Raw genomic sequence first — 144,179 nt, forward strand, 5'->3', positions numbered from 1 at the left:
GGGCATGCGGGAGGCCGGGTGGACGTACCGTCGAATTGCTCAACACGTGGGGCGTGAGGTCTCCACAGTACATCGATGTTGTCGCCAGTGGTCGGTGGAAGGTGCACGTGCCCGTCGACCTGGGACCGGACCGCAGCGACGCACGGATGCACGCCAAGACCGTAGGATCCTACGCAGTGCCGTAGGGGACCGCACCGCCACTTCCCAGCAAATTAGGGACACTGTTGCTCCTGGGGTATCGGCGAGGACCATTCGCAACCGTCTCCATGAAGCTGGGCTACGGTCCCGCACACCGTTACGCCGTCTTCCGCTCACGCCCCAACATCGTGCAGCCCGCCTCCAGTGGTGTCGCGACAGGCGTGAATGGAGGGACGAATGGAGACGTGTCGTCTTCAGCGATGAGAGTCGCTTCTGCCTTGGTGCCAATGATGGTCGTATGCGTGTTTGGCGCCGTGCAGGTGAGCGCCACAATCAGGACTGCATACGACCGAGGCACACAGGGCCAACACCCGGCATCATGGTGTGGGGAGCGATCTCCTACACTGGCCGTACACCACTGGTGATCGTCGAGGGGACACTGAATAGTGCACGGTACATCCAAACCGTCATCGAACCCATCGTTCTACCATTCCTAGACCGGCAAGGGAACTTGCTGTTCCAACAGGACAATGGACGTCCACATGTATCCCGTGCCACCCAACGTGCTCTAGAAGGTGTAAGTCAACTACCCTGGCCAGCAAGATCTCCGGATCTGTCCCCCATTGAGCATGTTTGGGACTGGATGAAGCGTCGTCTCACACGGTCTGCACGTCCAGCACGAACGCTGGTCCAACTGAGGCGCCAGGTGGAAATGGCATGGCAAGCCGTTCCACAGGACTACATCCAGCATCTCTACGATCGTCTCCATGGGAGAATAGCAGCCTGCATTGCTGCGAAAGGTGGATATACACTGTACTAGTGCCGACATTGTGCATGCTCTGTTGCCTGTGTCTATGTGCCTGTGGTTCTGTCAGTGTGATCATGTGATGTATCTGACCCCAGGAATGTGTCAATAAAGTTTCCCCTTCCTGGGACAATGAATTCACGGTGTTCTTATTTCAATTTCCAGGAGTGTATATTATCTAGAGTATGCGACAGTGAGCGGCTACATGAAGGTTGTGCTAAAGTTCTTTTACATATCGATTCACTCGATTCACTATGTTTTTTGTGATTAATAGCAATAAATTTGAAAATAAATTCCTGTTAAAATATTTACTAAATTACTTTTGTATAAGATAACTTTTTCTTACTTAATTGAACTGTAGAATTGTGTAGGTATAAATATTATTACCAGCAAAATCAGTTTGCATCTTGCGACAGAATTGTTGTAGCATCATGAAATGTATTTCACATTTATTAGTGGTCTTTTCACTGAAGAACTAGTTATTACTATGCCTTTCACTTTATGTTTGTTTGGGAGTTGTGCATCTGTTTCTCTTATTGTTTGTAATTTCACATGTTGTGTTCACAAGGGAATGTTTTATAAGACGCATGACATGGAGTAGGTTGTTTTATATTGGTTACAGATAAGCATCAAACAAAATTGTAACGAATAGCCCTATATTTCCCCATTGTTACAGATAAACATCAAATGAAATTGCATCAAATTTCCCCATATATCATCACTATTACAGATAAGCATTAAATTGCGTACTAACAAAGTGTCCCATACATTGTCATTGTTACAGATAATCGTAAAAGAAAACTGTAACAAATTGCCCCATACATCGCCCTTTGTGCTAAGATGTGTAGGTATGCTTAATTACCAAGGTCTCAGGTAATGAACTGGGGGAGACAATTTGTTACAATTGAGATTGATGTTTATCTGCAATAATGGCCAGTTGCAACAACTTTCCCCATGTCCTGTGCGTGGCGACATGCGAGGCAGGTTGTTACAGTTCGTTACAGTGTAACCATCTGCCCTGTGTCGCATGCATGGAGACATACGGCGGTCATTTGTTACAGTCTGACACGATGTAGCAACCTGCTCCATGTCACGTGCAGTATCTTATTACGCATTTTCTTTGTGAAGGCAACATGAGAAATAGCAAACAAAGATGAAAAACAGAGGCACAGCGTGGAAAAATTATATGTTGAAGTGGCAAAATATGTAATACCTGGTTCTTCAGTGCTGCTAATAAATATGGAATAAATTTCATGATACGACAGTGATTCTGTCGAAAAATGAACCCTTAACCTATGGAAATAATACTTATAGTTTCACATAATTGTAAAGTTTAATTAACTAAGAAAAAGAATTATTTATAAACCTACCAACTCGAATGTGGCTTGTAGGCTGTTTCTCTCCTCCAATTAGTACCAATGTCCCACTTCAGATTCACACTACGCAACCATTTAGAAAATGTTTTCACACTTGAATACTGATTTACTCTAGATGCACACAGATTTCGCCCCAGTGGGACTGGTGGCGTCAGGGACTGCACTGTGTCAGCAGATACCCCCGGTATAGCCTCAACCCATATAACAATGCCAACGCCGTAAAAAGAAACGGAAAAAGACCAAAGAAGAAGAAGATGCTCGCCCTCTACGAATTTTTTAGTATGATGTGGTTTTTCTTCACTTCTGCAAAAAAACTGTTCGGCTCAGAGTAGTTGTGAGGACAGGGTGCTCAAGACCTTCTCATGAAGTGAGCATAATGACTGCACGTAAACTGTGCACTGCACTTTGGATTTCTAGGTGCCGAAACACTTCCATTAGTGTATCTACCATGGTTCCAGGCGTCTCTGATATGACTAACGTTATATCTCCCCTGCTGGAACCTTGCTGTAGTGTCTTATAGAAGCCCTCTTCTTAGTAGTTGTATTTACCCTGCGTTTCGTTGAAGATCCTGAATGATTTTTCCAGTATCCACCAAGTAACTCGTTGTTATTGTGAGCCTGTTTCGTTTCTTCCTTTCTTTATCATTCTTTCCTTCTCAATATATTTACTGGTCTGTCAGCCTCACCAGTTCGACACATGTTTTCGAGTGTATGTAGTGTTGCACTATGAAATAATGCGTGTATAGTGTGTGCAGTGGGTGTAATGCGAAATAACTTCTTTGCTAAACAGGATTGTACACTAGGAGGTAGTGCTGTAGGCCATGTATTCTGCAGGATGGAAAATTGTAAATTAATGCGGATGAGTAGGCAGATCAATCCTGTAGTGTTGGAATGTAACAGTGGTGTTCTGTCTGAGACAGTCACATCGATCAAATACCTAGGCGTAACATTGCAAAGCGATATGAAGTGAAACAAGCACATAAGGTCGGTCGTACGAAAGGTGAATGCTCGACATTGGTTTATTGGGATAACTCTAGCAAAGTGTAGGCCATCTGTGAAGGAGATCGCATACTGAACACTTGTGCGACCCATTCTTGAGTACTCCTCCAGTGTTTGGGATCCCAAAATGGTCGGATTTAAGGAAGATGTGGAAGCAATTCAGAACTCGTGAGATCAACGATCAGGTGTTACAGAATTGCTACGTGAACTCAAATGGTAATCCGAGGACGAAAGACGTTCTTTTTGCGAAACACTGTTGAGAAAGTTCAAAGAATCGTCATTTACGATTGACGGCAGAACGCTACTACTATCACCAACATTCATCTCGAGTATATGTGTGTAGATTTAGATGTAAGGCAACAACTGACTATCTGTCAAATCCTTGTCAAACTAGCCTTATAAGTACCGATACGTAAATGTCGATATACAGGGTGATTTTCTCCACCGTTTACAAACTCCAGGAATTGATCAATGAGAGGATACGCAGCAAAAAAGGTCTAATGAACTTATCTCCGGAATGCATGGTTTCCATGGTAGGGACCATTTATTCAGTCATACAGTGCTACAGAGACTGCGGTCTAATACGTGCTGTATAATGCAGCCCCAGTTACAGTATGCATGGTTTCCTCCTAGAGGGTGGTACTCTTCCTCATTCGTCGTTCCCCAGCGCCCTTTCTGCCATAGAAATTGGTAACGTCGTGTCCGATTCATTTCTCCTGCTGCTTCACCTTACATTGGATGTGATACAGCATTGTACACAATGCTTTTGTATTCGAATCGAGAGCTTGCCGACATGGTTTTTACTTACGCAAAGGGAAATGGCAACGTGCGGTGGGCAGCAGGGTTGTATCAGGAGACCTATCCCCGCCGACAACAACCAGAGCATTCACTGTTTGCAACAGTGTTTCGCCGTTTGTCTCAGACAGGGTCGTTTCAACAAGCAGGAAATCATGCAGGACGAGCCCGAAATGTTCGGACACAAGTCTTGGAGGAAAATGTGATAAACACTGTGGAAGGCGACCGCCGTGTCAGTACCAAGCAGTTAGTCCGCCAGTACAGGTCAATCCAGACGACCATGTGGAACATTCTTCGTGACATTTGTTACTACCCTTACAGTTACAGCGTGTTCAGGGCTTACTAGCGACAGACTTTCCACATCGGGAGCAGTTTTGTCCCTGGTTTCTGCACCAGGCAGCCACGATACCGGGATGTGTGTCATCTATCCTATTCACAGATGAGGCCACCTTATGCAGAGTGGTATCTTCAACTTTCATAACAATCACCTGTGGGGTAGTATGCAGAACCTCCATGGTATGGTGACAGCGGATCATCAGCATCGGTGCAACCAAAATGTGTGGGCGGGGATACTTGGCGACCGTATTTTGGGACCAGGCTTCTTTCAACGTCGTCTAACAGGCCGGAACTGTCGGCGTTTCTTTCGGGTGACTTTGCTTCCCCTGCTGGAAGAAGTGCCGTTGATGACTCGAACGGTTATGTGGCTGCTACATGATGGTGCTCCAGGCTACTTCAGCGTTAACGCCCGGACGCATCTCAATCGTGTCTTCCCCGGTCGATGGATAGGACGAAGGGGTCCAGCTGCATGGCCTACTCATTCACTGGATCTTAATCCGTGCGATTTCTGGTTATGGGGCCATCTCAAATGTATGTGTATGCAGAGCCCATTTCAGATATGGAGACACTGGAGCAGCGTATTCGTGCTGCCTTTTACACTGTTCGGATGCAGCCTGACCGATGTGAACGTGTGAGGCAAAACATGCTACGGCGCGTTCACGCATGCTTTGAGGCACACGGAAACTATTTTCGACACATACTGTAACTGTGAGACCGCAGTCTCTGTAACAACGTCTGATTGAATAAATGGTCTCTAGCAGGGAAACCATGCATTTCCGGACAGAAGTTTATTGGACCTTTTTTGTTCCGTATCCTCTCATCTACCAATCCCTAGGGTTTGTACACGGTGGAAAAAATACCACTTATATGAATCAAATATTTTTTTCTTGTTCTCAAATTTTAATGCAACGGTATGTACAATACCCTATTAGTGATCCATGGGTGAATAAAACTGCTGTGATTCTTCAGTTTCAGTTCAGTTCACTAACGCATCTGATTATGGCAACGTGGTCGTTTGCTGAACTATTCTGCCCGTTTGATACTGACATTCAGGCGTTCACCCGTAAACTATTAAGTAAATTACTACTGAAGACAAAAGCTGGCGCATGTTGGTCTCTCTTGTGTTAGAATCGAGACTTCAGCTGAAATCAACGAGCTTATGGAGTTTGAACATTTTTCTCTACCTTTGCATACCTGACAAAGTAACGAAGAAAAGATATTATTCTTGTCCTTTCATTACCTTGATACAAGTTAAGCTGAATTCTTCGAGGGTCACAACTTGTTTGACATATCGATACCAACTGCAGAACTCCCCTGACTTGTACAATGTTTGGTAGCGGTGCTGGATCTTCCGTCGTCGAGGATGTTTCATATTGTAACATGAACTGAGACCATGCGAGCTTTCATTGACATTAGTGGCATCGGAAAGGCCACAGGTTCTGGTCAGCGGGAAAGTGAATAACGTCATGATGTTCAATATTATGGACCGTTCTAAAGTTTGAGGCAGATCTTCAAGCGTATCTTATCAAAGTCCTCATTCACTATACTGTATACTAGGTGGCAAAAGCCATGGGATAGTGATATACGGATACAAATGACGGTAGTATCCCGTACCCAAGGTATCAAGGGACAGTGCATTGGCGGAGCTGTCATTTCTGCTCATGTGATTCGTGCGGAAAGGTCAAGAGTGTGTCGAGCATACCAAATTTCAGACATTACCTCTCACCACGGACAACGCAGTGGCCGATGGCCTTCACTTATCGACCGAGACCAGCGGCGTTTGTGTAGAGTTGTCAGTGCTAACATACAAGCAACAGTGCGTGAAATAACCGCAGAAATCAGTGTGGTACGTACGGCGAGCGAATCCGTTAGGATAGCGCAGCGAAATTTCGCGTTAATGGGCTACGGCAGCAGATGACCGACGCGGGAGTGCCTTTGCTAACAGCATGACATGGCCTGCAATCCCATGACCACATCGCTTGGATCCTAGTCGACTGGAAACCCGTCGCATGGTCAGTTGCTAAGAGCTGATGCTAGGATTCGAGTGTGGCGTAGACCCCACGAAACCATTGGATCGCAGCTGTCGAGAAGGCATTTTGCAAGCTTGTGGTGTCTCCATAATGCTGTGGGCTGCGTTTATATGGAATAGACTGGCACCTCTGGTCCAGCTGAACCGATTATTGACTGGAAATTGTTGTGTTCGGCTACTTTGGAGACCATTTGCAGTCATTCGTGAACTTCATGATCCCGAATAAAGATTGAAATTTTGACAGCGACTTGTCATTGGGCCACATTTGTTGGCGATTGGATTGAAAAACGTTCTGGACATTTCGAACGAATGATTTGGCTACCCAGATCGCCCGAATGAATCCCGTCGAACAATTATAGGACATAGTCGAGATGTCAGTTCGGGGACAATATCCTGCATCGGCTGCACTACGCCGGGAAAAAGTACGTCGGACACGATATTACGAGGTATCCCATGACTTTTTTCGCCTCGTTGTACTCAGTCACTAATGTTCTGCACGGTAACAGATCTTCGCGCTGAAATTTATGTCTTATAAACGACATACCTCCACTTGAAAGTGTGCGAAGGATGAACCTGACCTTTTTTACTTTTACTGTCAATATCATTCCACGTTTTATTAGGAGAGGACGGGAGCTAGCAACAGCTGTTGAGCTGTAAAATATTTATATATAGTTAAATATTTTAAAAACAATTAATGTGGGAGAGAAGTATATAATTAAATAATTGAAGCATTGTGAAGCTGAGATCAAATATACGTATAATAAAAAGTGACGTACAAATACGTATCAGTTGAAAAGTTGTAGCGTCCGTTAAAAGACGATGAAAGGAAGGACCTGTAAAAAAGGTAACACGACACTGAAATTTACGTCTAGAACAGTCAAATAAGACAACCACCGATCAACATAAAGTGTTTTGCAAGACTGGTAAAACACATGAGAATCAACATACATTACACTGAAAGATACACTACTGGCCATTAAAACTGCTACACCACGACGGTGACGTGCTACAGACGCGAAATTTAACCGACAGGAAGAAGATGCTGTGATATGCAAATCATTAGCTTTTCAGAGCATTCACACAAGGTTGGCGCCGGTGGCGACACCTACAACGTGCTGACATGAGGAAAGTTTCCAACCGCCTTCTCATACACAAACAGCAGTTGACCGGCGTTGCCTAGTGAAACGTTGTTGTGATGCCTCGTGTAAGGAGGAGAAATGCGTACCATCACGTTTCCGACTTTGATAAAAGTCGGATTGTAGCCTATCGCGATTGCGGTTTATCGTATCGCGACATTGCTGCTCACGTTGGTCGAGATCCAATGACTGTTAGCAGAATATGGAATCGGTGGTTTCAGGAAGGTAATACGGATCGTTGTACTGGATCCCAACAGCCTCGTATCACTAGCATTCGAGATGACAGGCATCTTAACTGCATGACTGTGCAGGCCGGGGTGGCCGAGCGGTTCTAGGCGCTACAGTCTGGAACCGTGCGACCGCTAACGTCGCAGGTTCGAATCCTGCCTCGGGCATGGATGTGTGTGATGTCCTTACGTTAGTTAGGTTTAAGTAGTTCTAAGTTCTAGGGGACTGATGACCTCAGAAGTTGAGTCCCATAGTGCTCAGAGCCATTTGAACCATTTTGCATGACTGTAACGGATCGTGCAGCCACGTCTCGATCCCTGAGTCAACAGATGTGGACGTTTGCAAGACAACAACCATCTCCACGAACAGTTCGACGACGCTTGCAGCAGCATGGGCTATCAGCTCGGAGACCATGGCTGCGGTTACTCTTGACGCGGCATCACAGAAGGAGCGCCTGCGATGGTGTACTCAACGACGAACCTGGGTGCACGAAAGGCAAAACGTCATTTTTTCGGATGAATCCAGGTTCTGTTTACAGCATCATGATGGTCGCATCCGTGTTTGGCGACATCGCGATGAACGCACATTGGAAGCGTGTATTCGTCATCGCCATACTGGCGTATCACCCGGCGTGATGGAAAGGGGTTACACGTCCCAGTCACCTCTTGTTCGCATTGACGACACTTTGAACAGTGGACATTACATTTCAGATGTTTTACGACCCGTGGCTCTACCCTTCATTCGATCCCTGTGAAACCCTACATTTCAGCAGGATAATGCACGACCGCATGTTGCAGGTCCTGTACGGGCCTTTCTGGATACAGAAAATGTTTGACTGCTGCCCTGGCCAGCACATTCTCCAGATCTCTCACCAATTGAAAACGTCTGGTCAATGGTGGCCGAGCAACTGAATGGTTCAAATGGCTCTGAGCACTATGGGACTCAACTGCTGAGGTCATTAGTCCCCTAGAACTTAGAACTAGTTAAACCTAACTAACCTAAAGACATCACACACATCCATGCCCGAGGCAGGATTCGAACCTGCGACCGTAGCGGTCTCACGGTTCCAGACTGCAGCGCCAGAACCGCGCGGCCACTTCGGCCGGCTGAGCAACTGACTCGTCACAATACGCCAGTCACTACTCTGGATGAACTGTGGTATCGTGTTGAAGCTGCATGGGCAGCTGTACCTGTACACGCCACCCAAGACCTGTTTGACTCAGTGCCCAGGCGTATGAAGGCCGTTATTACGGCCAGAGGTGGTTGTTCTGGGTACTGGTTTCTCAGGATCTATGCACCTAAATTGCGTGAAAATGTAATCACATGTCAGTTCTAGTATAATATATTTGTCCAATGAATATCCGTTTATCATCTGCATTTCTTCTTGATGTAGAAATTTTAATGGCCAGTAGTGCATGTCTCAAATTTACGGTGCTCGCGCACCAAGCACCGTCATTTCCGTCGGGCGGAAACATGTTGACGTCATGGTCAGTTTTGTCAGGGAGCCGTAGCAGATCGGGCTGACGTCTCAAAGGTGAGATCATAGTCGTAACTTGAAGTGTCTCATTATTCATGCCGAAACTTAACAGTTTTATAATAGTTAGGCTTTAGTGCAAGTTTGTTTGCCGACATTAAAACTAATATCATATGCCCCGAGAGTTATTTCTCAGTTAAAATTAGTGTGACATCAGCATAAAATTTATTTTTACTACTCTGGCATTAAAGGAACGATTTGATACACAGAGATTTTCATGCAAGCCATAATTGTTCCATGGTACAGTTACAGAGTAAACAGATCGACAGATTCAAGTGTTACTGCCAGGCTACTGTGGGCATGGAATTAATATAGTACACCATTAAGAGGAATTAACGTGACCCGCTTGGATAGGCGTGCATGTTAAATCGCGGTCGCTTCATCGACAAGGAGATACACCAACCCGGATCAAAAACGAAGGACGGGTTAATGAGAGGGCAGGTATCGTTTTTAGGTGGTTTCCTCACATCTCACTAGGTGAATGCGGGGTTGTTGCTCAAGTCCTGCCTCAGTTACAAGATTCGCATAAATTTAATAAAATCGTCGCGCTCTGTCACGTGAATAACACTGCAAACAGACAGCTGGGTTACACATATTCTGCCCCGGGGGTAACGAGACGGGAGGGTATCTGGTCACCCCTTAAACTAAACCACGCCGAATCCGTTATACCCTGCCGCTGATGCGAGACTAAAGTTCAAGAAAAAGAAGATTAAGAGGGATTAACAATTTCATCTTAATTCAAAAATAGGCTAGGTAATCTGTTCTGGTATCCTTAGCTCGCTTGGGCTGCCTACATCGCAATTGCTGATTGATTGATACCTCCACTTTTTCTCTCAGCTCAGCTTATCACATCAACACTTCCTGTACTCTCTTTGTCGATTATACTACGTATATGCTGTTTCCATGATGCTGATAAAACGTTACAGGGCTGATGGGGAAGGGTATATGTATTTCTTTTTTTTACCTTTATCCCTCATCGACGTATAGTCGGCGGGTTTATTAAAAGATTTGGCACGGTTAGTTCAAGGGGTGGCCGGAAGCTCTTTCTGTCGCCGCCCCGTTACCCCTTGGGATGGCAATATGTGTACCTCAACTGTCTGTGTGTAGTGACAGAGCGAAGGATTTTCTGAATTTTTGCGAATTGTGTAACTGAGGTGGGGTTTGTGTACCATCCTGGTATTCTCCTAGTGTGGTGTGGGAAACCGCCTAAAAATCACACCCAGACTGGCTGGCACATCGACCCTCGACGTAATCCGCCGGGCGCATTCGATCTGGGACCATCGCATCGCTCTGTCCCGGAAGCGGCGCCTTAACACGCACGGCGATCCCGGCTGGTAGCAGGACAAATGTATCAGTTTGAAGCAGAGAAATATATGCGTAGACAACTTAGTTGTAAGTTGCTTGAGACAATTTCAGGTTTGTTATTAATTTTCTGTCGACGATTAAATTTAAGATACATTTTAGTTTGCTATTATAACTGCACAGCTTGAACAAGTTCTTATATTCACAACAGTTGTTCAGTGTGCTGTGCCTTTACTTAAGTGCATGTGTAGCGTTGTCGCACACAGTTCTATTGTACCTGTTGAAGAGACCCGGTGTTTTTCGAAGTGGTTCAAATGGCTCTGAGTACTATGGGACTTAACTTCTGAGGTCATCAGTCCCCTAGAACTTAGAACTACTTAAACCTAACTAACCTAAGGACATCACACACGTCCATGGTGTTCTTCAAATCATGTCACAGGCAACGAGAGCTCTTACCAGAAGATCTTCTTCAGTTTAGAGAAATATTTCGTACACAGGAGTTTTCACGTGAACTCCCAAGACGAAAACAACTGGCATCAGGTAAGATGAATGGGTTGCCCGTGGAATAAAGCTTCCTCTTGCTAATAATCTTTCACGAAACGTATGACGTTACAATTCATGCGCAACATGAGCAAATTACGTACGTGTACCAAGATCATCCAACAACATCCTCAACTATCTCCCCACTCTACATATTTATCAAGTTTACCTATCTCACAGTGTTAGCAAATATGCACACAGTAGATCAGTTTATTACAATGAGAAAACAATGATTCGTACATTCTTGAATTCGGTTGGCAGGATGACGACACAACATTTTTCCTTTCGTATTTTTCTACTCAAACTGATATATTTGTCCTTCCGTATCGTCCTTCAATGTTTGTATCATCACGGAAACACTCAGCGTATTTCATTAACTCCATACATTTTCGTTGTTTATCTTGTCATCTCTAGAACATCCCTAAACGACGGAAAAAAAACTTCAATGAACTGCCTCCTCGAAACTTCTATTTTCTTCAATTTATTGGCTCGGTGCATAAGTTCGTAGCGTTTTGCCATACAACAGATGCGCATAACAGAGACTTTAGTCATATTCTCCTTAACTATTTACAAGTCTGCCAACGCTGGGGTAACTTTTCCAATTCGCAACTGTAGAAATCACGTAGATTTGAGGCGAAGAACTTGTCGAGCTATGTTCGGAGAGCATTTTCATCCCGAAAGGAAGTTCCTTGAACGTTGGTAGATAGAGAGCGGAAAAGATGGACATCTGAGATCACTTGAATAAGGTGAGTGCGGAATGACTTCCTAACCCAACTCCTTTTTGTCAGTCTTGCAGAATGCGAACGGCCGTTGTCGTGGAGTGGCATCACTTGACGCATTTTTCATGGTCGTTGTTCTTGGGCTTCGTCTGCAAAACATCTCAGTCGCAGGGATGGTTACATCTCGGGGAAGGAATTAGTAGGACACCACACAATCGCTGTTCCACTAGATGCACAACATTATCTTTTGTGGAAGCGCGTAGGTCTTTGTACAGCAAATTGCTGTTTTTGTTTTTGGCTCAATCAATCCTTTCTTTTTCTTATGTTTGCTTAAATATGCCATTTCCCGCCACCAGTAACGATACAGCGTTGTTCACTAGCCAATTGTTGACGAGCAAAACAGAGATGCACAAGTGGCTTCCCCCTGATTTTTATGATTTTGGATTAGCCCATGCGGTACACATACACTCTATTTTTGAACGTTCTCCAGCATACAAATGTGGCACGATGGTGGAATGATCAAAGTTCATTACATCTGCCAGTTTTCGAGTACACTGATGTGCATCAGTGTCGATAATACGCTTAAACGATCTTCGCCACCCCGAATTTCTTCCTCAACTTGGAGAGTCACTAATATCAAAATATTCCTCCGTAAAACGAGAAATCCATTTTCTTGCCGCGCTCTGTTCGTGGCATTATCTCCATACAAGTCACAAATGTTTTTGGCTGCCATCACCCCTCTATTGAACTCAAACAGAAGAATATGTCGTGACTTCTGAAATTTCCCCGGCGTATATCTTCTTCCAGTAATTATCGGGTTTGCAGCCGGATCCCATCAACATTCTGCCACGATATTTCGGCCCAGAGACGTCCAGCCATCCTGAGGTGAGTAGGCGAAGTACTGAAGAGACCTGATGCAGTCATAGTATTCGTAGTGAATTCCGCGCATGCGAATCGCACTGGCGGTTTACGGCGCATGCGTTAGGAGGTGACAGGGAGGCAAGCTGTGTGTACTGCCTTCAGTGGTGAAGTAAGAACAAACTAATCGCTGAGTATCGACTGAGCATGTCGATTCCGTTGTGACCGCATAATTTTAATAATTAGATTCCAATTTTTATGCAGCTGAAAGCCGTTATCACGATTCATTCAATTATCAGTAAGACGTATTTCCACTGATTCTTTGATTTCAGAGTCCCACAAGCTAGAAACCGGTGCAAAAATTTTGGTATAATTGTATTTCATTGAATGTCCCATGGAAATGCAATCTTCTGCCACTGCTGATTTTAAACGTTGCCGCAGACGGGTGTGTCTTTCTTGTTCTACACCGCGTTCCTGGAACGTTCGTGTCGTCTGACGTATATATGCAGAGCCACACTCACAGGGAATTTTATAAACACCCGCCTTCCTAAACTGTAAATCGTCTTTAACAGATCCGACTAAGGCTCTGCTCTTTTTGTTGGTGGACAGAAGATGACATTAATATTATTCTTCCTAAGCAATCCGCCTATTTTAGAAGACACGTTCCCGGCATATGGAAGGAACGCAGTTGATTTATAGTCTTCATCAGTCTCCTCAGACCGTAGCTTCTTGTTATTATAATTGTGCATGGCCTTCCGTATTTGACGCGATGTATAGCCATTCTTTTTAAGAACCTTCTCCAGATGCACTAATTCTTCGTGAAGACTGTCAGCATCCGATATTACTTGCGCCCGATGAATTAAAGTACTGAGAACATCGGCGGTTTGTCCAGGATGATGGCAGCTGCACGCCTGAATATATAGATCTGTATGTGTGGGTTTTCTGTACACCGAATGTCCCAAAGACCCAACATTCTTACGGCGTACTAACACATCTAGAGAGGGTAAAGTCCCATCTTCCTCAATCTCCATAGTAAACTTCATGTTCTCATGTAAAGAATTTAAATGAGAAATGATTTTTTCCAGTTCTTGTCAGCCATGAGGCCATACAACGAAAGTGTCATCTACGTACCGCCAGAAAACCGTAGGCTTTAAGACGGCAGACTCAAGAGCTTTCCCCTCAAAGTCCTCCGTAACAAGATTGGCCACCACGGGGGACAATGGACTCCCCATGGCGACACCGTCAGTCTGTTACAAAAATTCGTTATTAAATAAAAAATAAGTTGAGGAGAGAGTATGTTCAAACAGAACCGTCAAATCATCACTGAACAAGTTACCAATAAGATGTAGCGAGTCAAATAAAGGCACTTTGGTAAAAAGTGAGACCACATCGAAGCTAACTAATAAATCCGAGCTGCTCAGCTTAACAGTCTTCAAACGATTGATAGAATCCTTGGAATTACGTATGTGGTGGCAGCACGTACCCACATACCGCTTGAGTAAGGAGGCCAGATATTTGCAGTCGAATAAGTACAAGCACCAATATTACTCACTATCAATCGTAGTCGAACGCCATCCTTCTGAATCTTGGGCAGCCCATACTATCTTGGTGGAATAGCATTGCGTGGTCTCAGCCTCTCGATAACTTGTTCAGGTAAAGGACTATCTTTCAAAAGAGTAGCAGTTTTTCTGGATATACGCCTCGTTGGGTACTTATCGATTTTGAGGTACGTAGAATCACTAAGCTGGCTATATATCTTCTCGTTGTAGGCTTCCCTTGTCAAGAGGACCGTACCATTGCCCTTATCAGCAGGTAGTACAACCGTACCAATATCTTCACGGAGGTTGCGCAAAGCAGCTCTTTCCGCTGGAGTAACATCTCTCCGTATACCATTTATATTGATCGTCCCAATTCGGCTTTTGTATGCCCATCAGTAGGCGTAGGACGCCGTCACAATGCGGTTTCGATTAGGAACTGGACGGCATTATTTTGCCGATTCCCCCGATCGACTAGCCCCACACGCAAGTATCTCGTCACGCATCTGTCCCCTTATGCGTGTTGCCCGGAGGGTCTGTGATCGCCTCTTCCGTAACTTCATCACCTCGCTGTTGTTCCATTTCCGTTGCCCCATCCCCCAGTATGCTTCTAACCCCTGCCTGGAGAGGGTGGTTCGCGACAGCGTTACTATTTTATGGGGTGTCTGTCATCTCCGCGTCCGCACTCTGGCCACCAGATGGGACATTCATATCGTCGCCTCTCTTCGGCTCGTGCATTATTGGTTCGTTCACTTCGTCTATAGTGTCACTCGGGTGCGGATTCGGATCGTCGTTATCGTTTGCAGTCCCCTAATGACTGATGCTGTCGCCAGCAGAAAGTAATCGCCACCCCTCCTCCACCTCGGTGCACGTTGCTTTAGCTGTCTTGTCTCTACGTCCGGAGGTTGGTCGTCGCCCCTACCGCCTACTGCCAGTGCTGCCACACCCGCAAATTTCGCGCAGGCCGTCTCCTGGGGCGATCTGAGGCCGTAGCTCGCAAAGTTGGGCCAGTGGCTGTCGCAAGTGAGCCGGGTAACGGAGATCCACCCCACTGACCTTAATTATGTCCATTGGTCACTGTTGCTGTCGCTTATCTGGAATTTCCCCAAATAGTTGACCAGTGCCTCCACATAAGTCGTTCGTAGACTGAGATGACAAGGCAAGGGCCGGCCGCGGTGGCCGAGCGGTTCTAGGCGCTTCAGTCCGGAACCGCGCCACTGCTACGGTCGCAGGTTCGAATCCTGCCTCGGGCATGGATGTGTGGTATGTCTTTAGGTTCGTTAGGTTTAAGTAGTTCTAAGTTCTAGGGGACTGATGACCTCAGATGTTAAGTCCCATAGCACTCAGAGCCATTTGAACCATTGACAAGGCAAGGGATAGCGATATGCACATATACAGATGGGAGTAGTATCGCATACACAACGTAGAAAAGTACAGTACACTGATGGAGCTGTTAATCACTCAGGTAATTCACGTGAGAAAATGGTTCAAATGGCTCTGAGCACTATGGGACTTAACATCTGAGGTCACCAGTTCCCTAGACTTAGAACTACTTAAACCTAACTAACCTAAGGACATCACACACATCCAAGCCCGAGGCAGGATTCGAACCTGCAACCGTAGCAACAGCGCAGTTCCGGACTGAAGCGCCTAGAACCGCTCGGTCACAGCGGCCGGCCATGTGAAAAAGTTTCTGACATGATTATGGCCGAACGACGGGAATAAATATACTTTGAACGCGGAAGGGTGGTCGCAGTTAGAGGCATGGGACATTCTATTTCGGAATTCGTTAAGGAAATCGATGTTCCGAGATCCACAATGTCAAGAGCGTGCCTAGAATATCAAATTTCAGGCATTAACTCTCACCACGGACAAAGCAGTGGTCGACGGCCGTCACTTAACGACCGAGAGCAGCGCCGTTTACGTAGAGTCGTCAGTGATAAACGACGAGAACACTGCGTGAAACAACAGCAGAAATAAATGTGGGACGTACGACGAACGCATCCCTTAGGACAGTGTGGCGAAATTTGTCGTTAATAGGCTACGGCAGCACGACACCGCCCGCAGCGCCTCTCGTGGACTCGTGACCACATCGGTTGGAGCCTAGACGACTGGAAAACTGTGGCCTGGTCAGATGAGTCCCTATTTCAGATGGTAAGAGCTGATCCGAAGAAGCCATAGTCCCAAGTTGTCAACAAGGCACTGTGCAAGCTGGTGGTGGCTCCATAATTTTGTGGGCTGTGTTTGCATGGCTCATTGACTGGTAATGGTTATGTGCGGCTACTTGGAGACCATTTGCCGCTATTCGTGAACTTAATGTTCGCAAGAATCGATGGAATTTGTATTGATGACTACGTGCCATGTCACTGGTCCACAACTGTTCGCGATTGTTTTGAGGAACGTTCTGAATAATTCGACCGAATGATTTGGCTACCCAGATCGCGTAACATGAGTCCCATCGAACATTTATGGACATAATCGAGAGTTCAATTCATGCACAAAATCCTGCACCAGCAAGACCGTCGCAATTATGGACGTCTATAGAGGCAGCATGGCTCAATATTTCTGCAGGAGACTTCCAACGTCTTGTCGAGTCCATGCCACGTCGAGTTGCTGCACTACTCTGGGCAAAAGGAGGTCCGACACGATATTAGGAGGTATCGCATTACTTTTGTCACTTCAGTGTACGATACGACGTGTCAGCGTAATCCTGCGGCAGTGGTACCAGTCGTTCCTTGATGCAGGTCCAGCGTAGGTGTCCCTCTTGCCCGAACCGGGAACACTTGCGTGGTTACCAATCATAGATTGTAATCGCTCGGCATCTGTCTATAAACGAATATGATGGAACGTGCTTCCTGAGTTGAAGCCGTAGTTGCCTCCCCGGATTAAGAAAGAGGTACGTGTCAAAGCACATCCAATTTTCAATTAATGTGCCAGCCCTGTCCCATAAGGGCGAAGGGCATTTATTATTAGTCCCGCCGGGAGCTCAAGCGGAAATTGGAAGATGTGTATGGTACGTATCCCCATTCCCGCACGAGCGCCTGTGAAGTGCCACAGTTCCAATCATCATGGTAGAATCGATAACTGTCCTTTGATCGTTGTAGAAGTGATTCGCTAACCGGCTCACCCACATGCTTCACACAGACATCGCTGGATACCATGTGCTATGTCCACGGACCTAACCGAATCACACGCGCCCTGCCGTCGCTCAGCCGGGCCGCACATGCGCGGTGGGCGGAGGTTCGCGGCGTTATCTCCGGCTGAAGACGTCGCGCCGTTCAATGGTTCTTGCCTGCAGCTTCCTCTATGGCCACACGATATAACGGGAGCACAGACCTGACGCCACGGCTACTCGATCTTGCTCGCTAGCTGTGTTAATATCGAAGTGTTATTGTATAGATCTTATATAACAGCCTTGGGCTTGGAACTTAGTTACGATTTGGATTGCACTGTGGATTTGTGAGTTTTATTGTGATCTTAATTACGTAGCTACTTGCTATGAGAGCAATAGACGGTGCCTGCTTCAGTGTGGAGAATGAAGATCTTCCTGATCGCTCGTGCCTTACTTTGAGACTAATCTTATCTCGGCCATCTTGCGTCACACCCCGGTCACGTCCTGCTACCAATTCCAGCTTATGTTTGCCACTCCAGGCAGACATAAAACAATGGATAAATGTATCCCCACCATTTTTCTTTATGCTCCCAGGAATCGTTCCATCGCGTGAGCCTTCGGTCGCCGGCCGCGGTGGCCGAGCGGTTCTAGGTGCTTCAGTCCGGAACCGCGCGACTGCTACTGTCACAGGTTCGAATCCTGCATCGGTCATGGATGTGTGTGATGTCCTTAGGTTAGGTAGGTTTAAGTAGTTCTAAGTTCTAGGGGACTGATGACCTCAGATGTTAAGTCCCATAGTGCTCAGAGCCATATGAACTAGCCTTCGGTCGTGAATAATCCTCTCTGAAACTGAATTTTAACGTCGATATTCTACAGGGATTTCGGAAATTCCCTTTGAAACTTCTATGATTTGTAGAGGGTCGTGAGTACATAATGTTTTGAATAGGAATCCATATCTGAATCGTACCATTTCCGTTCTACAACGGTTTCAGTTCAGATATTTGGCTCATCGCCGGCCGAAGTGGCCGTGCGGTTAAAGGCGCTGCAGTCTGGAACCGCAAGACCGCTACGGTCGCAGGTTCGAATCCTGCCTCGGGCATGGATGTTTGTGATGTCCTTAGGTTAGTTAGGTTTAAGTAGTTCTAAGTTCTAGGGGACTAATGACCTCAGCAGTTGAGTCCCATAGTGCTCAGAGCCATTTGAACCAGCCATTTGGCTCATCAGCTACTGTTTCAGAAATTGAGTTAGGTGTGAAGCAGCACAATTGTTAGGTAAATAATTCGAAAGGAAACATAACGAAACATCCATTTATCATTTAAGCATATTTGTTTGTCACTTAAATACTGCGCGTTTAGATTATTCCAAAACAAAAAAGGACCCAGCATACTTTTCGTACAGATAGCACTGATGCATTACAACAGCGGTTCGATGTGGCGACCACCAACGTTGTTGTACCTACGTAACATGTTCAGGTACACATTCCTGGCGTCCCTTCAGTTTCTACTGCAGGGCCAAACTCGTGCCAGTAGATCTTCCTCTGTCTCTACAGGAGTCACGTAAGTTAAACTTGCAGTACGGTTGACGTTAGGTGACGTCTGATGTACACGTCATACTGTCTACCCTATTACACAAAGCAACTCTGAGACTTTTCGCTTTCTCGCGGTAGACTTGGGCGTATTACACAGCGGAGCTGAAACCGTCGTAGAACAGAAACGGTACATTTCCGGACATGAGTTCCTGTTTAAAATATTGTGTAATCACTCCCATCTACAAGTCCTAGAAGTTTATAACGGGAATTTTCGAACATCCTGTATATGAATGTCGCATCGTGTTCATAATTCGCAACACCGCAAACACGCTTGTCTAAACTGGCGTAAACAGACGTGGCGCGCACACAGGTGCGCGGCCGATGTTTCCGCGTCCTGCGCCCTGTCACTATCGAAGGCGGACTCAGCTTTAACCTATACGAGCAGGTCAAATATCTTATTGCAACCACAGAAAAAAAAACCAACTAATGTTCGCAGCAGCGTAGCAAAAAATTATTTTGTTAATCCATCCGTCAGATGGATCAAAAATAGAGAACACTGCTGTAACTATGGAAAGGTTTCAGTCTACGAAGCCAATTATTCATCTATCTGGCACTTCCAGATTTTGTTATCCCACATTATCGACGGATTTTATTTTGTTTTAATTTATTTTGTTTTTTCGTAACAAGTGATAACACTTTCGGCTATTGAGATGTGCACAGTCGACTCGATCAGATGAGCTCTGTACGCGACAGACTGATGTGTACATTGGAGACCCGGTCCAGCACTAATCTGCATCTACGACAACATTATACTCTCACAGCATACTAAGCAAGCCGCTGTAAAACGTATGGGGGAGGGTATCTCGAATCAGTACTGGCCACATTCTGTGCTTTTCTAGTGGAGTAGGACAAAATAATCGCATACCTCCCCTTGTGTGTGCCCTAATGTCTCTTATTCTTGTGGTTCCTAGCGCAGGTACAAGATGGAATCACCAGGCTGCAGCTTATGCCACTTCTCCAAGTTCGTCGAACATTCTCGTTCCATTTCATAGCGCATCAAAGTATTCAAACGACGCAACACGCTTCAGAAGTTTTATCACTAATGTTATAGTTAGACACTATCTTGATCTTTTTCATTTATGAGCATTCCGTAACATTCATCAATACTGAAGAGCTTGCACTTAGGGAACTGATTGGAAACACTCATTAAAGAGTTATGCATATCCTCACAATCGTTTTGAGATGGTACATCCTTTAGATTATAGTTAAGCATGGTGCAAATGCAACATAAACCTAATACAAATTCCCTCATAGACCGGCGCCTTGCACACTTGAGCCCTTTCTATTTTCAATTTTTTTTATTTTTAGTACTGAAGGAGATTATCTCAACATTTCCAGTGTTTCAATTTCTTTGGCAGTCTGAAGGACTCTCCACACTAGTAGTGGGGAAACAAGGAGATCAGCACAATTTGTTAGTGTGGGTTGCCTGCATTCAAGGGAAAGTATACATTTATGGGCAAAACTATTGTTTCATTTGATTGAGAGGTCCTTAACCTATTGTTCTGCTAGGAGGATTATGAGCCTTGGGGATAATCCTTCCTTTTGATTGACAGCTCATTAACCTATTGTTCCCCCACCTATCCCCCTCCCTCTCCTCCTCCCCCTCCACCTCCTCTCCCTCATCCCTCTGGAAACTCCCCCGCCAATATAAGCATACTTTTGATATCAATTTGATTGACTAATTAATTAAATCTATCAATTAATTAAACTCTTCCCCCTCTGGTAGCCCCTCAGCCTTCTCACTCCCCTCCCCCACCAAGATATTGAATGGAAAAAGTCTCGGCTGATGGGCCATTTGGAGGGAAATCGATTGCAGTGTATGCCATATTGTTTAAAGAACTTAGACAATGTGTGGAATATTGTTTATTTAAACAATTTATGTAATAAAAGATTGTGTATCAGAATAGTTTGTATATTTTTTATTTAAATAATTTGGTGAGAAATCAATTGCAGTGTGTGGAATATTATTTAAACAATTTAGACAATGTGTGGAATACTGTTTATTTACAGAATTTAAGGATACAGGTTGAGTATTTAAACAATTGTGACACTTTTTCATTCTGATTGCATAAGGAAACATCTATTTATACTGCCACAGACTGCTTAAACATATCTGAAAAACTTTCTCACATCTCACCATGTGTGCAAACTTCACAGAGTCAGGATGCACCGGAGGGAAATTGAAAACGCCAGCAGGCTCGGTGAACTGCTGTCAGCTGTTGGCTGCCATCTCACATGGTCTATATGCGTGAACCAACTGGCCAGATACCAGTGCATGTGAGAGATGCCTTCCTTCCAAAGCAAATGCCTGATCGGAAATCGATCGTGAAATACTGCTGAAGTTAATAAATAATTAATTTCCAGTCACAAGATCATCATGATGTAGGGAATATAACACTATCATTCGGGAATCTGATGTCATAATTCACCACAGAATTCCTAAGTTGACTGGTTCTCACCACTACATTCGGAAGGAGGAGGAGGAGGAGGGGGAGGAGGAGGAAGGATCTACAGAGTGATACGGTCGATACAACAACAACGAATACCACGGCAAGACAGAGTCCACGGCGATGTGTTGAGAAGCACTTAACGTGACACACTTAAACCACGACCCAGTCCGTAGCAGTAGATGTCATTGCTGAATGTCGGAGATCACTGAAAACACTCACACATCCACACACTCATCTCCCAGATGTCCACACACAGCATGCCCATTCCCTCAAACACCGCCAGTGCTGACGTTCAAAAGCTGGTGAAAACTACCGCTGTGATCGCAGGCCAAGCTAATCCGTTACATCTGGTTGCCAACTCTCGTGAACGCCGATGCAGTCAGCCGCGTTGCACTCAGAAACAAGCAGCTGCAGCTTGGATGTGTACAGTAGTTCTAAACAATTCCACCTCAACATAGACCCACCAGTTTAAATTATCCACTTTGCCCAATCCAAGGCCTGATGTTGTTGACCATATACCTCGAATTTCTCATGTAAAATATAGATTTCCCCCTTTTATACAAGTGATTATGGAAGAAAGAAGAAATCAGGGCATACACGCTTTTTCACACTGCTGACGTATCGTTCTTCGTTGAGATGTTCCTGTAACAGTATGATATAGGCTACATTTCCTCTAAGTATTTTTTACGAAGTAGGAAAAAATATTTTCTTGTATGTTACCTCATGCATCACAGCACTAGAATATTAAATTCATTTTTGGCTCACGGCAGAGTGCAAAGATCTACCACTGTCGCAGCACGCCTCCTCACTTTCGAACTCCCTTAAAGTAACCAAATGCCTTTTAACATACGAAGTTTCTTAACGTAACAGCACACAGATGTTGTAAATATCAGGTTTATACTGTGTATCACTTTACAAATTCGGTAATACATCTGCTTCTATTATCATGGTTGTCTCTTCCTCTGTAGGTGGACGATTGAAATATCGTTAAAAGATATCGCCTCAATGACAAAAACGCCTCTTTACCATTCCAAGTCGAGAATCATTTCTGTGGTGCCCTAGCCATCGCTTCCATCTGATATCTAATGTCAAATTAATTAAATTGATCGTGAGAGTCACTTAGAATGGAGAAATGGTTCAAATGGCTCTGAGCACTATGGGACTTAACATCTGAGGTCATCAGTCCCCTAGAACTTAGAACTACCTAAACCTAACTAACCTAAGAACATCACACACATCCATGCCCGAGGCAGGATTCTAACCTGCGACCGTAGTGGTCGCGCGGTTCCAGACTGAAGCGCCTAGAACCGCTCGGCCACACCGGCCGGCTAGAATGGAGAGTAATTTTTATTTTTCAGCAGTCGGATGACACTCATCAGGTAGTTCAAATGGGAATCCCTGGAGGGAAGACGGTGCTCTTTTCGAGGAATGCTATTGAGAACCAACATTTGAAGCTGAGCACAGAAGGTTTCCACGGCCGCCAACATACATTTCACGTAAGGACTGCACTGTTAAAAACATGATCACAGCCAGTCTCAGTTCTATAGGAACACACAAGAGTCTCTGATAGAAATCTGGTAGAAATACTGTCTGTGATTTGGAATCAAGTCTATCCATTCAACCACACACTTGCGTTAGACCCTATGGAGGTTCCTTTTAATGATTACAGCCACTGGTAAATCATATTCGTGACAAGCTTATATCTTGAAACGAGTCACCTTTTTTAAAACCTATCTCCCACAGTAAAACGCCAGTGCGCTTTTTAGACAGTCCCTGTGCGTCTTTTAGCTGTTCCTCAGTCTCTGCCCCACCCTCCCCGCAGGACTGTGCATGTGATTGTTCCAAGAACTCAGCATAAGTCAGAAAGCGCCATATCTACAACCTGCAACCCGTGTAGAAACAGGGCGAGCTGAGTTAATGTGACAGGATCATGTTTTGACCACTCGATGGAAATGGGAACATGTTGTCGTAGCTCAGCCAGCTGTTCATGATATGTAAGGCCAGCACCAAACGAAGCTTTCTTGTGTAACACAAGGTAGTAGTAGAAAAAAAACAGTACAGACAGGTATATTGGTGTTTCTTATCAGGAAAATTAGGTAGACACCACATCATACAGGAACTGGAAGAACGGTGAGGATTTTGCTACTGCATTGTGATGGATCTCCAACTACATACATGTACTGCAGTTTGAAGGAAATCTGCGTCCCTCGGGGTGCATTCATGTCTGTTACCCAAACATTCTCTCTATCATCGTTATTTTGTACCATCCAACAGAGATGCAACTATGAACTATAAAAACTCCACTAACTTCATCTAATAGAGAAACCCTTCCTAAATATACTTCGGAAACAAATACCGTCTGTGTCCTGGCATCGGGTATATGTGGCAATCCTATTAAATATACAGGTATTGATTTATTGGAGCAGCTGGCCAGTGACTGAAGTCGCTTCCACAGACCAATGTAAAGTTTCGTACTATAGGAGAACCGTATCCCACCGACTATCAGTCACAAGAAACATCGTTTTTGTTTTCTGCTGTAACACATCCAAGCAATGTATGCCTACAGCTACATACACTGACATCATTTTGTTTTTCCATCATGACCTCAAGGTCTGTATCAGGTGCTAAACCAACATTAATGTATTTCGATCCATTGGCTCTCACAGAAAACTGGACATCGCATGGTGTGAATTATGCTGCTGCTACATACACAATACACAGGATGAATGGAATAAAAGGCAGCGGTGGTGTTTCTCATTAACAAAAGAAATGTAGAAGACATCGCAGTGTATGGAAACTAGAAGAGTATTGCAGCATTGTGAGCATTTCCAAACAGCTGTCCAAAGGTGATTGATGACCTCTACATTTAAAGTTATCTTTCGCAGCAACTTGGTAGCACATGTCTAGGTGTCCTGTTTCGATTGATCCCTCATTGATGAACTCTGCATTTAAAGTTATCTTTCACAGTAATGTGGTAGTAGATGATTAGGTGGTCCATTTAGATTGATCCCCCATATTGCAGTCATGTACGCAATCACTGTTTCGGTGCAGGCCATCCCCGGGGGGTGTTACTCCCACTAAGACACTCTCTCTCCATCTAAAGCAAGTGATGTCAGTCGGTCAATATGTGGTAATCAACAGCGTACCAGTGGATGGATGGGATGGAAAAGACATCATCGGTGTACTGGAATAAGCACCACAGTTGATAGTGCGATCAATTTTAGCAATCTTACCAGGTTTTTTCCATAATTTCAGTGACGTCCAGTAGCATGGCAGCATGCTTCCCAATTTCTGATTCAGCGCTTAACCACCCCTCCACTACTTTCCGAGCGCCATATGCTAGGTTGTGAATGTAGCTAGATGACTGTACAATACGTTTATTAATTTTTAATTCTCGAACATATATATACCAAAGTATACCACAGAGCGATCTATATATTTCCAGCACTTCGATCACAGTGCATAATTTACGATTATGAATGCCCATCTCTCCATATATGGATAGGAGTCAAAGGGCATCCTTGGATTTTTAGGATAAAGTTACAGATTGGAAGATCTTCCTGCATTAAGTTTCCTTTAATTTACGTCTGTGGTCACAAACTTATTGTTAACAGGTTACCGGTTTAGGTGTATAATGACCTTTATCAGATCTGCAGCAAAACAAGGGAAAAAACATAAATACACTCGCAGATTGTCTACAGCTTAAAAACAATAAACAGACCATAATGAAAAGTACTACTGACATATATTTGCGTTTGTGCGCTATAATTATGAAGGGGCATACCTGTTTTATAAAAGCAAAGTCCTAATGTACTGCAGCCATAGTGGCATCATCAAATGTTAAATGCAAAATCAGCACCAGCATCGTCAAATATATATAAATAACATCATATGCACGAGTCATGTTGTCAGTAGCACTACTGTTCAAAACAAGCTGCCGTACAGTAGCCACAAGATGTTTGTGTTGTAAGTTCACCAGATGTCGCTAATGTAGGCATGAACTAGTTTTCAATGATTAAATGAACAGCGTAAAATAAAAGGGGATACAATAGTTGAAGTCTATAATGAGCTTCCTGCATTATCTTTGACCAACTTCCTGCACTACTGTCACCTATTTCATTTGCAGCTGACCAGAAGTTGGAGACTACATTCGATGTCCTGAGAAGGAACATAGCGAGCCATGTCCGCAACTGCTGTTTTGCACCAATCACACTCACGGCACCCATCCAAGTGCAATAGATTTCTCCAGATGCACACATCTCGAGGAAGTTAGCATCCCTTATCGATGTATAGTATATATGAAAGTGCTGTGATACATGGTAAGAGAGAAATGATCATGGAACATAAACACTTAAACTGCTAAGGCTACACGCTTTTGTACTTGAAACATGCTGTAATTCTGGAGCGGTGCTGCTTCCGACCTATTAGTCATGAGGAATGCAATGCTGTTAATATTGCAATGTAAGAAATGTATTCCCAGAGCATGACATATATACTCCCTACCAGTTTCTCTACAATAAACTATGATGACAAACTATAAAGTGATAAAACTACTACCTTGCACATTAAAAAAAACATCGATTCTTTGTAACACAAACACCGCATATATTTCCAGAGGTGTATGACGCCTGCTGTTTACGAAGTTCAAGCCCGATTACTATTCGGAAATTATGATATGTTCACAACAACCCTCTAAAATGATAGTCGACAGCTGAAAATGCATACAAAGAAACAGTGACGTCTTATGAGGAAATAAACACCACGATCGGTAGCCAGAGGAGATGTAACAGCCTTACCACAGTTTACCACTGCCCCTGGTAACCTTCCTCTTGCACACAGAACTCATGACCCGATGTTAGTCTGTTTTGCTAATGTGTGGGATAATATTGCCATTTCACCTTGATGCTACATCTCTAAAATGCCTCCTGTCTCCACTATTAAGATGTGTATATGTAGCATCAGTCTACACTCCTCCTCCAGAACGCACAATTTTATTGATTTTGCTCAGTACCCTTTTCATGATATTTGCCTCTAATTCTATGTATTCTCAGTCAATTTCCATAATTTTACTAAGTTTCCGCGATTTTACATATTTTATGGTATTTTATTCAATTTTTACGTGTCACACATCAATTTTTCGTGATAATACCAACTTTTCCTCGCATTCTACCGATTTTATGTCATTGCTCATCTAGAAGAGGGTACCGGTTCAGGTCCACTGATGTCCACTGATGGACATGTTTCGTCACACCATGAGTTGCAAGTCCTCTGATGACTGTGGTTTGGACAAATTTGCTGTTAACGATCGCAGGCAGATAGTGCTCTAAGTTACACACAGGACATGCAGTTGTATACGAGTCGATCGCAGGTTATACCACACAACTGATACAGCCCAAGAGAACAATGGAAAAAATGGCCTGTAGCAACATATCGTCTCTCCCTCTCAACTGATCACTCCATCTACTTTCTATATAGTCCTCTAACGTGGATCCATGCCACCTTAGAGGCAGATGGCTCTCTTTTCCAGGAAAGCATCAAAGACAGCAGTCAACTTGCATGTATCACTATTACCTCAACAGACATACAGTAGAATGTTGTCAAAAAAACCGTTGTGTTGGCAGAAGAGCCAACACCGTGTTACTAGAGGAGGCCGAAATGCATGCGTTTTAGCTCACGCAGGCTGGCGTGAAGAGGGAAGAACTATACTGACGTGAGGTATGGAACATGACAAGGAATGAGAATTCAGAAAGCGGACGAAGTTAGTTTGATACTTAAATTTAATCCATTAAAGATGAACGTCGCTCTTGAAGGTACATGATTCACAATATCAGTATCAATAGTAACTTTGCGGAGAGTACAGAGTAGCACATTGTAAATACTTCTTGTTTCGGTTTAAAACACCTAAACAGTCCTGCACAGGGTCAAAAACGCGATCCATTCTGTAGTTGTACATTCCAGTCATCCCAAATGATAATACAACGGTATGTAGCTGAGATCTGTAAGGTGGTTGCCGATGACTTTGGGGTCCCATCTGGACTTATGATCCGATGTATAAAACCTTATTACTCTACATTTGTGGTCAACCACGTTAAACATTCTATTCCAATTGTCTTATGGCTGCCAACGAAAGGAAATGACTGCTTCCACAGTTTCTGATGCTTCCACGTCAACTTTTTCTCGTATTCCTCTTACTGTTGCATACTCATTTCCATGTACAAGAATTGTCCTGCACCAGGCAGAAGACATGCCAGTACTCTCTCAATTTCCCAGCATTTCGGTGTATTTTCCCTCAATTTATATGTATTTTCCGCCATTTTTCGTAATTTTATAGATTTTATGTCACTTCTCCCAATGCAATCATAACATCACTTCTCACACCGTATTCTATTCTATTTCTTGTAAAGTCGGCCGCTGTGGCCGAGCGGTTCTAGGCGCTTCAGTCCGGAACCGCGCGACTGCTACGGTCGCAGGTTCGAATCCTGCCTCGGGCATGGTTGTGTGTGATGTCCTTAGGTTAGTTAGGATTAAGTATTTCTAAGTTCTAGGGTACTGATGACCTCAGATGTTAAGTCCCATAGTGCTCAGAGCCATTTGAACCATTATTATTTCTTGTAAATGCACTACAGTTGCCAACACCTAGCGCAAAAGCAATATTTTTCTGGTTCGACGGCATAGTGTAGCCCTGTACTCGAATGCATTCATTCACTACCAATCAGATATTCGACGGTTGCAATGCGTTTGCTCTGTTTTCTGCATGTTTTTGTCTGTGTGTGTGTTGCGTACAGCTCCCATGACCCAGAGTAGACCCAGGTTTTTCAGATATGTTTAAGCGGTTTGTGACAATGTAAATACGTGTTTCCTTATACGACCACAATGAAAAAGTATCACAATTGTTTAAATATTCACCTTGTATCCCGTAAATTCTGTAAATAAATAATATTCTATACATTGTCTAAATTGTTTAAACAATATTCCATAACTGCAATCGATTTCCCGCCAAATTCTTTACATAAATAAATAAACTGTGTTCTATACATGGTATTTTATCCCTTAAATTTTTTAAATAAACAATATTCCACACATTGTCTAAATTGTTTAAACAATATTACATACACTGCACTCGATTTCCCACCTAATTCTTTAAATAAATGAACTCTTTTGATACACAGTCTTTAAACCCATAAATTGTTTAAATAAACAATATTCTGCACATTGACTAGTTGTTTAAACAATATTCGACACACTGCAATCGATTTCCCTCCAAATGGCCCATCTTTTCCCCGCCATTTCCGGGTGGGGAAGGGCAGCAGGAGGACTGGGGGCCTTCACAGAGGGGGGAGGGTGTAATTAATTGATAGATTTAATTAAATAAACAAGGAAATTGATATTAAAAGTGTGCTTGTATCAGTGGAGGGAGTGCCCAGAGGGATGGGGGAGGAGGAGGGGGAGGGGGAGAAGGGTGTGAGGGTGATGGGTGGGGGAACAATAGGTTAAGGAGCTGCCAATCAAAAGGAGCCATTATCCCCATGGGGTCATAGTCCTCTTAACAGAACACTAGGTTAAGGACCTCTGAACCAAGAGAGAACAATAGGTTTGCCCCTGAATGTATACTTGCCCCTGAAAGCAGGCAACCTGCACTAAAATTGTGGTATTCTCCTTGTTACTCCACTAGTACCATTATACTATAGTATAAACATTCGTGCTAATTCTGGAGTACTGAAGAACTGAAGAGAATTCGTTTACAGAGCTAGCTTTAGTTAACTATGTACATATACAGAGACTGGACAAAAATATGGATACACTGTGAGAAACGAATGCTTGAACATAAATGTAGACACTAGTCAAGGCTGCCAGCTCTGCTGTTGTATTTGACCACGAACGGCACTTGTGCAAGAGCCTCAATTTGTTACAAGTGTCAGTCGTCATCAAAACAGCGTTCTGTATAGTTGTAAATGCATTGTGTCGATATTAAGTGAATTCGAACGTGGGAAAATTGTTGGCGCTTGTACGCTGGTTGCTTCCGCAACCAAAGTAGCTGAAGTGGTGTCTAATCCATAAAACCTGGACTATGGAACAATGAAAGAATGTCAGGCGGTCGGATGAATCTTGTTTCACACTTTTTCCAACTTCTAGCCGAATTTATCGTCCCTAGAGTGAAGTACGGCGTGGGTTCGGTGTTTGTTTGGCCAGCTACATCACGGTATTCCATGTGGCTCTTAGCTACTCTGCAAAGTCACATTACTGCCAAGGATTTTGTAGCCATTTTGCCTGACCAGGTTCATCTCGTGGTACAATGTTTGTTCCCCAGTGACGATTCTGTGTTCAGCGAAGACAGGGCCTCTGTTCACGCTGCTCACATCGTCCCGGACTGGTTTTGTGAGCACTAGGATCAATTGTCGCATCTCTAATTGCCATTATAGTCATCAGTTCTCATTGTTGTTGCACCTTTGTGGTCTACTTTGGAGAAGAAGGTGTGTGATCGCTATCCACCTCCTCTTGGCATCGTTACCGCAACTTGCCACTATTTTGCAGGAAGAATTGTTTAAGAATCGCTTGAAAATCAAACAGGACCTGTACTTATCCATTCCGAGAGGACTGGAAGCAATTTTGAATGCCAGCGGCTGCCCTGCACCGTACTGGGCACAGTAATGCGTTGTATTTTTGGTGTTACTATATTTTTGCTCACCCTCTTACATTCTACACAACCTCTACGTCAATCGAAAAGTAGGACAATGGAAGTTGAAACTTTATATCTGCAGCCAACGAATGAGTGTATCCTGTTACCGATGTTAAATTCAGCTGTTAAGAATGAGAGGCTAAGACACTGAAAGGACGATGCGTTGTCACGACGACAACGTTCCCTTGAAACTAGTTCTTTATGCGTCAGATGTAACAAACACCATTCTATCTGTAGCTGCTTCTAATCTGACAGGTATTGTGCCAAGGAAATTCGGAATTTGGTGTTCTAGTTACCGTCCCGAAGGCCCGTGGCTGACGACACAACCGACCTGTAAAGCACCCCGCATTATAACGACTATCGACGCAGGATTGCGCAACTGGTGGTGTATGCCTTCGCTACCTGACGGCTAGATAAAGTCACTAGGGCGTCATTTATACGCGTCTATCCAACCATCAGAGGGGTTCGAGCTGGTGCCCGTAACGAGACGGCCACCCTGCTGCTGGACCGTTCCAGCACCCGCGAATGGCGAATGATGCGCTGCGACGGTGAACCTGAAGTGTTAGTGCTATGGATGTAAGGGCGGAAATAGGAACCACAAATTACGAAAAAAAGGAATTGCACCGAATCAGTAATTAAATGTAAATGGACAAGTCGAGAAACGAGACATCTAAACGCATTCTTATTCTGCTTACGGCAGTGGCATTTCTCAAAATGTAGTCGATATAAGCGTCATAGTGATGAAGATTGAAATATACTACGTAAGCTGAAGATGGGCGAAATCCCATATGGGTCCTTGCACAAAATAAAGCTTGAAATTAATACACTTAAACTCGTTGCGTGGAAACTGCGTGCGGCAAAACGTCCGGCAGGTAATGTGAAAGCAGGTATTTTTAAATTTCGATTACAGTGTGTAATCTAGAGTCGCCTTTGCTACCTTACTTTTAAACTCCAACGTAGCACTGAAAATTACTTTTGACGTTTGTGGTATCTATTAATCAAAACTGCATCTGACTATCTGTAAACAAGACTGAATATAAAGAATGACTAGAATGACTGCCTCATGAAACAATCACACCTAATGGCTAACTCTTGCGTAACATACCCCGTTAGAAAAACGCATCTGCTCAATTTACAAACAATTTTGTAAATGAATGTTGTTCGTAATTTTCTCTGAAAAGGTTCATTTACACCCTACAAATGTTTCTTACCTTGCACCGATAGCTTGGCTCTGCTCTGTCTACACACTGCAAAAATGTGTAGTACTGAACTGCTTATAATAAAATAAATCACGAGGCAGCAAACTGCCGTATCTTACATATTTTATTTGTCGTAAATCAAGCTTTTGTTCTCTTTCCTAAAATATGGATTACTCTTCATACAAAAGTGCAAAGCGTGACGGAACAGGTTTTATCAAACATAGTTTTCATCTAATAGTGTAGCCGAGGTTAATAAAATATGTATAAATGAACGGAAAAGTGATCTGCATTAATATTTAATTCTTTTAATAACACAAAAGTAACTTGAACTAATATGAAATATAACCTTTCCTTAGAACTGACATACACTATAAAAATAGTTCTGTACACCGTCTTTAAATTATGTAAGATTCACTCTTTCCCTTTATTAACGAAGTACCTCAACTAACAGTGGAGGAAGGAAGCTAATTAGCATATTGAACATATGACTGATAATTAACTCTGGATAACAACACGTAGATATTGAGAGACACAATGAAACATTTACACTACAATACTTTATGGTTAGCGCTTGACCGGCCGCTGTGGTCGAGCGATTCTAGGCGCTTCAGTCTGGAACCGCGCGACCGCTATGGCCGCAGTTTCGAATCCTGCCTCGGGCATGGATGTGTGTGATGTCCTTAGGTTAGTTAGGTTTAAGTAGTTCTAAGTCCTAGGGGACTGATGACCTCAGATATGGAGTCCCTTAGTGCTCAGAGCCATTTGAACCATTTGATTAGCGCTTGCAACAAGTCATACTTCAGGCAAGTTACTTACTTCCAAAAGTGTCCTCTCTCTATGAAATCATATCAAAATCTTTTTCTGTCCTCAGTCAAATCAGGGAGCATGTCAATTCTCTGTGTGGTACGTCCGCCATCCAAGCTCCTCACTCTGTCATGACAATCTCTGGTAGCCAAATAATACGCATCACTCATGTGTTCAGCCATGCAAAGATGCTCATAGTGGTAAAATTGCAAATAAGCTGACAAATTTACCAAATAAACAGTCATTTCTAATGATATGTACATCTTTCATATCCACTTCTCCGTAAATGTACACCTTTCAAGCTATACACAGAACAGTGTCTGGTTTCTGTATTTCTTCAAGTAATTCAGTCAGAAGCCACGGAGCTCAGCCACCTTTAATATTTATAAATTAATATTCTGGATTAAAAGCAGTTTTTAATTTCCAGAACTCATTTCAATTTTCGAGGCTCTTACATTTCGTGCTAATTTAGTCTCTCAAATTTGGAAATTTATACACTCTAAGAAAGAAAACGACGTACCGTGAAGGAATCATCCCAACAGGAGGGATATCGGCTGATGTGATGTATGTGTACACATAAACAAATGATTACAATTTCAGTAACACTGGATGATTTTTTCAAGACAAAGAACTTGAAAAACTCAGTAAGTCAATACTTCGTTTGTCCACTTCTGGCCCTTATGCAAGCGTTATTCGGCTTGGCATTGATTAATAGAGTTGTTGGATGTCCTATAAGTGCGTTAGATCGTCAAAATCTCTTTGTGGTTGGTGGGCCTTGCCGATAATGCTCCAATCGTTCTCAATTTCGAAGAGATCCGACAATCTTTCTGGCTAATGTACAGTTTGGCAAGCACGAAGAAAAGAAGTAGAAACTCTAGCTGGGTGCGGGCGAGCATTATTTTGCTGAAATATAAACCCAGGATAGCTCGCCTTGAAGAGCAACAAAACGGGGAGTAGAATATCTGTGGTGTAAGCGAGTCGCGTATGGGGTAAATGGCACACCAGTCCTTCACTCCTGTATGGCGGGCGACAGTCGGGTTGGAATCCCACCATTGTCCGGGGTTCAGTTCGAAGCGGGAAGGCAGTTCCACTCCAGTCAATGAATATGCCCGATACCACCCAAACGGGCTTGTTTGCGTTCAGAGGTCAATGGTAGCCAGAGCAAGAGGTGCCGGGAGCTGTGAGCGACCTATTAATGCTCCTTGCGGTCATTGGTGAGTTGCACGTCGGATCGATGATAATGACGAATCCGGGGCCCTGAGTGCTTCTCTGGCGATTGCTGTGTCCTCTCTTTTCTGTTGTTTCTCTACTTCTACCGCTTCCTTCTTGACGCTGTGTTCGGCAATGCTTCACTCATTCCGGCCAGCACCGCCAACATCATCGAATAGTGGCATCGCTCGTATCCTAATGTCGAGCGATTCCCCGATCACTCCAACCAGGTTCTTTGGGCCCAACTCCTCTCTCAAATGCTGGCATCTACGTGTATTGTTCACGGGACTGCCTGCGAGAATGAAATTTGTAAAGATTTTGCATCCTAGTTTTAAATGGCCCTGTTTACCATTCTTGTCAGCCGTGAGGTGAAATTGCCCTGCAGCGTCGCACATTCATCTATCGGCCGCCAGAGCTTAAAGTTTTGCATCTTCTTTCTATTCCTGTATGAATATGAATTTGTGATCAATTTGGCGCCTTTCATTTGTCTTAGAGTGTATTGTAGAAATATGAATGCTTTTATGAAGACTTTTTTAACGGTGCCGTGACCTCGATTACCTCCTCCTCTCCCCGCCTTCCCCCTACCCCTACCCGTCAACATAAAGTACGATGACGCCAAGCTTAAGGGACAAGGACGTTACAAGGTGTTACAGGCGATTAGGACGAAGGTGAGCTCATTTTGGTTTCATACATCACAGTCATGATCTCGAAAACGCTACGACTATCCGATGAAACTTTGTGCAAATTTACCAAATTAGTTAGTTAACTACATGATCCATTTATCATTTTGCGCGATAAATCGTAATGATGTAGAACGAGTCATTTTACATTCACATCGCAAATTAATTTGTAGATATGGCTACATTCTGAATATTTCTAAGTTGGTATACAAATGGAAAAAAAGGTATGCAGTTTTAAGTTAGTTATTCCTACCAACGACCTTTTATACATTACAGTAATAGAAAATCTACAGAATAGGAGGAGTTGTCAAGGAGAAACTTTTTCAGTTTGTTTTCAAATTTTACTACGTTGTCTATCAACAGACATTTTATATCACTGGGCAAGTGATCACAAATTTTTGTTGCAGCATTGTGCATCCATTTTTGTGCTAAAGACAACCATAATGTGGAGTAATGAATGTCATTTTTCCTTCTGGTGTAATTATGTACATCATTGTTCCTTTTGAACTGTTGTCAATTGATTACAAAAAACTTCACGATGCAATAAATATACTGTGAAAAGATAGTCAGAATGCCCAACTCCTTACACAGACGTCTGCAAGATGAATGGGTCATCACCACATGTTATTCTTATAGTACGTTTTTGCTCGATGAAGACTTTCTTTCTTAAAGATGAATAATCCCACAGCATTATTCCATACGACATTACGCAATGAAAAAATGCAAAATACGTCAACTTACTGATTTGTCTCTCCCCAAGAGTTGCAATGATTCTAAAGGCAAATGTGGCTGAATGAAGCTGTTTAAGGAGTTCCGAAATGTGATTTTTCCAATTTAAATTCTTATCAGTAAGACACCTAAGGATTTTGAAGTTTCCACCCTATTTATTATTTCCTCACTTATCATTGGCGTAGTATCCCTAGATGTGCGGAGCTGAATATGTTGTGTCTTTTTAAAACTGAGGGTGAGACTATTTGCAGAAAACCAGACAATAACACTTTTAAGAACTTTGTTTACTTTTTCTTCTGTTCTGTATCTGTACTTCAAATGATTACAATACTAGTGTCATCTGTAAAAAGAACCATTTCTGTATGTTGCACATTAGACGGAAACTCGTTTACATAGAGGGTGGGGCAGCTAAGTCATAACACACCTTGTATCTCCCCAACCGTAATAGATACAAAGATGCCGTTTGGACAGTGAATTGCAGGGACAGCGGATACTTGAATACGTCACATTTCATGTTTGTGCAATTTTTTATTACAGAGATATGAGGCCATCTTTGGTTTTTTTAAATGGAACTCTATGTTAAATTTTAGCGTAGCATGATTGGCTTAAAGACGGTTTCAAATATTTGTATATCATAATATTTATGCGAATCGCTTTTGTGACACAGATATGTTCTCATATCGTGTTCGTCCTTCGAAGCGGCGTTGTCCAATGTGACCTTTCCTGTTGTGTAGAGTACATCGTAAACGTCGCGAGTTCGTCCTTACACAAACACTCCCATTTACCTGACAATAGTAATACATACTGCGATATTTTGCGCAAAAATTAGCTAATGATGTCGCGCAAATATTATTCAGTTATTTGAGAACTGTGATACCAAAATAGCAGACAACATACAGTATTAAAATACTACAAGATATTAACACATTTAAAGTAACAGGAATACAAATTGAAATGAGGAGGCCCTTGTTGGTCACAATTATTTCATACATACTTGTTTTTTACTTGAAAATATTTACTGTTGATCACAATACGAAGCAAATACACACAAAGATGCAAAATACATACTGTACATGATACAAAACTTTACTGAAGCATGTGCAGTCCGCAGCTCGTGGTCGTGCGGTAGCGTTCTCGCTTCCCACGCCCGGGGTCCCGGGTTCAATTTCCGGCGGGGTCAGGGATTTTCTCTGCCCCGTGATGACTGGGCGTTGTGTAATGTCCTTAGGTTAGTTAGGTTCAAGTAGTTCTAAGTTCTAGGGGACTGATGACCATAGATGTTAAGTCCCATAGTGCTCAGAGCCATTTGAACCATTTTTTTTAACCATCCTTAGGTTAGTTAGGTTTAAGTAGTTCTAAGTTCTAGGGGACTGATGACCATAGATGTTAAGTCCCATAGTGCTCAGAGCCATTTGAACCATTTTTTTTTAACCATGCATGTGCTCAAAATTGCCTCTGCTGCAATGCACATTTGTAGTCGCCGTTCGAATGATATGTAAACGGCTGCGAGGGTGTCACATGAGATATCAGTGCACGCTTCTATGATACGTTGCTTCATTTCGTCTGGCGTAGTTGGTATTTGAGCACACACTTTATGTTTGATTGCTCCCCACAGAGGAAAATCAAGAGGGGTAAAATAGGAGATCGGGCTGGCAACTTCACTTCAGCACGTCGTCCTATCCAACAATCCGGGAACTTTACCTTTAACAGCTCTGTAGCCACACGGGAAGAGTGAGCAGGGCAGCCGTCATGCTGGAACCACATGCACTGACGAGTTGTTAGTGGTACCTCTTCCAGCGAAATGGGCAGAACGCTTCGCAGCCACTGTGCATAGTTATTGCCATTTAGCATACCCGGAATGACGTAAGGCCCCACAATGACATTCCTGACGATGCCGCACCATACGTTAACACTCCACGGTTGCTGATGCTGTACCTGTCGAAGCCAATGAGGGTTCTCTATTGACCAGTAATGCATATCATGCAAATTCACATCACCGGGGTTGGTAAAAGTCGCTTCATCAGTGAAAAGCACCCGTTGAAAAAACGTTGGATCATCTTGTAGGCGCTGCAGAGCAAACCGGCAAAATTCCTGGCGCCGTTCTAAATCCACACCGAGGAGTGCTTGTTGTAATGAGAGGTGAAACGGGTGAAATCTATGCCGGTGCAATATGCATAGAACACTTCTCTGACTTATACCACATTCCGAGGCGATACGTCGCGACGAAACAATAGGGTCATTATGCGCCAACGCTACAAACCCCTCTTCATGTACCTCGCCAGTTGCAGTTTTCTGTCTTGTCCTCTGTATGGCGATCCATGATCCCGATTCAGGTAGTTTCTTGCAAATACGTGCAAGAAGCTGGCGCGTAGGACTCTCACCATCAGAATACAGCTTTCCATATCGCTTTATTGCTCTGCTTTCACCATACACTAGAAGCAAAGCTAACTTTTCTTCGTTGGTGTACATGTCTGCTCCAAGAAACTGTGACGGAAATGCGATGTCTCATTACCCCAGCAGCACATTATACCCTTCTCTCTTTCTGCCTCGTGCCTCACCTTGCGGCGTTATCGAGAAGCAGGAAAACAACGCATTCCCTGTTAAGTTCCTCAGTGGTCAACAGGAAAGGTCGCATTGGACCACGCCGCTTCGAAGGACTAACACGATATGAGAACATATCTGTGTCTCAAAAACTGTTCGCACAAATATTATGATATACAAAAATTTGAAACCGTCTTTAAGCCCATCATGCTACGCTAAAATTTAACATAGGTTCCATTTTAAAAAACCGAAAATGGCCTCATATCTCTGTAATAAAAAATTGCACAAACATGAAATGTGACGTATTCAGGTAGCTCCTGTCCCTGCAATTCACTGTCCAAACGGCATCTTTGTATCTATTACGGTTGGGGAGATACAAGGGTTCTTATAACTTAGCTGCCTCACCCTGTATATGAGGAACAATAGTGGACATAAGATTGAGCCTTGGGGAATCCCATACGTGACTTCTCCTGTCAGACATAGGTTTCTGGACTATATTGATTGAATTACTAAGTACAACATTCTGCATTCGTTTGATCAGATATGAAATTATCCACTGGTTGCCTTCACTATCAGTCCCATAAAAGTTCAATTTACCTAGGAGAATACTGTGATTCAAAGAATCATATGCCTTAGATAGGTTGCAGAAAATACCAGCCGGAGCGATTGTATTATTTAATGCTTGTAAAACCCGGTGGGTGAACATGTAAATGGCATTCTGGGTATAGCAACCCTTCCGAATCACAAACTGTGATTTGCGTTCCAGTCGGAAACCAGTCTCGTATTCGGGCAGATTGGTGGCGGAATCACACCCATCCAGAGCGGAGGCCAGTATTTAGCCTGCAACAGCGAGAGGATGGCAGGGGCGCAGTTTGTGCCGACACACCTGCGACGGCGTCCAGTAGTGAAGAGGCAGTCGGCGTTATTAATTGAGCCGTGCAGCCGCTATCGCGATGGCGGGGGCGGCGCCGGGGCCCGTGATTTACGCGCTGGCGTGCGCGCCGCCCTTTAGTCACGGGCCCACTTTCAATTGTTCTTTCTCACCTGTGCGCCACAGATGGGGGCGGCACGATAAGCCACCGCAGCTACCAAATGGATTTCTCGGTCCTCGCCGAAGCGACTTGCACGCGAGACGCGCTGCCACTGCAACGAATAAACAAGCGCCTAACGCCGACAGTGGCGTGACAGGACGCCCCTCGTCCTACACACGGCCCCCGCGTTCGATTTGCGCGATTGTCGTCCGCTTCGATCTCAGGTAATTGCGTCGCAGCGAGCCTTCCCAGTCGGAGATCCTAATCGGGTTATATCTCGTCTGTAATACAACAACCTTAACAGTTTCCTGTCCAGGACACTTCAAGCAGACACGTCCTGACCTTTACGTGGCATCGTAGCCGCTTCATTTGTTTGCCGTGTGGAGAGTTCGGCGCCTATCTAGGACACAGATACAAAATCGCTCCAAAATTTAACAAACTACAGACTACAGTAGCAATATAGTGATGTATCCAAATGTCTGTGACTATAGTAGTCACAGAAAATTATTAATTCGAATTTTTTATTGCTTTACGGGTACAGCACTACAGCTCGAGGACATTGGTTCAAATGGCTCTGAGCACTATGGCACTTAACTTCTGAGGTCATCAGTCCCCTAGAACTTAGAACTACTTAAACCTAACTAACCTAAGGACTGCACACACATCCAAGCCCGAGACAGGATTCGAACCTGCGACCGTAGCGGTTGCGCGGTTCCAGACTGTGGCGCCTAGAACCGCTCGGCCACACCGGCCGTCAGATTGATTCTGCTACTGTAGATCTATAATACTGGAATGACTACGGTCACCGCATGGAACATCTCTAGTAGCTGGTATCCGATGCACTATTGCCCATTTACTGTAACCCTCGCACCCTCATATTGACGACGCGACACAGAAGTTGTTTCACAATTTCATACTACAGGCTCCATGCCGACATCTCTCCAAAAGACTAATGCCGCTCTCAGGAGCTGTCTCGCCTTTGTGCGGGTCCTGCGCTAATGTATAAGCTTCGTGGACATTGTCGGAGTCATTCGGCTAATGTACATCTACGATACTGGCGCGGGGAACCTCTAATGGGAGTCCAGTAGCTTGTATCCGATGCACCACTACCCACGTACTGTAATCCTCCCACCCTCACAATGACGATGAGACACAGAAATTGCTTCACGATTGAATTCTACAGGCTCTATGCCGACTTTTCTGCAAGACAATAATGCCGCCTTCAGGAGCTGTCTCGTCATTAAGCGAATAATGGGCTTTTGCATAAACCTGGAGGACATTGTCAGAGTCATTCTGCTACTGTACATGTATGATACTGACGCGGCTATGGTCACCGCAAAGAATCTCTCCTGGGAGTCGAGTAGCTTGTATCCGATGCACCACTGTCTGTTTACTGTAACCATCGCACATTCACAATGATAATGCGACACAGAAGTTACTTCGCAATTCCATACTACTGGCTCCTTGCCGACTTCCCTCGAGGAGACTAATGGCGCCCTCAGGAGCAGCCTCGACATTAGTCTGGTGCTTGGCTATTACACAAACTGTGAGGACATTGTTGGATTCACTCTTCTATTGAACATCTATGAAAATGGCGCGGCTACGGTCACCGCACGAAACCACTCCTGGGAGTCCAACAGCTTGTGTCCGATCCGCGATTGCCCGTTTATATTAACCCTCGCACCTTCACATTGACGATGCGACACAGTAATTTCAACGCGATTGAATACTACAGACTCCGTTCCGACATCTCCCCAAGAGACTAATGCCGCCCTCAGGTGTTCTCTCGCCAATAGGTGGGTGCTGTGCGATTGCATAAGCCTAGAGGACATTGTCAGAATCATTCTGCTAGTGTACATCTATGACGCTGGCGCGGCTACGGTCACCGCATTGACACTCTCCTGGGAGTTCAGTAACATATTCGATCCACCACTGCCTATCTACTGTACCGTCGCACCCTCTGCTGCAGGCCGCATGCCACCTACTCTCCAAGAGACTAACGCCGCCCTCAGGAGTTGTCTTACCATTAGGCGCGAACCGGGCTATTGCATAAGCATCGAGGATGTTGTCAGAGTCATTCTACTAGTGTACATCTATGATACTGGCGCGGCTACGGTCACCACATGGAACCTCTCCTCGGAGTCCAGTAGCTTGTATCCAATGCTCCACTGCCCATTTACTGTAAACCTCGGACTCTCGCATTGACGATATGACACATCTTTGCTTGACGATTGGATACTACATGCTCCATGCCAACTTCTCTCCAAGAGACTAATGCCGGCCTGAGGAGCGGGAGCAGCGCTAATGAATAAGCCTGGAAGACATCGCCAGAGTCACACCGCAAGTCAACATCTATGATACTGGTTCGGGTGCGGTCACTGCTTGGAACCTCTCCTGGGAGAATTATAGTCTGCAACCGATGTTCTGCTGCCAATTTACTGTAACCCTTGCACCCTCACATTGACGATGCGCCACAGAAATTCCTTTGTGATGGCATACTACAGGCTCCACACCGATTTCTGCCCAACAGACTAATGCCACCCTCAGGAGTTGTCTCGCCATTAGGTGGGTGCCGGGCTACTGCATGAGCCTGGAGGACACTCTCTGAGTCATTTAGGTAGAGTACATCTATGATACGGCTGTGGGTACGGTCGCAGCACGGTACCTGTACTTGGAGTCCAGTAGCTTGTATCCGATGCACAGCTCTCCAAATGCTGTACCCCTCGCACCATCACATTGACGATGCAGCACAGAAATTGCTTCGCAGTTGCATACTACAGACTCCCTGCGAATTTCCCTGCAAGTGGCTAATGCTACTTCAGGAGTTGTCTCGTGATTAGGCGTTTGCTTTGCTATTGCGTAAGCCTCGAGGACATTGACGGAGTTACTTTGCTAATATGCATCTACAATACCGGCGCGGCTACAGTCATCATCTGGAAGAGATCCTGGGAATCCAGTAGCCTGTATTTGATGCACCGCCGGCCGCGGTGGTCTAGCGGTTCTAGGCGCTCAGTCCGGAACCGCGCGACTGCTACGGTCGCAGGTTCGATCCCTGCCTCGGGCATGGATGTGTGTGATGTCCTTAGGTTAGTTAGGTTTAAGTAGTTCTAAGTTCTAGGGGACTGATGACCACAGATGTTAAGTCCCACAGTGCTCAGAGCCATTTGAAACTTTTTTTATGCGCCGCAGCCTGCTTACTGTACTCCTCTCAGCATCACATTGACGATGCAACACAGAAGTTGCTTCGAGATTGCATACTACAGGCCCCTTGCCGACTTCTCTCCAAGAGACAATGCCGCCCTCAGGAAGTGTCTCGCCATTAGGGAAGTGCAGCGCTACTACATTAGCCTCGAGGATATCGTCGGAGTCATTTTGTTAGTGTTCATCTATGATGCCCACGCAGCTACGGTCACCACATGGAACCTCTCGTGAGAGTCCAGTAGGTTGTATCCGATGCACCACTGCCCGTTTATTGTAACCCTTACACTCTCACATTGATGATGCGACACAGAAATTGTTTCTCGTTAGCATATTGGAGATGTCTCTCCATTAGGTGGGTGCTGGGTTATTGCATAAGCCTCGAGGACATTGTCGGAGTCATTCTGCTAGTGTACATCTATAATACTAGCGCGGCTACAGCCACCGCATTGAGCCTCTTGTGGGAGTCCAGTAGCTTGTATCCGATGCAATGCTGCCCGTTTACTGTAGAACTCTCATCAACACATTCTAGATACAACACAGAAATTGCTTCACGATTGCATGCTACAGGCTCCCTGCTAACTTTCTTCCAATACATTAACGCCTCCCTCAGGAGTTGTAATCCCATTACGCGGCTGCTGCGCTGATGCATAAGACTGGAAGACATTGCTGGAGTCACTCTACTCATGTACATCAATGATATTGTCGCGCCTGCGGCCACCGCTTGGAACCTCTCCTGCAAGTATAGTGGCCTGTATCGAATGCATCACTACCCGTTTACTGTAATCCTCGCACCCTCACTTTGACGATTTGACACAGAAATTGCATAGCGATTGAATACTACACACTCCATGCCTCTCAGAGAGACCAATGCTGCTCTTAGGAATTGTCTTGTCATTAGGCGGGTGCTGGGCTTTTGCATAAGCGTCGAAGACATTGTCTGAGTTAGTCTGGCAGTAAACATCTATCATACTGGTGCGGCTAGGGTCACAGCATGGACATCTCGTGGGAGTCCAGTAGCTTGTATCCGATACACCGCTGCCCGATTACTGTACCCCTCAGCACATCACACTGACGATGCAACACTGAAATCGCTTTGTGATTGCATACTGCAGGTACCATGTTGACTTTTCTCCAAGAGACTAATTCCGCCTTCAGGAGTTGTCTTGCCATTAGGCGGGTGCAGTGCTACCGCGTAAACCTTGACGATATTGTCGGAGACATTCTGCTTGTCTACACCTATGATCCTTGTGTGGCTGTAGACACCGCAGGAAACCTACCCTGCGAGTCCAGTAGCCTGTAAGCGACGAACCGCTGCCCATCTGCTGTAACCCTTACACCCTCACATTGACGATGCGACACAGAATTTGCTTTGCGATTGAATACTACAGGCTTCCCGCCGACTTCCCTCCAAGAGAATAATGTCGCCCTCAGGAATTGTCTTGGAACTAGGTGGCTATTGCATAAGCGGTGGTGAATCGGATACAAGCTACTAGACTCCCAGGAGAGGTTCCATGCGGTGACCGTAGCCCCACCAGTATCATAGATGTACACTAGCAGAATGACACCGACAATATCCTCGTGGCTTATGCAGTAGCACCTTCTGAGTGCGGCATTAGTCTCCTAGAGGGAAGTCGGAATGGAGCCTGTAGTATGCAATCGCGAAGCAATTTCTGCGTCACATCGTGAATGTGAGGGAGCGAGAGTTACAGTGGAGCATCCGATACAAGCTACTGGACTTATGCGGTGGCGCTGCAACCGCGTAATGACGAAACAACTACTGAGGGCATCATTAGTCTCTTGGAGAGATTCGGCATGGAGCCTGCAGTATTTAATCGTGAAGCAATTTCTTTGTCGCATCGTCAATGTGACGGTGCGAAGGTTACGGTAAACAGGCAGTGGTACAAGGGATACAAGCTACTGGATTCCTACTAGAAAACTGGGTGACCGTAACCGCGCCGGTATCATAGGTGTACAGTACCAGTATGACTCCAACAATATCCTTTTAGGCTTATGCGGTAGTGCTGCACCCGATTAATGACGAATCAACTCTTGAGGGCGGCATTAGTGTCTTGGAGAGATTTGGCAGGGAGAAAGTAGTATTTAATCGCCAAGCAATTTCTGTGTCGCATGGTCAATGTATGGGTGCGAGGTTAACAGTAAACTGGCAATGGAGCATCGGATACAAGATAGTGGATTCCCAGGAGAGTTTCCTTGCGGTGGCAATAGCCTCGCCAGTATTATAGATGTACACTAGCAGAATGACACCGACAATGTCTTCGACGCTTACGCAATATCCCGGCAGTCGATGAATGGCGAAACAACTCCTGAGGGCTGCATTAGCATCGGAGAGTGAAGCCGGTATGGAGACTGTAGTATTCAGTCACGAAGCAATATCTGTGTTGCATCGTCAGTTTGGGGGTGCGAGGGATACAGTAAACCGGCAGCGGTGCATCCTCACGGCGGATATTACACGATAGACAGTTCTACCTACATCATGCACTAAGTGTGCAAGCCCTGGCGACGCCTGACTTTTCAGAGTGGATTGCCTTCTGCAAATATATCTTTAGACGATGTGAAACTGATCCACTGTTCCTCGCACACATGTTATGCACAGACGCAGCATGCCTTAACTGAGACGGAATTACGAATATTCACTACACACGCGTTTGTGCTTACGAGGACCTACACGCTACTGATGAGACGGCACATCAGCGAGGATTTTTCGTTAACGTTTGTTGGTCAGATGACTTTGATGATCGATTGATAGGACCACATTTTCCAACTGACCGGCTTGATGGTCGTGTTAACCTTCATTTCTGCAACACAAGCTGACTGTTTGGATGATGTACCTTGTGGTGAAAGTATGTACAAATGCATATGTGGTACCTGCATGACGGTGCACCGAGCGACGTGGCGCAGTGGTTAGCACACTAGGCTCGCATTCGGGAGGACGACGGTTCAAACCCGCGTCCGGCCATCCTGATTTAGGTTTCCCGTGTTTTCCCTAAATCGCTTCAGGCAAATGCCGGGATGGTTCCTTTGAAAGGGCACGGCCAACTCCCTTCCCATCCTTCCCCAATACGATGGGACCGATGATCACGCTGTTTGCCCCCATCCCCCCCCCCCCCCCAAACCGACCAACCAACTAATCACGATGGTGCACCTGCAAGCTGTCATGTGGCTGTTTGGGAATGCATAGCGCGCATATTCTACACCAGGACTTCAAACAAATGTGCACGAGGGGCAAGCTGTGAGCAGCAGGGCGCGAGCATGGAGGTAGCGGGCCCTGTACCACCACTTCCGGCAAAGGGTGAAGAGGGGGGACAGAACAGCTGCCGTTGCCTGTTCGTCATTTCATTTAAATCCGCGGCCAGCTGTGTGGAAATCACTACGTGAATTGTTATTCCTACAAATGAAACAAATAAACAAAAATGCACACGTGCCACATTATCTTATTAACGTGTACTTGTACATTTTCCTTAATTTACTTTGTGAGCTGTTATACAAAAATGACGTAATTAAAGAGTGGGATTCTCCGTTATCTTCCACTTTTGTTGCTTAAAATTGCTTCTGTTTCCGGAGTAATTCTTCTTGTACACTGTAGACGCAGAGCGCAGTTTAGATTGCGACCATACAGCGAGTTCCTCAGGAGCGTATTCTTACTTTTCATTGCAGAGAGCATTTGTTCACAAACATACGTGGAACCGAACAATGATATTATAGTAGCTGCCTGTTTCTGGAAACGAAAATGGTTCAAATGGCTCTGAACACTATGGGACTTAACATCTATGGTCATCAGTCCCCTAGAACTTAGAACTACTTAAACCTAACTAACCTAAGGACAGCACACAACACCCAGTCATCACGAGGCAGAGAAAATCCCTGACCCCCCCCCCCCCCCCCCCGAGAATCGAACCTGGGAAGCCGGGCGTGGGAAGCGAGAACGCTACCGCACGACCATCTGTAAACGAATAAATCCGTCTTAAAAGACGTGTCTATAGAATTGCAATATGTTTTTCTTGTACTGACATTTTTATTTTCTGTCACACTGCAGGTCAATAATTTCTAGCTGTAGTTCAGAACGAATCTTTTCAATATTCGCCGAATATGGAGAGGGGAACAGATCAAAATCGTAAAATGGATATGAACAGTCACAACAGCAATAACCTTTTTTCTACATGAGGATACAGTTTTCAGTCTGTTTTAGACCATCTTCAGACCATACACGAGGACGGTAGACTGTGGCTGTGAACGGAGCAGGCGGTACAACTCCACGAACGCTGGGCAGTTAACGTTTGAGGAGTTGTAGCGCCTGCTGCGTTCACAGCAACAGTCTACCGTCGTGGTGTAAGGTTTGAAGATGGTCTAAAACGGATCGAAACTCGTAACCCCAAATAAAATGTTTATTGCGGTTGTGACTGTTCATATTTATTTTCAAGTAATAAATAAACCCCTGTATTTCAGAGAGACATTGCACATCAAAATCACTTTCTGTTGCTATCAGATCTTGAAAACGCTGCTCCAATTCTACCTTAAAGGATACTAAAATATGTAAATAACATTGAAACTCTTTGTTAAGAACAGCACCTTGCACAGACCTTTGCGAAATGTGCTTCATTTCCTTTTTGCTAATGCCAATTTGCGAATCTATCGTTTTGCGTAAAAAGGTAATACTCCTCGCACAGGGGACTGAGATGCGAAGACATTGTCGGTGTTACACACGACCGACTCGCCCATACTTGACAGTCGGTGACTCTCTGGTGCTGTTGCCCTCACTCCCCACCACGCCGCAACTGCTCTGCTCGCGTGAGCAACCGCGAGCGCTCCAGCCTGGAGCCTCGTTCTGTAACCAGTGCATAGGTCATGGTTTGCCAGTCCCATGGCCTCCAGGGTCCCTCTACTTGAACGCGCTGGAGTTTTTTGTGTGGGAATATTTCATAGCTTTTGGCGTACATCTACATTTACATCTACATGGATACTCTGAAAATCAAGTCTCTCTTATTCAACTCTCGAACAGCGTGTGAAAAAAAAACCGACACCTATATCTTTCTGATTTTCCATATTTTATTATGGTGATCGTTTCTCCCTATGTAGGTCGGCGTCAATAAAATACTTTTGCATTCAGATTGCATTAGTGATTGAACTTTGGTGAGAAGTTTCCGCCCCGACGAAAAACGCCTTTGTTTTAATGCTGTCCATCCCAAATCCTGTATCATATCCGTGACACTCTCTCCCTTCTTTCGCGATAGTACAAACCGTGCTGCTCGCCTTTGGACTTCCTCGATGCACTCCGTTAATGCCATCTGGTAAGGACACCAGATCGCGCAGCAATACTCCAAAAGAGGACGGACAAACGTAGTGTAAGCAGACTCTTTAGTACATCTATTACATTTTATAAGTGTTCTGCTAATAAAACGCAGTCATTGGTTTGACGTCCCCCCGATATTTTCTATGTCTTCTTTCCAATTTAAATTCTTCGTAATTGTAGTTCCTAGGTATGTACTTGAATTTACGACCTTTAGATTAGAATGATTTATCGTGTAACCGAAGTTTAACGGATTCCTTTTAGCATTCGTGTGGATGACCTCACACTTTTCATTATTTAGGGTCAATTGTCAATTTTCGCTCCATTTAGATACCTATTCTAAATCGTTTTGAAATTTGTTTGTATTCCAGCACTGTTGAGAGAGTTGATGAACTCGGAGAACTTGTGGATGGTTATCAGTGCATACATTGTAGACCTTCACAGTTGGTACTGACATCACTTAAAACTTCCGGACCGTGGTCGATGTATAAAACATTGTCTTAACGTTTCCTCTCCGACAGCGGGAGCAAACGCACTTCTAATGTAGAATATATGGGTGGAGGCGACTGGATGCAATCGAGTACAGTGCTATACCATGCCGCTTGATCAGAAAAATGGTGCATTTCCGCTAGGTGTTAACAGTTGTACTCCATTTGCAAGCAATTTTAGAACACGGAATGAGAAGTTATGTCATGATCGCATGGGTAGAACTGGCATAAAATTGATATAATTACGAAAAATTACGGAAAATGCATATACATTGAAGGAAAATACACGGAAATAGGGGGAAATTGAGGAAGTACTTGCGTGTCTTCTGTTTGGCGCAAAACAATTTTTGTACATGGGAACAAGTATGTGAAAGGAAGAGGAATCCGAGAAAACGTTGACATGGAAGCGCTGGGAACCAGATAAACAGTCACTTTTTTCCGTCGAGACAGTATTCTACTCTATTTCTATTGAAGTAACAGTGATATTGTATTTGACGCTTTTCAGGAAGACAGAGAACCACCTCCCTGTAAACTTACTTGAATCTGCGTTAAAGGATGACATCCTTTTCCCGCCATTTTCTCCCTAGACCACCATGGGACGAAAGTACCCTCTGGTGGAAGTACTGTGTACTAGGTCAGTTGGACTCTGGACCTCATGGTGAACACAACTAGATGGAGCTACTGCCTATGATGACTAGAACTGTTTAAATAAACACTGCATACAAAATAAATACTTACGTCCACCCTGTCCAGCAGCGCAGCACAGGCTAATGCCTTTTCCCCCCAGTTCCGAGGAAGAGGTGGTGGTTGGATGACTTAGGTTAGAGGAGGTAGCCCAAGTAACCTATCTTCCCCCCATTTTCTTAGGTTAGTGAAAGTAGCCCACGCGACCTTTTTCTGTCAAAATTTGAACTTCCCACCATTTTCTTGGGGAGCGGGGATCTTGGATCCGCCATATTGGATAAATTTGGCAACAATACAATGTGGGGCCACACTGCCCTTTCCCCCTTCTGGCTAACTCAGAACAGAGAAGGCTAGCTGTGGTCCAGTGTACCATTCAGAATGTCAACAAGGCTTTCCAGCAATATAACAGAATTCAGGGCATGAGGCGTGCATTGGCACACAGCCTCAGAGCATTAAAAGCAGAAACGCAAACGTTGCAGTGTCACATAACAAGGTAATGTAAAGTAATACCACATAACTTCATTACCAGAGCGCCACTGCAAAATGAAATGTAAGTAGAAAGACCCGAGCTCGGCGACCCAGAATAGTTACTAATTTACCACAGTGAGGCAAGGAGTGCTGACGAGTGAGATAAACGAGGGAAAATGTGCACACACTACCACAGCCACCGCGTCATAAGTGCCATTTCGGCCCTTAAAATACGCGAGGCTTTCGGAGCACAAAGACCTGTGTCGCTAGAACCAGAGAGAATGAAAGTCTGTTGGGTTTTAGTGAAACCACAACTAGTTGGTCGATGATGTCTTGCCTGCTACCGGCTTGCTGACTCCAAACTAAGGTGAAGCCAACCTCACGCATACCACAGCTGTGGTCTGCCATTATTGCCTACTGGGACATCGTTTATGAGACGACTGGAATGCGGCAAGCCCACCTCCGTCATCTGCAAGCTTTCATCTACGTACCGACCAGTCGTGGTGTGCTCGCACAGCCTCCTGGACGACTCGTCAGCATCCGCTGCAGTCTCGGTCGACAGTACCTTATGACCGCACTCCGTAACACAAAATAGAGATTTAACAGGACTTCGCTACTCTTCGCTCCTTGGCAGCGGAATAGTCAGAGTGAAAATTGTTCCACTTGTAGCTTACAAGGGAACCTCCCCATCGCACCCCCCTCAGATTTAGTTATAAGTTGGCACAGGGATAGGCCATGAAAAACTGAACACAGATCAATCGAGAAAACAGGAAGAAGTTGTATGGAACTATGAAAAAAATAAGCAAAATATACAAACTGAGTAGTCCATGTGCAAGATATGTCACATTAAGGTACGTGTTCATTGAGGAGCACCGTGGTCCCGTGGTTACCGTGAGCAGCTACGGAACGAAATGTCCCTGGTTCAACCCTCCCTCGAGTGAAAAGTTTTAATTTTTTATTTTCAGACAATTATCAAAGTTCATGCACTCAGACATGATCAACTTTGCTCTCCAAAATTCCAGAACGTGTTCAGATTTGCTTGGACACATGCAGGATTTGACGGTCTACACACGGAAAAACTTGAAAACGTTAAAAACGTTTGTTTTGACAGAGCACAGGGAAAACTGTGCGACTGTGAAACTGTTGCATTCATTTGTTGCCGTTTATGCGACAAACTCAATGTTTTCATCACTTTTTTGGGAGTGATTATCACATCCACAAGAAAACCTAAATCGGGCAAGGTAGAAGAATCTTTTTACCCATTCGCCAAGTGTGCAAGTTAGGTGGGTCGACAACATATTCCTGTAATGTGATGCACATGCCGTCACCAGTGTCGTATAGAATATTTCAGACGTGTTTTCCTGTGGAGGAATCGGTTGACCTATGAATTTGCGATCAAATGTTTTCGGTTCCTATCGGAGAGGCACGTCCTTTCGTCTACTAATCGCACGGTTTTGTGGTGCGGTCGCAAAACACAGACACTAAACTTATTACAGTGAACAGAGACGTCAATGAATGAACGGTCAGATCGTAACTTTGCGAAAATAAAGTAAGTAAAATTTTTGCTTGAGGGAGGACTCGAACCAAGGACCTCTCGTTTCGCAGTTGCTCACTCTAACCACGGGACCACGGCGCTCTTCGTGTTATGTAGTTCTAGATGTTGGATATGTTACACTTGGACTACTCAGTTTGTATATTTTGTTTATTTTTTCATAGTTCCACACAACTTCTTCCTGTTTTCTCGATTGATCTGTGTTCAGTTTTTCAAGTCCTATCCACTGTGTCAATTTATAACTAAATCTGAAGGGGGTGCGATGGGGAGGTTCCCTTGTTAGAACTAGCTACCGTAGAAACGAGTAGAGAATTATTACTTTAAACGGCTTAGAGATCTCAACTGTGAACTCACTTAAAAACATACTGTCCACTGAAGAAATAATTAACCAATTCATTGTTATACAGACGTCGTACGCATAGTGCTGTAACAGAAAGTTTCATACAATGAGGTGACAAAAGTGATGGACTCAGAAAGCCGTTGGAAGTCTCTTGCAGAAACATTGAGCCGTGCTGCCTCTCTACACGTACATAATTGCGAAAGTCTTGACAGTGCAGGATTTCGTGCAGGATTTGACCTCTCGATTATGTTCCATAAATGTTCGACAGGATTCGTGTCGGGCAATCTGGTTGGCCAAATCGTTCACTAGAACTGTCCAGAATGTTCTTCAAACCAGTCGCGGGCTGTTGGGCTTGGTAATATGGTGCATTGTCATCCATAAAAATTCCATCGTTGTTTGGGAATATGAAGTCCAAATGGCTGCAAATGGTCTCCAAGTAGCCAAACATAGCCATTTACAGTCAACGATCGGTTCAGTTGGACCAGAGGACCCAGTCCATTACATGTAAACGCCATTATGGAGCCACCATTAGCTTGCACATTGCATTATTGACAACTTGAGCCCATGGCTTCGTGGGGTCTGCGCCACACTCGAACCGTACGATCAGCTCAGAAGTTCTCTGACCAGGCCACCGTTTTCCAGTCGTCTAGGTTCCAACCGATACAGTCACAAGCCCAGGATAGGAACGGCAGGCGATGTCGTGCTGTTAGCAAAGGCACACGTGTCGATCGTCTGCTGGGATTGACCATTAACGCCAAATTTTGCCCCACTGTCCAAACGGTTACGTTCGTCGTACATCCCACATTGACTACTTCGGTTATTTCTCACAGTTTGCTTGCCTGTTAGCACTGACAACTGTACGCAAACGCTGCTACTCACGGTCGTGAAGTGAAGGTGGTCGGCGACTGCGTTGCCCGTGGTGAGAGGTAATGCCTGAAATACGGTATTCTCGTCACATCCTTGACACTGTGGATCTCGACATATTGAATTCCCTACCGATTTACGAAATGGAATGTCCCATGCGTCTATTTCCAGCAACATTCCGCGTTCAAACTCTTTTAATTCCCGCCGTGCGCCCTTAATCGCGTCGGAAACCTTTTACCACGAATCACCAGAGTACAAATGACAGCTCCATCAATGCATTGCCCTTTTATACCTTGTGAACACGATACTACTACCATCTGTATATGTGCATATCGCTATCCCATGACTTTCATCACCTCAGTGTAAGATGCAGTGTGTGAAGCAGTGAAATGTGTAACCAGACTCACAGGTTATGTATGACTGTTTGTATTCAGCAAGATTAATGTTCTTTCCTCGGCCTAGGATCCAAAGAAGTTAAAACCCTATAGCAATACTTTGCATTCAGTTTATTGGTGAGAAGGGTCTACCTATATCAGTGGTTAACTGTGAATAATGCGTAAGCAGGTAATGACCACTTTTTATCACAACCACTATCTCTGTAGAATGAAGAAGTGCGAACTGTACTACTGGGATGAAACAACAGATTTTGTTATATATGTCTTGCTTATATGAAACGGTATTCCTCACTCAAATTCTTTTCACAGCAACTGCCTATGAAATAGAAAACCTATCACATAAGAGAAACAAACGGTACTATCAAAGACTACTTTCCTTAAATGAAGGAATTGCATAGGAATTTAATCTGCGGGACAAAAAAAACAGACTAAAAAGAAGAAAAGACTCCAAACATCACGAAAAAAACACCATACAGCTTGAAATATATGCAATACATTAATAGCAATGGTTCAAGTAGATGATTAGTTTGGCAGATACAAACAGATGGCATTTTATGACTGCACAGCTTCCAAGAAGTTTTCCTTGTGCCTACCAATCAAAGTAGAAAGTAGTTTAGAGCATTGCTCACAGAACATATAAAATATCACTACAGAATCTCAGTAACCTTAATACGTACGTACAGTACATGGAAGAAGTGGCCTGTGCTGCAAATGAGGGTAAATGAATCAATGTGAGGTAAGAGACCCTAGTCGGGAAACGACCGATTCGAAAGATATAAGCCAAAATATCCTCCAGTTCTGCCTCAGCCTGGCGCGGCGCCCAAACTAAGGGCCCCAACTTTCGAACCCTGGTAATGACGTTCAGAATTCCCCCTGAATACTCTCCAATACCCTCAGATAATTTACCCTGTGGATGAACTAGTAACGGTTCTGGTAACGTGGTGTCAGAGAAACCCAAAATCCTACGTATACGGTAGAGTGATGAAGAATTCCATTTACTTGCACGAGTTCCACAAGCTGCTTCATCTACAACGACTGTTCAAAACGGCGTCCCCCAGCGTCAATGCAGGTGTTGCATCGTCGCACAAGGTTCTGTCGTAACCCTTCTAACATCCGCGGAGTCGCTTGAACAGTTTCTCAAGCGGCGATAATTCTTGCCAGGAAATCCTCTTCAGTGTCTACATGTGGCTCGTGCACAAGACTTTTCACACGGCTCCACAAGAAGGAATCAAGTGGGGTGGGATCAGGTGAATGCGCTGGCCGCGAAACAGAATCTCCCACGCCTATCCACTTTTCAGAGAATGTCTGATCCATGTGTTCGTGAACCCTAAGTCGAAAGTGATGTGGAACTCTCTCATATTGGAACCACATCCGTTGACAAATAACATGTGGGTTATGTTCAAGAACAGGGGTAGTATGTCTCTCATAAACATTGTGCACAGTGGTTATTTAGACAGAGAGAAAGAAGAAACAGGCCTAATACGTAATCATTGACTATGCCTGCCCATACGTTGGCTGATAGTCTGTGTTGATGGTTCTTCACAATTGTACTGTGGGGGTTCTCAGCGACACAAACGTGACTATTCTGATTATTTGGCATTACGTCATCCGTGAAAAGTACACCCGCAGTAAAATGAGGATGGACGATAACGCGCTGCAAGAACCATTGGCAGAACACGACATCAGTTCCGACGTCAACAGGAGTCAAAGCATGTTCTTCCTGTGATGGTTGGGGGTGTCGCTGTGTTTTCCGTAATACTCATCGCACAGTACTATGCAAAACATTCATTTCACGTGAAACTGATCGAATGATGATTTCAGGCGCCTCATCCATTCGAGTAAGCACTGCATCTTCTATGTCGGGAGACTGTGTTGTTCGTCGTCCTCATCGGTTGTTGTACTTGGGATACCAATCACCCAGTCATTGGAACAGTCTTGGGAACATGGTGTGAGCTGTATGTCTTCTACGCGGATATTTGGTCATATAATGCTGTTCCCATTTGCTTGCCCATACACGAAAATCATCTGCAAGTACCGGGTACAACTCCATTCAACTTGTAAACAGAGACTTGAGTCTACTACAGTATAGACAATGTACACTAGGACTGTTCATATCAGTTCACAGTACGCCTTCTGCTTTGGATTAGTTGCTGTATTATCCCAACCTCTGCACCAAAGTGCTCGTAAAGGATTGCCTACTCTACAATCTCAGCAACAACAGTACCAGTACATGTATTCCACTGTCGAAAGTCGGGTGCTAATGACCATAGCAGTTTTGCGCCCTAAAAACCAAAACAAAACAAAAAACTGTCGAAAGTATCAAAACGATTTTCGCTTATATCTTTCGACTCGGTCGTTTCCGGACGAGAGTCCCTCGATTCGAAACGCTTTGTTACTACCAAAGGCGCCAACAACAGCTACGATGATTTCATAAAACTGCTTTACCCAGCAATGTTCACTTACAAAAAAATATCGAATTTTTTCTTTACATAAAAAGTGGCAAATTTGTAAGCTTCGCTGTCGGGCTGGGTGGAAAGACTATCGGATTAGCGCAGATATTTGCTGTCGGTTCCAGATTATTAGGAGACACCCGGAGGGGAGAAATTGGCTTCCTGCAATCTGCCGTGATCCCGTTAACTGGCATCAGCACAATCGCAGAGCTGGGAAATGAGTTCATCAGCTAATTTAGACGCCGGAATCTCATCACCCGGTGGAGAAATGAAGGGTGAGACGACTTGTGATGGAGAAATCTCTCTTTCCGTCTGTAATATATATCCGCACGCAGCTGCCAACAAAACAAGCCACCGCCGCCCGTCGCAATCCACTTAGCAGCTGGCAAGCGCCCGCTGTTTGCTGCCTGCCGCAATCCAATGGTGCTTTCATTTATTCTTTCTCGTCGCGTATATTGTATCTGCCGTGGAGATGCTGGACAACGTTGATTTCTACCGATACCGTTCTCAAAAACATTTGTGATACCACCCCAATTCTCTCGAACTCTTACACAAGTATATATCAACTAAGCGTGGTTATAGGACGGTAGAGGACATTCCCTTTACTAGATAAAGGCATAATGATGCTACATGTTAGTCTCACGTTGACAGAGAGACAATTAGAGAAAAAATTCTACATGAGCAAACAAATATGAAGAACCAAACAGGGCATAATCTTTTAAAGCAACCTTTTCCTGTCGTTATACATCTACATGATTACTCCGCAATTCACAAATAAGTGCCTGGCGTAGGGCTTTAAGGTATTCACTTACACCTAGATGTGGACTGCGGCGAAGTAGGAGTACTCAAACCTCCGCCTGATTACGAACCTGGTTGTAACATTATTGGCTTAATCGATTTTTTTCCTTATTTCATTATTCGCGCCTGGACCATATAACAAAGCACTTTTTCTGAATTTTGCTTTAGTTTTTTCTTGTGCCTACATTACTTTCATTCTTTCAGAACGGGCTCTTACCGCTCGTCAGACAAAGTTGATGCTGTCTTCTTGGGTTTTTTCTTCCAGGTCAACTGTCCAGTCGTGAATTTTATGCCTAAAATTTTCTGTCTGGTATATCAAGTTGTCTTATTCCTACTTCCTTCAGATCTTTTGCTGCTCTAATCTACATCTATACTCCACAAGTCACCTTAGCATGTGTAGCGCAGGGTACTTTGTGTACCAGTGTCATTTCCGCCTTTTCATATTCCAGTCGCACTTGGTTCACGGGAAGAGGGAATGCTGATAAACCTCCGTGTGGTCTTCACGCTATATATACGCAGGCGTTGGAGGTAGCAACACGTTGGCTGACTCTTCTGGGACCCTACGGTCTCGGACTATTACCAGTAAGCCATACTGTGATGCAGAACGCCTCTCTTGCAGCGTCTGCCTCTGGTGTTGCAGAGCATTACAGCGACGCTTCCGTTTGCGAAATGAACCTGTAACGAAAAGTCATGCCCTTCTTTGGATCTTCCCTAGTTTCTGTATCAATCCTACCTGATACAGATCACAGACTGATGAGCAATATTCAAGTATTGGTCGAACCACTGTTGAGTAAAATACCTCCTTTGTTGATGGACTACATTTCCTGTGGGTTCTTCCAACGAATATCAGTCCAGCATCTGCCTTGCCTGAGATTAAGTTTAATTGCTCGTTCCGCTTTAAATCGCCCCGTACGTATATTACTACCTATTTCATGAAAGTAACTTTTGTCAGTGATTGTGCTGTAATCGTGTAATCATCACAATACTGGGTCATTCGTTTATTTATACGCAATACGTTACATTTGTTTCTGTTGAGCGTCAGCTGCCACTCCCTGCACTAAGCGTTTATCCTCTGCTGGCCCTCCTGCCCTACCCTACAATTTCCTACCGTTCCGATTTCTCTATATACGAAAGCGTCATACTTGAAAAGCCTCATGCAACTTCCGACGTTATCGTACTAGGTTATTTATATATATATTATGAAAAGTAAGGGTCCTGTAACACCCGCTTGGGATACTCCCTAGGTTACTTTTACGTCTGAAGACTTCTAACCGCTGAGAATGACATTCTTTGTTATGTAATTGTTTCAATTAACTCTTTACTGCGACATTCGTAAAATTACACAACCTAACTATTTAATCTGATCTGTTATATTCTTTTAATAGGCCCATAGAATTTAACCTGCGTTTATTTCATATCCGAATAAAAGTTGGTGTACTTATAAATTTCTTTATTTTGTCTTGGTCTGCATGTTCCTTCTTCAGAAAAACTGTGCGTAAAAGTTTCCTGATTTCTTCTCTCTCTTTTGGATTTCTCCATTCTCTCTCTTTCTGTTTAAAATGAGTGTTCCAGCCCCATAAAGACACCTTGTTTGATGCAGTGTCTCAGTTTTGCGTATTTTGAAATGCATTTTCTTTAATAAACTCCGTCCGAACAGGCCATGAAGGCCCAACGGTACAACCGGCCACTGTGTCATCCTCAACCCACAGGCGTCACTGGAAGCGGATATGGAGGGGCATGTGGTCAGCACACCGCTTTCCCGGCCGTACGTCAGTTTTCGTGACCGGAGCCGCTACTTCTCAGTCAAGTAGCTCCTCAGTTTTGCCTCACAAAGGCTGAGTGCACCCCACTTGCCAACAGCGCTCGGCAGACCGGATGGTCACCCATCCAAGTGCTAGACCAGGCCGACAGCGGTTAACTTCGGTGATCCGACGGGAACCGGTGTTACTACTGCGGCAAGGCCGGTGGCTTTCTTTAATAAACATCCCTTATAAATCTCAAGGCTCTTTCCAGTTTGCAGCGACGAATTTCGTAACCAGTATTGTCTGAGCCAGTCTCTTGAATGGGTTTTCTTATCTATTATTATTATTATTTATTTTATGGCCTTCATTGGACCACTCTAGTCAAACATACAAAGTTCTAAACAAGTTGTTACACAGGGATACAATTTGGTTCAACAATAACTTAATATGGTATTTAGGTAATATAATTATTAGAGTCTATTCTTATATGAAAGGTGTTTTGCTCTTCTGTCTGCCCAATATTTCTTCATTCTTTCAGATATTTTCTTTCTTTCTTCATCTGAGACAACTCTTCCTGTACTCCTTTTGTTGATTTTCATTTGTAGTCTGGTTTGCGGGTCTTGCAGTATTCTGGTTTTCTCTGTCTTGTTTTTTAGTTCATCTACTGTAATTTGAAGTTCTTTTATATCTTCCTTAATTTCTGTGATCCATTTAATCTCGCTCTTGCTATTCCACAATTTTTATATTATTTATTTACTAATTCTGTTTTCTGGAGTTCTCATCAGATGTTCAAAGAATGAGATGCGTTTCTTCCTGATTGTGCTCATGGCTGGTTCTATTTTCTTATATACTGTTTCATTTGATGCTATTCTCCAATGTCCATTTATTTTATACTGTTTATTTATACATGTCCTAATTATTCTTCTTTCTATTTTTAGTATTCTATCAATTTCTGCTGTATTAGTTGTTTTGAAGATAGTTTCAGCTGCATACGTTATTTCTGGTTGTGTAACTGTTTTATAGTGTTTTAATTTTGCATCTATAGATAGGCTTCTTTTGTTGTATGTAGTTTTGGTAATGTAATTTGCATAGTTCAGTTTTTTATTCTATTCTGCCATGATGGCTTCTCATTTAATTGTATGTTATTATTTCGCCTAAATATTTAAAATTATCAACAATTTTGATTTCCTGTTCTCCTATTGTAATTTTGTTTGCAAGTGGTGGATCAGTTAGCATAATCTCCGTTTTTCCCAATGATATTCTAAGGCCTACTTTCTCTGCTATTTCTTGTAGTGATTTCACTTGTTGCCTGGCTTCTTTAACGGTGTTGGCTAGGAGAGCAAGATCATCAGCGAATCCCAAGCAGTTTAAGCTAATATCATCTTTTGCACTTCCAATTCTTATCCTCTTTGGATTGTCCTTGTACCATTCTCTCATAATGTATTCCAGTGCACAGTTGAACAGTAATGGTGATAGGCAGTCACCTTGTCTTAAGCCTGTTTTTATGAGAAATGGTTCCGAAATTTCTTCTCTAAACTTCACTTTTGATTTGGTGTTGGTTAGAGTGAGTTGTATTATTTTGGATGGAGTCCTAGATTTCTTAAAATTTTTAATACTGAAGGTCTGTGGAGACAGTCATATGCCTTCTTAAAATCTACAAATGTTATTGTCAGAGGTTTGTTCCGTTTCTTGTAGTATGCCATAATCAATTTTAACCTAATTATCTGCTCTGCACAGCTTCTCCATGGTCTGAAACCTCCCTGATATTCCCCTAACTCCTGTTCTAATTGCTCCTTGATTCTTTCATATAGGATCCTGGATAGAATTTTGTATGTGCAATCTAGGAGAGAGATTCCTCTGTAGTTGTCTAGATTGCTCTTATCTCCCTTTTTGTGTAGTGGGTGGATGATAGCTGTGGTCCAATGTTCGGGAAATTGTTCTGTTACCCAAATTTTTGTTAGGTCCATGTGTAAGGTCTTGATTGTGTCATTTGCATATTTCCACATTTCAACAAAAACCTGATCATCTCCACATGCCTTATAATTTTTTTGTTCTTTAAGAATTTTTTCTACTTCTTGGAAAGTTGGAGGGTTTAGTTTGTTAGGTTTGGTTTTTATTGGGGTATTTATGTTGATTTGTAAGGGTTCTTTGGGTTCCTCGCAATTCAAAAGTTTGTTAAATGCTTTTGCCATGATTTCTGCATTTTCCTTGTTACTGTGTGTCATTCTTCCATCTTCATCTTTCAGTATTAGTGTAGGGGCCTCATATTGTTGTAGTTGTTTCCCAAAGATTTTATAGTAGTTCCTGGAGTTGGTTTTATGATAATTACCTTCTATAGAGTTTATAATATCTTTATGAAATCCTCTCTTGATTCTTCTAATATTCTGAGTGAATTTTTTTCTTTCATTTTTTAGGTTGATGGCATTTCCTTCAGTTTTATGTGTTTGAAACTTTAACGATGTTTGGTGTCTATCTTCATGGAATTTGTCACATTCTGATGTCCACCATGCATGTTTCCTTCGTGGGTTCAAGGGAGCTAGATTCTCTGCTTCTTTTTTAAGATTAGACACTAGTTGTTCTAGATCATCTGTTAATTTGATGGTTTCTGTTATTTGTTGGTACTTATTTTTTTTAATTAGCTGATGTGGGTCAAATCTCCTTTTTATTTTATTAGTTTTTCCGGTCCTCTTCTTTAACGGAGTGAATTTGATTTTAATTTTAACCATATAATGGCCTGAGCCTGTGTCTACTCCTCGCAGTACTTTAACATTGTGGATCTCCTTATGAAAATTTTTGTCCATACAGACATGGTCTAGCTGCCACTCGCCCTTCCTCCAGTCTGGATGTTTCCATGTTTTAAGTTTACTTGGCTTCCTCTTAAAGTATGTTGATTTAGATATAAGGTTGTGTTCTCTGCAGAGTTCTACAAGTCTTTGACCGTTTTTGTTCGTAAATTTATGTGGACTCCATTTTCCAATTATATCTTTATATTTCCTTTCTTTTCCCAACTGAGCATTGAAATCTCCCAATAAGATTTTTACATTCTTTTTATTTACTCTGTTCACAGTTTGTTCTAGAAGGTCCCAAAGTTTATCTACCTCTTCCTTTGTTTTTGTTAGACAATTTTTTCATTTGTTGGGGCATGAGCATTTATTATTGTATAGGTTTTATTCATTGTTTTAAAGCTTAGAGTCGCAATTCTTGGTGATACTGCTTGGAAATCCGTTACTGAATCTATTATTTTTATGTTTACTAAAAACCCTGTTCCAAACTGGGGACATTGTTTCATTGCCCTCGGTCCTGGTTTCTCATTATAAATTCTGTATCCTCGTGATTCAAATGGGTCCTCTGTGGTGTTTCTCATTGCTTGGATCCCTGTTATTAAAATTTTTTGTTTATTTAGTTCATCTGTGAGCTCCTTGAGTTTTCTGGTCTGAAGTAGTGAGTTTATGTTGTGTGTTGCTATATAATTTATTTGCTCATGTTTAATCTTCTTTTAGTGTTTTAGTGTGCAATTGGATGGTTGTTAACTCTCCGATTCGTTGCTGTCTTCTAGTTGACTACCCACCGAATCCGATGTAGCCTTTTCCTGCCTTTTTGAGCAGGACGGTGGAATTTTTTTCCTAAAATACCTTTCCATTTTTGTCTTTCGAAGGTTGTCAACCTTAATTGGAGCAAGCTCCGATTTACAACTACGGTTGTTAACCGCAGAGGGTGTGTTTGGTCCGCGAGAGCTATTTTATTTCACTCAAGTCCGCCAGCAAACCGGTGTGGACTTCCCTATCCGCCACCTGGGACGCGCCACGTAGGAGTATCACCTCTCCTCCTACTATGACAGCATAGTAGGTTCGTGGGGTTTTCTTATCTATTTGAATTGAGAATTTATTTTAAGTTTGCAGTGTTTAGTTTTTAGGATTTTATGTCCCAGGTTTCTGATAGGCTTCTTTCTTCCTTTTTTTTTTAATGGTGCTTGGAGACCCATTCTTTGTGCTGTTTTTTTAAGAATTTATGTTTGTTTTTATGCTGTCTGAATGTCCTGAAATATAATTGTGGTGTCACCGCTAGACACCACACTTGCTAGGTAATAACTTAAATCGGCCGCGGTCCTGTAGTACATGTCGGACCCGCGTGTCGCCACTGTGTACTCGCAATCCTAGCGCCACCACATGGCAGGTCACAAGACACGGACTTCACCTCGCCCGAGTTGTACGGACGACATAGCTTGCGACAAGACCTACCAAGTATTCCTCTCATTTGCCGAGAGACAGATTAAATAGCCTTCAGCTAGTCCATCGCTACTACCTAGCAAGGCGCCATGTGTATCATTGCTAATTGCTTACTACTATGCAAGAGATGTATTTCAACAAGAACAAGACTACATTAAAGTTAAGTATTATTAAAATCTCTCTTCTTTTCTTTATAGTTTTCATCCAGTCTCCTGTTTCAGAATTTACGCCCGTCTGCGTTAGTTTCGCGTGCACCTAGCCACTCATTGTGTCGAGACCTTAGGGAATCGACACAACAATAATTGCCAGGTAATCTGTAAAGCTAAACAGTCTATCCTAGTATTGATTCTTCCTAATTTGATTGCTTCGTCAATTCTCGCACCGATATTAGTTTTCGCCCTTACTGGGTAATGGAGAGAGTCCATCACCTTGTCCCACTCTTGAATTAATTTCAAAATGTTACGAACTGTCTCCCCTGAATTTTACTTTAAATTTTGTACTATTTAGTGTTTCACTATTTCTTGCAGTGGTATTCAGTTCCAGGCATTGTTCTAGCAGAGTTTGGAAGAGTGTCTTACGGTTCACTGACCCTTTTTTAAACTCTGCAAAGGTGCAAACTACCTTCTGAGCACGATCTCATTTAATTAATGTTGATGATGATGATGATGAAGTCCCATACTCTGTGACAGAGCGTAGGGGAACGATGCGGGAGACCCGCACCGCCGTACTAGGCAACGTCCTAGTGCAGGTGGTTTGCCGTTGCCTTCCTGCGACCATAACGGGTTGCTTCAAATGGCTCTGAGCACTATGCGACTTAACTTCTGCGGTCATGAGTCGCCTAGAACTTAGAACTAATTAAACCTAACTAACCTAAGGACATCACACACATCCATGCCCGAGGCAGGATTCGAACCTGCGACCGTAGCGGCCGCGCGGTTCCAGACTGTAGCGCCTTTAACCGCTTGGCCACCACGGCCGGCACCATAACGGGGATGAATGATGATGATGAAGACGACACAATACCCAGTCATCTCGAGGCAGGGAGAATCCCTGACCCCGCCGGGAATCGAACCCAGCACCCCGTGCTCCGGAAGCGAGAACGCTACCGTGAGACCACGAGCAGCGGACTATTATTATTATTAATAATAATATTATTATTAGTGCCAGTAGTAGTAGTAGTAGTAGAAGCAGTAGTAGCAGTACCATTTCTTTCTCTCTTTCTTTTCGTTAGCGTTTGCTCCGTCTAGTTACTGGCTCTACCATACTCATGTTTTGGCAATTTATTTTACTTAACTTTACGGCAGGATACCTTCCCTGTCGTCAGTTAACCTAAGGGAGGGAAGTCGTGTGCGTCACCTATGTGACTGTTTGTGGGCCATATATGCTGAGCAGCAGTTGCTCAACGAGCGTAGGAAACCGTCCAAAAACCGCAAGCATGCTGGCTGTTGCACCAGCCACGAGCGTTAACCCGCCTCGCAGGTTCTATCCGGGTATGGCTGACCTTCCTATCTCGGAGGCTAGCACGCGGTGCGTTACGCTTACTATTTATTATTCTCATTAAGTAACATTAAGCACCTGATTTTTTAGCAACGGACAGATCCGTTACTCCGCATTATTGGTAGATCATGTGTCACCATCACCAAAAAATTCTTACAGTTTTTTGTACCCAAAAGGGAAAGAAACAAAATTGGACTTAATCCTATATAATGTAAAATAAGATGATGGTTAAAGTGATCGCTTTATCAAGCAGAAATCTACAAACACCAGTCTTTGAATGCTGGCCCCTATTTTGTCCGGATGCGAGGTTGGAATCTTCCTACATGTCAGTTAGGGGACCTGAAGATGGCGTAGCAAATCGCCGCAACTGGTGGCCCAATGAAACAATAGCTTGGAAGTTAGACGGCTGAAAGGTGTTTGATTTGACATTCTGTACTACACAGCCGAGTCCCATACCATCTCTGAAAAGATGGACGTACAGAGACGTAATCCTACATGATTTCCGCTACTGAAAAAAGGAAAAAAAATCATTTCCGGCCCTGGCCTAAAACAATTTTTGTTCACTTTTTATCAACTAAAAAAACAAGACAAACAAGGTCACAAAAATGAAATAAACTATCCAACAATACCCCTGGAAAGGGACCATGACGGAAATACTTGTACCCAGAGGACCAGTTAACCCATTTTTGGCAAGTTTACCAAAGAAAGATAACAAGAATGAAACATTCGAACAGGAAAGAGACTCCACTCTTCATTCAACTTCTTGGCAATTAAATGCCTGGTACAGAATATTCGAAAAAAGCTCACGATAGCGTGGCACCCTTTGCCATGTCCAGTGGGCCATAACCATATAGGCATATTGATAAAAGGCATGAAGGTCCGGGTGATACCCGCTGCCCACCACCTAATGAACATAATGCCCAACAAGCCACATAACTGTACTGCTCTTTGTTCTGGGAAATAATGCTGAATAGAGACGCAGGAGAAACTCACTGGAGATTGCCACTTCCATCGTCCTGGCAAGAAAGACCAATTGTCGGCGGAGCCAACTGCAATGTCTTTGTCCGCGGGCGACAAATCGATGACATAATGTATCTGTTTCACGGCAACGACTCCATTTGTCTGTCTCACTGAGGCCATTGCGAACATCTGGAACGTAGGTGTGGAGAGGGTTATGAAAGACTTGATACCACGAGGACGCCACTTCCATCGCAAAAACAGGTACACTGACATTGGACCAAACAACCTTCCAATGTCTCTGGCGATACGGGCTCCACAGAGGAAGCGCGATTTTGAATCTCCCATCGACGTCACAGCATTTTGACAGCAAAATCCGACTGGAAAATAATATCAACCTCCGAACAACTGACATCAACAAAAAAATTCCCGAATAGGCCTTAATTTATTATTTATCCTACCAACATCTACTGGAGGGGTTAATCCCGCAGATTGGAGACAGGCAAAAAGGCTAGCTGCAAGTGTTTGGAGGACGCAAAGACACGTTAAAACCGTGCGCCGAAGAAATAAAGTAGAAGCCTTCGTCCGAACATCAGGGATGCCTAAACCTCCCATCAACCGGGATCTCGCTATAACCCCGTAGCGCACCCGAAAAATTGATTTTCGCCAGATAAACTGGTCTGACAATTGTTGTAGTTCTCGAGACAGCATCGCAGGAAGGCGAAAAATTTGGGCAAGAGAGGCTTTGCTCGACACATAAGTTTCCAGCGTCTGAGCCTTATGAAGTAGCGAGAGGGAACGACGTTTGTGTTCAAGGATTGCTCCTTGAATCCTGTCAGTGTCGCACTTCCAATGTAATGCAGCCATCTTCATAGGACAACGATCAATTATAACGCCCACGATCGATTTCTGGCGACCGCCACAGCCCATGCAATCTCAACCGCGTCAAATGCCCCCGAATTGAGGGGGCGACAAAATGCATCCAAAACGTCCTTGAGCATCGGTATGTCGTCATGAGTACGAAAAAGTACCATAACGTCATCGGTATACGCGCAAACGATGCACCTTTTTCCCAATAACGACCAGCCACCCAATCGAGCAGCTATGGACCGCTGTAAGGGTTCCAGAAATAGCACGAATATCAACATAGAAAGGGGATTCCACTGCAGGATACCTCGATACATTTCAATGGGAAGAGTATGACGACAATTCATGTGAATAGACGCCTGAATACCAGTAATTAGAGAGGTGAAGACCCATCGTGCAGCATCATTAAAACCAATAGCCGTCAACATCCCCATTGTTCGATGATCTCCCCGTATAGATTCGTGCGCATCACTCTACTTTACGAGACAGGGACGTGATCAGACCCAGACTGAATCCGCGGTGGAGAAGGACCGTTGGTTTGGTACATAGACCAGCGTAATTGAGTACAAAAAGTCGAAAAGGATGTAAGTTTTACAAACAAAAAGGAAATCAGGTTGCTTTGTTTTTTAGGACAAAAGAGGGAAAACACCTGCATCAAATGCACACAAGTTTAAATTTACAGAAGATGATCGAAATCTTGTAAGATATCATATAAACTCATTCCCCAGATACGAAAGTCACGACAGCCGAAAAAGTCGAGTAATAATTTTTGTCACATGATCTAAATAAACACCGAATGTAAGTGGCTTTTAAAAAACGAAATCCTGGAAGTGATGTTACATACAGTTTTTACGCAAAAGTGTCAATGCAAGATTTTCCAAACATAAAATTTAAAGCTCTTGTAGTTGATACCTGTAAAAAATGTGACTCTTTGAAGGCAAAGTTGCAAAAAGGCAAACCAGGAAGTAAAAGCCCAGCAAGAGTTCCATCACCGAAAATGGGAAAAGGCTCATAAATGTATGAAACAAGATATTACATCTTCACAGCTTCCAACGGCTGCTTATACAACCTTATTCATGGACCTACAACAAATTATGTTTGTTCCAATGCTTACACATAGCACTATGTTTTATTGTAGACAGCTATCTTGCTACAATCTAGGAATTCTTGTTTGTTCAAAGTTGCTTCTACTGGAGGCCATTTTCCTCGTAAAAGGCTTGTGTTATGGTGCGATAATTGCGGAGCACAAAACAAAAACCAGATGATATTAATGTCTGTTATTTACTTGCTTCACAAAGGAATTTATCGTTCAATTGACGTGAAATATCTTGTAAGTGGGCACAGCTACATGAGCTGTGACCGTGATTTTGGGGTGATTGAGAAAAAACGCAAAAGTGCAAAAGCGATAACACCTAAAGATGTTGAAGCGTTAGTTGCAAGTTCAAAATTGACAACACCTTTTACTGTAGTATCTATGAATACTGATGACCTCATAGATTTTAAAGGCCTTGCTAAAGACTACCGAAATACAAAATATCTGGCTATAAGTAAAATTTCCCACTTCCGCATTTCCCACAAGAATCCTAGCACAGTGAAAGTGGCATCAGTTTTGGGTTTTGAAGGTAATGTTATGGTAACTTGGAAAAAAGTTGATGTTTTAAAGAAAGATGCTAATCTTGACAATGTACCGGATATTCATGACTTGCCAAAAATACACTTTAAATCCAAAATCTCACAAGAAAAGAAGAATGATCTTTTGGGAATGATAGATTATATAGAGAAAAAAAAGACAAGGACTTCTACAGAGCCCTGCTGAAGAACAAAGATGAAGAGGCCTGCAACGTGGAGGTGTAGGAAGAAGATGCTGCTTGGGGGAAAGAAGTACAGTACTGTAAGTTTTTTTCGAGTACTAAATGCAGATAACTTTGCATTTGATTTCTCGTTTATATAGGTGTTTTAAAATAAAATTGATTTAGTCAAAAACGATCAACTATATCAGAACGAATTTCGAAAGTGAATAAAAGGTCAAAATATTATGTATATACTGAGACACCCAAAATAAATTTAGACATCTGATTCAGTTTTTTGTTTTCGGATGGCTAATACTTACCGCTGAAAGAAGAAGCCGAATAAACTGAAGACAAACAACTTTACTTCAAAAAACCATTCAAAATTTTATTTTATACCTTTTTTATATTGGCCTAGCATTGAAAGAGTAAAATTATATGTAAAGTTATTAAACGTTCTCAAAACTGCAATGGACTTACCATCTTTTTTTAACATAAACGCTTGGCTTACATCCTTTTCACAAATTTAGTAAGGCACTTACAGTGTTTTCCAGAAAACGAAATGATGTCACTTGCTCCATTTTCCATGTAAGTTTTGTTCCCTTTATACATACTCATAAAAAACTGTTTTCATGTTTTGTAGAGGTATTTTATTATAAACATATTTTTCTCAAAAAATTATTATAATCATCCGATATTTAAGACACATTTATCTGAATATTGAAAATTTTAGTTTGTGGCAGTTACATCCTATTCCATTTTTTGTACACAGTTTGCAAGATTCATAGACAGATGACACTCAATACTTCCCATCCTTAGGCAAGTGACAACTGCAGTGACAGGGACGGAATGCGGTCGCAAAGTTAAAATAAAAATAAATTTGCAAAGTTATGATGACAGCGCACAACATACGATGGGATAAACGCTACTAAAGTGATTCGGTAATATCCATGGTACTTTAGCAGAATCGACAACGGCTCCATGAAATAATATTCATTTGTGATTAACCGAACTCTCATCGGGTATTTTACTCGTCATCATCAGTTTGACAGAAAGCTACATTCATTTTTCAGCACCAACTCGCCATACTCTCCGCTGTAAAATGCAATCAATTCAAAATTCCCGTCATAAGTGGAAATGGAATCTGCAATGGACAACGAATGCAGACACAGTCTTGATAAATATCTCTCAATTAATATTTATATGAAATTCTGTAGTTAACAATGCAGTTTTACAACTGAAAAAACTGCGTTTAACAATAAAAAATAAAAGCCACGAAAATTCATCGAGGGATCCTTTTCCAAAACGGCAGCAGCAGAGCAGGAAGCAATATACAAAATGTGGACGCTACTGACACTATAAAGAATTTCGCGTGCCCACTAAAAGATAAGTTACTCAACAGCGTGATAACACACAACCTGAAGTAAGTACCCGAGTCAAACAGCTATTCTCTCCCAGGAGACATCACGCAAATAAAACGTGAGAACGGCTGTAGCACTCATAACGGCCTCATTTCGGAGTGAAGGAGAGTCCACCAGACAGTTAGTTAGTTAGTTACGTGTACCATAGAGCATTTGACTATTTTTTATGGAAATGATTTGGAAAGAGTCAGTTTACATATGTATACATGATTAGTTTTAATATTAACGACCAGATTTTTGAATCTTACTCATGCAACTATATTTAAAAAGTAGGTGTTTTTCACAGGCTACCAGTTTCCAAATAGAAACTCTACGGAGTATAAGTTGTCCAGAAGAAAAGATTTTAGGTTTCATTTCAAACTTATTTTGCTATCTGTCAGACCTTTTATGTTATTGGGCAAAGGATCAAAGATTTTTGTTGATGCGTATAGAATTCCTTTCTGAGCCACTGAAAGCTTCAGTGTTGGGTAATAAAAATAATTTTTTTCATCTAGTTTATAGATATGAACACCACAGCTCAAGCTGTGACGAATTATTTATGACGAATTTCAATAACGAGTGCACTGTGAAGATGCACTTAAAGAGCCTAACTCCTTAAAGAGGTTTCTACAACATGACTGCTTTCTAAGTCATGAATTACGTCAGAAAATTATTCCATAAGATATTAGTGAGTGGAAATATGCAAAATAAGCTAAGAGGTTGATTCGTTTATTTCCAAGACTAGCACATATACGAAGAGCAAAAGTAGCTGTATTCAATTTTTAAGCGGCTCATTAGTATGCTTCTTCTGATTTTGTTCAATTTATTTGTACTATGCCGTTTTTACGTAATGTATTCGATGTGTGAGGTTCTGCTTCGTTTTCTTAACTTTACTGCAATATATAAAACGTTCAAATGTGTGTGAAATCTTATGGGACTTAACTGCTAAGGTCATCAGTCCCTAAGCTTACACACTACTTAACCTAAATTATCCTAAGGACAAACACAGACACCCATGCCCAAGGGAGGACTCGAACCTCCGCCGGGACCAGCCGCACAGTCCATGACTGCAGCGTCTGAGACCGCTCGGCTAATCCCATGCCGCTCAATATATAAAAACGCGCAGTTTTTAGTTAGTTCTCAATTTTTATTTGTAGTAAGTGACGAAATTTAGAAAAACTTGTACTTACAGTTTTCTTATGGTCCATTTGCGCAGAGTCTCACTCATGTTAAACATCACTCACAACTTTTGGTGCACAGAACTCATCGAGAGTAACTTACATAAACAAACAGTTACAAAGACTTTTTAGATGTAGGTGACAGAGATAATGTTACAGGTCCTCCACAGATATGCTTTTGTACAGAAGGTATTTATCTTAACAATATTGACTACAATTTGCTTCTATCTATTTTACAATGGTGCTTATTTCTATGTGTTGCTATGTTTAATGAAAAAGTTTATTTATAAACAAATTAAAAAGTTATTTATAAACCAATCCATATGCTTCTAATTGAAGTTTTGATCAATATGCACACCCAAAAATTTGGAGCATTATACACTGTTTCCTGTCTCCAGTTCATGTGCTGCATCCGTTGTTTGTATGAATAGCTGTTGTACAAATGTGAATATAGCGAATTTTCACAAAATCTGTTGTACAAATGTCAATATAGTGCCTTTTCACAAAATTTATTGAGAGTCCAATTTCAGAAATCCACTTCATAATTCCTTGAAACATCGTATTCACAATATCTGCTATTGCTTTCTCTTTAATTTGAGATATTATAACACTAGTATTATCTGAAGAAAGTACAAATTTTGTTTGATGAATATTAAGTGGAAGGTTATTCACATATATAAGGATTAGGAGTTGAACGAAAGTTGAACCCTTCAGAATTCCATTCGTGATTAATCCCCTGTAGCTGAAATTTTCTCTCCTTCCAGTATTGTTCTAATTATTCAGCACAACGTTTTGCATTCTGTTTGTTGGGTACGATTCAAATTAGTTGTTTGTAAAGCCATCAATTCTATAAAACTTAAGTTTTTGTGAGAGAGTGACGTGATCTACACAATCAAATGCCGTGGGAACATCACAAAAAATACCAGCTGGCAATATATTTTTTTATATAACATTTGTTGTAATATTTGGTGAGTGAATGTTATACAGCCTTCTCAAGTATCCGTTCTAGAATAAAAACTGTGAAGTGCTAAGTAAATTCTTTCTGCTTAAGTGTGAGACTACTGTTGAGTATATTACTTTTCCGAATGTTTTGAAAAAAAACATCAATAAGAAATTGGACGAAAATTATTGAACGCTTTCTTGTCATATTTCTTAAAAGAGGTTTAACAATGATGTATTTTAATCTGTCTGCTAAAATTCCAGTGGCAATAGTGCACTGCATGTATCACTGAGTACATTACTTATTAAGTTAGAACAACTCTTAAAAATTCTATTTGAAATTCCATCAACACCATAGGAACTTTTGTTTTTGAAAACTTCTGTAATTGTCTTAACTTCAGAAAAGGATGTTGGCGCTACTTCTAATTGCTTAAAGTTCTGTGGCATGACTTTTTTATATATTCTCTAGCTACCTTAACTGAAAAATTTAGTCTTATTTTTGCTATTGCATTTAGGAAGTGATTGTTAAAAATACTCGCAACTTCTGAATTATCAGTCACAACACTGGCATTCAGTTTAATTGTGATAGCATTCTGTGCACTGACTGCTTGTCATATTTCCTGTTCCACAATAACCAATATAATTTTAATCTTATTATTTGCATTATTAATTTCTGCCATGTATGTATATTCCTGGATATTTTAATGGATTTTCTTGGAATATTACTTTTTTTTTAAGAATAAAAGCAACATGGGATTTTCACTTGTTCCAGCCGTTACATAAATTTTCCTTTTCCTCTTACACGATATTTTGATCCCTTTAGCTATCCAGGACTTTATTTTTTATGGACTTTTCCTTGATAATTTTTTAGGATAGTACTGAAAAGTTTCTTCAGTTGAAACCACTCGTGAATGATTACACCTCGTAGAGCCACCAACGTGCGGGGATGTTGATTCCTACTTTCCACTCACTGTTCCAAATAGTCCCAGGCATTTTCTATGGTATTAAGATAGGGTGTTTAACAGGATCAGACAAGGTGCGATAGGGTGCCTGAATGTTTGTTAAACAAGGAACGTATGCGTGCAATCCCGTGACTGCTGCTGTTGTTGTTTTGGAAGATGAAGTTGTAACGTTTAAAAAAGTAGAATGGCGACGGTAGATTATTATTATTACTGTAACTTTCACCTGCATATCCGTTATATGGTGGGTTTCCTAAAATGTCCTGTCCACCTAGCAGAAATGCCAAGTTCTATCAATATTACAGTTTATGGGATATGTCTTTTCACGTTCCTAGCATCACTGACTTTGGTTTGCTTACCCCTTGTTTTCTGAAGCTATCTCGTAGATCTCGCCCGATTGGCTTCTTCTCCATGTGCAAACAACAAGCTGTGGTAAACTGAAGTAGCAGTGTGGAAGAAAATCCAGTGCTACGAAATAAAGTTATCCAAGCATAGGATGCCACTAGATTTTTATTCATTAACATTTAGCGGTAATCAAGAAACTTAAGTAAGAGCCTGACTGTGTTCATTCGTTAAACCAAATTCCGCGCTAGCTAACTATGTTCATATCGCTACAACAGGAAACAATCTCATGATTCACAGTATTACAAGATATCAAAACTGTACGCGGCCGTTTACCAAGGTACAGTTCAACACAATTGATTTTCGGTAACTCGTTATATAACACCGTCAAAATCGCGTGTTGCATTTGTTCATATCTGCTATAAAACTTCTAGTAAGTTGGCCACAAACGTTTTCCGAGGCACTGTTAATTACGACGAATAATTCTTGGCATCCTATTTCACCTGACTGTCCCGATGCTTGTTGCCTTTCTCGTACCTGATAGGCGACTCGTAGAGAGTTAGAGTAACAGTTCGGCTCACGCTTGTTCAGTGCGCACTTCTGATTGGTCTATCGTCTCCCACCAATAACAACTATGTTATAATGTTATTCTTATTTACGTTTTTACGTTAGTTGATGACTTCACTAAATTATTATTAACTTTCCATCAGTGCAACTAATGTCGGTATGACTGGAGGAAATAGTAGTGTGTTGTTTGACAAGACGTGCACGCTTTAAGTGAATCTATGAGCAATGGCCAACTGCGAGGTACCCAGCTCCAAATGTCGCTTACATGCGGTTGCCTTCACGGTGTGCGCTCGGAAATTGGTTGACACGGACCTGTCTGGCGTGAAATCGATTGCTTGTCACAAGCCGTGACATGGCCTTCACTCCTTGTCGGGTAGGATGTCTTTACGACTACTGTTCTTAAGCGCGTTACTTGGTTGTGTGTAGTACACCATCCCTTGCAGGCACGTTGGACAATCCGCACTGATACACCAACAAGTCGGGTAACTTTGTTCACGATTTGATGATGGGCACGTCCAAACACGATAGCTCCCTCCTGCCATTCTGTCACCTTTACGCATGGACCCACACTAATGCGCTCACTCTGTACAAAAACACTGACACCTGCTGCCTTCATTGCTATGACTTAAACTGAGATGAAAAACGTCATGGGATACCTCCTAATATCGTGTCGGACCCCCTTTTGCTGGCGTAGTGCAGCAACTCGATGTGCCACGGACACGACAGGTCGTTGGAAGCCCCCTGCAGAAATAAAGCCATGCTGCCTTTATAGCAGTTCATAATTGCGAACGTGTTGCCGGTGCAGGATTTTGTGCACAAACTGACCCCTCGATCATGTCTCATAAATGTCCTATGCGATTCGTGTCGGCCGATCTGTGTGGCCAAATCATTCGCTCGAATTATCCGGAATGTTCTTCCAACCGGTGACATGGCGCATTGTCATCCATAAAAATTCGATCGTTGGGGAGAATGAAGTCCATGGATGGCTGCAAATTGTCTCCAAGTAAACTAACCTAACTATTTAGATTCAATGATCGGTTCAGTTGGACCAGAGGACCCAATCCATTGCATATCAACACAACCCACACCATTAAGGAGACACAACCAGCTTGCACACTGCCTTGGGTCTCCGCCACACTCGAACCCCGCCACGCTCTCTTAGACTCACCTGACCAGAGCACGGCTTTCCAGTCGTCTAGGCTCCAACCGACAGGAGAAGCGATGCAGGCGACATGGAGTTTTTAGCAAATGCGCTCGCGTCGTTACCATATCCCACTAACGCCAAATTTCGCAGAACTGTCCTAACGCATCTCACATTGCTTTCTGCGGTGTTGCTTGTCTGTTAGCACAGCTGCTCTCGGTCGTGAAGTGAAGGCCGTCGGCGACTGCGTTGTCCGCGCTGATAGGTAAGACCTGAAATATAGTATTATCATCACACTTTTGACACTGTCGATCTCGGAATACTGAATTCCCTTGCGATTTATAAAATGGAATGTCCCATGCATCTAGCTCCAACCACCATTCCGCGTTCGAACTCTGTTAATTTCCGCCCTACGACCATAATTGCGTAGGAAACCTTCTCACAGGAATCACCTGAGTGCAAACGACAGCTCCATCAATGCATTGCCTTTTTAATGCCTCGTTTACTCAATACTACCGCCATCTGAATATGCACATATCACTATACCATTACTTTTTATCATCTCACTGTAGTAATGGGGCTGCAGGTAAACAGGATGGGTAGTACACCAATCGTAACAATGGGGAGAGCCAAAATTCGACTCTATAATTAAGGTGGATTGTGCAGTCAAGATTTACAGACCAACAGAAAACGAATATTAAGCATTGAAATCGAGAGACAAATGAACAAATAATTAGTATCAGGTTTACATGTTAAATAGTGTCAGTTAAAATAAGTTACAAAATTAAATCAATGAAGGCCCTAGAAGGTTGACACGAGCGAGAGAGATATATATATATTCGCAATGAGCAGCAACAGTGGATTCTGATGGCGCATTAATGTGTTGACTGCTCCATGACACAGACAAATGTCTGCTGGTTTCTATTTCAAAACTCTGTCCCAGCAAGGAAACGGCAGACCATCTTCATAGGCCCTTTTTACTATTGCCAACTTAAACGACCGTTCTTTCAAAAAGCTGTGTCTCTTTTATTGCGAATTCTGGCGGAACTCTTCACATCTGTTAGGTTGCCATTAACAGGCTGGTTCTAAGAGCCACCTACCACCCAGGAATGTATCCCCGCCATCGTGGCGTTCTTCTTCAAACCGAGGACCTTCGCACCGACATTTTAGTGAGCACCAATAATTACATTTTGAAAGGTGTTGCCTTAAAATTAACTTTGCCTGAAAGTGATCTTGTAAAGACGTGATAATTTCAAATAATTTCCGTTTCACTGTTGTCTCGGAAACACACATAAAATCAGGTTCAAATGGCTCTGAGCACTATGGGACTCAACTGCTGTGGTCATCAGTCCCCTAGAACTTAGAACTACTTAAACCTAACTAACCTAAGGACATCACACACATCCATGCCCGAGGCAGGATTCGAACCTGCGACCGTAGCAGTCGCGCCGTTCCGGACTGCGCGCCTAGAACCGCTAGACCACCGCGGCCGGCCATAAAATCAGGAAGCTGATTTTTTTTATTTTAATGTATACTTTAATTCCCCAACAAAGTAAATGTAGTACCACACGGTGATTAACACACTGCCGGAAAAGGAGAAAAGCAGTTAGCGCACTTGAAAATTTTTATCCGATGACCGCATATACCAGCTGGGGGATAGTTCCTGGAGGGCCTGGGTGGCCGAGCGGTTCTGGCGCTACAGTCTGGAACCGCGCAACCGCTACGGTCGCACGTTCGAATCCTGCCTCGGGCATGGATGTGTGTGTTGTCCTTAGGTTACTTAGGTTTAAGTAGTTCTAAGTTCTAGGGGACTGATGACCTCAGCAGTTAAGTCCCATAGTGCTCAGAGCCATTTGAACCATTTGAACTAATATGGGTATTTCAGCATGATTCGATACCTGGTACCTCAGAACTGCTTGTGCTATGGATGTGTAAATGTAGTGATTTCATGTACGCCAAATGCATTGTTCCAACAAGAAATCTTGAGTGAATTGGAAATCTCTAAAAGGATGTACTAATTTCTTTTTCCGGTAGTGTATTTCGTCCGGTGAACGCATAATAAGTGCTACAATAATGTATGTATGACGAAAACATGCACACAGTGCCACCTTTTGGCAACTGATACTGTACATCGATGGGACAGTAGAATTTAGCATGGGCAAGACGCGTGATCGCATCGCGTTTAATGACGATAAGATGGTGGGTGGCCACTACGTGGGGCATTCCACCTTCTGGATATCGCACATTACACCAAGTGACGTTCCTCAATTATGAGAGAAAACTGTCTCAAGAGTCAACTGTTGTAAGAAACGGTGTGTAGACAAGGGCCGACATTGAATGTCGTGGTTTTTAACAGGTCACCAGCTTATCACTCGCTGATTCAGTAATGGACTACAAAAATCGGTGAGAAGATATACAATCTAAAACCACCTCCTCGGTATGGGGCACAGAATCCAACACATTTCCGCGTAAGACCAGGAACATAGCAGTTGGCAGTCGATGCATGAAAATAGTTCACCATGATTTATGTGTCGTAATATACATCGATATACACCTTTGGCTGGGTAAGAGTACACTGCAAGTTACTTGAGGTGATGTATTCCACTCGCCAACAGTGCACTGTCTAGGCAGGTTGTGGAGGCATTCTCGAGTATTGCATATTTTTCGTTGTTAAGGTGTCCACTCTGAAGACTGATCTGATGGAGCTCTCCACGTTACTCTGTTCCGTGCAAGCATCTTCGTCTCTGAATAATAAACACGAACCAACATCCGTTTGAACCTGCTTATTGTACTCATTTCTAAGTCTTCCACTATATACACTCCTGGAAATGGAAAAAAGAACACATTGACACCGGTGTGTCAGACCCACCATACTTGCTCCGGACACTGCGAGAGGGCTGTACAAGCAATGATCACACGCACGGCACAGCGGACACACCAGGAACCGCGGTGTTGGCCGTCGAATGGCGCTAGCTGCGCAGCATTTGTGCACCGCCGCCGTCAGTGTCAGCCAGTTTGCCGTGGCATACGGAGCTCCATCGCAGTCTTTAACACTGGTAGCATGCCGCGACAGCGTGGACGTGAACCGTATGTGCAGTTGACGGACTTTGGGCGAGGGCGTATAGTGGGCATGCGGGAGGCCGGGTGGACGTACCGCCGAATTGCTCAACACGTGGGGCGTGAGGTCTCCACAGTACATCGATGTTGTCGCCAGTGGTCGGCGGAAGGTGCACGTGCCCGTCGACCTGGGACCGGACCGCAGCGACGCACGGATGCACGCCAAGACCGTAGGATCCTACGCAGTGCCGTAGGGGACCGCACCGCCACTTCCCAGCAAATTAGGGACACTGTTGCTCCTGGGGTATCGGCGAGGACCATTCGCAACCGTTTCCATGAAGCTGGGCTACGGTCCCGCACACCGTTAGGCCGTCTTCCGCTCACGCCCCAACATCGTGCAGCCCGCCTCCAGTGGTGTCGCGACAGGCGTGAATGGAGGGACGAATGGAGACGTGTCGTCTTCAGCGATGACAGTTGCTTCTGCCTTGGTGCCAATGATGGTCGTATGCGTGTTTGGCGCCGTGCAGGTGAGCGCCACAATCAGGACTGCATACGACCGAGGCACACAGGGCCAACACCCGGCATCATGGTGTGGGGAGCGATCTCCTACACTGGCCGTACACCACTGGTGATCGTCGAGGGGACACTGAATAGTGCACGGTACATCCAAACCGTCATCGAACCCATCGTTCTACCATTCCTAGACCGGCAAGGGAACTTGCTGTTCCAACAGGACAATGCACGTCCGCATGTATCCCGTGCCACCCAACGTGCTCTAGAAGGTGTTAGTCAACTACCCTGGCCAGCAAGATCTCCGGATCTGTCCCCCATTGAGCATGTTTGGGACTGGATGAAGCGTCGTCTCACGCGGTCTGCACGTCCAGCACGAACGCTGGTCCAACTGAGGCGCCAGGTGGAAATGGCATGGCAAGCCGTTCCACAGGACTACATCCAGCATCTCTACGATCGTCTCCATGGGAGAATAGCAGCCTGCATTGCTGCGAAAGGTGGATAAATGGTTCAAATGGCTCTGAGCACTATGGGACTCAACTGCTGAGGTCATTAGTCCCCTAGAACTTAGAACTAGTTAAACCTAACTAACCTAAGGACATCACACACATCCATGCGCGAGGCAGGATTCGAACCTGCTACCGTAGCGGTCTCGCGGCTCCAGACTGCAGCGCCAGAACCGCGCGGCCACTTCGGCCGGCCGAAAGGTGGATATACACTGTACTAGTGCCGACATTGTGCATGCTCTGTTGCCTGTGTCTATGTGCCTGTGGTTCTGTCAGTGTGATCATGTGATGTATCTGACCCCAGGAATGTGTCAATAAAGTTTCCCCTTCCTGGGACAATGAATTCACGGTGTTCTTATTTCAATTTCCAGGAGTGTATAACCAAAGCTAAGAACCGATTGAGATCGTTTCTTAGCTTTGGTTACTGATAATAACTTGATACCAGTGGCTATTAGTTTAATTTCTACACCACAGCACTGAAGATGATCACTATGTGATTGAAAAGCGGTTTTGCTGTCAATAAACCATCAATATTACGGCCAACGCTGACCTTCCTTCTAATTTCACGTATATGGTCGTTGTGCACACAGCACTCCATGGAGTCGCCAATCAACAAAAAAGTCATGTTAGATATTAATAAATTTCTCTGTTTCAGAAATGCTTTCCTTGCTACTGCCAGTCTGCATTTTATATCCTCTCTACTTCGGCCATCATCAGTTATTTTGCTGCCCAAAAAGCAAAATGCAAAATTCATCTACCCCTTTTAGAGTCTCATTTCCTAATCTCATTGCTTCAGCATCTCCTGGTGTAAATAGACTGTATTTCGTTCCTTGTTTTACTTGTTGATATGCATCTAATACCTTTCATTTCATGGCACTATCGATTCCCTTCAACTGGTCCTAATAGTCCTTTGCCGTCTCCGCAGAATTACACTCTCATCAGCACAATTTTAAGTTCTTCTATCATATCCCTGAACTTTAACTCGCTTTACAAATATCTCCTTGGTCTTCTACTGCTTGCTCAATGTACAGGTCGAGTGATGAATGTTTACATGTGATATGTCCGCAACTGACTTTTACCAGGGGGTGATACATGAACCAGCCATCCGATCTTGAGCGTTCGATTGTTATCCTGAAACGCCTCAAAAGCGATCTATTTCTTCTGCAAGATAATGTTCCCACATTGTCTGAAAACAATTTGAGGTGAGACATCTGCAACACGAGGTTGCTTATGGTGTCCGCCAGGTCACCTGCCCACCATGAATGAGGTATGAGCGCCTTGGACCCATCTCCGACCAGTCTTCGCGAGCAGCTGATCACCGAGCAGTCGCTAAGTCCATAACAAGACGCGTCGCTGTCGTTTTCAGGACTAAAGGTGGCGCTGCGCGCTACTAGATACGTGTGTGTAGCTCAGCTGATCACGAATGTACGCTGCCTACAGGGCTTAATATGCGAGATATCTACCGATACACGCAGGGAGACTTTCGCTGTTAATAACTTCATCGTGAAGCAGTTAATGTCAGAAGTGTTTAGCGGGAAGACACCTAGAATTAATTGTTGTTAATAAGAGTGTTTAAATGACTTGTTTAATGTTATGTTTAGATAAAATATGCTAATTAATATTGTTATGAATAATAAAGGCTATAGCTGAGTTTTGCCGGGAGAGCAGCTTCCTGGTGCTCGCAAAATAAGCCGCGACAGTCTGTCACCGATATCTGATGTGACAACTTGTCTTCTACACGCAGCGTTTTATGTAGTAATGAAATTAATGTATTGGCTATCATTATTGTTTGAAATGAAGTTACAGTTGACGAAAATGTTACAGAAGTCATTCGTGCAGCAGTTCAGCTAGCACCATGACTGTACGTAGAGAGTTAAAAAGGCTGGGCAAAAATGGTCGATCAGCTCCTTATAAGCCACAAATTTCTATAGTCAAATTTCAGCGACGCTTGAGGTGTGTAAACAGCGACATCACTGGAAACCTGACGACTAGAAACGAGTGATTTGAGATGATTACTCACGCTATAACCTGTGGAAATCGGATGGAAGGGTTTGGGTTTGCCGAATGCCTAGGGAACTTTACCTGCCATCATGTGCAGTGCCAACAGTGAAGTGCGGAGGAGGTGGTGTTAAGGTATGCAGGGGTTTTTCATAATTAGGGACTGGATCCCTCATCCGGCATAAGGAAACGCTTAATACGGAAGGATGTGAACACATTTTACCGTATTGTCAACTGCATACTGTAGAGGAACAGTTCGGAAACGATGACTGATTGTATCAGAATAACAACTCGCTCTGTCATAAAACAGCATCTGTAAGGCAATGGTTTGTCGACATTAGCAGTCCTGCAATGTACTGTCCTGCCAATAATCCCAGTCTGAACGCAATGGAACACTTTCAGGATGAGTCAGAGTGTCCACTTCGCCCCAGAAACCAGCGTCCAACATAAAATCCAGCGTCCAACACAAAACCCAGAGTCCAACACAACTACCATCTCTGATTTGGGCTCTTGAGGAAGAATGGGCTGCTATCCCTATACAGACATTGAAACACCTCACTGAAAGTGTCCCCAAAAAAGTTCAAGCCGTCATAAAGGCGAAAGGTGGACCCCCATTTTAATGTTCACTAATAGAAATCCGGATACTGTTGATCAGCTAGTGAAGCTATTTAATTTAATAAGTAAATGCTTCACTGCAGGAAAGGTGTTCTTCAACAGAGGCATGCAGGTGAGAGAACGCTGTCAGATATCAGGACAACACTGGGTTGTACCGCACTGAAATTCTTCAACTAAACACAGCGCCACCGTGAGCGACGATGTAGGCAAGCGTCACGAGTCCCAGCCGTAGGTCTGCACAGTTACTTAACTACTGCACCACCTATCGTAGCCTCAGACTGTGATTCGTTTTGACTCTTTCTGCACTTGTACTTTTAGCTACGGTACGTCTAAGTTCAGTTTCAAATATTTTTTATTCTGATGCCTTTCTGTGGGTAGTATAGTTTCAGGAATCGAAGCAAGTGTGTTTTCCTAACGAGAACGCGAAGACAGTGCAGGAGTTTGCTGTAGGAGCCAACGTGGTATTCTCTTTGAGTGATTTTAGGGAAACCGTAGAGACCCCAGTTAGGTTAGCCTGAATCCACATTGGAACTTTGCTTCTGTTAACAGTGAATCCAGTTACTTACCACTGAGCCACGTCGATCAAATACATGTCTGTTGAGAGATACAACGTAAAGCTGTGGCAGGGGAGAGCGACAGGCTTTGGACTACACGTTATATGTTTCAAAATGATCGAAAAGAAACTGAATACTTTCAGTCAGTACATCATATCACTCGACAATGTGCCTATTTTACATACATCCGGCATGTTAATCGAGAATTTTTGCTTTAAGTTGGACGAGATTTTTTTCGCTTACTATCTCGAGAGTAGTTCAACTCCCATGTGATCGTAGAATGCCTTATGTTACTTAATGGAAACTGTACATCAACTAAATCATTTTTGCAAGTAGAAACTGGCTCGCATTACCACATTTCTGATTCGGCATTAAGCTATAGTCTCCTTACACTACTGGCTCAGTAAGCTAATTTACTGATAGGGTGAAGAGGGCGGTGCAGTTCTTCATACAGAATCGTGTCTAGTAAACAGGAGTAGGACTGAATGCAATTTTCGAACTGGTGGTGATTTAGATAGTTCTTTTGAGCAATTAATACTTTTTTTGTTTCTACCACAATAATAATATCAGCATGACTTTGATCTCCTATATATAGTTTCAAGGGAAATATCTTTTGTATAAGACGAAGGGACACAAGGAGGAGAATGATAATTTGTTCATCCGGTACTTGTGAAAGCTGCAGGACTTCACAAACCTGTTAAAGCTTTGTCTTTTCACCCACTAAAACATAGGCTCGATGAAATTAATTATTGCTGCTGAAGCATAAAGAAGCTTCTTATTCGTCACTGATTAAACATATCCTTGTCCGTTTGTTTTTTGCGCTGATGTATCTTTGTAGGCATTACGAAATCGGGGGTTCGCTCTGTTGTATAGAAGATGTCAAATTGAAAGAGGTTATAATGGGTCGACAGCCGATTATACAGGGACAGGGAACCTGTTACGGGGTAAAGTGAAGCGCCGGCACGCCAGTCGGAAAGGATAGAGCAGAGAAGGCTGTCAAGAAGACGTCAGCCAACCTCTTCCAGGTCAGCAGCGGCCTCTATGAGAAGAGGACATAAGCCACTTGTACAGCACCATCGAGATTAGCCACTTCAAGACCTGCCACTTAGGAAGTATATGAACATTGTTTATTTTGTCTCTCACACTTTGCTTGCGACACATCTGATTAACACAAAGTTAAGTATTTTCGTGTACTTTTCGTAATAAAATTCATTAATACCGCTCGTTTGAATTGTTGTCTAGCGATCCGAGAAGCAGGTTTCCTAGACACCCCATCTTTGACAGCAAAGTAAAATTCAACAGAACCAATGATCTGAAATGCATATGTGTTGTGATATGGACATATACAGTGCACACCGCATAATAACAGTATTAATTGTTGAAAGCGGCGACTGCAAGTTTCAGTGCATGTATTGCAACGGTGCGTGCAGGTCTGCCGCACTCTGGCAAAGATCCTGGATGTCTATTGTACACTGGAAGAGGCAGCGGATGATAAATAGCGAACACCCCTGACTACCGAACAGACATACTGTACACAACTTAGCTCACAGCACGTGTATCATGCGGTGACCGCATGCATCGCACCGGCGCATGAACCTGTGCCGCACGCACGCGTGGCCTGATGTCAGTTGTCCATTGCATCAGACAGCTTATGATCTGTCCGTGGTGTGATGTGTCACTGTGTAGCGTGGATACATGATACGTAGTCAAAGATGAAACATTACTCGTCACGAGAGTTGGCAGACAGGCATTTAATGTAAGGCGCAGCAGGATGTAGTGCCCGTAAAGCAGCACGAATGTACAGAGAATGCTTTCCCGATAGGCGTCATCCTAACGATTCGTCCAAGGTTTCTGCCAAAGACATGTCCGAACACCAGATATTAAGGAGATGGCGTTGCATCGTGTGGCCGGCCATCCAGCCGTTAGCATCCGTCTACTTGCCCGTGAAATGCACACTTCGCAGGATACAGTGTGCAGAGTGCTGGTGGAACAAATTACAAAGAATGTGGGACTGACGGATTTTGTGCCCCTTTTTCACTTCTGTCAATGGATTATCCACCGCAGTGCTGTAGTGCCAAACTTGGTACAGTTTGTATTGTTCACACATGAGGCGTCATTCACCCGTGAGGCCGCAACAGACATGTCTGGAGTGGGGACAATTCCCAAGCCACACACATCAGTGGTCACCAGCAACGATTCTCTGTCAACTTCTGGACGGGAATTGTCCAGTTTCACCTAACAGAGCCTTATCTGCTGCCTCCCCATTTGACTGCTCTACGTTACCTGGTGTTTCTTGCGAGATGTGCTGCCACAGTTCTTGGAGACTAAACCCCTTATTATCCACGAAAGGATGTTGTTTCGACGCGATGTTGCACCAGCCCACTTCGATGTTAATGTCCACGAGCAACTGAAGAACATGTACTCTCATCAGTGGATTGGAAGGGGAGGTTGTGTCCCATGGCCTGGGCGATCGTCGCATCTCACACCTCTGGACTTTCTTCTCTCGGATTACGTCAAGATATTGGTGTACGAATTCCTGTAGAAACGGATGAAGACCTGCTTGCTACGGTCTAAGCTGCCTGTCTACTGGTACAATAGACACCAAGGATATTTGAGAGATTGCGGCAGAACTTCATGCGCCATTGACACGCACGCGTTGAGACTGGCGGTCTTCGCTTTCAACAATTAATATGAGCTACTCTGTTGTTCTGCAGTGTACTTTGCATATGTCCGTAACACAATAAATATGCATTTCCGACCATTCGTTCCGCATCTCAATATGATCGGTTGTGGACCCACTATCACCTGTTTAAATTTCACCCAGAAGGTTTGAGGGATCCTGTAATTGATACCAAACCAAAAAATCATTTATCTAGTTACGCGTAAAATGTAAGGGGGGTGCCCAAAAACCCGTAATTACTTTTCAAAAGCTGTATATTTTCAAATTATTTACGAAACAACCTTATGCCTTTCGAAACGCTCTCCATTACATCTAACACATTTATCCCACCGGTGCTTCCACTGTTCAAAACATTTCTGCAGTCATCTTTAGAAATGGCTAGCAGCTCCTTCCTCGTTTTCTTCTTCACTTCTTCAGTGATGTCAAATCGGTGTCCTTTCATGCCCCTTTTCATGTATGGAAATTAAGAAAAGGTCGCACGGAGCCAGGTCAGGCGAGTAAGGTGCTTTGGGCAGCGGAACCATTCCATTTTTAGCCAAAAACTGCCTAGTAGAGATGGATATGTGTGCAGGTACGTGGTCGTGGTGGAAGAATCTGTTTCTTGTCTGCCACAAATCGGGTCTTTCTGTACGAACACTGTTGTGCAATCTTCTTAAAGCTTCCAAATAAAAACTTTGATTGGCGGTCTGACCTGTGGGAACAAAGTCTGAATTCGATTCGGGCAGTTGATGGACGTCCAGAACGAGGTTTGTCATCAATCACTTAGCGCCATTTTTAAATCGAGAAAACCACTCGTAGACCTGCTGTTTCCCATAGCGTCATCTCGGTACTGTGTTCAACATTAAAACAGTTTCAGCAGCATTTTTACTGAGTAGAAAACAAACTTTCAGAGTTGCACGGTGTTCACTTAAACTTGCCGTCATTAAAAACGAAAAAAAAACAGCGCTAGCAAAACAATCACTGCCTATGGACAAAACAAGGCAGGTAGACAACACAGGCGGCACTCAACTGGCAATGAGTAGCGCTATACGCACCTAGTGGCAGAAATGTGTACTACACAAGCTCCACCCATGGCATTGTTATTCCGGTTTTCTGGTTTTTGGTACCCCCTCACACCATAAATTTATCCATTTCCAGATCATGTTCCATAAACGATCATCTTGCAGGTGTATTTTTCTTGTTGCTTACAAGGGTGAAGTCATGTTTGTTGCTAAGTACTTGTGTGTGTGTGTGTGTGTGTGTGTGTGAGGAGGGGGGGGGGGTTGACTTTACAGACGTTCAACGGCGAGGTCGGCGACGCCATGGCTCATTTTAAAAGAAATTAATGTAGATAAAATTGCTACATACAGTGAGGAGAAGCCCACAAAACGACACTCATTCACTTACTCCCACCTCACTCGCACACGCCTCAAGACAATGGCGAAAAGGTAAAGCGATTAAAACATAATTAAAACTTCAGAGGAGGCAAAACAACGGCACAGGCAAATATGACCGACTGGCTACTCGCAAAAAGCAGGGGTGAGCTAGTCTCACTGGCAACTCTTTTAAGACCATCTTCCTAAACTCTTGGGAAGAATGTTGAACAATTCACAAAACTTTAAAATTCTATCCATATTCGTTGGAAAGTCATTTAAAAGTAAGCAGCCATTGTCCTGTCTCGTTGCTGGAAGGAGATACGGCACGACCACGTTGTGGGATTTACTAGAAGGAGCTTATTGTCTGTCACTTTCAAATACATCGTCCTCCGACCGCGATGCAAGACTCTCTACCTCAACGGCGAGGCGATAGCATGCGGGAGGGGGGGCAGGGGGGGGGGGGTGGGCTGGGGCACATCGCATTAACTGAGGATCGCGACATGCCTCCTTGGCTGCTACATCTTTCTTTTCATTCCTCACAATACCCATCTGCCCTGCCACCCAGCAGAAAGACACCTCCTTCCTCAGCTGCTGTAGTTGAAGGAGGGCGTCCTGAATATTCTGGACTACTTTATCTACTGGGTACAAGCGCTGTAGAGAGTGCAGGGCACTCAGAGAAAAGGTAACAGACAAGGAATTTAGTACTCTAATCACGTCTCATCTGCTGCAGTACCTCCAAGATCGTATATAATTTCTCGTCGAAGTCAGTCAAGTCTCGAGGCAATCGGACTTTGAGAATACTATCATCCTTAAATTGTTTACTAAAAACATATATAAAAGTGCAACCTCTCCTGTGCTGCACTAAATCTAAAATTTCTCTCGCCCTCTGCAGTAACCAGGCTGGCAGACGATTAAAAGCCTGGATTTAGGGTTGTATTTGCTCCATACCAAGTGACTTCAGCACACGCCGCACACGGATCGCAAGCGGCCTTGGTGCTCGTGGACCGCTGGAGCAAAGGCATTCCAGAGACGGACGAGAAACAATGTGGTACGCAGGTGAACTCGGAGCTGCGACGAACATACGACGGTGAGTCAAATGAAAACCTTAAATTTGTAATAGCAAATCGAAATTTCGCGCCGTTGTACTGTAAGTTGGTAAGCGTGCTACAAATAGCGTGCAGAATGGCCTGTAGGTGGCAGCATAGTGCACATACACACATACCGTCGCAGTATCAGTATAACGATGGCCGCCCCACTTGCGACTTGCACCAGGGAAGAACAGCGTTCTGTTATTCGGTTTTTGCGTAGTGAAGGTGTGAAACCTATTGAAATTTATCGACAAATGAAAGTTCAGTACGGTGATGCATGTTTGTCACAGCAGCAAGTCTACGAATGGAGTAGGAAGTTCGCAAATGGTGTGACTTCAGTGGAAGATGCTCCTCGTCCAGGTCAGGCACAACGCAGAACATTGCAGCAGTTGAAGCCATAGTGAAGGAAAACCGCCGAGTGACACTGAATGACATTTCAGCATGTTTACAGATTAGTCATGGGTCAGCACACCACATTGTGCATGATGTGCTCCAGTTTCACAAAGTGTCTGCAAGATGGGTGCCACGGCAGCTGACTCCTGAAATGAGAGAACGACGTGTTGATGCTTGTGAAGAACTTCTTCGGCGCTTTGAACGAGAAGGTGATGGCTTCCTTGCAAGATTCGTTATTGGGGACGAAACCTGGGTTCACTTCCACCGACTGGAAACGAAGAGAGCGAGCAAGGAATGGCGCCATTCCTCATCACCAAAACCAAAGACGTCTCGAACAGAACCGTCAGTAGGGAAGGTTATGCTGACTCTCTTTTGGGACGAAAAAGGCGTCATTTTGGAGCATTACACGCCTAGAGGGACCACTGTCACCAGTGCATCCTACACAGATCTCCTAAAAAATCATCGGCGGCCTGCAATGAAATCAAAGCGACGTGCACTGCTGTCAGCAGGTGTCCTTTTGCAACGTGACAATGCAAGGCCCCACACTGCCCGTACAATCGTTGCAAAAATCACATACCTACATTCTGAGTGACTTCCTCATCCACCATACTCACTAGATCCTGCCCCAAGTGATTTCCATATGTTTGGACTACTCAAAGACGCAATGGCAGGAAAGAAGTTCCGTTCTGATGAAGAGGTACGCCACGTGGTGCATGATGGCTGCGCGGACTACCAAAAGAATTTTTTTCTAGAGGAATTTATGCACTTCGTAAGCGCTGGGGGACTTCCATTGAGCTTGGGGGAATATGTTGAAAAGTTATACAACTTTGTACCACTTTTACACAATAAATAATATTTAAAAAATATTTAAGGTTTTCATTTGACTCACCCTCGTATATGCCTGACGCGCCATGAGGAAATGTCGCCGCATTGTAAGGGACAGTTCATCAGCGTCAGTACACAGACTGGGTATGGGCTGGTTCTAAAAGCACCTGTGCCCAGCTTAATACCCTCATGGTGGACAGCAGCAATGACCTTCACGTAAGAATGCCCCACCGATCCATACACTCTACACTCGTAGTCTTGCCTAGACAGCACAAAAGCCCTGTAAAAGTGGAGCAGACGAGCCCTGTCTGCTCCCGATGACCTGTGGCTAAGGCACTTTATGATAGGGCTCTAACATTCAGGTCTTTCAGGTGCGGCAACCATGACAATTTGGAGTAAAGTATGAGACCCAGAAACCTCAGTGGTTCTTTAAAACGTAGAATGGTGTCCTTCATATGCAAGGTACGTAAATTAAAAATATGACGAGAATGATTAAAATGAAAACACACACACATTTACCTGCAGAAAACTGAAAACCTGTCTTTGTAGCCCACTCCTCTAATCTCTGCACTGTTAAGTTGCAACTGGCGAGTGGCTGTCGCAGCTCTGGAGGAGGAACAGGAAACAGGTAAAACTTACACAAATAAGGAGCCCTGTACAGGACTCCTCACCTTAGAAGTGACACTGTTTATGGCTATGGCAAAGATGGTAACACTTAAAAAAACACTGTCCTGAGGGACACCATTCTCCTGCTCAAAATGATCCGACAGCATGTTACCAATGCAGGACCTAAAAACCGGTTTGACAGGAAAGACTGTACGAAAATGGGGAGGTGGCCACAACAGCCCCTTGGTGAAGTCGCTCTAGAGTACTGTGCCTTCAAGTAGTGTTATACGCCTTACTGATGTCAAAGAATAAAGAGAGACAGTGAATAGGCGACCCTAGCAGAGTCAGGTTCTTGACAGTGGACCGAAATCTCTGTAATCCACACCGAGAGCGGCTAAGGAATTGCCTGGTCTCTAACAACCAGACCAGACGACGGTTAAACATTCGCTCCAGGGTCTTTCCTACACAGCTCGTTAAGGCAATACTCTGGTAGCTACTGAGACATGTGTGGTCCTTCCCTGGATTGAGAAGAGGGATCAAAATTGGCTCTCTCCAAGAGTTGGAAAAGTGGCCTGTCTGCTACATCAAATTAAAACATTCAAGGAGAATTTCCTCACCCCATGAACCATGGACCTTGCCGTTGGTGGGGAGGCTTGCGTGCCTCAGCGATACAGATGGCCGTACCGTAGGTGCAACCACAACGGAGGGGTATCTGTTGAGAGGCCAGACAAACATGTGGTTCCTGAAGAGGGGCAGCAGCCTTTTCAGTAGTTGCAGGGGCAACAGTCTGGATGATTGACTGATCTGGCCTTGTAACATTAACCAAAACGGCCTTGCTGTGCTGGTACTGCGAACGGCTGAAAGCAAGGGGAAACTACAGCCGTAATTTTTCCAGAGGACATGCAGCTTTACTGTATGATTAAATGATGATGGCGTCCTCTTGGGTAAAATATTCCGGAGGTAAAATAGTCCCCCATTCGGATCTCCGGGCGGGGACTACTCAAGAGGACGTCGTTATCTGGAGAAAGAAAACTGGCATTCTACGGATCGGAGCATGGAATGTCAGATCCCTTAATCGGGCAGGTAGGTTAGAAAATTTAAAAAGGGAAATGGATAGGTTAAAGTTAGATATAGTGGGAATTAGTGAAGTTCGGTGGCAGGAGGAACAAGACTTTTGGTCAGGTGATCACAGGGTTATAAATACAAAATCAAATAGAGGTAATGCAGGAGTAGGTTTAATAATGAATAAAAAAATAGGAGTGCGGGTTAGCTACTACAAACAGCATAATGAACGCATTATTGTGGCCAAGATAGACACAAAGCCCATGCCTACTACAGTAGTACAAGTTTATATGCCAACTAGCTCTGCACACGATGAAGAAATTGATGAAATGTATGACGAGATAAAAGAAATTATTCAGGTAGTGAAGGGAGACGAAAATTTAATAGTCATGGGTGACTGGAATTCGTCAGTAGGAAAAGGGAGAGAAGGAAACATAGTAGGTGAATATGGATTGGGGGGAAGAAATGAAAGAGGAAGCCGCCTTGTAGAATTTTGCACAGAGCATAACTTAATCATAGCTAACACTTGGTTCAAGAATCATAAAAGAAGGTTGTATACCTGGAAGAATCCTGGAGATACTAATAGGTATCAGATAGATTATATAATGGTAAGACAGAGATTTAGGAACCAGGTTTTAAATTGTAAGACATTTCCAGGGGCAGATGTGGATTCTGACCACAATCTATTGGTTATGAACTGCAGATTGAAACTGAAGAAACTGCAAAAAGGTGGGAATTTAAGGAGATGGGACCTGGATAAACTGAAAGAACCAGAGGTTGTAGAGAGTTTCTGGGAGAGCATAAGGGAACAATTGACAGGAATGGGGGAAAGAAATACAGTAGAAGAAGAATGGGTAGCTCTGAGGGATGAAGTAGTGAAGGCATCAGAGGATCAAGTAGGTAAAAAGACGAGGGCTAATAGAAATCCTTGGGTAACAGAAGAAATATTGAATTTAATTGATGAAAGGAGAAAATATAAAAATGCAGTAAATGAAGCAGGCAAAAGGGAATACAAACGTCTCAAAAATGAGATCGACAGAAAGTGCAAAATGGCTAAGCAGGGATGGCTAGAGGACAAATGTAAGGATGTAGAGGCTTGTCTCACTAGGGGTAAGATAGATACTGCCTACAGGAAAATTAAAGAGACCTTTGGAGAGAAGAGAACCACTTGTATGAATATCAAGAGCTCAGATGGCAACCCAGTTCTAAGCAAAGAAGGGAAGGCCGAAAGGTGGAAGGAGCATATAGAGGGTTTATACAAGGGCGATGTACTTGAGGACAATATTATGGAAATGGAAGAGGATGTAGATAAAGATGAAATGGGAGATAAGATACTGCGTGAAGAGTTTGACAGAGCACTGAAAGACCTGAGTCGAAACAAGGCCCCGGGAGTAGACAACATTCCATTAGAACTACTGATGGCCTTGGGAGAGCCAGTCATGACAAAACTCTACCATCTGGTCAGCAAGATGTATGAGACAGGCGAAATACCCACAGACTTCAAGAAGAATATAATAATTCCAATACCAAAGAAAGCAGGTGTTGACAGATGTGAAAATTACCGAACTATCAGTTTAATAAGTCACAGCTGCAAAATACTAACGCGAATTCTTTACAGACGAATGGAAAAACTGGTAGAAGCGGACCTCGGGGAAGATCAGTTTGGATTCCGTAGAAATGTTGGAACACGTGAGGCAATACTAACCTTACGACTTATCTTAGAAGAAAGATTAAGAAAAGCAAACCTACGTTTCTAGCATTTGTAGACTTGGAGAAAGCTTTTGACAACGTTAACTGGAATACTCTCTTTCAAATTCTGAAGGTGGCAGGGGTAAAATACAGGGAGCGAAAGGCCATTTACAATTTGTACAGAAACCAGATGGCAGTTATAAGAGTGGAGGGGCATGAAAGGGAAGCAGTGGTTGGGAAAGGAGTGAGACAGGGTTGTAGCCTCTCCCCGATGTTATTCAATCTGTATATTGAGCAAGCAGTAAAGGAAACAAAAGAAAAATTCGGAGTAGGTATTAAAATTCATGGAGAAAAAGTAAAAACTTTGAGGTTCGCCGATGACATTGTAATTCTGTCAGAGACAGCAAAGGACTTGGAAGAGCAGTTGAACGGAATGGACAGTGTCTTGAAAGGAGGATATAAGATGAACATCAACAAAAGCAAAACGAGGATATTGGAATGTAGTCAAATTAAATCGGGTGATGCTGAGGGGATTAGATTAGGAAATGAGACACTTAAAGTAGTAAAGGAGTTTTGCTATTTAGGGAGTAAAATAACTGATGATGGTCGAAGTAGAGAGGATATAAAATGTAGACTGGCAATGGCAAGGAAATCGTTTCTGAAGAAGAGAAATTTGTTAACATCGAGTATAGATTTAAGTGTCAGGAAGTCGTTTCTGAAAGTATTTGTATGGAGTGTAGCCATGTATGGAAGTGAAACATGGACGATAACCAGTTTGGACAAGAAGAGAATAGAAGCTTTCGAAATGTGGTGCTACAGAAGAATGCTGAAGATAAGGTGGGTAGATCACGTAACTAATGAGGAAGTATTGAATAGGATTGGGGAGAAGAGAAGTTTGTGGCACAACTTGACTAGAAGAAGGGATCGGTTGGTAGGACATGTTTTGAGGCATCAAGGGATCACAAATTTAGCGTTGGAGGGCAGCGTGGAGGGTAAAAATCGTAGAGGGAGACCAAGAGATCAATACACTAAGCAGATTCAGAAGGATGTAGGTTGCAGTAGGTACTGGGAGATGAAGAAGCTTGCACAGGATAGAGTAGCATGGAGAGCTGCATCAAACCAGTCTCAGGACTGAAGACCACAACAACAACAACAAGGAGAATTTCTTTCGATGCTGTAGGCAAATGTCGAAGCATGCAGTAACGGATTTGGTCTTGACATGGTGCAGTATCAGAAGTCTCATATAGTGCCCATTCCAGCTCCCACATGGAGAAGGGTGAGTTGTAACACTCAGAATTGTTTGATCTGAAGTCCAACTTGGCCCTCTCTACAGCTGCCTGGTAGTGGCGGAACGGCGGATCCTAGCTGGCACTGAAAAATTCTCTGCCATCGTCTGAGCGATGTCTCAGTTGTAGTTTGGAGAGACCGCTCTCTCAGCGCTGCTGCTATTGGTAAACGACAGTGTTTACCGGAAATCCACCTGATGGCTTCCCATACTTAATCAATCGTGTAAGTAGTCGACCCATTGCTGGACACTGTCGCGGAATTCAGACACAGTCAGCTGGCTGAACAACGTCCACTTAGCCCTGGTGACCATCCATTTTGCTGGTTTCTGTTCAGGTAATGCTCGATCCAGTAGGTAGATCCACAGTGTGAAGTGGTCAGTGGAAAGAAGGTCAACAGTTGCTCAGCACTGAGATGAGCCTGCAAGGGTGGGACAGCAGAGACAGAGGGCGATGGCTGAGGAGGATCCAGTAGCAGCCGAGAAATGAGTAGGACTGCGTTTATTGAGGATGCAGAGCTCCTGAGACATCATGAGGTTCTCCAGCACTCGACCCCTGGGGCAAGTATAGTTCGAGCCACATTATGGGCACAGAAATCATCCAGTAGAAGAAATAGGTGGGGGGAATTGTTCAATAAGGCCTACAAGAGCCTCAGAGTCTATCACATCCTGCGTAGGTCAGTACAGGGAGTAGATAGTTATCTTCTGACCCACATGAACTGCAACGGCCACTGCATGTAGGTCAGTATCCAAGGCGAGAGCAGAGGAGAGGTGCGTGTTATTGACAAACACAGCAATCCCGTCCTGCACTCTGTTCCCAGTCACGTCATCCTTTCGGTGAAGTATGTTTGAGCATAAAAGTATTTACAACACTTACTATTAATTCTAAACTTGTTACGAAGCAATCGCCGTTGTATACAACACTAATTCTGGACTGCATAAATTTTGAAATGCACCCATCAATCGTAAAAAAACAATCCACGTGTACTGGGTAAAAGCGGCAAATGTGTGTTCTACATTTACATACGCTACTAACCGTACTGGGAACACTGAAGTTAATGTATGCACAGTGATCGCTAAACATCAAAACGAGATAATACTCGAACTAAATATATTAAATGTTACTCTTTAGTACGAGGGAATATATTTAACAAACGAACTAATTAAATCCGGCTGCAGAAAGCAACTGAAGTATCTAAGCTCCAGGAGACAGTGTAAAAATATGTTACGGTAAAAAAATGCCTCTGAGAACTTTGGGACTTAACGTCTGAGGTCATCAGTCCCCTAGAACTTAGAACTACTTAAACCTAACTAACCTAAGGACAGCACACACATCCATGCCCGAGGCATGATTCGAACCTGCTACCGTAGCGGTCGCGCGGTTCCAGACTGTAGCGCCTGTATCACGGTAGATAACAGTTAAGAGGTGAGTGGGCTTTGTATTTAGTGTAAGAAATTGATAACTTAATAGAAATATGGTAGTTAGCCATCGTAAAATACAGGGTGTCCAATATGTCTTCACCATCCATAGTAACTTTTTTATCAGAAGCAAGTCGAAAAAATATATCAAGGAAATGTCGTTTAGCTACCAGGGGGTATTAACCAGCATGACTGCCTTTCTTGTACCTTTGCTCGTTTCAGATATATGAACAGTAATACGTCTTTTTTAAACAGCGACCTGTATTTTTTACTCTGTAATCCACTTCCTCTCCCCAGGACCTGTTCCAGAACGCATCACAGTGCACCATTCACGTGAACATGACGTTATTGAAAACGTAACACCAGAGTGACTGATTCTCCTCCACTAGCGCACAAGGCACACCGTGAAGGTCCACTTGCTGGAGTTGATAGTCAACAAACGGAAACACAAGGAAAATACACACCGGTCATTCAGTTAACCGCCTTCAGTTGAAGATTTGTGTAAGTACAATGCACACTAACGAAAATAAGTTTAGAAATACTTTTTGAAATTACTGTAATGGTGTACTAACTGTAACTGTATTGAAAATAAGAAAACATTGCTGTAATTACTGCTCTGTTAACTTACTTGCCGGTCGTTGTGGCCGTGCGGTTCTAGGCGCTTCAGTCTGGAACCGCGTGACCGCTACGGTCGCAGGCTCGATTCCTGCTTCGGGCTTGGATGTGTGTGATGTCGTTAGGTTAGTTAGGTTTAAGTAGTTCTAAGTTCTAGGGGACTGATGACCACAGATGTTAAGTCCCTTAGTGCTCAGAGCCATTTGAACCATTTAACTTACTTACTTTCCCCATAGATGAATAACGCTTGATACGTTTTTGAACAGCTCTTCATAAGGGAAAGTGGATTACTGAATTAAAAAAAAGCATGCTATTTAGAGAAGTCGTACTGCTGTTCATATTTTCGCAACGAACAAAGTTACAAGAACCGAAGTCGTGCTGGTTTACGTCCCCCTAGTAGCTAAACAACATTTTCTTGGAAAGTTATTTCGGATGGTCAGGATAAATCAGACACCTTGTATACAACTATTCGTCATACCTACATAGTAGAACTCTTAACGTACGTTTTTCCCCCACTCGTAACATTACTTTACTAGTTCAGTTAGACAATAGTCGGAAGAAGATCGGTTGTGTCCAATTTATAGAAACCATCCTGGTATTTGTCTGGAGAGTTTTAGAGAAACCATTTAAACCTCATTCTGGATGTCCGAACAAGGATTTCGAGCCTGTGCTAATAGTTTACACATAGACACACATAATCCGATAGGCTGTCACTTTCCATGTTGAGTAAGGAAACTACTAGTAGCTTAATACACAATTGACTGCAACCCATGAGAACCGGTGGCTGTTTTGCAGGAAGTTCGAAATAAATAAGGCGCTCCACCCCCCATACTGTAACCAGTAATGATGTGAGAGAAATAGGATTTGCCGCAAAGAGAATCTGGGCGTATCTTCCTCAACAATCTATCTCCGTGTTCTTTCGTTGCTACTAAGACACCGGGCAAAAAATTATACATCTCCAGGAGACATGACGCTAATACCGTGTAACACCGCCTGTAGTCGTCAAAATAGACTCAGTTAGCAAGACAGATATGCCATATCCAGTTGGAGCTACCCATTAATAAGTTTAGAGCTGCAAAATTGCTGAGATGTTGACTGCTACATTTCTGCGGAATCGGCAGTGTTCAAGCCGACAGCACACGACCCTGCCAGTGCGCTACTACTGAGTCAGTGATAAATTACTCTTGGCATGGTCGCCTAAACATTTCATTTGTTTTTCACTCCTTATTGCGCGTTTCGATACCACCATCAGATCTGTTGGCCAAAATAAAACGTAAGACAAGATGGAGAACAATTTTTCCACAATGACGCAGTAAGTTGAGTTATATACGGTGTATGGCGCTGCACTCATGGACTGTGCGGCTGGTCCCGGCGGAGGTTCGAGTCCTTCCTCGGGCATGGGTGTGTGTTTGTCCTTAGGATAATTTAGGTTCAAAAATGGTTCAAATGGCTCTGAGCACTATGGGACTCAACTGCTGAGGTCATTAGTCCCCTAGAACTTAGAACTAGTTAAACCTAACTAACCTAAGGACATCACAAACATCCATGCCCGAGGCAGGATTCGAACCTGCGACCGTAGCGGTCTTGCGGTTCCAGACTGCAGCGCCTTTAACCGCACGGCCACTTCGGCCGGCGATAATTTAGGTTAAGTAGTGTGTAAGCTTAGGGACTGATGACCTTAGCAGTTAAGTTCCATAAGATTTCACACACATCTGATTTTTTTTAGTTATGTACAGTATCTAGTCAATTGTAAACATTTCTCCTTAACATCAACTGCCCAAACTGACTCATACAAGACAGCGGATTACAAACTAAATGTCTTTCGAGACAAGGTGCAGTTAGAGGCATCATCAATACCAGAACGCTTCTTTCTAGTTGACATCAGTTAACATTGACATCAGATATCTGAATATACAATATGTTGTCGGACGTCCGCCTCCGGTAGCTGAGTGGTGCCGGCACGGTAGCTCAGCGTGTTCTGAGTTAATCGATCAACAACTAACCTAAACGGGTGTCTTACGATGTCCCCCGAGCCGATACAACGAACGAAAGCGAACAAACATGAGATTTTTTTAAAAAAAAGTGGTCAGCGCGACAGAATGTAAATCCTCTGGGACCGGGTTCGATTCCTGGCTGGGTCGGAGATTTTCTCCATTCAGAGACTGGGTGTTCTGTTGTGCTAATCATTGTCATTTCATCCCCATCGACGCGCAAGTCGCCGAAGTGGCGTCAAATCGAAAGAATTGCAGTCGGCGAACGGTCTACCAGACGGGAGGCCCTAGTCACACGATATATATTTTTATTTTGTCGGACCATCAAGATACTCATGGACAGCAACGTCTAACAAAATAGGAAGGGAACAGAAATTTGTACTACGACAATATGTAGGGAATAACCGTACATGTCATCATCAGTTAATACACTGAAGAGCCAAAGAAACTGGTGCACCTGCCTAATATCGTGTAGGCCCCCCGCGAGGACGCAGAAGTGCCCCAGCACGACGTGACATGAACTCGACTAATGTCTGAAGTAGTGCTGGAGGGAATTGAAACCATGAATCCTACAGGGCTGTCCATAAATCCGTAAGAGTAAGAGGGGGTGGAGATCTCTTCTGAACAGCACGTAGCAAGGCATCCCAGATATGCTCAATTATGTTCATGTCTGGGGAGTTTGGGGGCCAGTGAACGTGTCTAAACTCAGAAGAGTGTTACTGGAGCTACTCTGAAGCACTTACGGAAGGGTGGGATGTCACATTGTCCTGCTGGAATTGACAAGTCCGTCGGAATGCACAATGGTTCAAAAGGCTCTGAGTACTATGGGACTTAACATCTGAGGTCATCAGTCCCCTAGAACTTAGAATTACTTAAACATAACTTACGTAAGGACACCACACACATCCATGCCCGAGGCAGGAGTCGAACCTGCGACCGTAGCGGTCGCGCGGTTCCAGACTGAAGCGCCTAGAACCGCTCGGCCACTCCGGCCGGCTGCACAATGGTCATGAATGGATGCATGTGATCAGACATATCACTCCGACAATGGACATGAATGGATGCAGGTGATCAGACATATCACTCAAACTGCACACACCCCACACCATTAAAGATCCTCCACCAGCTTGAACAGTCCGCTGCTGACATACAGGGTCCATGGATTCATGAGGTTGTCTCCATACCCGTACACCTCCATCCGCTCGATACAATTTGAAACGAGACTCGTCCGACCAGGCAACATGTTTCTAATCATCAACAGTCCAATGCTGGTGTTGACGGGTCCAGACGAGGCGTATAACTTTGTGTCGTTAGTCAACAAAGGTACACGAATTGGCCTTCGGCTCCGAAAGCCCATATCTATGATGTTTCGTTGAGTGGTTCGCACGCTGACACTTGTTGATGGCCCAGCAGTGAAATCTGCAGCAATTTGCGGAGGGGTTGTACTCCTGTCACGCTGAACGATTCTCTTCAGTCATCGTTGGTCCCGTTCTTGCAGGATCTTTTTCCGACCGCAGCGATGTCGGATATTTGATGTTTTACCAGATTATTGATATCCACGTTACACTCGTGAAATAGTTGTACGGGAAAATCTCCATTTCATCACTACCTCGGAGATGCCGTGTGCCAACGCTCTTGCGCCGACAATAACACCACGTTCAGACTCACTCAAATTTTAATAACCTGCCATTGTAGCAGCAGTAACCGATCTAACAACAGTGCCAGACATTTGTCTTATATAGGTGTTGCCGACCGCAGCGGCGTAGTCTGGCTGTTTACTTATTTCTGTATTTGAATACGCATGCCTGTACCAGTTTCTTTGGCGCTTCAGTGTTTAACCTGCTGTGACGCCCCTCACACATTAAGATGGAGTGCCCATATTCCTCAGGAATGTGTGATACGATTATTTCTATTATTTTGAAGATATTTTCTATCCTTACCAACGTCAACCAATGCATGGTTCCTTCTAAAGAAAAAAAGAATGTAAACTGTAATACTTAACAAATTAGACTATGGTAACACCTATTAAAAATTCTTTAAATAAATATTTACATGAATAATGCCATGAAGTAGGAAATATACACGCTTTGACATAAAGTACATTTATAGATCAGATGCTCTTAAATGAGTATCAAATACGTTATTGATAGCTAAGTGATGGCCGTAGCTGTTGGGCTTCAACTTAACACAGGTAAAATGAACAAAGCACATGTGCAGAATAAAATAACCTAATAATACAGTAGTTAACAGTCATACAAAAGATCAATTAAACAAGGACTCCATGACGTTGTGCGCCGGCCGCTGTGGCCGGGCGGTTCTAGGCGCTTCATTCCGGGACCGCGCTGCTGCTACGGTCGCAGGTTCTAATCCTGCCTCAGGCATGGATGTGTCTGATGTCCTTAGGTTCGTTAGGTTTAAGTAGTTCTAAGTCTAGGGGGCTGATGACCTCAGATGTTAAGTTCCATAGTGCTTGGACCCATTTGATTTGACGTTGTGCATCTTCCTATACGAAGCAAAATAGTCTCGCCATAACTTAATGAAAATTTGTGTTTAACGGAAATAATAGTCTAATTAGAGAGTAAAGACCAATAAATGTGTGTTTTTTATGTCATAATAAGAGTATTAAAGTAAATATACAAAAAACCGGTACGTCGCATGTGGGCGTATAAAGTGCGAAGCACGTGAAACAACACGCCCTCGAAGCGTCAACCAAACTAACCAATGTCACGGTGCATACGAGAGAATGCGCACGTTCAACATTCCAATTCAAAATGATAATAAATAACCAGGCTGTCCTACAGCAACAAAACTTACTCCCGCTCGCGATGACTTCGACACGTCGGGCATCACCTCCACAGTACCTTCAAATCCCCAACCGGCCATCCAGATTTAGGTTTTCCGTGAATTCCTTCATTCGCTCCACACCAACGCCGGGATGGTTTCTTTGAAAGTGTACGGCCGATTTCCTTTCTCAAGCTTGAAACATTCCGAGTCTTTGCTCCGCCTCTAATGCTCCGATGTCGACTGAACGTTAAACACTGATCTTCGTTCCTTCCACAGAGCCTCACGAGGCCAGAGCCGCATTCCGCAACACAACGCACCCCGCTCAAAGGTCAAAAGCCAAACAATTGTTAATGGAATAACAGATATTATCCACATTTCGTATATGAGAAAATGAACTGAAGCACACTCAAAATAATACACAAACTGAGTCGTGAACAAGTCTTTGTCTGCGGTAATGGAACATCTGGCGCGAAATTACGCCTTAGGCGTGTTGTAACAAAATAGTGATAACGAAGAGACAGAATATATCTTACAGTATCAAAATATTATTGGTGTTCATAATGATACCGGTATGCCGTATTTCATTACTATAGAATCGATTGAGGCTACAACCGAATACAACGACGCAAAACACCTGTATATAATACAGTGGTCAACTGTTGTCATAGCTCATACAAAACTGTTAATTTGAAAAACTTAGTAGTAAAAAATTCCGTCAAATAGTGGTATGGGTGGGAGACAACAGTGTGAAGTTGTATTAGCACAGTATCGCGTATGGTTGTAGCAGCATACCACGGTGCATAACACCCATATAAAATACAGTGGTCAACAGTGGTCAACAGTGGTTACAGGACATGTAACATTTTTAATTAAAAAATAGTAGTAAATAATTCTGTGAGTTAGTGGTATTGATGGGAGAAAGTAGTGTGAATTTACTTATGATATGAAGTTTATTCGTAGTAGGTAGAGTTATTAGCAGTAGTCATCAAACATGGACAAAAACCATTTGCGTGCTGAAACCAGTTTTATCATTAATCACGCGTTCTAATTCTGTTTTACGATGGACATAGATCTCCACTTCTTCAACGACATCCAATGTTGTACCTGTTGCATACTGTAAGACTTCCATGCTGTTTTCTATGGATTGTAGTGTATAGTTGTTATCTCTTAGATAGTGTCCTAATTTAAACGAATTGCTGGAGTAATTATTAATTTAAATCGCATTTTAAAATTTCGTGTGGTCAGCCAAGTATAGTAATCCAGACTGGTCGTCAGCGGGCGGTTTACCTTGCTGCAGAATCTCTGCAACTCGTTGCAAGACCGCCGCGTGGCGCTACTAAGCAACAGAGGTCATCCCCAGTGACCACGCCCTCAACGGAGCAAACTATACCCTCTCACGCCTCTTTGTAAGTCGGCGCACGCAGAGATCAGGTGGACACACTTCCGGTAGCTATGGCAGTAGCCTGGCTAGGATATTCTCAAGTCTTAAAGCAATCGTTTACCATCACCTACCTTGCTGATCTGCGCAGACTGATAGGGGTACCCCCCTGTGCTTCGCATCAGTAGATGTTGGTGTGTGTAGTTTATTTCTGTCTTTGAGACTTCTTGTGTGTATGTGCGTGTGTGTTCATTGTCACCTTACTCTGTGGATCATAGTCACTGTCGTCGCCTCCATCTCGCCGCCGGCAACGTTGCCGCCATTTAGTAGGAATGTGAGTGGATATAGTGCCTGACAAGGTCTTCTGTAGGAAGGACGTTTATGATGGATACGGTCAAGTTGCTGGAAGGTCAGGGGTGGCTTCCAATCTGGATCTCTATGGATTTCTTGTAGGCATTTCAGTTGATGCGAGAGTAGTCTTGGATGGAGTTTGGGATGGGTTGCATGGGGATGAAGTTGTGAGTAGGAGATGGTGAAGAGTACAGGTAGATGGTCACTTTCAGTCGGGTCAAGGACTTCTGCAGTGAGGTGTAAAAGGAGTTTGGGAGATGCTAGGACGACATATGGGGTGGTGTTGCTTTCAGGATGGATATGGTGGGGGATTGGGACAATGTCACCTTCCAGGGAATCTGTAAACTGACGCCACCGATGGAGTTATGCAGGGAATCTACTATGAATGTTTAGGTCAGTAGCAATAATATATTTGGAAAACGTACAGTCAGTGTGGGTGAGGAAACCATAGGGAATTGGGTGATTAGGTTGGATGTAGATAGTGCCGCAGGTAATGATTATGGTTTCGAAAAGGAGGGTAAGGATAAGGTGTTCCATGGGTCTATTACGTAAGGGATGTTCTTGTGGTGGCCAACTGTAATTCCACCTCTGGCCTGGGGAAGGGGGTTATTTGTGTGGTGAAGGTTATAATGAGATGTTTGGATAGTTTAATAGGGTTGGAGGAACGTGTCATTAAGGATGAAGGCATAGACATTGTATTGGGTCAGAGTATGCATTATAAAATATTTATTGATGGGTACAGAGCAGATGTTGTGGTGCAAGATTTTGAAGAGTTGTCACGCCATTATAAGAGATAAGAGTGATTTGTGTGGGGGAGGACTAGAGAGGGTTTAAAAAGTGTTTTCAGGCAGGTGAACCCGAAGTGGACCTGGTTTTGGTCTTAGGTAGCTTGGGTATTGAGTTGGAAGATGCAGCAAGAAGAGAGGGAGATTTGTTGGAGTGTGTATGTGGACATTGCAATGGATGTATCTTTTTGGAGTAAGATTGTCACTAATTTTATGATATCTTCAGCAGTGGGAGGTGGGCAGGGGTAATTGTTGGAGTGAATGTGGTTATCAGTGGGACGGATTGGGACAGTGAGTTAAGGTTTGATAGGTTGTGGCTTAGCTTTGCATTTCGGGGAATACGTGCAGTGGGAGTCTTTGCAGGTGTTGCAGGTAGGAGGGAAAGCAAGGTTAGGACACTGTTTAAGAAAATGTTAGGCTTTGCAGTGTGGACAGATGCATGAGTTTTTACAACCTGCAATGAGGTGATCACTGCAATGGAGACATTTTTGGCAGTGGTAGGACTGAGGATGGGAGTTTGAAGGTTCGACCTTGTGGGAATGCTTCTATATCAGGGCTCCCTGGTGGACACAGGTTCAGAGAAAACACGTATGAGGCAAGTGCGGCCAAAGAAATTATTCAAAACAGCTTTTCAGGTCTCTAAATCTGGTGGTTGTTTGGTTCAGATGCCACTTCCTCATGTATGGTTTTGAGTCGATTTTGGTAATCACTGCAGTGAGGGTGGGAGGATATCAAGGAGGTTGGGGTTGTTTGGCCAAGGATGGAATGATGAGAAATGCTAAAGTCTTTGGGTCCAAAGCTAATGTGAGGCATTTTGGAGAGGAGGTCAGTGTGAAAATTGGGCTTCAGGTATTTTAGTAATACAGAGTGTTTTCTTGGGATTATTTGTTGGATTTGGAGTTTTGGAAGGGATTTCCAGGGAGAGAGATCTGGATTTTAGGAATTCTGAATCTGGGTTGGAGGAGATAAAGACGTGAGAGGCTGGGAATATGTTGGAGGGGGAGGAGTTGTATCCACATGTTGAGTGTTGTCAGGTTGAGTTTGCGGTTTTTTAGGAGTGGAAGTGTGAGAGATGTCGGTGTTTTGGCGTTTTGTTGCTTATTTGACGGTTGTTGGAACGAGGGATGGTTGTGAGATGGGGGGTGGTGAGATACGGCGTTGTTGCAGGTTACCTGGAAGTCGTGCAGGTCCTTCAGCAATCCTGATGTCGATTGGTGTGGTGAGGCTCGTGAAAGGGTTGACTGAGACCTCACCAGTTGTTGCTGTTGCTTGGCAGGCTGTGATGGATGCAACAATGGTAGAGGGGTGTCATGTCAGTCGCAGCTGAAAGAAAACAGGTAGGGGGATGTGGGAAGAGAGAGAGAGATTCATGTGTTGCTGTTGTCGTAGGAGAGGATACTACAGATGGGGCAGGATAGACGTAGGGGGTTGGCTGGGTTGGCTAGGCTGGCTTGCTTCATGTACTGGAAGTGGCGGCAGGAGAAAGAGTTATAGATGATAGACGTTGAGGGATGACCCATGGTGAGAGACGGTAAACAGCCGGCGTTGAGTGATGTGGGCGGCTGCTGGAGTGGCGCTGAAGGTTACGTTGTTACAGGAAAGAAAATAGCGATGTACGGGTGATGTGTTTGGGACGTCGAACAGGTGAAGGTGGCGGCGGCGACGAAGACGGTGGTGTCGAGAAGACAAAGATGTGAGGCGAAACAACGGCGGCAAGAGGGCGGTTGATGGATGATGGGTGGTAGACATCATTTCCAGGAACCTACAGCTAATGAAGACATCAATGTGGCCTTCAAAACCTTATACAGTTATCATGGCGTTCAGTTCAGAGGTCAGGATAAAGAGACATTATAGAAACCAAGGGCAAGATAGGTCAAGACATATATTCACTATTTCACCCTATGAAAATAGCGTCTGAACTGTGTACATAAGCTTATCGAAAAAATATTAGTTTGCCTCTTAAAAGAGCACATTGGTCGCTGTGTAGAGCCATAGATGGTGGAGAACTACTACCTGCAAGTCATTTGACCTTCACTACTGTCGTTCGTCGTGGCAGTGAAGTATATGCCAGTTGCTTGTATGGAATCAGCGGGGGTGGGTCGGCGTGGAGACGTTGTACAGGCTGAACAAAATAAAACTGGCTCACAAAATATTTCATATTCCTTATGATATACCAACTAACTTGCATCATCCAAAGCTGTGGCAGGCAATGTAAATTAGGTTGCCTACCTTATGGCAACAAGCCTCTATCATGTTTCGACGTGCCCATCATAGTACCACTTTTTTTTGTCGTTGCATGACGTTTACCCCTGCATTAATAATATGCTGTTCAGATTTGACGTCATTCTGAGATGTGGTTCTCTGTCTACAGCGTTTTGGAACTTCAACTATCGACTACTCTATATATCACAGACGCTTGAAAAACAGGTTCATCAAAGTGCAGTGCACAAGGCTCTTAGCGAGGAATGCAGCTTTAATTCGCCGCAAACGATAACCTCATGCACAGTTGCGAACAAATAGTACAGAAGCTCATGAGTATTGCGCATCTAGATACTAAACTTATCGAGAGCAGAAATCCAAGGTACCATCAAGAAGTGCACAACACTGTCGAGCAACGGTTTCGTTGCAACCTTTTCTGTAAACCAATAGTTCCATATAATACCGTTTACAAATCGTATCGAAAATTTAAATCATTAAAAAAATTGATTAGCCATATCCTGGCCATCTAAGACACTTATTTTCCTCGTATAGCAAGAGGCGTTTCAAAACTACAACCCTCTCAGTTACACATTTTTAATAAGCTCCAGTTTTTTAGTTGCCTGTACGAAGCTAGGACAGTGTTTTGTTGGTTTATACTAAACTTCGGACAAGGAGCTGACTTAACGATGAAGTATACATTATAAAATATTTTTTCAGACATATTTAACACTAATTTATGTCTTAACGCTGTTCGAGGTTTTTAAAACAATCATTTTAAACATTTTATTAAGAAATCTCATACTTTCTTAACATAATCAGTCCAATAAGTATTCATTTCAGGAGAAATTATGGTCAGGGTGGGTGTAGTCTTCTTGCTCACAAAAGTCCTCGCGGCAGGTAGACTCATCTCGTTGGCAGCCAGTTCGCTTCTGGTATTATCAAACTGTTCGGGCGTATTGAAAGGACAATCCACATTTTGAATGGTGGTAAATTTTGTGAAATGGGCAGTCAAACATCCACAGGTTCTCCATTATATCAGCAGCACATAACATCTTCATATATCATTAAAAGTATTCCGCGTTAAATATAGCTCTCCTTCTCCAGGCATCCATCTTTAGTTCTGTCGAAACGACTACAATCTGGTCACATGATACTGTCACGTAGAGGAAGGTGTAAGTAGATAAATGACGTACAATAACTTCACGAAGGTTTATTCACCACTTGCACATACAAGGGTGCAGAGCGAACTGCCTCCGGCAAGAACACCTACAGTATACAGGGTGAGTCACCTAACATTACCGCTGGATATATTTCGTAAACCACATCAAATACTGACGAATCGATTCCACAGACCGAACGTGAGGAGAGGGGCTAGTGTAATTGGTTAATATAAACCATAAAAAATGCACGGAAGTATGTTTTTTAACACAAACCTAGGTTTTTTTTTTAAATGGAACCCCCTTAGTTTTGTTAGCACATCTGAACATATAAACAAATACGTAATCAGTGCCGTATGTTGCATTGTAAAATGTTAAATACATCCGGAGATATTGTAACCTAAAGTTGACGCTTGAGTACCACTCCTCCGCTGTTCGATCGTGTTTATCGGAGAGCACCGAATTACGTAGGGATGCAAAGGGAACGGTGATGGACCTTAGGTACAGGAGAGACTGCAACAGCACATTACGTCCACATGCTAACACCTTTTTATTGGTATTTTTCACTGACGCACATGTACATTACCAGATGTACTGCGGCGTGTACGACATTCATTATGCCAGAGATTGCAATTGTGTGCAGCAAATGATGGCCACCACATTGAACATCTATTGGCCTGACATGTCGGGACACACTCTATTCCACTCCGTAATTGAAAGCGGAAACCACGTGTGTACGTGTACCTCACCCCTCATGGTATTGTACATGTGCGTCAGTGAAAAAGACCAATAAAAAGGTGTTAGCATGTGGACGTAATGTGCTGTTCCAGTCTCTTCTGTACCTAAGGTCCATCACCGTTCCCTTTGGATCCCTACGTAATTCAGTGCTCTCCGATACACACGATCGAACAGCGGAGGAGTGGTACTCAAGCGTCAACTTTAGGTTACAATATCTCCGGATGTAATTAACATTTTAAAATGCAACAAACGGCACTGATTACGTATTTGTTTATATGTTCAGATGTGCTAACAAAACTAACGTGGTTCCATTTAAAAAAACGTAGATTTGTGTTAAAAACATACTTCCGTGCATTTTTGTACGGTTTGTATTAAACAATTACACTAGCCCCTCTCCTCACGTTCGGTCTGTGGAATCGGTTCGTCAGTATTTGATGTGGTTTACGAAATATATCCAGCGGTAACGTTAGGTGACTCACCCTGTATATACAGCTACAGAACATACCAGTACAATTATTCTTACCATTTGTGGATACTGCTAGAATGTACTCGGATCGAATATAGAAATTAAAATTGTAGAGTCGAGGTGCGTTTTGAACTTACGACCTTCGATGCAATAATTCATGACCACATCCACTACACCATGGTGCTACTCAGCTTCTGCTGTCACATTGCTCCATTCTTAAGTGAACAGCGTCTCGGTGTTTCGTCGACCTATTCCGGAAACGAGTCATCGGTCCTGCATACTCGGACTCCCGATGACTGATGGTCGCCCTGACTGTGATCTTCTTAGAACTTCCCATGCCACTGTATTCTTCGTTGCCTTTCCGCTTGTTGCCTGTCGCTGGAGCTTCGAATTTACCCTAAGTTGCAGCATCCTTATAGGTCTTCATTCGAAGGACGTGGACTGTATCTCTGATCTTTCGTCGTCTTGTGTCGGGGTCGAAATCTTCAGCTTCATAAGTAACATCAGACAACTGTCTTACAACCGTATAAGGTCCAAATTAGCGCCTGAGGAGCTTCCCAGAGAAACCAACCTCCCGAACAGGAGTGAAGATCCAGACGAGGTCACCAGGCTGGTAGACAACAGGCCGGTGGCTCGAGTCATACCTTCGACGATCGTTTACTTGAGCCTGCAGCGTGCAGAGTCGAGCTAACTGCCGAGGTTGCTCAGCTCTGGCTAACACCTGGCCGATGTAGTCGTTGTCCACGTCATGAGGATGTAACGGAAACACAGTGTCCATCGTCGTAGTAGCCTCACGCCCATGCACCAGGAAAAATGGTATAAATCCTGTGGTGTCTTGTTTGGCGGTGTTGTAGGCATCCCAGTTGCTCTGCTCAACATTGTCGAACATTGATAACATGTTGGCCAAGGCCTTATTAAGGCGTTCAATAAGATGTTAGTCTGCGGATGGTAGGCAGTCGTCATGTGATGAGTAATGTTGCAGCAACGGTTTATCTCTGTCACAAGATTCGATTGAAAAACTTTCCCTCGATCCGTAATTAACGACCTTGGGGCACCGTGTTTTAATACAATGTCATCGACGATGAATTTGGCAACCTCGAATGCTTCGGCTGTTTTCACGGCTTTTGTAATGGCTTAGCGTGTCAGATAATCAGTGCAAACAATAATCCATCTATTGCCACTAGCAGACGTTGGAAATCGTCCGAGGAGGTCAATCCCAACACGCTGGAAAGGCGTTTCGGCTGGTGGAATTGGTATGAGTCTGCCAGGTGGTTTCTGAGGAATTGTCTTTCTCCTCTGGCACTCTTTACAGTGTGACACATAGTGACGGACACTCCTAAATTAACCTGGTCAGAAAAATCTCTTGAGGATCCTATCGTATGTCTTAATAAATCCTAAATGTCCGGGCTCAGGTTTGTCATGGAATTTCTGTAGAACATCTAAGCGCATGTGTTTAGGAATCACTGGTAGTCACCTCCTTCCAAACGGATCAAAGTTTTTCTTGCAAAATGATCCATTAATTACCTTAAATTGTCCTTTCACATCCTCTGACCTATTTAAGGCAAGCATAATTTGAGATATCTTGGCGTCCTTCTTCTGCTCAGCAGAGAGATCCTGGGGTGCAGTGAGACAGTCACTATCTTCATCAAAGTCTTGATGGTCTTGCACAGGGTTTCTTGAGAGACAGTCGGCATCTTGGTGTTTTCTTCCACTTTTGAACACTATGGTAATGTCATACTCTTGAAGACGTAACACCCACCTGGCGAGTCGTCCTGCTGTATCTTTAAGACATGTCAACCAACAAAGTCAATGATGGTCTGTAACAACTGTGAATGGCCTTCCACAGAGGTACTGTCCCAATTTGCACATGGCCCAGATCACAGCAAGACATTCTCTTTCTGTAGTTGAGTAGTTTCTCTTGGCTTTTGTAAGTGTCCTAGAAGATTATCCATCATCCGGTCAAAAGTTGCAGGTGCATTACACAAACCAAACGGCATTACCTTAAACTCATACTAGCCCTCAGGGGTGATGAATGCAGTTTTCTCACGATCAGCCTCATCTCCTTCGATTTGCCGGTATCCCGAGTACATGTCCATGGTTGAGAAAAACTTAGCCCCCTTCAGACAATCTAGTGTATCGTCGATTCGTGGAAGAGGGTAAACATCCTTTTTAGTTATCTTATTAAGCTTCGTGTAATCAACACAAAAACGCCAACTGCCATCCGTCTTCCTGACGAGAACCACTGGTGACGACTATGGGCTCTGCGATGGCTTAATGATGTCATTTTTCATCATTTTCTCTACCATCTGAGCTGCGCCACCCATGTATAAAAATACATTAGCCAAACACACTGTGTCATCCCATTTGTTAAATTTAGCTATACGCTCATATACCTTCAGCTACTTGTTTGGATCTTGGCCATCGTCACCAGAGAACCCGGAAGGATGTCTCATGTGGTGGCACACAGTTGCTGTCATCATGACGTCATCTTCTTCTTCTGTCTCCGATAGATTGCGAACTGTTGAATATGGCACGAATTCGGGTTTCTCGCCACGTAAACGGCGGCTCTGTCGTGGCCTGATGGCAGCCACTGTGTCGTCGATAATGTGCGGCATCACAAGTTCCAGTACCCAGGTTGGTCTCTCTGAGAAGCTCCTGGGCGCTACTTAGGACCTTATATATACAGCTACCGAACATTCCGGTACAATTATTCTTGCCATTTGTGAATACTTCCAGAATGTACTCGAACCGAATATAGAAATTAAAATTGTACTGTCCAATACACCACCGTGCTACTCAGCTTCTTCTGTGACAATATCGAAACTCTTCATCATTTCCTCACTCATGTGAATGGAATGCTCACTAATATGAAACTCAAGGTGAAGGCGCATAGATAAGGAATGATGCTATTTTTAGAGGTTTTCATTAAGCGTAGCCGACACATGTTGACTTACACCTCAGTGCGCAGAGATTTCGTCAGCTGATTGAGAATAAAGCGGTTTTAAAATCGCCGATACAAGCAGTTACAACAGTTTATGGTACCTGCTTCCGAGACTTAACACCTGAAGCACGTGTTACAAAGAAGTGGCTGCAATGAACGAAATATCTAAGAAACGAGAACACGAATATTTCTAACAATTATAAGATAATTTGCTTGAAGTAATCCTTCGTTGCTGCGAGGCTATATTTAGCAACATACTAGTGTTACTGAGCTGCCCAATTAAATTAGATGCAGCTCCCAGTTAAAGGTAATGTTGACCACAAGCTTCTTAGAAGTTATAACATGCCTGGTTAGTGCGACAGTAGCTATAATTGTCTGTTCGTCCTTACACTTTCAGAACACTGGGTAGAACACAAAAGGCACATTAAAAACCAAGTGTTGTTCAGCAGAGCAGCTATAGGCCTAACATGAGCAAAACTAGAAAGCGGCTGCTTGATACCGAGATGCCAGAGTTATTTATGAAGTATTTACTTTCAAACAGGAGCTGTGTCTGTTCCAGCGCCCCTCCATAGCAGAGATTTATATAATTTCTGGAATTATATGTACATCCCTGGCAGTGTATGTATATCCCTTGATTTCCAGATAACGAGATGACACCGTAGGTCGGCCATTCACAAACCGAGTATCTGTTATAAAAGACCTCTACAATTATCTTCAGTCATTTCCCCCTGATAACGATTTACGAAGTCGTCGAAAGCCTGAGTTCTCACATTTGACGCTGCAATAACGCTTCCTAAAGACATACCAACCAACGATCGTTTGTATCATTAGCATCCACTTTGTAGACTGTATCATTAGCAGTATGCTCTACATCTGCTACGTAGACTAATATTCTGTCAAGGAAGGAGAAGTCTGATGCAAACATACAGGAGAGAAAACGATTCAAGAAGCTGACAAAATATACGCCCACGTCCTAAAACGCTTTCCAATTCTTTAATGCCCTTCCTTTTCCCGGTATGCGTCCTTGAGTGTCCCTTGTCTGTAATCGTTGGAAGTTACGTCGTAATTACGTAACATTGCACCGGTAGTGCTTGATAAAGTTGGTTTCGAAACGTTGGGTTTCTTCAAGAAATTCATTCGACCACGGCATAACAGCGCGGAATATTTAGAATAAGCTTTATGTTTCCGACTGTGAAAGTTTTCATTTTACAACTATCTGTAATAATGTGTTGCAGTGTTAGGGTAGAGACTGTCGATGATGATACCTTTGCTAAATGGTGTGTCCGCAGCTCGTGGTCGTGCGGTAGCGTTCTCGCTTCCCACGCCCGGGTTCCCGGGTTCGATTCCCGGCGGGGTCAAGGATTTTCTCTGCCTCGTGACGACTGGGTGTTGTGTGACGTCCTTAGGTTGGTTTAAGTAGTTCTAAGTTATAGCGGACTGATGACCATAGATGTTAAGTCCCATAGTGCTCAGAGCCATTTTTGAGCTAAATGGTGACGTTTAAGACGGGCGGCTATTCAAGGTACGGGGGATAGGCAAAATAATGTGAACACCTGTACTAACTTAGGAATGGTTTATTAATAAGGTGTTGGATCCTCATTTGCCCGTAATACAGCTGCGATACTTCTTGGAATACTGGCATATAATGATTGTATAGTCTCCAGTGGGATGTTATGCCACTCTTCGATCTGAATCTCTTGTAACTCCTGTAGTGACGAGGAAGGTGGAAATCTGCTCAGGCGTCTGCACTCCAAAACCGCTCACAGGGGTTCGATAACGTTCAAATCCGGGGACTATGCTGGCCAGGGAAGACACTGCTGCTCAGCTGCATGCTCCTCATACCACGATTGTACTGTCATGGCTGTGTGAATAGGTGCATTATCGTCCTGAAGTATGGTATCATTGCTGGGAAACAACATTTGAATAATGGGGTGCACCTCATCTCCTACAACGTTTACATAATCATTGGCTGTAACACGGCGTTTGAGAGTAATGATGGGACTAACAGGCTGATATGACTGCCCACACCATCACACTTCCACCTCCCTGCTTAACCGTTGGAATTAAGCATAATGATTCTAGGTTTCTTTTGGCGTTTTCCAGACGTAAACCAAGCCCGATATTGGAAATAACGAAAACGTTGACTCGTCGTACCATATGACGTGTTTCCACTGATCAGCCATCCAGCATTTATGCTCCTGACACCATGTTTTACGCTTCTTTGCGTTGGTTGTCGTCACTAATGGTTTCGGTATAGGCTGTCTTAATTACTGATGCACCAGCTAATCGGGCCCCCACAATCTGCCCTCTTTGGAACTCTGTTGGGTCTTCATCGACCTCGGCCTCTGGATGGAAATACAAAGTGTGCACTACTCCTAAACAACCTGCACTGATGCCTAGCCTGTACTGAACACGCACAGTCCAGCGCAGTACGTGCCTTACCTGCGTTGTTGACCGTCAAACACAACTATCCCGGTACTACCACTGTTCACATTATTTTGCCTATCCCTTGTATGTATGCTGCGGTGCGCTATCTGCTTCACTTTCTCTCGCATGGCCGACAACACAAACACAGCAGTACACTATGCGTGCACCCACCGAGCACGAAGCACGAGACACAACCTTCCGCAAATTAAAAGTCACTGGACTCGAAGAATTAGACAACTGAATTAATCCGTCGCGCTCTCCCGGTCGTACGACTTCGCTTTACCACACTTCCGTGTCACCGAACACAGAGTGAGCAAAAATTTTGCCGTTCTTTTTCGAAAGTGAGTCAGAATTGTCGGGCCGAGTGATTTACTGGTGCTCCGGCGAGGTAGCCGGGCGCGTTTCCTGTAAGGGCGGGCGCGAGCAGAAAGCCCCTCGCTTTATGTTAATTGACTTTTAGTTTCATTTACATCGAATCGATACGGCGCTATCTGCTATCTGTAACGCGAGGGTGGGTGTGATTGTTTTGAGGGGTGGCGCTCAACAGCTTCTGGTCAGCCACGGCGAGGGGCGAGCCGTGCGCATTTGCATTCGCATTTACACGACGCGCAACGCACCCACGCCGCCCCTCACCCTCCCTCACAGCTTACGCTTTACCGGCCACTTTACTCCGTCCGCTCGTTTCTCTCCGCAATTACAGTCCTGTTCTACTGTTTGTGCTTCATTTCTGTATACTAACATTAGGTTTTTTAAAAAAAAGAACCACTGTAAGCTGTCAATAAATATAAATTTATTAACAGATAACTAGTTTCAGATCAAAAGTTAATACAATATCAAGCTCGAATTAAGTTTCTTGGCGTCAAGCACATAATTTTTCTTCGTTGCGCCACTTGAGCGTCTCTTAGCTCATACATTTCTCATCAGTCACCAAGAGCCAAAATCGACATTTCGTTATAGTGTTAACCATACCTCCAGGCCACTTTACACATACACTAGGCGAAACAAAAAAAAAAAAAAGAAAAGAAAGAAAAAAATACCGCTGAGGTGACAAAAGTCATGGTATAGGGATATGCACGTATGCATATGACGGCAGTATCGCGTACACGAGGTTTAAAAGTGCAGTGCATTGTTGGAGCTGTCATTTGTACTCATGTGATTCATATGAAAAGATGGCCGTCGTGATTATGACCGCAAGACGGGAATTGACAGACTTAAAACGCGGAATGGTAGTTGGAACTAGACGTATGTACATTCCATTTCGGAAGTCGTTAGGGAATTCATTACTCCGAGATCCACAATGTCAAGAATGTGTCAAGAGAACAAAATTTCAGTATGACGTGGCGGTCGGTCGCCTCGATTGTTCCGTCAGGGCCACAATGCGGACATTTGCTTCTACGATAGAAGTAACACGACCTGGCCGTTGTACCTAGGTAGCAGTCAAAAGCCCATGCTAGTAAATAAATGTATAATAAAATAGTTATGACGCTAAGATGCTTAACACTGCCCTCAAATGGGAATCTATATAATGTGATAGGTTACGAAGATTATAGTAGCAGGCCTCTAAACCCAATCTTCCGTTAAACGTGAGGGGAGGCGGGAGATTATGAAATGATAAATTTTGATTAATACTAGTAGATAGTGACATAAAATTGCCAAACTGTGGCCACGAAGGTGTTACATTTTAAGAGTACATAGTTAGCGTAGGTTTGGAGTTCGGAGAGAAGTGGAATTTCGTGAAAGCTAGGTGAAAAGTTGTCGGCCTAGCACATAGATGGCCGATCGATGTGGTCGAGCGCTTCTACGCGCTTCAGTCCGGAACCGCGAGACTGCTACGGTCGCAGGTTCGAATCCTGCCTCGGGCATGGATGTGTATGATGTCCTTAAGTTAGTTAGGTTTAAGTAGTTCTAAGTTCTACGGGACTGATGACCTCAGATGTTAAGTGCCATAGTGCTCAGAGCCATTTGAACCATTTGAGCATAGATAGGGCGGTTATATCAATGAAATTTTGTTTTTGTTATGTTGGTACAAGTTGTGTACTAATGTAAATCAAAATCCTTGCTTGATCTCGGGAGCTTTTTTCGTCATGTTGCGTACGTTCTCATCGAATCGATCAATCAGATTATTGTTCTGGACAGCACGTAAACATCGAAATTCTTCCATAGCTGATGAAGATTCATAAGAAGCCTTCATCTTCAACTGTGAATTCAGACGTGGATGTACTGCTCTTGAAGGTTTCCGAACTCAGGGACGTCGCAAAGTCACAACCACAGACGAAAATAGATGATCTTCGATCAAACAAGTATGAAATATTTGGTGGTGGTGGTTAGTGTTTAACGTCCCGTCGACAACGAGGTCATTAGAGACGGAGCGCAAGCTCGGGTTAGGGAAGGATTGGGAAGGAAATCGGCCGTGCCCTTTCAAAGGAACCATCCCGGCATTTGCCTGAAACGATTTAGGGAAATCACGGAAAACCTAAATCAGGATGGCCGGAGACGGGATTGAACCGTCGTCCTCCCGAATGCGAGTCCAGTGTAAGTATGAAATAGGTGGCACCATAGGCACATCAGGCTACAGAACTATTTCACTGCCACTAGTGTACTTTTCGAGTAATGACAACGAAAACAAGGTAAGAAAAATCAGGTCTCGTACGGAAGCGTATAGACTATCGTTCTTCCCTCGCTCCATTTGCGTGAGTAAGAGGTAGGTGCGTGACTAGCAGTGGAATGAGGTATCCTCCGGCATGCACCATATTGTGGGTTGCGAACTAGGTATGTAGACAAAGACGTAAATGTATTAAAAAGTTTTATAAGTGAGGGTGCGGTTTTAAGAGCGTGGTGTCAACTTCAAAAGAGGAGGGTTTGTTAAGCGAAAATCCCCGTAAGCAGTGACGCATTCATTTCAGTGCATTCAGTGCACAGGGAACATTTCTTTCCGAAACTCGCTAGTTGCTGACGCTTTTTTGGAGAGTCTAGTACGTGAGAAGATAATCATGAACGTCAGTTTGTTGTTTTTGTTGTCGTCTTCAATCCAAGGACTGAATTGATACAGCTGTCCACATTACTCTACCCGTACAACCTATTCATTTCTGTGTAACAACTGCAGCCTACATCCATTGAACCCTGTTTACTGTACTTAGACCTTGGTCTCCCTCTACTACTATCACTCCCTACATTTCCTTCCATTACTTAATCGACGATTCCTTGATGCCTCAGAAAGTGTCCTATCAATCGATTCCTACTTTTTGTTAAGGTGTGCCACAAATTTCTCGTTTCTCCAATTACATTCAAGATGTTCTTATTAGTTATTCAATCTATTCATATAATTTTCAACATTCTTCTGTAGCATAACATTTCAAAAGGTTCTCTTCTCCTCTTGTTTGACTATTTATCGTCCATGTTCCAGTTCCGTTCAAGGCTACGCTCCATAAGACTTCCTAACATTTAAAGTTTTTTTCGATGTTAACAAATTTCTGTTTTTCAGGAATATTATTCCTGATATTCCCTGTCTGCAGTTTATTATCTGTCTACTTCTGCCATCATCAGTTATTTTGCTGCCCAAATATCAAAATTCATCGACTGTTGTAGTATCCAATTTCCTAATCTAAGTCCCTAAGGATCACCTGATTTAATTCTACTACCTTTGTTTGATGTTCATGTCATAACGTCTTTTCAAGACACTATCCTTCCCGTTGAACTTGTGTTCCACGTCGTATACCGTCTCTCACAGATTTAACATGTCGTCAGCAAACTTAAATTCTCTTCCCAAATTTCTCCTCGATTTCTCTTGATGGCTTGCCGAATGCATATATTGAATAACATCAAGGACAGGTTACTTCCTTCTCAACAACTGTTTGCTTTTCATGTCCTTTAAGTCTTACAACTGCAATCTGGTGCCTTTGCAACTTGCAGATAAAATTCACTCCCTGTTATTTACTCACGTATCTTCAGAATTTTTAAGCGTATTCCACTCAAAAATGTCAAAAGCTTTCTCTAAATCTGCAAATGCTTTATACGTAGATTTCCCTTTCTTCACCCTATCTTCTAAGATAAGTCGTGTTTGCTACATTACTTCGAAATCCAAATTGTCCTTGCTCTAGGTCGACTTCTAGCAGTATTTTTATTCTTCTGTAAATAATTCGTACCTGGATATCGCAACCGTGACTTAGTTTATAATATTCATACCTGTCATCACTTACAGTCTTTGAAACAGGAATTATTACATTTTTATTGAAGTCTGAGGGTATTAGACCTGTCTGATATACACCGAAGTGGCAGAACTCACGGAATAGCGATATGCACTTATACGAGCGCAAGCTCGGGTTATGGAAGGATGGGGAAGGAAATCGGCCGTGCCCTTTCAATGGAACCATCCCAGCATTTGCCTGAAACGATTTAGGGAAATCACGGAAAACCTAAATCAGGATGGCTGGAGACGGGATTGAACCGTCGTCCTCCCGAATGCGAGTCCAGTGTGCTAACCACTGCGCCACCTCGCTCGGTAAATCGTTAGGGAATTCAGCATTCTGCAATCCACAGTGTCCAGAATGGGTCGAGAATACAACATTTCAGGCATTTCCTCTCACCGTGGACAACGCAGTAGCCGACGGCCTTCACTAAGACGACCGAGAGCAGTGATTTTAGCGTAGAGTTGTCAGTGCCGACACTGCGACACTTCGTGAAATAACAACAGAAATCAATATGGGAAGTACGACGAACGGATCCCCTACCACAGTGCGGTGGTGGTTTTTGCCTCTCCTGCGCTCGTGACCAGGTCGGTCGGCTGGACCCTATACTACTGCAAAACCGTGACCTGATCAGATGAGTCCCGATTTCAGTTCGCAAGAGCTGATAGGAGGGTTCGAGAGTGGCGCAGACCCCACGAAGCCGTGGAGCCAAGTAGTCAGCGAGGCACTGTGCAAGCTGCTGGTGGCTCCATACTTGTGTGGGCTGTGTTTACATGGAATGGACTGAAACTCCTGGATGTTCAGCTACTTGGAGACCATTTTCAGCCATTCGTGGACGCCATTTTCCCAGACAACTATGGAATTTTTATGCATGACAATGCGCTACGTCACTGGGCCGCACTTGCTCATGATTGGTTTGAAAAACATTCTGGACAGTTCGAGCGAATGATTTGGCCACCCAAAGCGCCCAAGATGAATCCCATCGAACATTTATGGGACATAATCAATATAGTGTATAAAATCGTGCAGTGGCAACGCTTTCGCAATTATTGACGGCCACAGAGGCAGCATGGCTCAATATTTCAGCAGGGGACTTATTGAGCCCGTGCCACTTCAAGATGCTGCATTACGCTAGGCAAAAGGAGCATGACATTAGGAGGTACCCCATGACTTTTGAAACCACAGCGTATCTGTCTCGCACACAGGGCGTAACAGTTTTGTTATGGTTGGCCTTCCCAAGTATTTCAATAGTCCTGAGATAAAATCGTCTACTCTATGGGCTTGTTTCGACATCGATCTTTCAGAGCTCTGTCAAATTCTTCTCCCAGTATCGTATCTCACATCTCATCTTCATTATCATCCTCTTCTCTTCCTATAATGTTGTCTTCATCTTTATTCCCCTTACATGAACCCTCTAGGTATTCATTCAGCATTTCAAGTTTCCCGTTTTTTGCTTAGTACGGGCTTGGCATCTTAGTTCCTAACATTGTTGCAAGAGCTTTTCTTTAGTCCTAAGTCGTCTTCAATTTTCCTATACGCTACATCTCTCTTTCTCCTTACCATGCATGCTTCTATATACTTTCATTTCTCATCTAATCCTTCCTGCTTCGACATTTTACACTTCCTGTCAGTCTCATATTTTTAACATCCGTATACCATTTTACTGCTTCATTTCCGGCATATTTATAATTTCTTCTTTCGTCTGTTAGATGCAATATCTCGTGCATCATCCGAATGTTTCTACTGGGCCTTATCTGTGGCTATTTCATCCTTTGCTGCCTTCACTGTTTCATCTTTCAAGGTTACGCATTCATCTTCTATTGTGTTTATTATTCCCTTTCAGTTCCCATCACAATTAAATTTTCATCTCCCTTAACAACTGATTCTCTTGAAATGTAGAAAACCACAGGAACAACGAAGCGATCTGATACTACCAGATATTTCTTTCAGTTTCCTGAGAGTATTGCGCTACCTTGTGTCTTCGGACCCATCGTACCCACCTGGTTTTCGTTTGTGTAGGTGGAAAAATCTCAAGCTGGGTAATGCGTAACCACATCTCGCACATGATAGCCAGGCTTCAAACGGAGTTCATGATATACAGTGATACCAGTATTTTGTAGTTCAGATAGTTCGTCGTAATGGGAAGGTGCCAATAAGTTAGGAAGAAACACCATCCCCGTTAGATGGTTGAATAAACTCTGGAGCGTATCTCAGGTAACAATAGTGCGCGGCTTTACCTTTAAGCAACACTGCTCGTACAACATTACATTGCACAGTGGGGATCGGGGAAGAGGGGTCTTCTACTGCATCCGTTATATGGATTTCATTCACAGTTCGCAATTAATTGCCGAAATTAAAATTACTTTTAACAGATAGTTTACAACGGGCAGTGCAGATACGAACTCTACTCGCCACAGTAGCGGAGGTCACTAACCGTCGCTCGGTTGCGGTCGACTCGAAGGTGGTCTGTTCCTATCTTGGTGGTGGAAGAAACAGAACGATGAAGCCAGAAGAGATGGTGGCGCACAGTTCCTGATCACCAGAGTGTGGGCCACCCCTCTGCAGTGTATCATGGAGGGAAGGCAAGTAAGACTGCTGTGAGCAGCCGTCGTTTCCTCAGCGACCCTGTCTGGTGAGGGGTAGACAGGGTGTCTCCCTCTGCCTTCCCTCTCTCATCGTCTTCAACAACATTAAACTCTACACGCACTTGCCAAAGTAACCTCCACCAGAACGATACCTTTACTTAGCAACACTCACACTTCATGAAGATAAGGAGCCATTGTGCTTTACAGTAAAACAGCTGAATATAACGTCGGGCAATTCGCTGGTAACAATGGTCGGTGAATTTTCTTTAAATAACAGTAAAAATGGTAAATTATTTTCTCCATTTCTGATCTGAGTATTACTTATTTTAACACTGGCTGACAAATCCGGCATTGCCTGGGTATTAATGTTGGCAATTTTCTATTAGAAAGACAACAAAAAATGAACTCTGTTTGTAGTGATATACTGAAAACGTATCATTTCCATGTACTCTGAAAACACTTTTGAAGTTATGAAAAGTCGTACAAAGAAGTGTGCATAATGTGCAAATGTATAGTACAGTGTGAGTGTCCGTATCAAGAAACAATCTCTGGCAGTTTCTGTTCGCTAGGCACAGCTGCTTCGCGTGTCTATTACGCGACTTTGTAAACGTCTCTATGGCAACGCCTCTTCATAGTTCTATAGACGGTTGCTGTTTGCGCCTACAGTCGCTTGCGCTTCGCAGTTGAAAGCTGTCAAAAGCGCTGCCAGGTGTCAGGGATTTCCTTCATTTGACTGCACGAGTGTCTCAGTAGTACAGAATAAATATATTAAAACTTCGTGCATGTTGCAGCAATTCTTCACGCGTCTCAGTGTTTATGACGTCATATCTCTTGAACTAGGTGTCCTCCAATGACGTATTTGTGTAGGTGCATTCAGCGACGTATGTCGATACTGTCTGCGAAATATGTTACAAATAGGGTTAGTAGCAATGGAGTAATAAACTTGAACGTGAAGCATGATGCGGCAGTTTCTCACGCACCTCAGTGTTTATGACGTTATATCTCCTGAAGTGTGTGTGGTACTAAGGAATACTTTTGTAGTGCATTTAGAGGCATATGTGGATACTGTCTTCGCACTTTACAGCGAATACAGTTAGTAGCACACAAGCAATACATTTAAAAGTCACGCATGCTGCAGCAGTTTTTAACGCATCTCATTGTTTACGAGATCAAATCTCCCGAACTAAGTTAGACAGATGGTTCTTAATGCCACAGTTATTGTTGCCTGGCAGTAAGGGATATATGTGCCTTGTTTGGTTGAGATCGCTCCAGTTGTTTAGGTGGAGATATGGATATCACACACACACACACACACACCTATACATGGATACATTTTAATATGTGTGGATTACTTATTACTTATTCAAATACAGGGTGTTTCAAAAAGGAGTTTACAACTTTGAAAAGTCATATAAATTAGTTCATAGTGCCTACAGAGGTGACAGAAGTGTCAGTTTGTACGGAAATACATGAAGTTTTGTCTCACGTAGTTCGCTAGTGCCGAATCGCACCGTAAGGAGAGCTAGCGGCAGTTGTGTTAAAGATGGCTGCCTCCACTGGACCAGAGCGTGCTAGCTGTGTGTTTTGGTTTGAGGAATCGAAGTCGGCGACAACAGTTCAGCGTAATTTCCGTACCAAGTACTCTAAAGTAGGCCTACAGTTTATGAGTGGCATAAACCTTTTGTTAGAACAGGGTGCACTGTAAGACATGGGAAATCATTAGTCCAAGTATATATGACGACATCGTTGAGTGAGTGAGACAACTTTTTGTCAACAGCCCTACGAAATCGACCTGGCATGCATCTCGCGAACTGCAAATCTCACATACGACTGTTTGGCGTGTGTTGAGAAAGCTTTGCATTTTAAACAGTAGAGATTGACGATCGTACAAGCAATAAAAATCAATGACAAAGTTTCTCACGAGAACTTCCGTGTGGATATGTTAAATCTATTACACGAGGATGAACGTTTCTTGGACAAAATCATCTTTCCTGAAGAGTCCACTTTCCAATTAAGTGGCAAGGGTAACACACATAACTGTAGAATATGGGGCAGTGAAAGACCCCATCAAACATTGCAACACGTTCGTGATAGCCCTAAACTGAACTTTTTGTGCATTGAGCCGTGTACGGCCGTTTTTTTCCGTGAGACGGCCATCAATGGGATCGTGTACCTGGATATGTTACAACAATTTTTGATACCACAGACAAACCAACAACGAAATGTTTACTTCATGCAAGATGGCGCACCACCCCACTACCTGGCTGACGTCCAGGATTATCTCAGTGGCCGCTTTCCAGGTAAAAGGGTTGGCCGTGATGCGCCAATTACATGGCCCCCACGTTCCCCAGACCTAACACCACTCGATTTTTTATGGGGAGTCATCAAGGATATCGTGTTAGTACTTCCTGTGCCAGCTTCTCTACCTGAACTCCGAGCAAGAATTTACGTCACAGTGAACAAGTTACACCTGCAGTGCTACAGCGAGTTTGGGAAGAAATTGATTCCCAATGGGATAGAAAGCCACATACAACATCTTTAGTATAAGGTAAAAAATTATGGATGTGTTTCCCTACAAAATAACACTAACCGGGCTCTAAATCTTCCCCCAATAAATTTATATGAACGTGTAAAGTTTCAAAGTAATTTTTGAAACACCCTGTATTATTTATGGAACTTTATGGGAAGTTAAAGATGTGTGCCGCAAAGGGAATAAAACCCTGAATCTTGCCTTTGGTGGGCAATGTTTGTGGTATCATTGGAAGAGTGAGGTCCCAGATTATAGTGGGTACCTCACGACAGAACCACGATAGTCGCTGCCAGAAGCAACCACGAATGAGTGACGTCCAAGAAGACATGCCCTCAAGAGGTTCCGTATGCCGCCGCTGCTGGAAGTCTTGCTTAAATCGGAGCGCAGAGTCGCTCGGCCCACTCTGTGATAACCTACTGTGATAGCAGCAGCATCAAGCTCAGATCTGGCAGCGCGTTACACAACGGTGTACCAAAGTTATAGTTAATTGTACATTCATATGTGACTATCCTTCAGTATTATTCTAAGTTATAAACAGTTATTCTGTTCTGCAACGGTACCATAAATATATGTTGTCATTATGTGGATATAGATTGCATCCAAGTTTAGTATTCGATATTAGAGAGTTTTACTACGTGAACTAATACTTTATGAGTGTTGTAGCGCCCTCTCTGTCCGTCCCGAAGTAAAACTTGAACTGCCTTCTAGGCTAGTTACGACACACACCAAAGCGTTACTACAGACTGAGCTGTTCACGTCTTACGAACAACTCAGCCTTACAGTTTCAGTCTGCCAAGAAGTCTCGAAACAGCGCCCACTCTACTGCAAAGTCATACTGGAAATAATCCCCGAAGCTGTGGCTGAGCCATTTCTCCGCGACATCCTTTTTTCCAGGGGTGCTAGTCCCGAAACCGTCTGCAAAGTAAGAGAGTACGGGCGGAAGTAATTTTGTGGTGGGGAGTCGTGGTGAGAGAGTTCAATCGGTGAGAGCATCGCTGATGAAAGTCACGGTTCCGGCTTCGAATCCCACACGGTTTAGATCCGCAGACTGACAGATTAATTCTAGAAACATTATTTGTGTTGAAGGGGAACAGCACTGCAGAAAAAATACTTCTAAAGATCGTGTGTGGGTGATGGTTGTGTGCCCAAGTGCTACACGTCTACACACATGAGACTGTGTCTACGTTTGTGTGTTTCTCCAATGAATTACACGTTACCCAGCGGAAATTTACATGAATGTATATATTTGGTACACTTACAGACACACTGCATTTATATGGCATCCATGGAAACACTACCTCCACCGCCACCACACCTCTGACGGATTAGGCATTAGGCCTGTTCCACCTGGCCGACTGCTGCCTACAAGGCAGTACAAGGAACGATAAATCACAGTGGGACATGTGATCGGCACGTCGACAATCCTTCCAGTCTTTATTACCAATAGATGAATGCTGTTGGTGCCTGTGCTTCTTTATTAAAGCTGCTCGTTACCTTGCCTCACGAGGTTGAGTGTATCCCATTCCAGACCTTCCTACTTCAGAAAAAAAAACCCGGGACCTTCCGCACCGAAAGCAGCAAATGTAACCATTCAGCTAAGGGGCTGGCTCTTAGAAACGTCCAGCCCAAGTATGCAAACTGCAACACACCGCCCTCGCGTTGGAACTGCTGTCTTAGGCCCCTTACACACTGGCGATTTGGTGGCGCGACTTGCCCGCTAGGCGGAGTCGCGTCGTCCTTTAACACGCAGTTCCCATAAGGCCTTTCACACTAGCGATGTGGGCGCGCAGCCGCTGTGCGCCCGCCTGTCCCCGCGACTGGTCCGCGTTTGACCCTTTCACACACGGCGATCTGGCAGCGCGGCTGCGCAACTGGGGAGGGCGTAAATAGCTAACGCCGCGCCTCGCCAGTGTGGTTGTTGACTTGCGGGCTATTGTGCTATTTTTGCTACAAAAATGATTTTGGACTTGGGACTTTTCTTCATTCAACGTCGCCCTGTAATTTGGGATTCAAGAAACAAGGATTACAGTAACAAGTTCGAAAAACGTAATGCTTGGGAGGAGATTTGTAAGAAATTTGTTCCTGACTTCGAAAGTAATTGTTTTTGTAAGTTTGTGAGTCCTCACTTTTGCCATATGAACCTACATCTATGAGTGTAAAGTAATAATCAGTGTCACAAACTGCTAGTAACACTATTGAGAAAAAGCGTTTGTAGTTTTGGTATAAAGAGCCACTGCGTTCAGGTTTAACAAATCTTACATGCTTTCCATCAACTGCACCAAGACAGTTCGGAAAATCAGCATATACTTTAAATTTTTCTGCTACATTAATCCAACCTTCTTCTGATGCAGGTGGCATGCATATGCTTTGTAGATTATCCCATATCTCCTGACAAGTTTCTCGCACGATTTTTGATATAGTTGAAATGCCACATTTGAAGGAATAATGTAGCTCTGTAAATGTACAGCCTGTAGCAAGATACCTGAAATCAGAGAGTTTTGTTTTTTGCAGCAACACAGTTACAGGAGAAGTGGATGAACATTCGTGACTGTTACACAAGAGCACTCAACAAGAGGAAAGCCTCAAAAAGTGGTTTTCCTGCAGAAACCCACAAAAAATAGGTATATTTCGATATGCCTAATTTCCTATCACCTGTAAGTGCCACTAAACCACCAGAGTTGGAAGAAGCTGATGCAAATACTGATGAGGCAAATAATTCTGATGTACAAGATGGAGTTGCCTCCAGTTCCCGTAAGAGACAAAAGATGACAGACAAGGAGAAATTATTTCAGGTACATGCAGCAAACATCAAGAAAGAAAACGCATAAATGTCCGAAGCAGATGACCCTAACAAACATATTCTACTATCATTATTAGACGATTTGAAATCTGTGCCACAACATTTGAAAATGGACGCTAAATTTTAAATAATGTCAGTTTTGAGAAGTACAGCAGGTCTTACAGTTCACTAGACAACTATAATTTTCAGTTCACTTCACAAATACCAATGCCTGTATACTCAAATTCACCCATAACTGTACCCGGATCTAATCCGAGCCCAGGTACATCATATCGTGATGCCGCACTTTCACCTGTTATCATCTGATTCGTCAGTGGTCACTGATCTATTCTCTGGGTAGCGAAATATCACAGTTTTGGCTTACTGTATTTTAATATTACACATAGGAGCAAATTACTGTTAAACCTACTTTAAAAATAAAGGTATATGTAAAATAAGCATTTTATTTACCTTAAAGTAATCATCAGTCTTTCCTCTGGTGAAATACTGTTCCTCATTTGCGTATTTTGCTTTGTGAGATTTGGCCTCAGCATAGCACATAATTCATCAAAAGATGTCACAGACATTCTGAAATAGTTCACGAATTTTGCAGGATTTTCTCTTAATTCGTAATAAATTGTGAAAAAATGTCCATGTTTCTCTGGAGTTTTCAGTAGAGGATGACTCCAGTATTTTCTTTGACGTCGGCGGCGTCTGTATTTCCTTTTCAACAACAGAGCGGAAAGCAACACCTCCTCGTCAGAATCAATTTCGGAACTGGCTGGCACAAGCACACAGACAGCTCCCGCCACAGAGCTGCTGCCGCACGGTTCAGCCGCGCGATAGTCGCGCATTGCAGCGATTGAACCGCGCAGCTGAATCGCGGCGACGAAATCGCCAGTGTGAAATCAGCTTTACAGGCGGCGCACTGTCTTAATGTTTACGGCATTGCTGCTGCTGCTGACACTCGGCACTGGACAAAATCCCACACTGCGAATGTGCAACTTACTCACATAATGCTTAAAAAAAAAAAAAAATCGGCGTGCAATGGACCTCCCTTTTTGTCTGATTTTCCATACCTACCTGCTTCAGTTGTAACAATGATAGCAGCTTTTCCTTTTCGCATAGATTTTCTGCAGTTGCGTTTTATTTTTGGCTCATAAACTTACTAAATTGTTGTTACTTTACCTCAAATATTTAGTCCTCGTCCTAATTGATTTATTTTGTTTAAGAAGCAATGGATATTTTAAGATACCCCTTAGTTGCAGATACGAGCTCATTTTACTTTATTTCCAGTTTTGCCATTTCACACACGTGAAGTGAATGTATCAGCGCTGCAGTACATCTGAAGTAAAAGAGCGAGCGGCAGGTTCCCACGGCCGGTTGGCCATCTGGCGCTTTCACTGCCAGTAGGATGCAGCAATGGCTCGTGACGTCAACAAAGTGTTACTTAAATAAATGCATCATAATGGCCTCCTGCATAAAAATTATTTGCACAATAAAGACTTCTTTCCGCTTCATTGCGTAAAGTACAGACAGTAGTACCGCACTTTCAGAATCCGACGGCTCTGCAAGAGAACCTAGAACTACGAAAGCATCTACACAAAACAGGTAGGCAAAATTCCTATGCAGCGGCTCACTAAGTCAGTTCAAGAACAGACTGGTTCAACTGTCGCAAAACTCGGTTGGGAAAGCGTAGACAGTTATACTGAACGCCCCTTATACCACCATCTACGGAATCACGGGCTAAACTGAGACATTTCTGGAGCTTTAGTACGAGTGGAGGGTTCTTGCAGCATTTTGACATTTCTACTAATATGATTTGACGATCAGTATCTCCAGCAGACAAGAAATATGTTACAGAATAAAATTTCTTAGAAGTCAACAAGGGCAAGAAATATGTTTTATTTATTTATTTAATTTTTTTTGCGGAACAATCAATCGAAGAAACAACGACAAGAATGATTACAGTTGGCCGTGGCCGTTGTAAAATCTTCGAAAACCATGGAGGAGCATCACGTACGATTAGAAGCTGACATTCATAGAATGTCTTGTCAGCCTTAGTCACACCAGCCTTATTCCTAAACTTAAGAATGAACGTCAGGGGCTTTTAGTCGTCGATGCTGAGAGAACTGTGTTTCATCGTTATTTTCAAAAGCAAAGACAAACAAAAGAAGAACAAAATATTTACTGCCAACTTGTGATGATTGTCGGGTAACGCGGAAAACAGTGAGCAATTTAATTTTTCAGCTTATAATAAGGCTGAGTAATCAGCCAGTATCTTATAACTATTTGTAAAAATTATTAACTGACATCTATACCGTGAGTATTTTAACATAAACAAAGCAGTTATTTTATTCCCATTACTCAACTAAACATAAATCTTCACATTTTCATGAACATCACCAGTAATCCCTCATCTACTGCTGAGTAGTGTTAGACTAGATAACGGTATATATTAAATAACAAAAAAATTAGAACATCAATGTGCTACTGGCGTTAGATAACTGGATATTACTTTCGAGATAAAACGTTTATGAATATCTTGATTCACTTGGCAGATACCACTCAGAAGATTTGTTTTCTTTAATTTCCTTAATTACTGAGCACGTAGAATTCTGGGACCGCATCATTAGACCCGCATAAAATTAAAGTTATTGTTGATTTGGCTGTCGGTCTGAAGACTGATTGTTGCGGCTCTCCCCGCTTCCCGCTTGTCTAGGCTGAGCAAGCGTCTTCACCTCTCGATTTCAACTGCAACCTGTATCCATTTGAACCTGCTTACAGTAGTCGTCTTTGTCTTCGTCTACAATTTTTACCCTCCACACCTCCCTCCGTTATCAAACTGACGATTACTTGAAGCCTCAAGATGTGTCCTATCGACCAATCCCTTCTTTTAATTTGGTTGTGGCATGAATCTGTTTTCTTCCCCTTTCGTTTCAGTAAGTCTTCATTAATTATCCAGTCTACACCTCTAATTTTCAGCATTCTTCTGCACAACCACATTTTAAAAGCTTCTATTCTCTTCTTGTCTGAACTCTTTATCGTCCTCGTTTCACCTCTGCACAAGGCTACATTTCAGACAAATATCTTCAGAATAGACTTCCTAACAGTTAATTTTCTGTTCGATCGTAACAAATTTCATTTTCTCAGAAACATTTCTTTCTATTGCTAGTGTAAATGTTACATGCTTTGTGTATCGGACATGGTCAGTTATCTTGCTGCAGAAATAGCGAAACTCATCTAGTACTTCTAGTTCTCATTTCCTAATCAAATTCCCTCACCAAAGCCTGATTTTATTCGAACATATTCCATTACCCCATTCATTCCATTATAACTGAACCATAAAAGTTTTATATAATACTAAACCCAGAAAGTGAAAAGCAGTTTATGAATACTATTCGTGTTGAGGGACGGCTCTTTACGCTTACTTTGCAGATATGCTGCCTAAAGGACGTGGGAATTCTTATTTTCTGTGCCGAAAGGACACATAATATCCTATTCAGCACAAGGTGAGGCAATTTCCGCTATTGTAATAGTAGAAGATGACCACACTTCGTACGCCGCGATCGCAGTGTAGACACTTTCATTTTTCCAAGATGATCACTTATGCGGAGATCATTTAATCTTATGGAACTTGTTATAAAATTGCCATGTTGCGTTACATGAAGTCAAAGCATAAAAGGCACCTTCACGTATACATATCTTGATAAAAATCTAGTTAGTAAAATGGTCGTAGATGATAAAATGCACACACATGATAAAATACACACATTTGATAAAATCCTCGTATCGTCCGTACATGCTACTGGCGAGCATGATTTTTATAAGCTTACCGCACACCACTGGAACAATTATGGACGATACGAGGATTTTATCAGCTGTGTGCATTTTATCATCTGCGTACATTTTATTATCTGTGTGCATTTTATCAACTGGACTTTTATCAAGAAATATACACGTGAAGTGTGCCTTTTATGCTTTGACTTCGTGTAATGCAACATGACAATTTCATAACAAGCTCCATAATAACATATGATGGCAACATAAGACTGCTGAAACCGGTCATCTTCGAAAAATAAAAGTATCTACATTGCTATCGTGATGTACGGAGTGTGTTTATTTTCGACGAAACCGATCGCCCTACAGCACAGTATGTGTATCTTACAAAATTGTAATACACTGAAGAGCCAAGGAAACTGGTACACCTGCCTAACATCGTGTAGCGCCCCTGTGAGCACGCAGAAGTGGCGCAACACGACGTGACATGGACTCCATTGATGTCTGAAGTAGTGCTGGAGGGAACTGATACCATGAATCCTGCAGGGTTATCCATAAATCAGTGAGAGAACGAGTGCGTTCTGAACAACACGTTGCAAGGCATCCCAGATATGTTCAACAATGTTCATGTCTGGGGAGTATGGTGGCTAGCGGAAGTGTTTAAACTCTGGAGAGTGTTCCTGGAGACACACTGTAGCAATTCTGGACGTGTGCATTGGCCTGCTGGAATTGCCCAAGTCCGTCGGAATGCACAATGGACATGAATGGCTGCAAGTGATCAGACAGGATGCTTACGTACGTATTACCTGTCAGAATCGTATATAGACGTATCATGGGTCACACATCACTCCATATGCACACGGCCCACACCATTAAAGAGCCTCCATCAACTTGAACAGTGCCCTGCTGTCATACAGGGTCCATGGATTCATGAGGTTGTTTCCATACCCGTACACTTCTACCCGCTCGATACAATTTGAATAGAGTCTCGTCCGACCAGGCAACACGTTTCCAATCATCAGCAGTCCAATGTCGGTGTTGAGGGATCCAGGCGAGGCGTAAAGCTTTATGCCGTGCAGTCATCAAGGGTACACGAGTGGGCCTTCGGCTCCGAAAGCCCATATAGATGATATTTCGTTAAATGGTTCGCACGCTAACACTTGTTGATGGCCCAGCATTGAAATCTGCAGCAATTTGCGGAAGGGTGTCACTTCTGTCACGTTGAAAGATTCTCTTCAGTCGTCGTCGCTCCCGTTCTTGCAGGACCTTTTTCCGGCCGCAGTGATGTCGGAAATTTGATATTTTACCGGATTCCTGATATTCACAGAACTCTCGTAAAATGGTCGTACGGGAAAATCCCCACTTCATCGCTACATCAGAGATGCTGTGTCCCGTCGCTCGTGCGCCGGCTATAACACCGTGATCAAACTCACTTAAATCTTGTTAACCTGCCATTGTAGTAGCTGTAACCGATCTAGCAACTGCGCCAGACACTTGTTGTCTCACGTATGCGACGTCGACCGCTGCGCCGTATTCTGTCTGTTTACGTATCTCTGTATTTGTATACGCATGCCTATTACAGTTTCTTTGGCGCTTCAGCGTAGTAGTCGCATGACGTTATCGCTGCTGTTTATTATGCTCTTAGGGCCTTCCAGTGTGTCTGTGAGCTAAGCAGCGTGGTTTGAATTACGTTATATTGGTCATGACACGCCCTGTGATCCGTAACACATGTAGCTCAGTACACTAATTAACGTTCCATCACCCAAACAATATAATGGATCGATTTTCCAATTGCACTATCGATAATCGAGACTGATGTGTTGAATGTCGGGCTTATCAGGCCCAAATTACTAAAGCGCTTTTTTCTGGCTAATCTAACTTCTGGAATGATCGAAATGAAAAATTTTTAGTATCAAACTACGTATTTTCTGATGCGCAGCTGTGTAACGTGTATAAGTTCAGATATTGCTACTGCTGACTGAGGACGGTGTGCTGAACAACATTACATCAGTATTTACGTCATTTACAGACTAATAATTATCGCTGTTAGGAGTAGTATGTTTTTAGGTCAGTTAGTACCTCGAAGTACATGCTGCAAGAGGAAGCCTTCAATCTGTAATTTCCCTTGGGCAGCCGCTCAGGTTTTAAAGTGTGAGTGTAGAAGAACAAAGCTTAGTCTATTCTGACAGGCATAGTCCACTTAGTAGTGCAGTTACGAACGTGCAAAAAATATCAGGTATTAATTTATGTAATGTGTTTGTGAGAAGACTGTTCGACACTGAGAAAAAACAACAAACACACTGATGTGTGTACACATTAAGGTACCACACACAAAAATATGTGCCTTATGCCCAGCTACACCCTTTATAGTATATTAATAAAACACAAGCATCTACCCACTACTCACAAATAGTAAAAAAAATCTTTCACAAGAATGTGACACTCTAAGGTACATGCAAATAGAAAGATATAGTCATCATTGGTAACATCGCTATTTTCTTGCATTATCACTTATACATATAAAATAACATCTAATAAAATTTGTAACAGACTAGTTTTTTTCTGTATGGAAATTGACCACTGTTGTATGTGTGCGTTTATGTCTTGTGTGTGTGTGTGTGTGTGTGTGTGGGGTCGTGTTGTAAGAAGAATCGAAACTCTGCGTCCTCTCTGCGTTTGGGTCCGCACAAACCGTGAAGTTAACATCGTCGACGAGATGAGAAGTTGATTTCGATAATGGCCACTAAGGCAATAAAATCCCAACGTTTCAGTTCTGATACCGAGATTCTTCCAATACGCCCTGCTCGATGAGAACCGCATTATATGTGACCTCGGCTTCTGTCAGGAGAGGAATAAAATAGAAACAGAAATAAAAAGACCTTCTCCAGAAGAGGCGCTCGGTATCTGGTAGCGGCGGTCGGGGTCTTTTGATGTTCGGTTCGAGCTAGAGACATCCTCGTAAATAACCACGACGCGGCGAGGATGCGGGCGCGGAGAGTCTATGTAAATCCGTGCGGTCTTTTATGAATACAGAGGCGGAGCCGGTATGCGGCCGCTCGTTACATCTCAGGAGAGCGGGGAGCAGTAACGACGTCGCACACGATTGGCACAGAGACCGCCCGACCGCGAAAATAATTGCTAGGCGCTCGAGGGCCTGCGGCCGCAATTAAGACCGCCGTGGCCACTTGTGCGCCCTTCCGCCCCCGCTACCTGCCCACGGCGACGCCACCTCTCCGCGCCGCCCCCGCCGCCTCTGACGCAGGCCGCCATCTCGACTGCGTCTGGCGCCGCCGCTCCCCCTCCACAGATCACCTTATTACCGCGCCGAGCCGAGAAGCTAAGTGGTTAACACTCTGAACGATTTTCTGTTTGGCCTGCTCTAAATGTTGAACAATGTAAGTTGGAAAATCAATCCTGTTACGAAAGCAGGTGCTCACAGGTGTGAATATTACCGAATTGTCAGTTTAATAACTCATATTTGCAAAATACTAACACGAATTCTTTACAGAAGAATGGAAAAGCTGGTAGAAGCCGACGCCGGGGAAGACCATTTTAGGTTTCGAAGAAATAAGGAACACGCACGGTAATACAGGACCTACGAGTTATCTTAGAAGATAGGTTAACGAAAGGCAAAGTTACTTTTATAGAAGCTTTGGACAGTGTTGGCTGGAAAACTCTCTTTCAAATTCTAAAGGCAAAACAACTAAACTCCGTCCGAACAGGCCATGAAGGGCCAGCGGTACCAACCGGCCGCCATGTCATCCTCAGCCCTCAGGCGTCATTGGATACGGATATGGAGCGGCATGTGGTCAGCACACCGCTCTCCCGGCCGTACGTCGGTTTACGAGACCGAGCCGCTGCTTCTCAATCAAGTAGCCTCACAGTGGCTGAGTGCACTTATACGTAAAGCTAACAGCATAAAATGCGTATTATAAACGAAACGTGTACGTATACAATTTTGGTTGTCACAGTCTCAACAACAACAAAGGGTATATGCATATATGCGCAGAAACAGAATGTTCTCGGGGATAACAAGAAGTAGCAACATGCGTGAAACAGAACATAACAAACAACGCAAAAGACCACAATCATATTTAAACTTACTCAGATTACTGCACGGGTCAGGATATGTTCAAATGTGTGTGAAAACTTATGGGACTTAACTGCTAATGTCATCACTCCCTAAGCTTACACACTACTTAACCTAAACTATCCTAATGAGAAACACACACACCCGTGCCCGAGGGAGGACTCGAAACTCCCCCGCGACCAGCTGCACAGTCCATGACTGCAGCGCCTTAGGGGTCAGGATAGAAACAAAACTGTGTTAACTATAATGGAGCTTCTACAAAGCTCTGCAATCAACGAGGATATTATTAATTTCAAATTTTTAAGACTTGGATACAGACAGCTAACTGCGATATGACTCCGCTTTCGCTCTAATTGGAACTAAAGAGAGAAAGGCACAGAACTTCGTCTCACCAGAAGCCTGGTACAATGCAATTCGTTACTGCAAAACAAAGAACCTCTCTGCAGTAGCTGAAATGAATCATAATGATTTTTTGTCTACAGAGACTTTTGAAGACGCGATAGCAAACCGTAAGAAGACAGTCGATGAATTATAAGTAAATTGGTTTGACACCTTACACTCCACAGTGTGTGTTTCTGAATTCAGTGTGAGTGTGTTGGCGCGTTTCCGTAAGTGAAAGCGTTTGTCTGCTTTTTCCCTCGTTGCTTCTGAGGTAATGTGATAAACACTATGTTATCAAAAGTATCCGGACACCGCCAAAAACATACGTTTTTCATATTAGGTGCATTGTGCTGTCACCTACTGCCAGGTACTCCATATCAGCGACCTCAGCAGTTATTAGATGGCTCTGAGCACTACAGGACTTAACGTCTATGGTCATCAGTACCCTAGAACTTAGAACTACTTAAACCTAACTAACCTAAGGACATCACACACATCCATGCCCGAGGCAGGATTCAAACCTGCGACCAAAGCGGTCGTGCGGTTCCAGACTGAAGCGCTAGAACCGCTCGGCCTCTCCGGCCGGCTGTAGAGTTATTACACATCGTGAGAGAGCAGAATGGGGCGCTCCGCGGAACTCACGGACTTCGAACGTGGTCAGGTGATTGGGTGTCACTTGTGTCATACGTCTGTACGCGAGGTTTCCACGCTCCTAAACATCCCTAGGTCCAGTGTTTCCGATGCAATAGTGAAGTGGAAACGTGAAGGGACACGTACAGCACAAAAGCGTACAGGTCGACCTCGTCTGTTGACTGACAGAGACCGCCGACAGTTGAAGATGGTCGTACTGTGTAATAGGCAGACAGCTATCCAGACCATCACACAGGAATTCCAAACTGCGTCAGGATACATTGCAAGTACTGTGACAGTTAGGCGGGAGGTGAGAAAACTTGGATTTCATGGTCGAGCGGCTGCTCATAAGCCACATATCACGCCAGTAAATGCCAAACGACGCCTCGCTTGGTGTAAGGAGCGTAAACATTGGACGATCGAACAGTGGGAAAACGTTGTGTGGAGTGACGAGTCACGGTACACAATGTGGCGATCCGATGGCAGGGTGTAGGCATGGTGAATGCCCGGTGAACGTCATCTGCCAGCGTGTGTAGTGCCATCAGTAAAATTCGGAGATGGTGGTGTTATATAGTGTGGTCGTGTTTTTCATGGAGGGGGCTTGCCCCCCCATTGTTGTTTCGCGTGGCACTTTCACAGCACAGGCCTACATGGACGTTTTAAGCACCTTCTTGCTTCCCACGGTTGAAGAGCAATTCGGAGATGGCGATTGCATCTTTCAACACTATCGAGCACCTGTTCATAATGCACGGCCTGTGGCGGAGTGGTTACACGTCAATAACATCCCTGTAATGGACTGGCCTGCACAGAGTTCTGACCTGAATCCTATAGAACACCTTAGCGATGCATCTGGAAGGCGACAATAAATGAGTGTCCGTGAGTTGCAGAGATCAACCTTGTATGCGATATATGTATTACACTTCACAAAACAGGGTAATGAGAACTGATGGACTGTGATGGCATGCAGCCGAATGCGAAACAGTCTGCCGTGGAGCTTATCGTGAAACGGGCTATCCTTTAAGGCGTAGCTGCAGCTAGTGTGATAACATGTTTTATAGGCATGGAAAAAAGAAACATCCAGAGGCTGAATACGTCCAGAGGTTCTGTTGTTGTTGTGGTCTTCAGTCCTGAGACTGGTTTGATGCAGCTCTCCATGCTACTCTATCCTGTGCAATCTTCTTCATCTCCCAGTACCTACTGCAGCCTACATCCTTCTGAATCTGCTTAGTGTATTCATCTCTTGGTCTACCTCTACGATTTTTACCCTCCACACTGCCCTCCAATGCTAAATTTGTGATCCCTTGATGCCTCAAAACATGTCCTACCAACCGATCCCTTCTTCTAGTCAAGTTGTGCCACAAAATTCTCTTCTCCCCAATCCTATTCAATACCTCCTCATTAGTTACGTGATCTACCCACCTTATCTTCAGCATTCTTCTGTAGCACCACATTTCGAAAGCTTCTATTCTCTTCTTGTCCAAACTAGTTATCGTCCATGTTTCACTTCCATACATGGCTACACTCCATACAAATACTTTCAGAAACGACTTCCTGACACTTAAATCTATACACGATGTTAACAAATTTCTCTTCTTCAGAAACGATTTCCTTGCCATTGCCAGTCTACATTTTATATCCTCTCTACTTCGACCATCATCAGTTATTTTACTCCCTAAATAGCAAAACTCCTTTACTACTTTAAGTGTCTCATTTCCTAATCTAATTCCCTCAGCATCACCCGATTTAATTTGACTACATTCCATTATCCTCGTTTTGCTTTTGTTGATGTTCATCTTATATCCTTCTTTCAAGACACTGTCCATTCCGTTCAACTGCTCTTCCAAGTCCTTTGCTGTCTCTGACAGAATTACAATGTCATCGGCAAACCTCAAAGTTTTTACTTCTTCTCCATGAATTTTAATACCTACTCCGAATTTTTCTTTTGTTTCCTTTACTGCTTGTTCAATATACAGATTGAATAACATCGGGGAGAGGCTACAACCCTGTCTCACTCCTTTCCCAACCACTGCTTCCCTTTCATGCCCCTCGACTCTTATAACTGCCATCTGGTTTCTGTACAAATTGTAAATAGCCTTTCGCTCCCTGTATTTTACCCCTGCTACCTTCAGAATTCGAAAGGTGGTATGAATTGCAATATCACACACTTTTCAGGAGGGATAGTTTGCTCTGCAGTCCTGGCGGAGGTCCGAATCCTCCCTCGGGCATGGGAGTGTGTGTTTGTCCTTAGGATAGTTTAGGTTAAGTAGTGTGTAAGCTTAGGGACTGATGACCTTAGCTGTTAAGTCCCATAAGATTTCACACACATTTGAACATTTGATAGTTTGCTCTAAAGAAGTATGATTTTTCTACGCAGACCAGGAATGAAGCAAAAGCAAGGTATTTGACCAGCTACTGGCCAGAAGCAGTGCTCATACTATAGTTGTAGTTCTCTTGTTTCCATTTTTCCACTCTTGCTTGTTGTGACGTAAGTATTTCCTACAGCCGTTGCATAATCCCGCACACATGACAGAATCGTAAGGGGCAGAACACCGCCAACTTCTCGCAGCAGAATAAATAGCTTTCCAGCCAATTTACCATCCACATGAAAAGCCGGCATAATTGTATACGAATGCCTTAGGGCATTGATGTTCGTTGATGTTGATGCAACTCTCTTGGTATCCCTAACTTCCAGTGTTGCTATCATATGCATTTACTCTTCAAATCCGGAGTGGTCGGAGCTGAAAATAAATTCTCTATTGAAAGATGGGATAAGTTTGTTTATCTCATCTACAAATTTTCGGGTCGATTCCGCGGTTTGTTGTGCACGGTCAAGTTCACGCTTTGTTTGAAATTTCGTTATGGTACGTCTTCCAATTTTTGTAGCACTGTTTGAAGCTATTCAACCATTCACTGCTTCCCTGTAAATCATTGTAATTAATTTTGCGCGCAATTTGGTGTGTATAATGTAGCAGGTCACTGTGACGCATATCCTGTAAATTGTATCGAGCATCCTTGAAATGTGCGAACACCAGCTTTTGTAACAAGTGTGCCTTGCCCTCCCTGAATATGTGTAGTGTTCTTAAGCACTAACGATGTGATATTGCTGCGGACTTATTCGAAATCTGTTTTCTTTTCTTTTTGGTACTATATTGTGGATGGTCTTCCATGTGTGTAATTATGTTTAGTACCCGCTCCTTGGACAACGATTCTCCTTAACTACATTTCACTGAACCCGCCGAAGATGATGTAACTACATGGCTTGACACCTGTTTCAGTATCACTTTCACTTGCTAAGCGCGTACTGTCGTACTCATACACATTGTTCTCATAGTCGAGCGTGCACGACAGCACACATTCCACTGACTCACGGTGCAGAAACGCTAATACAAGGTTCCGATCGGTCGTGAAATGGAAATCACTGTCAAAATCAAAACTGTTTTATTTGCAATAGGAAGCAACACCTTACAGCTACTTCTCTACATAGTCGCCGACGACGACATTTGTCGTAGCGTTTTACCAACTTTCCAATACCCTCTTCGTGGAAGGCAAGCCGCCTGTGCTTTCCGCCAATTCTCTACGCTCGTCTACAGCTCGTAGTCTGTGCCAAAATGTTGTCTTCATAGCCAGCGGTTGATAACGTGCCGCGATCGACGAGCATACTGGAGACACTAACCAACGCATCTGTGCAAAACGTCATCGATTTTCACAGAGGTTTCCATTTCGCGACCTATAGGAACTTACTTTCTGAATAGCCCTCATATTTTATCTGCCACTTCTTTCTCAATCAGCGAAATTCTTTGCATTCCTTTTTGACGAAATGTCAACTTCGGTAACTGTTGTTGTAGATATAATGCCATGTATGCTTTGTTTATCGTTGCCGTTGCTCTGCTTTGTATCGACACCACTAGCACTGTAGCACTGCTTCAGTTGCTCGTCGACTAAGCAGTTTAACTACGGTCTGTAGCCTCATGCTGCGTTACTATTGGATACCTCCAGTCGCGCCCCCTGTTACCATTAGTAGCCAACATTGTGTGGTTGCACGGAAGACAATGCACGGGGCGTCGAATGCCGTAAACATTGGCTTTTTGCGACCTCGCACTCGAGGGCTTCATTCTCGGTGTACAACTGACTAGAAACTCCGATACAGTTCTGACTTTGAATACAACTCGCGCTGCTGGATCTGAAGTAAGACGATGCTGTCGTCATGGCCGATGAGTGGATGAGCGGCACTGTGCCCTGACGGAAGTATTGTTCCGCAAAAAAAAATGGCTCTGAGCACTATGGATTGCGAGTTTGTAGGCTCCACCTAGGGCAGGTATAGAGGAAAGCTGAACTTGCTTGCTTGTATGACGGGAGCACAGGTGCAGGGACAAGGAGCGCGTAGCCAGAAACGGGAAAATCCCTAAGCTGGGAATTTGGACAGCTGTTATTCGCATGGCCTTTGTCCAACAGATAATGCTGCAGGAAATTGGGCAGTGTCGCAGAATCATAAATATGACTAAATTAGAACTCTCTGGGATTCGACATTAACCCTCATCAAATATTAATTCTAATCTGAATAAATTTGCGATCTCAGAAAAATGAGGCACATACTATAGCGCAACAACATTTCAATATCTTTAAAAATGCCGGCCGGAGTGGCCGTGCGGTTCTAGGCGCTACAGTCTGGAACCGAGCGACCGCTACGGTCGCAGGTTCGTATCCTGCCTCGGGCATGGATGTGTGTGATGTCCTTAGGTTAGTGAGGTTTAAGTAGTTCTAAGTTCTAGGGGACTGGTGACCTCAGAAGTTAAGTCCCATAGTGCTCAGAGCCATTTGAACCAAGCTATCTTTAAAACTACAAAAGTTAATGTTTCACAGTGAATAAACGATTATACAATGAACCTCTGAACTAACAACTTTTAATCGCTTCATGCGATTCAGCAAACGATATCTCGGATAACAACATTGCATTATAGCTACCATCCATGAAAGCTACGTATCTGAATCTATTTCATTTATTGATTTACGACGTTTTTTTATTTTTTCATTATTCAAATGTTTCTCAGAACAGCGTATTCTCCACATTTTCATGGCAAATGAACACAATATCAGTACGTCACATTTTGTCATACTTGTGTATTTATTTAAAGAACAGTTTACTATTTTGCCAGTAAATTTATTCAAATGTTGATTACAAGTGTTATTAAAAATCTGTGCTAATTTATAAGTGGTCAGTCACATGTGTTAGTGGATACCACGATTGAAAAGAGAACCAAAGATGCTTCTGTGAAGAAGGCATAAATAACTGTTTGAACAATACTTATGGACAATCTGTTGTCATTTATCATGAGCACACTTGTGCAAGAATGCTGGCTTATTTATTTATGAAAAACTATTACTTATATTTACTGTAAATTATCTGAGTGTGACCAAATGTTCATGACATTTCTTTATTTAAATATTGTTGTAATCTGTTAGTTTGGTACGAGAAGTGGTCAGCTTGAATCCGATCGTGTCTGTAGAGCTTTAGGATGATGTGTTTTTTGTTGGGATGGAAAAGCACATAGCAGTGGAACACTACAGGTCTCAAGTGGAGACTGGAGCTTCTCAAGGGAGATTATCTGGACACTTTGTGACGAGTTCCGGTAGAAGGCAATTCGTGCGATTGAGTCGTATAGGTGATTGTTTCTGGGGGGTTACCGGCTGCTATAATACTCTAACTTTTCAAGGGACTTTATATTTCGAGAGGTCTAAATGTGCTCGAGAGTAGGACTCTCAACTTTTGCTGCTTGATTTACGGAACTGAGAACAGGCAGAGTGTGAATTACTATTCTTTGCATCGCATGTGTTAATTTTTGAATCATCATGTTGAACTCTGAACTGTTTTGAGCTTGTGAATATTTCGTTTATTGTGATCACGAAATGGATTTAGTTTTCGCATATCTTTGATGAATTATCTAGTTTGGAGATTTTGGTACCATTCTCGTAACGCCCTCAACCTAACTTTACTACATTTGATAAGTATATTTTTGTCTGTGTTTTAACTGAATATCATAGGACCACTTCTCATTCATCTGAGATGTTCTTTCTTGAATTAGCATTATTCAACAATTCTTTATCGTCTACATCAGTTACAGACGTTAGAATAGAACCCTTGTTATTATTCATTTGAATTTCTGTATATTTTATTGATTCGCTTTTCTATTTCTCACAGCAATAGGTTGTTATTTGCAGCGAATTAGCTCTAGGGCATGAAAGCACACGTGCGCGGATCGACCCTATGACTACATCGATCTGTTGTTTTTAAACAGAGCCGTGCATAGCATGCCTAAAGTGCGAATAACCACATGTAAAGACGCAACTGGGTTGCTCTTATGGGATGCCGTTTGGAAGAGCAACTCAGTAGCAGTAACGTTAGGTACTGCCGCAGGCGGCGTGTGGGACCTCGTGAGGGCGCGTCTACGTCGACATCCGTTGCTGCGTCTGGCAGCGAATGTCCTTTCTTGTGGTTCCATCGTGAGGTACTAACTTTGCGTTAAGACTTCGCTCTTCGGATGACACAACAGATTAGAATAGGAATTGGTTTACCACGCGTTGCAGATACACAGGCCGACTACAAAAAGGCCGTGTGGAACGCTACCTATAAATAATGGGACGCACAAAGCCTCTTCCATAAGATATCTTCCTCTCCAACATTTTTAGAGCAGGTGTTCGAAACACATTGCGAATGAACCATTAGTATTTAAACGTAACGCAGTTCCCACGGATTCAAGAGAAAGGCCATGTGAATCTACACAAAGCAAATCGGTAAAACCTGCAATGTTAAACACATGTCCCAACTTTACACAACATTAAATAACATAGCACAATTTAAGCAGTGGCTTCACAATGCGTAGCATTAATCAAGATTTGAAATATTGAAAATTTTAACTATTCAGTCAACTGAAAGCTGCGTGATTGTCGTAAGAAAAACCACTCTTAGAATTTGCATAGTCGTTTAATTTAAAAAGTTAATAAAAATAATAAATCGTATCAGAGGAGAGTCCTAAAGCATTTCAGTACAATGAAGACGTGCTACGTTCTTGGACTGGATATGATTGGCACAACGCAAATCCGTATGTTTACCAACGTTTCCCTGATTCTCTTCGGATGAATGCATTGACGAGCCAGCCAATTTGTGGGCTCCTAGATCTCGCGTTGTTTTATTCAGTGCTTCAGAAGTAGTTGCCATAAATGTTAAGACAATTTTCCGACTTTTCGACAAACAGTCATTATCCTCTCTCAGAGCTTGTTGCTGCGAATCATATCTACATACTTCTTTCTAAAATCACCACTAATGTTGAAATCTCATAACAAAAGGAATAGGCTGTAGAGTGAATATGGAAGCGATTCCAACTGACTCTTTTAATTTTTAGTCTCAGCAACATCATAAAGTGTGAGCGGGAATCAATAGCATAGTGTTGAAAGTTTATAGTGTTGCTACAGCTATAAATTTGTTATAATTTTGTAGCGAAAAGTTATCAACGTATACGATATTAAATCGTAGTGCAAAGCTAACAACAAATATCAGGATAATTTTCAGTACACAGCGACTGAAATTAATGTCCAGTAGATTTATATTGCACTTTGTCAGAAAACGAAACTGCGGCATCTCTGACGAATCTTGAATCCTTCGAAGATATCAACGTTTATCTTTGAACTATCAAGATAACACACTCTACAATGTACAAGTTTTGTTTACAAACAAATTCTTAAAAAAATTAAGGAACTAAATAATTATAAAGTGTTCTTACAAGGGAATGGTCCAATAAGATATGTCGAAACCCACCTGAAATTTTTTACACAGGAAGAAGACAATAAAAGAAATGCGCTACCAAAATTTTAGTAGCTAAGAGACACTGCAAGTATTTAAAAAAATACGTAAAAATTGCCAAATTCGTAGCGCGCCAGGCGGCGGTAGAAATGTACACCCCTACGGGAGCTGTAGCTACTGCGCATGCGCAACTAGGCACACACACACACACACACACACACACACACACACACACACACAGCCGAGGTCGGCGGTACATTTGTAAACAGGAAACACGACACAATCCGATCGTAATTTGTAAAGCACGTTTCAGGTTAACGTTCGTTGATGGTTTCTCTGACGCTACAGTACACAGTTACTATTCTGTCGAATCAGCCACTCAAGTAACACCTATTACAAATTATCAGTTACTTTTCGCAATATTGGTAAGTACTGACAATACAGATAAAGCTGAATTAATATTTGTTGTGCTTTCATAAGCATGTCTGCTAATAGTACCTTTTTTTCCTTCCATTTTCACAGTAATGTGGAATCCAATTAACATTCTCGGTTTAGCAGTGATGAAGTTTGAAGAACGTGGTTTCCAGCCGAAATCACCTACTTCTCCTGAGGACGTACATATGTGTCATTTGTTAGTTGATTTCCTTGACACATATTTGAATGATACCGACATTTCGTTTGACATTGTGGTTACGTGAGAAGAAATGTGGAAATAACTGTGACGATTCCATGAGTTGTGGTTCGGACGATGTCAGTTGTGCCAGTAACTGTCCTGAAGAAGAATACCTTTCAAGCCAAAAAAAAAACCGTACTGCAACAGCTTTCAGCGACAAAGAAAAGGCAGTGAAATATTGGTTGAACGAAGGAGGGAAAAAACGCATGAAGTTACGCAGTGCGCAAAGGCGTCTTCGCTTCATAAAATCGGAGCGCGAACTGCACAAATGGAAGAATGAATTACATGAAGTAAGAAATATGCGCCAAATGGAAACCCGAAACCATCCGAATGAAAAACTGTTCAAAAGATTTAGAACTGCTCGCGAGAAGCTGTACACCGTTACCAATGGAGATCTACGAGACTGGGCCTTCCGAATTGCATCTGACGTGAACATTGCTAATTTCTGGCTTCGTCGACCTGGCTACGCAGGTTCAAGAAATCGTACGGAATAGGAAGTCGCAAAATTACTAAGTTTACATCCAGTAAACGTGTAGACCAGCTGCCAGTGATAGACAATGCTATAGAGAAATTCATAGCTGACGTAAAGACGAAACTTGCTGTTAACGTGTTTCGTGAAAGAGCTGCGTGCACTCCGCACTTTATTATTTCGGGGTAAAAAGAAGACGGAGTCGGTTGCGCAATCAATGAATGCAATGACACGTTCATATACGATAATGCCAGTGATAAGTGGAAAGGTTTACTGTTCCCGCAGCAAATTAGGACCAAAAATAAAAGAAATGGACTGTTTAGTTGCAAAAATTTTGTAGTCGACGTATCAAAATCTGGAAAAATGAGAAAGAATAATTTGCAACACTTCGTTCGAAATGTATTCCTACCACCTGCAGAAATTAATTCATTGCTTTTGTTGGATTCATGGTCTGGACATAACGACGCGTCTGTTTTTGTGGAGGAGGACGAAAAATCTGTAGATGTAATGTGGATTCCGCCTGGAACTCTTAGTGCGATTCAGCCTCTCGATAAAGAATTTTTTCGATAGTGGAAATCATTTTTCAGGAAATTATCAGACAACATAATTTCCGATACCTCTCTCTCATTTCAGGTTTATCATCGGAACAGTATTCTACAGCTCCAGTCATTTGTGCATTACCAGTTTTCTTCGCCACGCTTTTGACCAAGTATGCCCGGTATGCAGCGCAATACGCAGAACAACGGCCGTGATCATTTCTGACTCCATCCCAGTCCTGTCTAAATAAAACTAGTGGTTACTGCGAAGTGCCCGACTGCATCAATTCTTCCTCTGTCCGGTGTGCCTGGTGCAAGAAAAATGTTTGTTGTTGTCATTCAGTACATATTTTGCATTCTTGTGACGACTACAGGGAATAAACAAAGAACTGTTTCACTGATAGTCAAATGTACAATATTCAAACATTATTATAAGGAATGGCCTAGAGGAATTGTTATAAAACGGAGTACTGCAAGACACATTTTATTTCAACAAATTACAAGTCCTCGTTGAGGGAAGTCGTCTGTGACATCAAACATTGCCATGATTTTATTTTCTCTGCTAGCCACTTTTATCAGAATTACATGTGGAAGAATTGAACTGTCGATACTAAGTTATTAAAAAAATAAAAGTTTGTATAGTTTAAGCCAGGTTTTCACCGGAGGAAGCAAGCTTACAAGCACGAGCAAAAGAGAATTCTGTCTGGTGTACCCGGTCGGCCTCTTGCAGTGATTTCAACTGGATGCCACTGCAGCTACCTTCTCCAGTTACCTAATCGGAGAATGGAGACCTGCAGTTTAGCGTGGAATCCGAACCACATGTCTTTCGTGGCCATTCCAACATCTGTAAGAAGTGAATACTCGGTTAAAAATCATAGTAAAAAAGTTTTGGTCTGAACAGGATTTGATCCCGCGCTCTCTGGATCATGAAGAGCGCGCTTTGCCTTTTTTTTTTAATTTTAAGTTTTTATTAGAACAGTGGTCGAATTCCGAGGCCTGGCCACGACGTCTCTCCCCTCTCACTACCGAAGCGCAACATGCCATTTTTTTCCTTTTTCTTGTATACATATAATAAGCAACAAAAACAAAGGAGCCATACACCAAAAATTATGACGATAATATGAACTAAAAAGGGCCATATTGCCCGCTCGGATCACCTATTGTTATAACCAGGAATAACACAATAACCTCTTCAGACTGGTTTATTAAATCACAAATCACTTTTTAACAATTATGTTAGCCAAGCGTCTACCCGGGCTCACACTCAGAAGTAACGCAGAATTAAAGTTTGGTTATACCAATGTCCGAATGTGCATGGTGGGGTGCACGTCCCGTAATCATTCCCAGGTCCAGTGAAGTTCAGTCTCTCCAAGTGAAGTCGCAAGATTTCCGCCGAGCAGCCAGGTAACCTCGAGTGGTGCGACGAGTCATCCACAAGCAGCTGGAACACGGCGTACTGCACTTCCCGATGAGAACTGTCGTTTGCGGCGGCGGCCGGGTTTATATAAGGCTTGCTAGTTAATGGAGCCGTCGGCTGGGGTCGCTGTTTTCCAGGGAAAACCAATCGCAATGTTTCCTGGCGTAGCCAATTGCTGGGTGCTGACAAACGCGCGCGCGCGAAGGCGGCCAGCGATGGTAGCCGCGAGCCGCCCGAAGTGCGGCCGGCGACGTATTTCTCGGCCACGTAAGGGAGCGTGCGTATGAAGACGGCCAGCGATGGAAGCAGCGGGCCGCCCAGAGAAGTGCGGCCAGCGATGTATTTGGCGGCCGCGTACTGGAGCGCGTTGTTCGGTGTTTGTTAGAAGTGGTGTATACCACACTTACCGAAGCGGGCAGCCAGTAAGAGGTGGTTCATTGCAATGGGTATCATCAGTCATCAACCGTCAGAGTGTCCGGGGCCGCTGCACACAGTCAGAGACAGTTTCTGTTACCGTAGGGGGATCGCGGAAACATCACGTCTGCAAGTCAAATTCTTCTCACACCCGGCACACCCCAGCTGGGTGGTGGGTCCATGAATGACGACCCCAAATAGCAAAAAGGTACCGGTACTGCGTTCTGCCGGTCGGAGTAGCCGAGCGGTTCTAGGCGCTACAGTCTGGAACCGCGCGACCGCTACGGTCGCAGGTTCGAATCCTGCCTCGGGCATGGATGTGTGTGACGTCCTTAGGTTAGTTAGGTTCTAGGGGACTGATGACCTCAGCAGTTAAGTCCCATAGTGCTCAGAGCAATTTTTTTTATTGCGTTCTGTTCAATAAAAACCAGGAACTCATCGATCACGTATTGCCGCAAATCGAGGACTTCCTTTCGCCGGCACGATACATGTAGTGTATCGCAATTCCTTGCACCCAATTGTCCGCATTCATCCGGGCCATCGGTAAATAGACGGCGTCGGGATGAAAGAGGTCCAGGGGCACAATCGAAACATAGGGGTGGCGTAGGAGAAAACCCAGTATCTGGCGGATCAGTTTGCAGCACTCGCATGCGGGGCCACAGTTCAGTCTGTGTTCGTCAGTATATACCGTGGCGCAAAGGGGACAGAGAGGGTCGTCAGTCAGGTGAACGGCATGTAGCCTTCGTTGAGTCGGAAATTTCTCGTTAGTGACCACATACCACGTCCACCGTACTGAAGTGGACAAGAAGGGCGCGTGGACGGCTCGCCAAACCCGCGTCCAGTCGACTGTGGGGTGGCGGCGTACAATGTCGTTAGCTGCATTCCAGCATTGGAGAACACTTTAATAAATCGTTGCTGTCGGATTCCGTTTCTCCGGTATAACTCCCGACATACAGCAGTGCTCCACGGAAAATGTCCTAATATGTAATAGCGAGGACGATAAATGTCCAACGGGTACCGGCGGGCACAGCATGTGTGGGGCCACCTCTGCTATGAGGGTGCCAGGAAGATTGTCTATTGGTGAAAGCCAGAGTCGCCGCATTGAGCGAACGTACAGCGCCAACGCTCTGTGCTTGACGTGAGTGAGTCCAGCAACTCAGGTTCACAAATATTTCTAGCTCTGTCCGCTTACGTCTTGATAACACCCCGCTTCTACATTTTAGTACAGAGAGCCTGTCTTCTGCAGATGTAGCAGTTCTTAAGTGAATATTGTGCTTTGTGATATGAGGATACACTTCACTGAGCACATACTGAAATGTATGCTCATCTATTCTTAAGTAATTTATGTACGCCTTGACGTCCTCCACTACAAGCTAACGTAACAAGTTTTCTTGAATGCTTTTATCGACTCGTCGTAAAACCCACGGCTTCTCCCAGGTACGTTTCCTTTTTTCCCCCGCTTTTCTTCCACATGTGCACAGAGTGAAATTGTGGTACATGCAACTGCTGCGGTTAATAGCGGGTTGTTGTTGTCAGCCATCTTGAACTTTGAGGAAAAATATGGTGACAGTATAATACCCCTTTTTAGCGCCACGTCAAAGATCTTTGTCAAATAAATTTGACGAATGTTTGATCGTATCTTTGATCAAATCTTTCACAAAGAAATTTCATAGTGTAATACTTGCCTTAGGCATGACAACGTGTTGTGCCCGTGGTGTTCCCATATCTTTGTCCATGTTTGGTATGTCTGTATAAAGGGTGTGTTAGGAAAATTCAGTGAAAGCTGGCGGTGAGATCCACGGTTGTAAAACACTTGTGTGGCCGGGCGTCACCGTGTTGCTAGCACATTTGGTCTTTTTCTCTGGCCTAGCTCCGTAAATCCGGACTTTGAGCCCAGTCAGTGTCGTGATGTAGCATTCTGAATCGACAGATGCTTTAAACTCCGAGAT

The sequence above is a fragment of the Schistocerca nitens genome, chromosome 3 (assembly GCF_023898315.1).
Source record: "Schistocerca nitens isolate TAMUIC-IGC-003100 chromosome 3, iqSchNite1.1, whole genome shotgun sequence".
NCBI classification, from domain to species: domain Eukaryota; kingdom Metazoa; phylum Arthropoda; class Insecta; order Orthoptera; family Acrididae; genus Schistocerca; species Schistocerca nitens.